This window comes from Cryptomeria japonica, chromosome 3, assembly GCF_030272615.1.
Source record: "Cryptomeria japonica chromosome 3, Sugi_1.0, whole genome shotgun sequence".
Taxonomy (NCBI): Eukaryota; Viridiplantae; Streptophyta; class Pinopsida; order Cupressales; family Cupressaceae; genus Cryptomeria; species Cryptomeria japonica.
The window spans coordinates 462022271-462154781 of NC_081407.1; the positions used below are offsets into that span (position 1 = coordinate 462022271).

General features: G+C 37.6%; 2 protein-coding genes across 3 annotated transcripts; one reads left to right on the top strand and one right to left on the bottom strand.

The window, feature by feature from the left end:
* Positions 1 to 9270: 9270 nt before the first annotated feature.
* Positions 9271 to 10295, top strand: LOC131078417 (uncharacterized). The gene has a single exon (XM_058016109.2). The coding sequence runs from the start codon at positions 9355 to 9357 to the stop codon at positions 9946 to 9948; it is 594 nt and encodes a 197-aa protein (XP_057872092.2). The 5' UTR covers positions 9271 to 9354; the 3' UTR covers positions 9949 to 10295.
* A 6335-nt stretch (positions 10296 to 16630) lies between these two features.
* On the bottom strand, positions 16631 to 112301 carry LOC131078396 (uncharacterized). Of its 2 annotated transcripts, none has more exons than XM_059218404.1 (4): positions 112172 to 112301; positions 61842 to 61934; positions 61477 to 61579; positions 16631 to 17280 (listed from the first exon to the last, which is right to left on the bottom strand). In XM_059218404.1, exons 1-4 carry the CDS (start codon positions 112262 to 112264, stop codon positions 16871 to 16873), a joined length of 699 nt encoding a protein of 232 aa, XP_059074387.1. In that variant the 5' UTR covers positions 112265 to 112301; the 3' UTR covers positions 16631 to 16870. The 2 variants fall into 2 exon arrangements, with proteins under 2 accessions (XP_059074387.1, XP_059074388.1); XM_059218405.1 differs by having other exon boundaries at positions 17192 to 17324.
* Between the last annotated feature and the right edge of the window lie 20210 nt (positions 112302 to 132511).

Sequence of the window (132511 nt, forward strand, 5' to 3'; positions counted from 1 at the left end):
GAACACTTAACCAGTAGTAAGAAAGTCACTTAAATTGGTAAAATGACACAGGTTTTGATTTGTTATGTCGGTGACCGACATAAGTTTCGCGTGTAATATTATTTTGTCTAGATTCATTGAACCTAGGAAATTGTTCCAAGGTTGTAGCCGATTTAGTTGACGTCTATAAAAAAGTGTGATGAGTTATGAGAGATATAAGATCGAAGGCGAATATTGAGATTGTGATTGTGCGGTGATTAGTGAAGCTTTGTATTGATGTGCTATTGATATTTTCAGGATCTGAAGCAGATCTTATCAGACACAGAGGTGTTATATGAAGATCATTTGAACTATTGGTATCCTAACAGTTACAGTAGTAAAATCCCCTAACTAGGTAGGTCCTAACAGACCTTACATTGTAAATCCCTTAACCAGGTAGCTCTATATCAGAGTGTTAAATCCTCTTGCAAGGTTGATCCTAATAGGTCAAAGCTCCTAACAGGGCTAATCATTTAAATCCCTTAACCGGGTGACTTCTAACCAGGTTTGCTCCTAACAGGGCATGTTTGTAAGACCTTAACCAGTCAAGATTTCTATTCTGTAGATAGTGAGTCTTGTGGGTATTAACTCCCACTGTGGTTTTTCCCTTTTGGGTTTCCATGCATAAATCTCTTGTGTTATGTGGAATTTGTTTTATTGGGTATTAGCTTATGTGGTGATATTCCTCTTATTCTTATTAAGTTTTAAGTTGTTTAAGTTGGTGATTAGATTCATATTGTTTTTGCTTGCACTGATTCACCCCCCCTCTCAATGCCTTATAAGTTTATCAATGACCCCTTAGGACCATATGATGTCCATATGGTGTCCTATAGGGTCATATGGTGTTCTAACACATGTGTGGCCCCTTAGGACCCCATATGACCCCTAACAACACCATATGACCCCTTAGGACACCATATGACCCCTTACAACACTATATGACCCCTTAGGACAATATGAGATCTCCTAATAGGTCATATGGTGTCCTAAGGGGTCATATGGTGTTCTAACACATGTCTAGCCCCTTAGGACCCCATATGACCCCTAACGACACTATATGACCCCTTCAGACACCATATGAACCCTTTTAACATCATAGTATAGGATAAGACCCCTAAAGACACCATATGACCCATTAGGACATCATATTGTCCTAAGAGGTCATATGTTGTCCTAAGGGGTCATGTGGTCTTCTAGCACATGTGTGGCCCCTTAGGACCCCATATGACCCCTAATGACACCATATGAGACCTCATGAAACCATATCACCCATTAGGACCATATGATGTCCATATAATGTCCTATGCGGTCATATGGTGTTCTAACACATGTGTGGTGCCTTAGGACCCCATATGACCTCTAAAAACACCATATGACCCTTTGGGACACAATATGACCCCTTTTAACATCCTAGTACACGACATGACCCCTTATGACAACATATGACCCCTTAGGACAATATGATGTTCTATTTGGTCATATGGTGTCCTAAGGGGTCAATGGTCTTCTAACACATGTGTGGAACCTTAGGTCCTCATATGACCCCTAAGGACATCATATGACCACTTAGGACACCACATGACCCCTCACAACACCATATGACCCCTTATGACCATATGATGTCCATGCGGTGTCCTAAGGGGTCATGTGGTGTCCTAAGGGGTCAAGTGGTGTTCTAACACATGTGTGGCCCCTTAGGACCCCATATGACACCTAATGACACCATATGATGCCTTAGGACACCATATGATCCTTTAGGATAATATGATATCCTAATGGGCCATATGGTGTCCTAAGGGGTCATATGGTGTTTTAACACATTTGTGACCCCTTAGGACCCCATATGATCCCTAATGACACCATATGACCCCTTAGACACAATATGACCCCTTTTAACATTCTAGTACACGACATGACCCCTCATGACACCATATGACCCCTTAGGATAATATGATCTTCTAATGGGTCATATGGTGTCCTAAGGTCTCATATGGTCTTCTAACACGTGTGGCCCCTTAGGTCCCCATATGATTCCTAACGACGCAATATGACCTCTTAGGATACCATATGACCCCTTAACACCATATGGTGTCCTACAGGGTCATATGGTGTTCTAACACATGCATGGCCCCTTAGGACCTCATATGACATCTAACGACACCATATGACCCCTTAGGACAATATGATGTCTCATTGGGTCATATGGTGCCCTAAGGGGTCATATGGAATTCTAACACATCTGTGTCCCCTTAGGACCCCATATGATCCCTAACAACACCATATGACTCCTTAGGACACCATATGACCCCTCATGACACTATATGACCCCTTTTAATATCCTAGTACACGATATGACCCCTTATGACACCATATCACCTCTTAGGACAATATGATGTCTTAATGGGTCATATGGTGTCCTAAGGGGTCATATGGTCTTCTAACACATGTGTGCCCCCTTAGAACCCCACATGAGCCTTGACAATACCATATGACCCCTTAGCACACCATATGACCATTCATAACACCACGTGACCCCTTAGGACCATATGATGTGCATATGGTATTCTAAGGGGTCATATGGTGTTCTAACACATCTGTGGCCCCTTAGGACCCTATATGACCGCTAACGACACCATATGACCCCTTAGGACACCATATGACCTCTTAGAAGACCATATGACCCCTTAGGACAATATGATATTCTAATGGGTCATATGGTGTCCTAAGGCGTCATATGGTGTTATAACACATATGTCACCCCTTAGGACCTCATATGACCCCTCAGGACACCATATGACCCCTCTAGACACCATATGACCCCTTTTAACATCCTAGTACACGACATGACCCCTCAAGACATCATATGACCCCTTTTAACATCCTAGTACACGACATGACCCCTTAGGACACCATTTGACCCCTTAGGACAATATGATGTCCTAATGGGTCATATGGTGTCCTAAGGGGTCATATGGTCTTCTAACACATGTGTGCCCCCTTAGGACCCCATAAGAGCCATAACGACACCATATGACCCATTAGGACACCATACAATATCTCACGACGCCATATGACCCCTTAGGACCATATGTTGTCCATATGGTGTCGTAAGGTATCATATGGTGTTCTAACACATGTGTGGCCCCTTAGGACCCCATATGAGCCCTAACAACACCATACGACCCCTTAAGACACCATATGATCCATTAGGACAATATGATGTCCTAATTGGTCATATGGTGTCCTAAAGGGTCATATGGTGTTCTCACACATGTGTGAGCCTTTAGGACCCCATATGACCCATAACAACACCATATGACCCCTTAGGACACCATATGACTCCTCAGGACACCATATGACCCCTTTTAACATCCTAGTACATGACATGACCCCTTAGGACCGTATGATGTCCATATGGTGTTTTAAGGGGTCATGTGGTGTTCTAACACATGTGTGGCCCCTTAGGACCCCATATGAGCCCTAACAACACCATATTACCCCTTAGGACACCTATGACCTCTTAGGACACCATATGACCCCTTAGGACAATATGAAATTTTAATGAGTCATATGTTTTCCTAAGGGGTCATATGGTGTTCTAACACATGTGTGGCCTCTTAGGATCCCATATGACCCCTAACGACATCATATGACCCCTCAGGACACCATATGACCTCTTTTAACATCCTAGTACACGACATGACCCCTTATGACACCATATGACCCCTTAGGACAATATGATGTCCTAATGGGTCATATGGTGTTCTAAGGGGTCATATGCTCATATAACACATGTGGCCCCTTAGGACCCCATATGAGCCCTAATGGAACCATATGACCCTTTAGGACACCATACAGACCCTCACGTCACCATACGACCCCTTAGGACCATATGATGTCCATATGGTGTCGTAAGGTATCATATGATGTTCTAACACATGTGTGGCCCCTTAGGACCCAATATGACCCCTTAGGACAATATGATGTCCTAATGGGTCATATGGTGTCCTATGGGGTCATATGGTGTTGTAACACATGTGTGGCCCCTTAGGACCCTATATGACCCCTAACGACACCATATGACCCCTTAGGACACTCTATGACCCCTTAGGACAACATATGACCCCTCGGGAGACCATAAGACCTCTTATAACATCCTAGTACACGACATGACCCCTTATGACACCATATGACCCCTTAGGACATCATATGACCCCTTAGGACAATATGATGTCCTAATGGGTCATATGGTGTCCTAAGGGGTCATATGGTATCCAAAGGGGTCATATGGTCTTCTAACACATGTGTGGCTCCTTAAGACTGCATATGACCCCTAACGACACCATATGACCCCTTAGGACACCATATGACCCCTCGTGACACCATATGACCCCTTAGGACCATATGATGTCCATATGGTTTCCTATGGGGTCATATGGTGTTCTAACACATGCGTGGCCCCTTAGGACCCCACAGGAACTCTAATGACACCATATGATCCCTTAGGACATCATATGACTCCTTAGGACACCATATGACCTCTTAGGACAATATGATGTCCTAATGGGTCATATGGTGTCCTAAGGGGTCATATGGTGTTCTAACATATGTGTGGCCCCCCATATGACCTTTAACGACACTATATGATCCCTTACAACACCATATGACCCCATATGACCCCTTTTAACATCCTAGTACATGACATGAGCTCTTATAACACCACATGACCCCTTTTAACATCCTAGTACATGACATGAGCCCTTATGACACCATATGACCCCTTAGGACGATATGATGTCCTAATGGGTCATATGATGTCCTAAGGGGTCATATAGTCTTCTAACACACGTGTGGCCCCTTAGGACCCCATATGACCCCTTAGGACCATATGATGTCCATATAGTGTCCTAAGGGGTCATATGGTGTTCTAACACACATGTGCCCCCCTAGAACATCATATGACCCCTAATGACACCATATGACCCCTAACGACACCATATGACCCCTTAGGACATCATATGACCCCTTAGGACAATATGATGTCCTAATGGGTCATATGGTGTCTTATGGGGTAATATGGTATTGTAACATATGTGTGGCCCCTTAGGACCCCATATGACCCCTAACGAAACCATATGACCTCTTAGGAGACCATATGACCCCTCAGGGCACCATAAGACCTCTTATAACATCCTAGTACATGACATGACCCCTTATGACACTACATGACTCCTTAGGACAATATGATATCCTAATAGGTCATATGGTTTCCTAAGGGGTTGAATATTGTGTTCTAACACATTTGTGGCCCCTTAGGATCCCATATGACCCTTAACGACACCATATGACCCCTTAGGACACCATGTGACCCCTCAAAACACCATATTACCCCTTACGACCATGTGATGTCCATATGGTGTTTTGACACATATGTGGCCCCTTATGACCCCTAATGACACTGTATGACCCCTTAGGATACCATATGATCCCTTAGGACAATTTGATCTCCTAATGAGTCATATGGTGTCCTAAGGGGTTATATGGTGTTTGAAGACATGTGTGCCCCCTTGGGACCCCATGTGACCCCTAATGACACCATATGATACCTTAGGACACAATATGAGACCATAGGACACCATATGACCCCTTACGACACCATGATGTCCATATGGTGTCCTAAGGGGTTATACATGGTGTTCTAACACATGCATGACCCCTTAGGACACCATATGACCCCTTAGGACAATATGATGTCCTAATGGGTCATATGGTGTCCTAAGGGGTCATGTGGTGGAAGGGAGGTTAGAGAAAGAGAGGGTTAGAGAGAGAGAGAGAGAGAGAGAGAGAGAGAGAGAGAGAGAGAGAGAGAGAGAGAGAGAGAGAGAGAGTGAGAGAGTTGGGGAAATAAGGGTAAGGGGTTAAGAGGAGAGCAGTAGAGGGGCAAGTATCAACAGAGGGAGAGGAGAGATAGGGAGAGAAGTGAAGACAGAGATAAAGAGAGGGTAATTGTGGGGAGGGGGAGATAGAGTGAGGGAATTATGAAGAGAGAGGGAGAGATATGATGGGGTAATTAAGGGGTAGGGGGAGGGGGAGAATGGGAGAGGGAAGTATCAACAAAGAGCTCAAGGGGGAGAGAGTTGTGAGAGATAGTGAGAGAGAGTTGGGGTAAAGTTATTGGGGAAGATAGGTGTGAGAGAGAGATGGTAATTGGGCAAGAGAGAATTTGAGAGATTTGGGGGTAATTAGGGGGTAGGAGGAGAGGGGGGGATGAGAAAGTATCAACAAAGGGAGAGAGGGAGAGATGAGGAGAGAGGTTCAAAGAGAGAGGTCCATAGAGAAGGTAATTAGGGGGAGGGGAGGGGAGGGGAGGGGAGGGGAGGGGAGAGGGGGGAGAGGGAAGTATCAACAAAGGGGTAGAGAGATAGGGGGGGAGTATCAACAAAGGAAGAGAAGGGAGAGTTGGGGAGAGAGCCCCTAATTACCTTCTCTCTCTATATTTTTGATAGTACTTCCCTCTCCCTCCTCTCTCTCCCCTCCCCCTAATTATCCTCTTTCTATCGCTCTCTTCACCTCTCTCCACATCTCTCCCTCTCTCCTTTTGTTGATACTTACCTCTCTCCCTCTCTTCTTATCCACTAATTACACCAGCTCTCTCACATTATTTATTCCCCTCAATTACCCTCTCTCTCTCACCTCTCTCCTCCTATGCCTTTATAGATAATTCCCTCCCCCACTCTCCCCACCCCCTAATTACTCTCCATATCTCTCTCTTCACCTCTCTCCCCATATCTCTTCTCTCTTTGTTGATACTTTCCCGTCCCCCCCTCCTCCTACCCCCTAATAATCCCAAACTCTCTCTCATTCTCTCTTCACCCCAATCATCCCCCCCCTCTCTTCTTCGTCGACCACCTAATTACCTCTCTAGAGCCCCCCTCTCTCTCTTTCTCTCTCTCTCCCTCTCACTCTCTCTTCCCCCCAATTACCCTCTCCTTCTCATCTCTCTCCCCCTCTCCTTTTTTGGATACTTCCCTCTATGCCTCTCCTTGTCCCCTCTGAATTTTGTTGCTAGAAATGGGAAGGAAATGCAGAGAGACTAGTCTAGTTCTTAGGGAAGAGAGAGTGAGATAGAGGAGGAAGTGATGAAGAGGTAGAAATACAAGTGTAGAGCTTGAGAGAAGGAATGAGGGATTCAATGAGAGTTAGAGAGATAGGTCTAGAGAGAGATATATAAATATGGACAAAAGAGAGGGAGGAAGAAACAAACAGGTGGATTGATAGGTTTAGGAGAGAGAGGTAGAGAAAGGAACAAAGAGAGATAACATGGTTTATCAAAATTTATTAAACTCAATAAAATTCATAAATTTTCTATTATTAATTACTTATTTATTGTTTCAATTATTTTGAGATGATTGTTACAAAAAAAATTTGAAAGAGGGAATTCATATGAAAAAGTCGTGAGCTTTTGATGTTTTAAAAAGGATGGATGAACTTAAATTTATTATAATTATTTTTTAAAACAAAATAGTAAACCACTAGCTATTCCATATCGTAGAGCTCTGAAATACCTTTTCAATGCCTGTAAAAAATCAAAATTTTGATATGAAATGCAAAAGTTATGCCCAATTTACTAAAATATGTTTTTTTAATTTTTCAAAAAATTGGATATCCAATTTTAATGGATATTCGATTTTAACGGATATCCGATTTTTAAAAACATAATTTTTTGCCCTCTGTTTTTTGCTCGGGAGTGCTTTGAGATTTGGATTGGAAATGACAAGCCTCGAAAGTCAACAGAAAAAAAAAAAAAAAAAAAAAAAACGTGTTTTTCAGTGTTCCTTGTTTTTCTAGACTTTGCCTTGGTGGCTGACGATTTTTTTTAGCCAAAATTGATAAAATGAAAAAGGGTTTTTTAAGGGTATTCTCATCTTTCCAACAATATAAGGTTTGCCTTATTTTGATTTTTAAAAATAATAATTATTTATTTTCTAATTGAATTCTAACTAAAGTCCTAATTGATAGGCTGATTGAAAAACACCCATAACTTTCAAAGGGTATCACATTTTTTGAATCCGAAACATGCATCACATTCTATGCTTCGTCTGCTATAGGATTAAAACAAACAATGAATTTCATAAAGTTTAGACCAAGTTAAGGTGGTCAAATGTATGAGTTTTTGAATTTCTGAAAAGTAGTAAAAAATTCATAATTAATTATTTGTTTAAAAAAATTTACAAAAAAACATGTATCACATCTGGACATGAGTCTACTACTTATATTATAAATATTATAAAAAAATATTAAGATTTCATTGTGGATAGGGTGGTCAGACATATACTTCCTTCTTATCTTTTTCCTGAAATTTAAGTACTACTGCATTGAAATTTCAAATTTTAATCAAATAGATTTTATTTTTTTTCAAAAAACAACTAATAGCTTAGAAACTACATTCAATTTGCTATAGATCCTCTTCTTACATATTTTTAAAATAATGTTCATAGTTTATTCAAATTTTCATGTCAAGTTGTATAACTATGATTTTCTGAAATTTCATTACCACTTAAGGCCCTGTTTTGGCCCACCATGATCCTACACATACCCGAATATGTGTGGAACATAATGGACAACCAAGGAGCTAGTGCGATTTCAAATGAGCCACTTAAACAAGTCAAAGCTTAGAATGTGTGTTGTTTAAGTTTGTTCGACATATGATACTCTTTTTTTTTAAGATTGTTTTGATAGTCCATTCTATTCCATCTTTTTCTAATTTTATATCAATATGATAGTGTACAATGCCTTTTTCTAAATAAAATGATCTATGAAATAAGATCCTTATATTCATCATTTTTCTAAAAAGATCTACTTATAAACCATCTAAATAAATCAAAACTTAATAAGTTATTTGAACTCGTTAGTAGTTTTGCTATCATTATGAAATACTTTTTGACGACTAAAAAGACAAACAAATTTAAAGGTACTAAAGATAAACATTTAAGGCGTGTCTCCCACCCCAATATGATGTATGTACTTTTCACTAAAACACATTAATTTGCAAAATAAAAAATACACAATACTAGCTAATCAACTGTAATTATTCAATTATTTAGGTAAAAAGTGGAGGATCCACCAGCGGCAGACAATAGATGGGAACACGAGAAACCCGATGAGGCGTGGAGTCGTTGGAAAACTCAGTTGGAGCATTTAAGTCTCGTACAATGGCTCTCTGTAAAATAAAAAAATTCACGAGGACGTCTGCATATCTTAAACTAAACGGTTACGTGGAAAAACTCCATCCTTACCCATTTTCTCTCCGACTTCCCCTCTCCCTCTCCCTCTCCCATGGCGCTCACACACAGCAGGCGCGCGAGCGCAGACGGACTGCTCACAGAAGCTCTTCAAAACGCCTCTCTTCAAGTAAATCATCACCATCACCATCACCAGCAAGAGATGAAATCATCAGTACTACCGCCTCCTGTGTGGGACTGTGGGAGTAGTCTCTATGATTCCTTCGAGCTCTTCAGCTTTTCTCAGCAACTGAATCGTGCAATTGCCGGGGAGGGAGTATCGCCGTCTTCTCTACCATCTGCTCGTATTGTGAAAGGCAAGCATGCCCGAAGTGTGTCAATGCCCCACATCGCCACCACATCCACCACTTCTCAACTCTATAAACCAGTTGTTATTAAGGAAGATGAGCCCATGAAAGTCGATGTAGATTTCTCTCATAATACTAACTTTGAGGCGCTGCATCCCAAGGCGCGGAAAAGATTCGGGGTTCCCAAATTAGTGCAGCGGCTCTTCAGCAGAGCGTTTCGGTACAGAAAGGGCGGAAGAGATCGTACCAAGTCCAAAGCTGGTGATGAACATCGCAAGGTCGGCAGATCAACGTCTGAGCGCATGCTTTGCTTTACACGGCCGCTTATTAAGGTCTGGTAGTATCTGAATCTGCTTCAGAGTCAAATAAGTTTAATGCCCATCTGGAAATACCCAGTTAAAAAAAATGTACTATTTCTTTTGGAAGCGATTCAATAACTTAGCAATGGAGGCACAGTATCAGATGGGTAACATGTAGGAGTGTTATGACCCAAATCTGCGCCTGGGCCACCGAGTTCGTCATTTGTTTTACAACTGTACCGAGCAGCTATTGAATTTGTATATTTCATGTTTTAAGTATTCGATTGTTGCAAACTAGTTTTATCGTACTATAAACTCTCGTTTTCCAACGAAGAGAGAGCATATATAAATATAGCACAGAGGATCCCCACCGCTTCTGTGTCTGATTTGTTAACTATTCCATTCAATTTTACATAAATTATTGCACAACAAACACCGCGGAAATGACGTTGCCTCTTGATATGTTTTACTCTGCTTTCGAACGTTCTCGGATAGCATTAGTTGGATTGTCCAAGCATGTGTCCATTTTTTAAAATTCTTTTTCAATAGTGGAGTATTTGTTACATAAAATTTATAGACTTTAATGCCAATTCTCCAATTTTAGTAGATATAATGAAAACATCTGTTACCTAGCAATTGATACTTAACTTTCTTTCTTCAGGGAAGAGCAACCTGGTTCATGTACTAATTCACTTTTTTATATCTAATTTTTAATTTTTAATTATTTATTTAAAAAAAATTAAAAAATAAATAATTAAAAGTTCATTAATAAATTTCACATGTATCATAGTCGCTCATTTTATAGTATTTTTGAGTCATAATTGGACCATTTGTGCATCTTTATTGGTACCCACTGAGACATTTGTGCATAAGTATTGGCAATTTTAAGTGCACGGTTATTGAGGCATCTTTAAGCAGCTATCAAACACTTTAAAATGTGCACTTTTTAACCCTTGCAAACATAACCATCCCCACAACATGCATCGTTACTATCCAAAAGCCAAAACAAAAGCTATAAGCAGTTAAGTCACATGTGGAGACAACAACAAAAAAAATCATCAAAATCTGATGTACCGTTTAGAATCTGTGGGTGCACAAAGTTAGCTATAACGACTACTGGTGCACTTCCTCTATTTGATTTAGGTTTTTATCAACATATACTGAAAAGGATTGAGATAAAATTTGTTATCAAATATAAGAATATAATCATAATTTGTATGATTTTTTCATAATTCATGTATATTAGATAAGATTGTTTTTTAATTCAATTCTATTAGTTTTTCAATCACACACAATGATCTATCATATGAAAGAACAGAGTTCTTTGAAACATCGATTGAAAAATTAACATAATTGAATCTAGAAACAATTTTATCTAGATATATTTTAGATAAATTATTGCATAACGAACATTGCAGAAATAATGTTAAGTCTCTTTTGATATATTTTACTCTGATTTCAAATGTTATCCGATAGCATTAGTAGTTGGATTATCCAATATATGTCTTTTTACAAAAAAAAATCTTTTTCAATAGTGAGTTAAATGTAGGAGTATTTTTTTACACCAAATATATAAACTTTACAAATCACATTATGTAATGTGAGTTATCTAGTTTTAGTGGATAGATTATGAAATGAAAATATGGGTTGCACATAGTAACTAATACTGAACTTTTCAAAATAAATTGTTGTAAATTTATTTGATTTAAATTTTCATTGGAATTATAGGAAAAGATTAAATGAATTTTTTTATTAAATGTTATAATATTATTTATAATTGGTATGAGTTTTTCATAATGTAGATTATATAAAATTGTTTGTGGATTCAATTTTGTTAATTTTTCAATCAATGTTTTAGATCATACTTAGTGATTCAATATTAACAAAAAGAGAGTGATTCAAATTATTGATTAAAAAATCAATATGATTGAATCTAAAAACATTTTTCAATGTTATTCATATTAAAAGCTCGCTACTTTATTAATTTCGTGCTCATAAAACTTAATGAAGTTTGAAAAAAAATCCTTTACCAAATATAATAGATGTGAATTGTTGAAATTGCTAATTTTAAAATAAATTATAAATAATTAATGATGCTCTGCAAAAAGGATTAGAAAATCTGTTTGATGGCAACACACACAAGAGCACAAGAAACAAACGTTAGTGTTAGCAACAAAAGATTATCCTAAACAGGCATATCAAGAGAGATATTAAGCATGAAATAGAAAGCATACAAATATAGAATAGATAAACTATACTCCTCCAAATGCTAATCAAGATGCTCATAGTTGCTCCTCCCTTGTTCCTCTCCTCTCCAAGTCCCAAATGAGTGTAGCTCTCAGCTTTTAGCACTAGCCATGGATGCCATATGGAGATTCAAGATGGTTGAATATGATAAGCAAATACTATGCAAGAGTAGATAGTGATGCTATGAAAAAGCTCTATGCTAATGCCAGTATAACAACAATACTCTAATGCTTCTTTTTGCTTGAGGAGAAGGGTTCTATTTATAGAAGAAATGGGGAAATGAAGGTTTAAGATTGAATGGTTTAATCAAGGGCCAAGTTTGAAAGTTGGGGATCCATGTGCACAATTGGCACCAATAAAATGGTGACAAGTGTCAACATAGGATTGGGTTGAGAGAAGAGGTTGGAGGCATTAAAGGCTTGAGAAGACCTCATGGTTATCTAGAGGCTAAGGGTCAAGTCCAAATTAAGATTTCAATAGTCAATGTTGATTCATACCTATCCTTGCTAGCCATACCTCCTTTTGATTGACCACAACAATGTGTTTTTTGGCATTGGGGAGGCCTCAATATTTCATTTGGGAACTGTACAACAATTTTGTGCACTCCTAATAGGTTGTACCACTTTTGCATAGGTTGTACTCCTTTACTTTAGGTTGTACACTTCATAACCAAATCATTGAGATTGTTAATAGTTTAGTTTAGACTTCAAAATTTTCTAAGTATATTTCCAAGCGATCGAATCAACATTTTGGGTTTCAACTCTCCATGCATATATATCAGTTTATTTTCAACATGTAGCACAATGTTCTCAATAATTTGGATTTTGTGGAACAATCAATTGGAGCACAATTTACTTTCAAGAATCCAATATTGTAATAAAATGGACATGATTTATCACCAGTAGTTTGATTATTATTGTCAAATATCTTAAATGTTTCATCATTGGATCCATGTTAGTATAAGATATTGATTAGTTTAAACTTTGGATCCATTTATTTTTATATTAATATTTGTCAATTTGGCATGATCCAAGATTAGATGATATATTATGTCATATTGGCATTGACATAATTTTGCTTATCATCTATTAGTTTAAACATGATAAAAAGTTGCACATCATTGTCTTTCCTTAGTATTGAACAATTTATCAGTTTGATATTGTTGTAATTTAGTCACCTAGTTGTCAACAAGTTGATTTCTATATTTACTATGATCCTCATTCTAGTCTCCATATGCTTTCACCTTGCTAACATAAAAAACTTAGTGATCAACAAAAGCTAAGATTTGAGTTGATTGTTATAATTTTGTGAAATTATGCTAAATATCCTTCCAAGGGCATTACAATAATAGATCTTGTAATGCTTGTTTTAAGAGTTGTTTCACTTGATATGCATAGTTTACAAACTCTATGTGCATTACATCATCCTTCATAATGTTGCCACGATGACACTTGATCATCTAAGTTTGTGATTTCTTGAGAGCATTCAATTCGAAGAAGAGTGGACTATCATGTCCACTTTTCAGAACTAAAGGAATTGATTGAGGACACATACCTTATTCTTTATTTCTCATAGGCTAAGATAAAAAATAAATAAAATGATAATAATATTTTAAGTGGGCCTAATCTCTTCATTTTAAAAAGGATAACTTAAATATTATTATAGAACCTCTATAAGACTTTAAAAGTGTACTTTTAAAAAATTTGAGTAAAAACGTAAATTCAAACAAAAGACCAAAAAAACAAATATAAAAAAGGCATTTCTCAAGACAAATCATCCAAATTGGTCATTTCATTTTTCCCTTTCAAACAATTTTTTTAAGCATTCGTATCCATTAGAAATGATTTTATTAATGAATTACAATTGTGCTTAATTGTTAAAGATTATAAACATTTCCTAGATTTTCATGTTGAATGTTCCCAATTTTTTTTTATCATTCTAAGGTTGCACCTCCATTGAATATTTTATTTGTGATGTTTCTAGCCATCAATTCAATGAATCCAACCACCATAATGGCTGCATTTAACTTTGATCATTATTTTCAGCAATCATCATCAAGGTGCCTATGGTTTCAAATTGTTGTCACTTGAATATTTCAGTCATTAAATCAGTTGCAATTCATGTTTCCAACAATCATGTTGAGGGAGTGATGTTGAAACTAACATGGATTCAAATTTGTTGCATATTGACATTTTTATCCATTAATCAATGTTTTCAGACCTCATAATAGATGCACTAAACATTTGATTAATGTTTTTCAACCATATTTAATGTTGTGCCTATGCTTTGAATTATCTTGCTACTATTGTAAGCCATATCAAATATTGGATATTTTGGTTGGGTTGATATCCATCCTACATCTTATATCCTAGCACCACCTTGTTAATTTTGAAAATGTTAATGCTAATTTTGTTGAGAAGGGTTTAGATCTACAAAAATATTACATCATTGCTACCCTATTTCTATATATTGTGGAATTATTTATTGTAGTTACCAAATTTACAAAGTTTTTAAAATATATTGGTACAGTTAGAGGAGATAAATTGTTTTATCATATTTTGTTGATTTCCAAGCCCTATTTAATTTATTGAATTGCCATTTTGCCAAAGTTCATATCAACTTGTGGGGTTTGAATTTGTTGTTTGAAGTTGAGTATTTTACATGATAATGGTTTGCAAGTTTTATTATTGCTAATCAACATAAATTTCACCAAGGTTTGGCATCTCTATTTGGTATTTGTTCATAATCTAAGCTTGCATATGTTGGAAAATCTGTCTATTTCCAAAAGTTATTTGATTATGACATTACAAGACATCAAACAACTTTGTATAGCCCTTAATAGAAAGTGATTGTAAAGCATATGAACATGGCATTAATGGGGAGGGCTAAAGTCTTCTTTGTGTAGCCAACCTTCAGAAGTTCTAGGAAGAAATAATTGCCACAATTTCTTAATTGGTTAATTAATATACCTCCTACATGAATTCTTGTTAATAAGACTTCTATGGAGGCATGGCTAGGTAAAAAATCCTACTTAAGAAAAATTGATTAAAATTGGAAAACAAGATAGTTTAATGTATCTTCAATGGATATCCAATGTAGGTATGAAAGGGTGCAAACTTTAGAAGCTCGTGACCAAGGGAATTTTATACAACAAAATTATTATTTTACTAAAGGTAAGGATTCATTGATAAGTGCCCTTATTTTTTCCTTCATGAATTTTCAATTACAAATGACATATTTTTGGTTTCTATTCCCATGGAATATGTAACAATTGTAAAGAAGGTGAAAACAACTTTCTTTAGGCATCTTTATTTATTTCTAACATAGTAAATCATTTAAAATATTTTGAAATTAAACTATTTTGTTGCATAGTCAATCAATTATAACATAAGAATGTTGATTGTAATGATTCCTGAGGGGTACACTCTAAATGGATCCAATAATTAGGTAAAATTCAAATACAATCCATAGAAATATGCTTATGCTTGGATCAAACCTCCAACACTGATAAAAATTTGCTAGAACATTTTTTTTAAATGATAGTTGTAAAGATGTTAGGTGGAGCTTTCTCTTTTTTATAAAAAAGGTCCTACTCAAGGCCTTCCTCTCCAACCACATAGATAATGACATATCATCTCAAAATAAAAGATAATCTCTAGTCTCTTCTTGTTGGATTGTGTTGATGGTTAAGTGTTATCTATTGATATTATGTATCATTTGGTATCATCCATTTATCCTCTCTTATCCTCAAGAGGAATTCTCCACTCCCTGAATAACTTGATAATGTACATATCCAACCTAACTCGAAGGTCCTATTGAAGAAAAATATTCTAAGCCCCCTTTCTTCAAACTAAAGTCAAGTGATCAATTGAATTAAAGGGCAAAAATCTACTAATGCATAGTATATATTGTAAGTTGAAGACAAATTCACAATTGTAAATTAGTCCCAAATTGTTATAAGCATCCCTGCACAAATCCCACAAAATATTTAATTTTGAGGTATTCCTCAACTTGAGATTCCTTAATGTTTATGTCCATGTACCTTTATCTATAGAAGCTAAAGTGGAAGCTCGTTTACTTATGTTTCCTCATCTCAATCTTATCTCTCCAACTCTAGAAGATCTTATTTTTGTATTGATTGAAGATATGCTTCTAGGACTTTATAGATCAACTCTTAAAAAAACCAAGGTATTTTGAAAATAAGTACCACCGAAATAATTCAAAAAAGTTAAAGCTTATTAAAAAAGAAATCTACATTAAGTCTTTGTGCACTCAACAACTATATAGTTAACTACACTTGTTTTCTATTGACAATTCCCATATTTCAATTACTAACTCAAAATTTAAATTTCCAACTTCATGATTAAACAATCTATATTAACAATATTTATATAAAGCCTAAACTTAACCTAAACAGAATTTTCTTTTACAATATTATGCATTTTAAAAATCTTAAAAGCAAGGAATTCACATGGATATAAAATCAAAGGCCAATCTATTTTAAAATTTTAGAGTATTCATTGGAATTTTCTATTTTTATGTGGATATAGTAAAGTTTGATATGAGATAAAATGCCCGATCCAGAAGCCACATTATTGATTCAAACTAGCCAGGCTTTCCCCAAAAAAACTAATCCAAAGGTGGAGTTAAAAGGATATTAATAGAACTTGACAATTTGGCAACTAATCAAAATGCTTATTACAAGATTAATGTTAAGTCATTTCAGCAAATTTTTTTGGGCTTTTGTGTTTTGAAGCTTCAACCGATGGGAGCAACTCCTAGCATTATGACCTCGTTCACAACAAATGCTGCACTTAATAGTTTGACGACTAATAATATTTACATTATTTGGCAACTCTTGATTCTGATGCTGGCTACTAAAACCTTTTGCTTGGTCATTTTGAGGACAGGTCTTGCTATTGTGGCCACTTTGTCCACAAACAGTACAATTATATGGCCTACCATGGCTTTTATGCTCTCTTTTTCGTTTGCAAGTTGTACGATTGTGACCAGACTTCCCACATAATCTGCATTTATACCTCTTCCGTCCAGACGTATCTTTCAAAGATGGACAATAATGACTTCGATGGCCCTCTTCACCACAGTTGTGACAATAAAATTTAACTCCTGCATGAGGCACAAGCCAGCATAGAGATCATCCCCTTTCCTTACTGCACATCAGAATTAGTAGATGACAGTTGCAGTCCAACAGACTACCCACTTTGACAATTGGGTCATGTAAGAAAAACATAAGAGTTCAAGCATTGACTAAGTAATCTGTCACATGATACAATGATGCATTTCTCCACAAAAATATATATCACATGCTAGTATATCAAGAAATGATATTGTGATTAATGTTTGAGACCTGAATTTAAGTTGAAAGAGATTAATCAATAGTGAATACAATATAAAAGGAAATTTGGGATAGTATAATAATTGATAAAAGACAGAAAACTCTAAAATCTATTGAGAAGGGCAAATGATCTAGCTAGGCTAGCAAAGAATCCTTAAATTACAGCAATTAGTAAATTGCCTAGCAATGAAAGCTAAGCACTAAACCAAGAGGAGCTCATCAATGATGAAGACTGAAAAATACAACAATTGCCATCACCATCAAATTCAGATTAAATGACAGAGAGAATAGCAAGCATCACCACCAAGGCTGGAAAAAGGATGATGGTCTACAAATGAAAAGGAACCCCATGACTAACTAGGACCATAGCAGATATCACCGAGGTTTTATTGGCAGTTTTGAAACACATGCTCACTTCATCTTATTTTGGTTGAACATGCAACAAATTTCTCTTTAAATTCCACCTTAAGGCTCATACAGTTTTCTTTGTGATATTGAAATCCCTTTATAATTGCTTCATAAACTCAAACCTAGGTGATTATGGGGATGAAATTTATATTTGACTTAGACACTAAGGTTGTGCTGATTCCTTAATACAAGTGTTGGGAGGGTCCTAGGCTTATTCACCCTCAGTTACATATGCGGTCTTTAAACAGAAATATGAATTTGATTTATTGTTCAAAACAAAACTTGGAGATTATTAGTAGAGGTGAAAAGGTGAATTGTTCAATATTCCTCTTGCATTCATATAGGGATAATTTTTTAGAGGTTAATTTATATATATAGCGTCTATTATTTTTTGAAGACTAGAAGCTTAGAGACATTTAGAAAATGGATTTATGATAACAAAGAGGATTTATAAATAGTTTTACAGTAGTTGGACTTCAAAAGATACATCAGTTATCAACTTATCAACTCTGTTGTCCAATGAGTAAAGCATTATACTGAAATTTTGCTTCTTCAGAAGGTCTTCACATATAATCAAGTGACTTGGGGGTGAAATCGACACTTCCAGTTGGTCAAAGTTATCTGGGGAAGTCGTATTATGTATTTAAGAACATTGAAGGTCCCTTTCAGCTATTATTAGTTGTTGTACTGATTAAATTTATTCTCTTTTTAGAAATAAGTACAGTAGCATGTAAAAGATTTTCATTTGTGGATCATACAAAATTATAATTCAATTAAATTTTTTTTTTTTTAAAAACATGTAAAATCTCCACTGGAATAGAAAAAAGTAGGAGTGAGAAAAAACATTAAAATTAGAGAAGCTGATCTTACTTTTAAATATCACAATGTTCTCATATTTCAAAGCTGGGTTTTGAGAACTTTGTTAATATGTGATGTGCACAATGTCAAAGGATCTTTCAGGAGGGCAAATTTTCAGGAGCTTTTTCTGAAAAAACATTTCCAAGAAGAATATTAGTTTATGTTTTATGTAATTTTTGTCAATTTGTGCATCACCCAAAATGTAAAAACACGTAAAAGTGAATTCCTTGGATAAGTCACTAAATGATGGTGGTGGGAATCCTGTCTGTCCTGTGAAGTCAAAAGAATACTTAGAAAGTTGTTAGGGGATTGGTCAGATTTTTGCGAAGAATGATGGGGTTGTCTCGGAGTCTAATGTTGGGGTTTCTTCTCTAGGGTTTCGTGATGATGCTATCCTTGCTCAACAAGTCAAAGAATTGGTGCCTAATTCTTCGCAGCATGTTGATGTGGATGTGGATAATAACACTGCCTTAGGAAATAATATTCAGTTGGGGGACATTCCTGTTATTGTGCCAGATGAAAATCTGGTTCACCAAGAAATGATCTTTGTAAAGATCACGAGCATCAGATGGATGAGGACATTACAAATAGGGTTATCTGTTCCATTGAGAATGACTTGGGGGGAATTAAATCTACCCTTCCTATTTCTGCATCTGCTAACCCTTTTGAGGTTTTGGCCTCATCAGAAGTGGGCATCATAGATAATTTAGTCATGACTTCTCCTAAGTCAAGTAAGAGTTTACCAATTGTTCAAACTACTCTAATTAGGGCTTCATCTATGGTTTCTCCTGGTAGGGGTAGGCCTCCAAAGAATCGAAAGACTCAATTGGAAATTGATGCTGGGATTCAACAGACTTTGTCTCTTTCTCCTGGTGTTGGGAAAGGGAAGCATTCGGTTTCTCTTGGTGATGCTATAAAAGGAAGTGGTACTCCTAAGGGTAAGAGGAGTAAGAGGTCTATTATCAGTCCTCCTGTGACTAGGTTGGGGGCTGTGCAGTGTAATCTTCAAAGTAGTTTTGGAGAAGGGAAGTCTTCTCCGTCTAAAGGAAAGAGGGGAGCCTCGGTCTCCCCTCGAGAGCAATGAGAATTATATCTTGGAATGTTTGGGGCTTAAATGCCCCTAACAAGAGGCGCTTAATTAAGTCCCAGATGGACTTAGTTAAGTGTGATATTTTCATGTTGCAAGAGACAAAATTGTCAAAGGAGTCTGCTGATTTGGTTTTTTCTTCTTGGAGAAAGTGGGAATTCCTCTCCTCTCCAGCTTGTGGTGTATCAGGGGGTTTGGCATTGCTTTGGAATAACTATAACATTGAGGTTGAGCTAGTTGCTTCTACTATAAACTGGATGTTGGCCTTAGTTAAAAGCAAGCTTTCAAAGGTTAAGTTTTGGCTTTTTAATATTTATGCTCCTTCTAGTATTCAAAGGAAGACTAAATTATGGGGAGATCTTAAGAGAATTTCCTCCCCTTTAAGGCATGGTCCCTTTATAATCTTTGGGGGGGATTTTAATGCTATCATTGACTTAGGAGAAAAGAAAGGATGTATTCTTCCTAATAAAAAAATTATGGAAGACTTTGAGATGTTCATTAAGGACATGGGTCTTTTTGATTGTCAGTTTCAGAATGGGATTTTCACATGGACAAATATGCAAAGAGATTTTTCTCAGATTGCGGAAAGGTGAGACCGGTTTTTGTTATCAGATGTTTGGATTGATTCAGAGTTTGAATATTTTTCCTCTATTCTTCCAGTTTCGGGGTCAGATCATTTTCCAATTTCCCTATCAATTTTGGAAGATAAAGATCCTTTTAAGTCACCCTTTAAATTTGAACCTATGTGGTTTAGAGATTCTTCCTTTTTGCCTTTGCTCAAAAAATGGTGGAGTTCTGCTCCTTATTGCTTTGGATCCCGAATGTTTCAGATTGCTAAGAAGTTGAGATTTTTGAAATTTAATATTAGAGAATGGAATATCTTGCATTTTAAGAACATCTTTCAAGAAAAACAAAGGATTCAAGATATGATTGAATGTCTTAATTCACATGTGATTCAACATGGTATAGTGCCTCTTGTTTTTGATGAACTAAAATTGCTAAAAGTAGAGCTTGAAGAAGTTTTGTCCAGAGAAGAAATCTATTGGAGATAGAAATCGAGGGAGATCTGGCTTTCAGATGCTGATAGAAATACAAAATTTTTTCACTCTTCAACAAAAATGAAGAGAAGTAAAAATAGGATATCTTGTATTGAGTGTTCAAATGGCAGACTTTTAACAGAACAGGTGGATATTGCTTCAGAGGCAGTTAGGTCTTTTAAGTCACTATTGTCTTCAGAGCATGGAGATCTTCATAATAACATTTCTTCTAATATTCCTTCTTTGGTATCTTCGGAAGATAATAAAATGTTGATGTCTCCTTTTTCTTTGGATGAAGTTAAGAATGTTGCTTTTGCAATGAACCCTAATAAGGCTCTAGGACCGGATGGCTTTACTCCCTTATTTTTTCAGAAATGCTGGGATTTTGTGGGAAATGATGTTTTATTGGCCCTTGAGGAAGCTAGAAGGAATAGGTCTGTTTTGAAAGAGCTTAATAATACAATGATTGCAATTATTCCTAAAAGAGAGGTTACCAGGACATTTGCTGATTTTTGCCCTATTGCTTTATGTAATACTTTGTACAAGATTTTTACTAAGGCTATTTCTTTAAGGCTGGCTAAAATTTTACCTAAGATCATTTCTTTAGAACAAGGTGGTTTTGTTCTAGGAAGGGAGACGACAGAGGGAGCTATAGTGGCACATGAGGTTTTGCATTCTATTTCTACTTAGAGAATCTCGGCCATGATCCTCAAATTAGATATAATGAAAGCATATGATAGAGTAGAATGGGGGGCATTGTGTGTTGTTCTACTTAAATTGGGCTTTTCCAATGTATGGGTCAAATGGATTCATGCTTGTATTTCTTCTGCAAGGTTCTCGGTTCTGATTAATGGCTCCCCTTGTGGTTTTTTCTCCTCTTCTAGGGGTTTGAGGTAGGGGGATCCCCTGTCTTCTTTCTTGTTCATTCTTCTAGCTGAAACGTTCAGTTGGGCTATAAGAGCCGCTAAGCTGGGAGGGCTTTGGAAGGGAATTAGGATTTAGAATGTTCCACAAAGCATTTCGCATTGCTTGTTTGCAGATGATACCTTGTTATTTGGTCAAGCCTCTTTGGGTGAGCCAAGAGTGATAAAGGGAATAATATAGAATTATGCATCCTTTTCTGGTCAGAGAATCAATGTTGATAAGTCAAAGATTTTTTTCCTTCATGCTTCACAATTGGTTCAGGATAGATTGAAGATTTTTTGGGGATTTGCATCTGGAAATCTTCCTTGTTCTTATCTTGGTATACCTTTCTTCATTAAGCAGGATAGAGTTGAGTTTTGGGATAAGATCATTTCAGTTATCTCTAGAAGGATCCTATCCTAGAATCATAGATGGTTATCTTTGGTTGGTAAGATTGTTCTTATTAAGTCTGTCCTAAATGCTGTTCCTATTTATCTCATGTCTGTTTTGCAGTCTCCAAAAGCGGCTCTTGTTAGTTTGCAAGATACTCTTAGGTCCTTCCTTTGGAGTAATAATAAAGATGGTAAGAAGAAGATCCCTTTGGTAGCATGGGATAAAGTTTGTTTGCCTAAAAACCTTGGGGGCACATGCATTAGGAGTCTGGAAAGTCAGAATTTAGCCTTAGGTGCTAAGTTGGTTTGGAAATTGTATGAGAGACCATTCTCCTTTTGCGCACAAATTATGTTTGCTAAATATTTAAATAACGGACCAAGAGAATATGTTTTTCAAGTTTCTAATTTACCGTCTGGTTCAGCTATTTGGAATTTTCTATGTAAATGTAGATTAGTGATTTTGCCTCATCTCTCATGGATTGTTCATAATGGTAGAAAGGTCAGGTTTTGGGAGGAAGTTTGGAATGGACATCCCCCCCTGGTGAACTCGAGGGATTGGTCTCCTTTAATTTCCACTCTTTCTTCCCTTTGGGGTGTCTTTGTGGCTGATTATTTTGAAATTGAGTATAGTGGGAATCTTAAGGTGGCAAAATGGAAATCAATTGAGTTTTTAGATATTGATCAAAATGTGAAATTGGAATATGAAAATATGTTGGCGGAGAGAGTAATAATTCTTTCTGATGCTAATGATGAGGTTATCTAGACAAGGAATATCTTTGGTAAGTACACAGTTAAGGATGGCTATAATTTTCTCTTGGTTGCTAAAGATTTATCTACTTGGCCATACAAGCTGTTTTGGCATATGGCTTGCTTCCCAAAGGCTGGTGCTTTTGCTTGGTTAGCAGTGCAAGACTGGGTCCTTACAGGAATGAGGTTGGACAGGTTGGGTATTGCTGCAGTATTTTCTTATGTCTTTTGTAATAAAAATTTAGAATCCTCTGCACACTTGTTTCTTCACTGTGATTTTGCCTATGCTTGCTGGAAGTGGTTGTTTGAAAAGCTTAATCTTTCCTTTGTTATTGGTAAGGATCTCCTTTCCCACTTTAGAGCCTGGCCTCTCCTGTTTGCCTCATCTTTCTATGCATGTCTTTGGATTATTTCTCCATCTATTGTGATTTGGAATATTTGGTTAGAGCGTAATAATAGGATTTTTAAACAAACAAGTTCTTCCTTGGCTGAGGTTTTATTGAGGATTGAATCTTCTATCTCTGAAGTTGCTTTGTCTTTTATCTATAAGAATTTGGAAACCCTTACCTCTTTTTCTCATTGGGATGGTAGGGTAACTCAAGTTTGGAGAATGTTATCAGTCTTACCTTCTCATGGATCTATTTTAAATAAGACTAATGCTATAAGTAAGAGAAATTTTGCTTGCTGGAAACCTCCTCCACAAGGGCACTTTAAATTGAATTTTGATGGTGCTTCTCGTGGGAACCCTGGCCTGGCAGGGGCAAGTATGGTAATTTATGATCATAAGGTAAGATTTAATCAGGATCATTGTCATGCGATTGGTTTCAAGTCTAACAATTGTGCAGAATTCTTTGCTTTGTCTTTTGGTTTGGATATGGCTATATCTTTGGAAATTAAGGACTTGATAATTGAGGGTGATTCTATGGTTATTATTCAAAGTGTCATGAAAAAGAAGTCGAATTGTTGGCAATTACAATATGAACTTGATCATATTTTGCAAAAATTAGACTTTTTTGATTCTTTCTTGATTTCCCACTGTTATAGGGAAGTGAATAAGATTGCAGATTTCTTGGCTAATTTAACCATTGACAGTGATGCTAATATGCGGGAGGTAAGTGTGGATGAGATCCCTTCCTCGGTTTTGGAATTTTTGAAGTAAAGAAGGGCATAGTTGTTGTCTTCATCAACCTCCTTATTTGGTGTGGGTTCTGCTATGCTTGATCACAATGTTTATTTTGACAGGGTGTTTGATTATGGTTTCATTTCTGCTATGTGGTATCATTCTAACTAGTGGTTGGAGAATTGTGTTTCATAGATAAGGGTGGTTCAGACTGGTGTTTTTTGGCAGCAATGGATATGCATCCTTCAGTGATCATACTTTAATCTTCCTTCTATATGCTTCTATTGGCGGCTTCCTTTATATCTAATGTGGCTTATGTAATTGGGATGGGTTTTTTGATGTACTATGCCAATGGGCATTTGGTATTGGGTAGAATAGGGTTCTGTTACTTAAGCAATACTAAAAGGGTTTTCTTACTGGTTCTTTCCCTTAAGTGCTTTTTGAACCAGACACTGTAAAAAAACTTTTAAAATTTAATATAGTTCAGTGGTTCTATCCACTTTTATCAAAAAAAAAAAGAAGTATACATCTTTGTATTAGCAACGGATATTATTAGTCTAAATGTAAAATTCGCTGTTTAACCCTGTGTTGCAGCTTTATTTAAGATTTTAGAAGCTATAGAAAAATAATTGACAAATTCAAGCGTTGTATGAGGTTGACTGATTATATAGCATGTGCTTCCTATTATGTAATTTTCCTTTAATCTATAAAATCTCATACATTAGTGTTTAATTTCAATTTTACCATTTCATTGGTTATCATCTTCTGTAGACGATTTCACTCATTGAATACAAAATATCAATAACTGTAAGGTTTGTGTATGACTCTTGTTAATTTGAATGTTTCTAGTTTTGAATAATAATGCTTAAATAATTTGATTTATGGAGCCTTTTCTTGTGTATGAAATGCTTTGTTTTGCTTTTGAGAATGATTACCTATTTTCAACAGTTCATCCAGAAATTTGTCCATGTGTATTTTTGTTTCTAGAAATCCTAGAAAATATTTGCATAAAGTGTTCATTGTCTATTTCAGCTTAAACCTTGTGCGAATGCCCAAAAATATTGCATTACATGTTTGATTTTTTGTATTATTCCAAACTCCCAACCAAAGCTATGGATATTTCAAGTGTTGAACATAATTTTATTTGTTTTTTCATAAAGAAGTTGTTTCTTTCAATTAAGAGGGAAATCAAATTGATTTTGGATATCTTCCCATATTTTGTTAGTAGAGTTTGTCACTATGTATTTGGCGAGTCACATTCAATTTCACAAATAGAAAGAATGACAGGTTCAAATGCTAACAATACCTTTAGAGAGTTTGGAAAAAAATTATTACCAAAGGAAAATTGAGTTTATAGATCCTTTGTTATTGTATTTCACCATCCTTTAGAGCAATTTAGAGCCGTTCTTTTATATAATTCAGCCAAAAAATAAATAAATTGAGTGTTTTGTGGAATGACTAAAATGACTTGCACGTATTCTTCAATGTTCCACAAGGGAACATTGTGATGGCCCTTGATTAATAGTAAATATAATGATCACAATTGTAAACAATATATAATGATTAAACAATTAGCATATTTAATAATATACCATACTTCATTAAGGCATTATAGCATGATATATTTAAATAATTTAAGCATTGTTAAGATCAAGTATATGAATAGGTAACTTAATGAGTTACGAATTATTGAAAAAGGCGGGCATGTAGTAGAGGTGTGACCCTTCATTGAGATGGGAACACGTAAACAAGATGGATGCGGGAATCAATCGGGAAGGAAGGTTAGAAATATAGAGCGTGGGAAAGAGGAAACAATATAGAATCCCAGCATCAGCCAAGAAGAGACTACATTCTTCTCCAGGCAGAGCACAGATATAAAAACATTCGAATTATTTCCAGTAAACCGAGAAAGAAGAGTTTCAAACACACACAAACACAACATTCTGTGTGTTCCATTCATAGCATTCATCATTGATTAAGGAGGATATAAACTCCAGAAGACATCACAGTCAGACCCAAACATTCAGGCATTCAAGCTAGAATCGTCTTGGGGAGCTGTAAGTAACATTTGAATTACAAGAACAACAGATCTGATGAGAACACAGATCCAGCAATTTAGTACAGTAATTCCCTTTGGTCAGTAATGATTTGCACTTGCACCACCAATTGAGGAATAGGACAAAGATCATTCTCATTGAATGATAATAATAGATCAGGGACATTCTTAGTGAGTGTTAAAACTTGGTCTGAGACATTCTCAGTGAATGTTGAGACTCCTAGGAAGGAGTTAAGGCAGGGAGTTCATAACTCTAAAGGAATTCGGCAACAAGAGCTGAACCGGAAGATGGAACATCACAGTGGTATCAGAGCATAATCCTGCCAACCTATGGAAAGGAGTTCGTGCAAACCTATCAACGCAGAAGAGGTACAACAGCCATGGCAGAGGAGCTGCAAATGAACTTAGAACATTCATGGAGCAAACTCATGAGAAGTTTGAGAGGGCCAGTCAATTAATCCAACAAGCTATTCAAAGTATGAACAACAATAATTATAATGGGAGACTTATCCCAAATTCAGGAAGAGACACTCATTCGAATCATTCGGAGAATTAACATTCAACCCAAAATTCAGTTCTCAGGCCAACCATGCCTCCATTCCTGCCAAGAGAAGAACCCATTTTGGAAGAAGAGGAGCCAGCCACAAACAGTGTAGAGGAGCCAGCCACAAAGAGGATCTTGCACAAATATATGTTGGATTAGACCCTAAAGTACAAAGACTCATTCCCTTTAAGGAGTATTATGAAGTCAAAACCCGAGCAAACCCAAGTTGAAGAAAGGATCACTCCAACAAAGATCTTAAATCAAAAATAAATAAGATGACCCTACCATGTTTTGATGGCTCCGGGAAAACCACCACTCAATCATGATTCTAGAAACTTGATGTTGGCATATGTGCAGAGCATGATGACATGATGATATTGTATGTTGTCATTGATGTCAATATGCTGAAGTATGAACCGGTATATTGTAGTAAGCAAACTGGCAAGAGAACTGGTATGATATTGTGAACTGGTATGATGATGTAAACCGGTATATGTGAAAAAGTGAAGTGGTATGTTTGTTCAAGGTGAACTGGTATGTTGGAATGAGAACTGGTAAATGGAAGTTTTGTATCGGGGTTTCATTTGGCATGACTACTAGTTGGGAGTCTCAGCTTCAGGGTTTCCGGTTGATGCATTCCTAGTTCAACCAATGACAACTTGTGATGAGTTAGCATTGTAATGAAGACTAGTTAGTGTTGCCACGTCAGCCTTGTGCGCTTGAAGGATTTCCTTGAGGATCTTGCATGGAGATTGATCCTATCTACATCGAGAATGTGCGAAATCTCTGTAAACGATGGAGAGCGCGTGATGGGTTATCAACTTCCTGAAGTGGCAAAGAATGAACGTTGGAGAACGTCTTGAGATCTCTTCAAGACTGTTGTATTCAGTGCAGTGTGATTAACGGCCAGGATTGAACCAATTGAATTGTTAAACCTAAATGTTTAGGGTTTAGGGTTTATGCTACCGACCTATCTGTTTCCTATAAGGTCGATGATGTTTTTCATTTTGAAGTTGTTGGCAAATGTTATGTGTGTATCCAAGTGAAGAGATACTTGATTCTTGCCAGACCGGAGAAGTGTGTTGATACCTACAGAGTGTGATTGCAGAAGAAAAGGAGCTAAAGTGGATTTGCCTTGGCATTGTGTGCTGTTATCAAATCAGTGTATTACCTGTTGACTTCTAACCATTTCAGCAGTTGGAAAATCCCTTAACCGGGTAGCTTTAATAGGCTTTTGTGTAAATCCTTTAACAGGGTGACTCAATTCAATGAGTTCTTCAAATCCTCTTGCGAGGTAACCTTTAACAGGGTTCTAACCTTTAACCGGGTATTTAGCCATCCCTTAACTGGGTGATCCCTAGCAGGATCGGTTCCTAGTAGAACCTATTGTAAAAGTCTTTAACCGGACTAGGCTCCTAACAGAGCGGACTTCAAAAGAGTTCAAAGAACTACTTGTGGGTATTCATCCCCACTGTGGTTTTTCCTAGTTGGGTTTCCACGTGAAAAATCTGTGTCATGTGTGATGCTTTTCATGTGATGCTTTAATATTTTCTGTTAAGTGATAAAGTATGTTGAACCGGCAGTCATTATATTTCTAATGATATATTACCTGTTTATGCATAAGGGTGAAGTGGAAATGAGATATTAGATTGTGTAGAGATCTAAGTGTTTACCGGTTTATGCTATTCATACTCTCACTGTGTGTAACCGGTAGTGCCCTGATTTAGACCGGTGTTACAGTTTACCAGTTAAGTGCAGTCTTTGCAGTCAAACTGGTTGAGGGAAAGTTTTTGCCTGTACTGATTCACCACCCCCCCCCCCCTCAGTACCGGTTTGGTACTTGTTGTTCATCATTATTCATCAATTGGTATCAGAGCGTCTTCCAGGTCCTCTGTGTTGTAAGCTTAACCGCTTGAGGAAAAGATCCTACTCTAATGATGAAGAGGGAAGGTCCAAAGTTCAATAGAGATAGCTTCAAGATATGGAAGGACAAAATGAAAATCTACATTAGAAGCATGGGTGCTCAACACTGAAGCTATGTTGAGAATGCTTATGTTATTCCTACCGGTACTCTCACCGATCACCAAAAAAGAGAGATTCAGGAGAATGGGCAAGTCATGGAAGCCCTAATCAGCAGTCTTTCTGACATTGAGTTTATTGATGTTCAGGATAAAGATAATCCCAAAGGAGTATGGGATGCTCTGGAGAATATCTATGGTGGTGATGAGCATGTGAAACAGGCTAAGGAAGAGAGCCTTAGGGGAAAGTTTGAAGACATGCGGATGGTTGAAGGAGAGACCATTCAACAATATGGAATAATAATCAAAACTGTTGTTGGAGACATCAAGAGTGTAGGTCGTAAAATAGATGATTCCACTGTTGTTAGCAAAGTCTCGAGATCCTTATTACTGGTCTATGCAATAAGGGTTGCTGCTATTCAGGAGTTGAGGTCTATAGACAAGACAAAGGTATCCCTAGACTCCATCATTGCTAAGTTGACAGCTTATGAGCTAAATGATTATGATGGCAGTATTCAGTAGACTGAATCAGCCTTTAGAGCATCTGCTGCACCATCTAGAAAGGGTAAAGAAGCTAGTACTAGTTGTGAACCAAGACAAAGCAGAGAAATGGATGATGAGGAGATCTTGATGGAATTTGAAGCTCTTCTTGCCAAGAGACTTCCTAAGGGAACTGGTAAATACAGAGGTAAGCTCCCTTTGAAATGCTTTTCTTCCAATAGGATAGGACACATTGCTGTAAACTGTCCTAATGGTGATAATAAGGACAAACCGGAGAAGTTCAAGAAGTTTAAAGGAGGAAACAGGAGAAACTGTTTTGTACCAGTCGATGAAGGTGTCACTGATGAGGAATCAGAAGATGAAGAAAGTGAAGACATTGTGTTTGTAGCAGTTAAGAAAGATGTGTCAGACAAGAAGGCTCTTGCCTCCCGCTTTGATAATTCCAATGAGTGGATTATTGACAGTGGTTGTTCTCACCACATGACTGGTGACCGGAGTAAGTTTCTGTCTCTGGAAGAGTATGATGGTGGTGTGGTCCGATTTGATAATGATGCACCATGTATGGTAAAAGGCAGAGGGTCCATCTCTCTAAGTGGAAAAAGCAGTGCTGATAATGTGTATTGGGTAGAAGGTCTCAGACACAACCTTTTGAGTGTTGCCCAGCTGAATGATAATGGACTCACTCTGGAATTCAGAGATGAAGTGTGTAAAATAAAAGGTAAGAGTGGTGAACTGATGGCCACCGGTATGCAGACCAGAGGTAACCTATTTCAACTGAATGCAAATATCAGTACATGTCTAATGGCTAAGTTTGATGATAGCTGGATATGGCATAGGAGACTCTGCCATATAAACTTTGACAATATTGTGAAGGCCAGTAAGATCAAGGCAGTTAGAGGATTGCCTGTGCTGAGCAAACCGGAGAATCCTTTGTGCAAAGAGTGTCAACTGGGGAAAATGTCTTCCTCAACCTTCAAAGGTAAATCTTTCACTGCAGACAATTTACTTGATCTTGTGCATACTGATTTGTGTGGTCCTATAAAAACTAGGAGTGTGTAGGGAGATAGGTATTTTATGATTCTTACTGATGATTGCTCAAGAATGATGTGGGTCACATTCTTGAAAGACAAGTTTGAAGCTTTTGGAAAATTCAAAGCCTTTAGAGCACTGGTTGAAAAGGAAAGTGGTAAGAGGATTAAGTGCCTAAGAACTGATCAAGGAGGAGAATTCACTTCTGGTGAATTCAACAAGTACTGTGAAGAGAACGGCATCAAGAGGCAACTGTCTGCCCCCCGAACTCCACAACAGAATGGCCTAGCAGAGAGGAACAACTGGACTGTAGTTGAAGCAGCTAGAACAATGCCGATCCAAGGAAAAGTTGCTCACACTTTTTGGAGAGAAGCGGTGAGCACTGCAGTCCACACAATGAACCATGTACTCATCAAGAAAGGTAAGGATAAAACTCCTTATGAGTATTGGATTGGTAAGACACCAGTGGTAAGCTACTTCAGAGTGTTTGGTAGCAAATGTTATATCAAGAGGAGTGAACATCAGAGCAAGTTTGATGCAAAATGTGATGAAGGAATATTCCTAGGATATTCCACCAAGAGTAAAGCTCTTAAGTGTTTCAACAATAGGACTCAGAAAATTGTTGAAAGTATTAATGTCAGAGTTGATAAAACCTCTGAGAAATCTGAGGAAACCGGCAGTGAGCAAGTGGTAGATGAACCGGTAGTAACCTTCTGGGAACCGGTTGCAAAACAACCTAGCACTAGTAATAGTGCTCCTACACCGGTAGATGCTGATGCTAATAAAGATGAGGATGAAGAAGAAAAGCAAGAGGAAACAACTAAGATCATTCCTAGGTATGTAAAGCTGAATCATGATCCAAAGCAGATCATAGGAGACAAGGATGCAGGAATTCTTACAAGAAGAAAGGTCAGAGAAAATTCTTGCATGATCTCTGAATTTGAGCCTAAAACATTTAAAGAGGCACATAAAGATGAAGACTGGATCAAGGCAATGGAAAAGGAACTTGACCAGATAGAAAAGAATGGTACATGGTCTTTGGTACCTAGACTTGAGCATAAAAATGTCATAGCCACCAAATGGGTTTTCAGAAATAAGCTGAATGAAGATGGCACAATGGTAAGAAACAAAGCCAGAATGGTGTGTAAAGGATATGCTCAAGAAGAAGGAGAAGATTATGGAGAAACCTTTGCTCCAGTAGCCAGATTGGAAGGAGTTTGTATGCTTCTTGCATATGCAGCCTTCAAGGGATTCAAAGTATATCAAATGGATGTAAAATCTACATTCCTAAATGGAATACTTGAAGAGGAGGTGTATATAGAGCAACCAGATGGGTTTGCCCTATCAAAAGATAGTGACATGGTGTGTGGGCTACATAAAGCCCTGTATGGATTGAAGTAGGCACCTAGAGCATGGTATGAACGCTTACACTCCCATCTTGTGAAGATTGGATTTGGAGAACAAGTGAAGATAGCAATATCTATCTGAAGTCAGAAGGAGAGTAGATTCTAATCTGTGAGGTATTTATTGATGACATAATTTTTGGTGGAGATGACAAGATGAGTCATGATTTTGCAAATGAGATGAAAAAGGAATTTGAGATGTCACTTATAGGGGAGATTAAGTTCTTCATTGGACTACAGATTCAACAAATGAAAGATGGAATCTTTATCACTCAGTCCAAGTATGTCAAAGAGGTGTTGAAGACCTTCGGCATGGAAGACAGCAACCGGTTGGTACACCAATGGTGACTGGTTGTAAACTATCAAAGGAGGATGACTCAGCGTTGGCGAATGAGAAGGAATACCGATCAATGATTGGTAAGTTGCACTATGTAGTACATAGCAGACCGGACATTGCACATGTAGTAGGCATTATTGCATGGTTCCAGAAAAGTCCAAGAGAATCCCACTTGGTAGCAGTCAAGCGGATTCTTAGATATCTGAAGGGAACTATTGACTATGGATTATGGTATCCATATAGTAATGATTTCAACCTGAAAGTGTTTATAGATGCTGATTGGGCTGATAATGTGGATGATCGGAAAAGCACAACCAGTGGTGCATTCTTTCTTGGTGGTAGACTGGTCTCATGGATGAGTAAGAAGTAGAGTTGTATCTCCCAGTCTACAACAGAAGCGGAATATGTTGTAGCATTTATGAACTGCACCCAGACAATCTGGATGAAGCATGTATTAAGTGGCTTCAAAGTTCCTGTATCTGAACCGGTAAGTATATTTTGTGACAACACAAGTGCAATTAACATTTCCAAGAATCCGGTTTTACATGCTAGAACCAAGCACTTCGAGCTCAAGTATCATTTCTTGAGGGAGAAGGTTCAGAACAAAGAGGTTGTACTGGAACATGTTTCCAGTAAGGAGCAGTTAGCAGACATATTCACCAAGCCTCTACCGAAGGCTACATTTACCTATTTAAGAGGAGAATTAGGGGTGCTTCCCCTTCAAGAGGTGAAGTAAAGGTGTGTGCTCCACATCAGTCAGGTATTGCAATTGATAAATCTTTTTCAGGATTGGTGTGATGAAGGATGCTACTCCTTAGGGGGAGCAGCATAGTGGAACATAGCTGTCTGTGCCTCCACTTTGGCACTGTTGTCAAAGGGGGAGAAGATGTGAAGCGGAGAAGATATCTACAGTATTGGGGAGAAGATGCGAAACAGAAGCAGAAAGATATCTTTGTATATTGCCATCAATGCCAAAGGGGGAGATTGTTGGCATATGTGCAGAGCATGATGACATGATGATATTGTATGTTGTCATTGATGTCAATATGCTGAAGTATGAACCGGTATATTGTAGTAAGCAAACTAGCAAGAGAACTGGTATGATATTGTGAACCGGTATGATGATGTAAACCGGTATATGTGAAAAAGTGAAGTGGTATGTTTGTTCAAGGTGAACCGGTATGTTGGAATGAGAAACGGTAAATGGAAGTTTTGTATCGAGGTTTCATTTGGCATGACTACCAGTTGGGAGTCTCAGCTTCAGGGTTTCCGGTTGATGCATTCCAAGTTCAACCAATGACATCTTGTGATGAGTTAGCATTGTAATGAAGACCAGTTAGTGTTGCCACGTCAGCCTTGTGTGCGTGAAGGATTTCCTTGAGGATCTTGCATAGAGATTGATCCTATCTACCTCAGGAATGTGCGAAGTCTTTGTAAACGGTGGAGAGCACGTGATGGGTTATCAGCTTCCTGAAGCGGCAAAGAATGAATGTTGGAGAACGTCTTGAGATCTGTTCAAGACTGTTGTATTCAATGCAGTGTGATCAACGGCCAGGATTGAACTGATTGAATTGTTCAACCTAAATGTTTAGGGTTTAGGGTTTATGCTACCGACCTATCTGTTTCCTATAAGGTCGATGATGTTTTTCATTTTGAAGTTGTTGGCAAATGTTATGTGTGTATCCAAGTGAAGAGATACTTGATTCTTGCCAGACCGGAGAAGTGTGTTGATACCTGCAGAGTGTGATTGCAGTAGAAAAGGAGCTAAAGTGGATCTGCCTTGGCATTGTGTGCTGTTATCAGATTAGTGTATTACCTATTGACTTCTAACCATTTCAGCAGTTGGAAAATCCCTTAACCGGGTAGCTTTAACAGGGTTTAACAGGGTGACTCAATTCAATGAGTTCTTCAAATCCTCTTGCGAGGTAAACTTTAACAGGGTTCTAACCTTTAATCGGGTATTTAGCCATCCCTTAACTGGGTGATCCCTAGCAAGATCGGTTCCTAGCAAAACCTATTGTAAAAGTCTTTAACCGGACTAGGCTCCTAACAGAGCGGACTTCAAAAGAGTTCAAAGAACAGCTTGTGGGTATTCATCCCCACCGTGATTTTTCCTAGTTGGGTTTCCACGTGAAAAATCTGTGTGTCATGTGTGATGCTTTAATATTTTCTGTTAAGTGATAAAGTATGTTGAACCGACAGTCATTATATTTCTGATGATATATTACCTGTTTATGCATAAGGGTGAAGTGGAAATGAGATATTAGAATGTGTAGAGATCTAAGTGTTTACCGGTTTATGCTATTCATACTCTCATTGTGTGTAACCGGTAGTGCCCTGATTTAGACCGGTGTTACGGTTTACCAGTTAAGTGCAGTCTTTGTAGTTAAACTGGTTGAGGGAAAGTTTTTGCCTGTACTGATTCATCCCCCCCCCCCCTATCAGTACCGGTTTGGTACTTGCTGTTCATCATTATTCATCACTTGATGCCTATTTATCTCTTAGCCCTATAACCGAGGAGAACGCTATAATGTTTGCCATCCTCCATCTATCTGGGATAGCCCACGATTGGTGGCATCATGGCATCGTCACTCAAGGCCACCAAAGTATGATCACCTATAATGAATTCACTCAAAAACTCATTAATTGGTTTGATCAAAAGCATTCCAAATGGTACTTCAAAGAGCAAACTCATCTTAAGCAGCATGGAACCATGGAGGACTTTGTCAATGATTTTCAAAGATTATCGTTCATGGTCCTGGATTTATCTCAGAAAAGACTCACCTATTTGTTTATTGAAGGACTTAAGGACTCAATTAAAAATATTGTGAATCCATTAGAACCCCGAACTTTGGAAGAAGCAATACAAAAGGCTATGAAAGTTGAATTCAATTCTTCAAAGGAAAAACCCAAAAATCTCCCATCTGAGGCACAACAAAAATGGGAAGATACAAACAAGGACAATAAGGGAAGAAAATGTTATGTATGTCAAGGACAATGGAGTACCGGGCATCAATGCCAAGCAAGAGGGGAATTAATGAAGGGTTTATGTTTCAGATGTAAATAACCATGGGGACATGACCATCATGAGAGCAAGGTTCAACACTAGTGAACATGGAACCCTAGCTGTCATTTATCAAGAGAATGAGCATAGGCCATTCGGATTTAAGGGAACACTAAAGGGGAGAAAGTAATTGCCTTGGTGGATAGTAGGGCCTCCCACGACTTCATCAGCAAGAACTTAGTACTAAAAAGAAGATTGAAGACCCAAGCCTTCAAAGGATTGAAGGTAGCATTCACTAATGGATCCATTGACCAATGCGCCAAAGTTATTTCACAGCTAGAGATCACCTTGGGTGAACATACAATTAAAGGAGACTTTTTGGTTGTAAATTTGCAGAATGATGTAATTTTGGGAATGCCTTGGATAAATTATTTAGGGCGATTCACCATGGACAACCCAAATTTGGAAATATGCTTCCAACATAATGGACAAGAAGTAACATTAAGGGGACTGCCAAATGGTTCCCCAAAGGTGGTATCTTGTAAAGGAATGGAATGAATCCTTAGGCATGGCCAAGGAGAATGGATGGCTCAATGCATGGTCCTAGACAAATCTGTTGAGACATGGACCAGTTCGGACTCGAATCTAGGACCTTCCATATGCTGCTAGAGTGCTCTACCACTGAGCTAATGGCCCCTCTTGGACCAGTCCATCGTTGGTCCGGTGTGGCTTATTTCCAGCACCAACACCCCCCCTTAAGCCACACCTCTCGTGTGCTTGGGGCTCCTAGCTTGGACCTGGCTTTGATACCATGTTGAGACATGGACCAACTAGGACTCGAACCTAGGACCTTCCATATGCTGCTGGAGTGCTCTACCACTAAGCTACTGGCCCCTCTTGGACCAGTCCATCATCGGTCCAGGTGTGGCTTATTTCCAACACTAACAAAATCAACCCCTTGTGAACAAGCAGTCCACATAGATATCCACCCCATCTTAAGAAAACACAAAAAGGTTTTTGAGGATATCCCACCGGGTCTCCCTCCAAAAAGGGGATTTGAGCATTCCATAAAACTTGAAGAAGGGGCAAAACCCGTAATAACCACACAATTGTCCTCATTTTTGTTTTAAAAAATGAAGGACCATTACATGAAGTTTTTGTCAAAAAATGAAAAATTTACTCTATGGCATGCTTCCCGAGGCATAATTTTGCCTAATCCTTGGACTAGCTTAATCCTCAGTCCATCCTCGAACTGCGTTTCAAATTTCGTCGCATTCTTGGTTCGTTTGCTATGTCTTTCCTTCAATTTCGGGTTTTTTCTCCCTGACTGTAGGTGGGAAATTTTCCTTGAATTGCAAGTTTTAATGATTTCCTTTGTTTTGGTCTTTGTAGGGAAATTTTAGGCTAATTACAAGTGCACATTATTGAAAAATAAGAACTTGTAATTTTCTTTTTATTTCCCCCTTGTTTCTTTTTGGTTATTTAAGTTATAATAGGGATTTTTTGGATAAGTTACAAGTTAACTTGTAATTCTTTTGAAAAAACACTATTTTAATGTCTTTTGCTTGTAATAGGGATTTTACATATGTGCAAGTTATTAAAACTTGTTGTAGGGATTTTATTTTCCCTTTACAAGTAATTTGTAACTTGCACATCTCTCTCCAAAACCCGATTTTGCCTAGAAATGAAATAAAGTGACATTTAAAACTTGTTATATTGCCCAAAAAACCCGATTTTCTCTATAAAGTGCAATTTGGAAGATTTTAAACTTGTAATTGCATTTTTAAAACCCGATTTTGCCTTATTGATGAAAAAGTGCAATTTTAAGCTTGCTATTTCATCTAAAAAACCCGATTTTCACCCATACATGCAAAATCGAACTTGTTCATCTTTCTAAAAAACCTGACCAGCCAAGAAAAACGGATTTGTTGAAGATTTCAAAGCAATTTTTGTGGAGATTTGTTGGAGATGCAAGGCATTTAGAATTCCTTCCTATTCTCATGCAAGTGCAAACATCTTTCATGCCATTTAGGGTTCTTGTTTGCTGGTTTTCTGCTAAAATCGCCTTCTAAGTGGTTCCTTGAATCCACATTTTGGGGGATTTTTACTCTACAAATCTGCAATCTCCTAAATCGTTTTTGCGTCTCTTGCCTAGGCGTTGAAGTTAGAGGGAGATTTGGCCACTTCTTGTGCCATTTTGCTTGCATTTGATACCACGTTTTTTTGCCCTAGGCATTTTGGTAAAAACGTGGCAAGGGTTTTGGGAGTTCATTCATTGCTTATTTAAGGGATTGTTTTCTTCATTCAAAGATTAATCATCTTGTTGAAGAAGCATTTTCAGATTGGAGCAAGGTATGATTTCTTTCCTTTTCATGTTTCCTTTTCTTGTTTTCTTGTTTTCTTATTTTCCTTTCTAGTTGTAAATTTGTAAATACGTTGTTCTTGCTCCAAAAATCGGTTTTGTGAGAGAGATTTTCCCTCTTGATAAGCAATTTTTGAATTGCATTGATCTTCTCCATTTTCCCTCTTTACTTGTATTCGGGATTTTAAATCCCGATTACAAGTTGGATGAAAATCATTGTTCTTCCCTACGGTTAAAATTTTTTAACCATCTTTTGTTGAAATTCCAAGTTGCAAAGATAAAAAATCCCATCCTTCCAAAATCAGGTTTTTAGAACCGGATTGCATGTTCAAATTTCTTCCCATTTTCAAGATGTCATTCCCAAAATCTTTCTATTTGTATCCATCCATAACGCCTATATCCGTACTTTCCGTTCACGTCATTTCCCGCAAGTCTAATTCCCATTTTTCACCTATTTCTCCATTTACCATTTTATAAGTATACTTGCATTCGGGTTTTAAAAATCCGATTGCATGTGCACTCTTCCAAACTTGTATACTTGTAAAATTTTCCCCAAGATCTGAAATTGGTCAAAGTCAAGATTCTTAGCATTTCCCATTTATTTCCCCTCTTTCTCTCACAAAATCATGAAGTGCAAGGGTTGAAGTTCTTCCCATTTGAAGAAGGAAAGATGTTAGTTGCAGCTGATTATGATGTTGCATTAACACTTTTAAGTCTTCATCACAGTATACCAGGTTGTCCTTCAATGTCAGATTTGCCATCATCTCCAATTCCAAAGAAGATGAAGTATAAATATGACAAGTACCAAAATGAGGTTTCACCTTCTCAAGTTTCCTCTCCTTTGGATCGCATAAAAGATACAGAGATAGGGCATGTGGACATGTCAGAATTTGTCAAAAGGGTAGAGGATCCGCAGGATAGCAATATGCAATGGCTGTTGGACAGCCATATCCATCACACATCTTCTTTTCTAGTGGCTGCCCTAGAACCTGAATTTGTTCTCGCTTGCGCCCATCACCTTGACAAGGAGACAAGAACCATTAAAAATGATGATGGTGAAGCAATAATCCGCCTTGATGCAGACATAATTGAGAAAGTGTTCAGAATACCTCTTGCACCTGTTTATATGGAAATCTCCAAAGATAGTGCAACTGAGTACTATGAAAAAAGGGAGAAGGACTGCAAACGTCATATTAACAGGTGGATTGATGAGCCACGAGCCGCCTTCTCAAGGTGGGCTAAGTTGTACCGCTGTGACTTCAAATGGGAGATTGGGGACATCATTACCCTCCTCAGCAGGATAATGGGTCTTGAACATTCTAATGTTTTTGAGCCTTGGATGTACCAATTCGTCATGTTCATAAGGCAGTCCCATCATATATCATGGGGAGAAGTCATCAGAGATGCCTTGTGCGAACAACTTATAGCAGTTCCTTCCACCATGGCTTTTTATATGAATTCATCCTTAGTGTATTTGGCAGCGTCACTCAGACATTTCCCTATTCTTTCTACCAAGGGTGACCGCTCGCTTGTATTGGTATGGGAATACTATGATCAGTTGCCTTTGAGACCCAACAGATTGCATTTCACAAGAGTTCAAGATGCATTCTTCAGTTACTTCATGTGTCAAGGCTCTGATACCACTGTAATGTCCCTACTAGTTAGGGATCACTGTGCTGCAAAACAAATTGTTCGAATACAACATATACATCAATTTGTTTCTAAAATCAACTTGCAAATTAATTTAAGATTACTTAATTAACACTAATCACAATTCTTATCTATAAAAAGGATACGAATGCAATACAAAGTATGTCCTTAGGCGGCTGTGAGGCTCGCCTTCTTGGAACCCCTCTTGGTTCCAAGCCATCCAGGAAAACGAAGGTGAATTCGATTCCTGTCTTGGATGTAATTTCTTACATCCAAGCCATCCAGGAACCAAGGTTTTAATTTGATTCCTGTCTTGAGTGTAATTTCTTACACCCAAGCCATCCAGGAAATCGAAGGTTAATTCGATCTCTCTCTTGAGTGTAATTTCTTACACCCAAGCCATCCAAGGCAGACCATAAGTCAATTCCTTGCCTTGGGTGATGTACCTCATCACCCAAGTCCATTAGAGAAGACCGGCTGGATCCGTCTCTTCTTGGATGAACTTGTCAACCAAGCCATTCATATATGCATATAGACCATCAGTATATATATACTGCCTTTCAGGGATTATCATAATCCCTCCATTAGGCTAAGTGAGTTTCCCCCCTATGGCCTCCATCATTCAATCACATTTATATTGCATTTGACAATTTAGTACTATTTTCCCATTTCATAATCCACATTTTTACTTTAACATATATTCTTGACTATTCATTAATATTTATTTGTTAACCTATATATATATCAAAATATGCTTTACCATTATTCACATATGTATTAGATTTTCATTAATTCCATTCATCACATCTGTATTAATAAATTCATTCCTCAATGTGTAAATTAAGATATTAATTACTTGTATTCATTAGTATGTACATATTAACTATCTATGTTCATCGATATATATATAGTAATGAACCTTAACATATTAATTAATGATATTCATTAATAAATAAAGTAAACAGCACTAACGTATTAATTACCTATGTCCATTGGTATATATAGTAATGAGCAGCAACGTATTAACTACTATATATTCATTGGTAAATAAACAATACTATATCCTTACCTGACTGTTCGCAGCAAAGGTTCTTCTTTGTGGTTTGTCTCTATGGTATACTTCTCGCTCTCCTTTGTTTTCCACCGCTGGTCCTCCCCTTTTCTCCCCTTCCCCCTTCCCCTTATTATTTGTATCCCGTGAGGGGTTGTACCCCTTCACAGTTCCCTTCCGCATGGAGGGGTGCGGCGGTGATCACAGCCTAGGCTGTGATTACCGTCGCACCTCTTGTGCGGAGGTAATCGGGGGGGCATTAAATTCTTTTGTTTAATTAATTTGCTTTGTTTATTTAGTCTTATTTGCTTTTGCTTATTTCGTTTTCGTTTCATTTAGTTTTTCTTTTTTTTTAAAGAATTATTAAATATTAAATAATTCACTTTTGTCATATTTAAATGTATTAAATATTGATTGACATTTATTATATATTAAATATATTTTATTAATTTAATTATTTATTCATTTGGAACTTATTTAATTAATCTATAAATATATTGACATTATGTAAATGCTTTTACATTATGTGATACCTTAGGGGTTATCACAGTCCCTCCGTCTCAATTTTGCTTGTCCTCAAGCATCTTTAGATCTTTCTCTTTTTCCCAAGTGGCATCCTCATGGGGAAGATTCTTCCATTTAACCAAGTGTTCGGTAATGGTCCGGTTCCTTAGTGCCTTTTTCCGTGTATCTAGAATGACCACAGGGTACAAGGTAAGTTTCCCTTCATCATCTAAGGGTGGTAGTTCATTGCACGGAGTCAAGTGTTGTCCAAGAACCTTTTTGAGGCGGGAGACGTGGAACACATTATGTATTTTACTGTCTTTGGGAAGTTCTATTTCTTAAGCTACTTCCCCAATCCTTCGAGTTACTTTATAGGGTCCATAGAATCGGGGTTTCAATTTTTCAGCCCCATTCTTCTTGAGGGAAGATTGCTTATATGGTTGTAGCCTTAAAAACACCAGATCTCCGACCTCAAAAGTCCTTTCTGTACGCTTTCTGTCTGCATAGATCTTTTGTTGATTTTGGGCTTGTTGTAGATTCTAAGGTTGGGTTGTGACTCCCTCAACAATGCGATATAAAAGGGAGAAGAGAACCTCATTTGAGAGGGGGAATAATTTGGAAATGAGAAGTGCAGATCTGATTAAAAAAACTAAGTGTAGATCTGATTACGAAAGGTTGTGTCCCTTTCAAAGGCTAGAAATAATGAAGAGTTGCACTCTTTCAAAGGGTGCTAATGGTGAAAGGGTATGTCTCTTGCCAAACGGCATACATGATGAAGAGGTGTGACCTCTCACTCAAATTGAGAGATATAAAGGTAAGGAATCAAAAGCATCTAGTGACATCACCATTGATCAGATCGGATCAGAATTGTTATCAAGTTACAGGCAGGAACATTTGTGTTCTTGGTGGTATGCATGGGGATGTGCTTAATAAGTATGCTTAACATATGAAGCCCAATAATGTTCTAATGCAGAATTAATAGTAATGCTAATATGGACTGCAATATGTATGACAGTCATACTTAATTTCATATATATATTCATAATACATAAGAAATATATATACTTATAGTCTAAATCATGTTATTACATTCCGTATTTAAGAAGATGGGATTGAGATGTTCCAAAGAGGGGCAGTCTAAATCCAAGCAATAGGTTAAGTCCCAAGATAGGGTGGGGATCAGCGACCCATAAGCCTTGAGGGTATAGACCCAAGATGGGTAAGGGCTTTGTTGTGACGTTTTCACACATCGCCCCATTGCAAATGGGGACCCATGTTTTTTGCTTTTTTTAGGGTTTGTTTTCTGGGTCTTTTAGGGTTTTGTTTGTTAGCCTTTGCATTTTGAGTGCCGCTGAGGGATCAATAGGATAGCAAGTCCTGATCCTGAAATTTGGCTAAGTCTGAAAGTCCTGATCCTGAATTTTGGCGAAGTCTGGAATGTCCTGATCCTGAATTGGACTAAGTTTGGAAACTGAAAAAACCTCCAAAAACTAGATTTTGCAATATAACTCCTGGAGGTCCGAAACCACTCTCAAACATCCTGAAAGTATATATGGAATATAACTTAAAGTATAAGTGACATTAATGTCACTTATACTTAAATGTTATATTCCATAAAAATTATCCTGATGGAGAATTCAAAAAGTCAAATTTCGCTCCTGTCCTTCACTGAGGATCCAGAGCGAAAAGCGCTCCTGTCCCTCTCCAAGGGTCCAAGGCGAATCGCTCATGTCCCTCACCAAGGGTCCAGAGCGAAAAAGCTTAGTGGAGTCATTCCTGACCTTGTTTGGACAAATTGAGACATCAAAGGCATGAAGGAGGACGTAATCAACCCATTGAAGATAGTTTTGAGAGTTAACAAGGCATAAATGAGCTCATAAAGGCCAGGGCGCTCCTATCCCTCTCCAAGGGACCAGAGCGATTTTCCCTCAAGACAAGTTTTTGGCAAAAGGAAGGCAAGTTTCGCGTTTGAGGTGGGTGAAGGAAGACGCAATCGATCCATTGAAGATAATTTTCAAAGCTAGCAAAACACAAGTGAGCTTATAAATGCAAAATCGCTCCTGTCCCTCTCCCAAGGACCAGGGCGAAAAACACATTAGCTAACCTTCCTCTCCAAATTCGGACGAATCCAAGTCAAGACGCAAGGTCAAAATGATGTTTAAAAGGTTTCACGGAGGAATGGAGTAACAAAGGCCATCAAGTTGATGAAAAAGGGCTAGGGCGCTCCTGTCCCTCTCCAAGGGACCAGAGCGAAATGTTCAATATGCCTAATAGCCTAACGATTGAAATACCATTTCTCATTTTCACGACTTAAGATAAAATGGAGAAAGCATGTTTTGTGCCTTGAAGGTAATTCAAGGACGATGAGATCAAGAATTTGCACAATCAACTAAATGGCACTCCTGTCCTTCACTCAAGGACCAGGGCGAAAGTCTTTGGAAGGCACATTTTTGTCTTGGAAAGCAAGTTGGACATGCATAGAACGAACAACGAGGGTCATTGCTTACCTCCAAACTTGATTTGGCGATCTAAAGGACAAAGACCAAGGACAAAAGATGAAATCGCTCCTGTCCCTCACCAAGGGACCAGGGCGAAAATGGTTCTAAGGAGCATTCGTTCCAAAAATTGAATAGATCAAACTCAAGATTTCAAGTAAAATGCCATTTTGGACGTCCAGGATGAAGTGTTGAACGTGAAAAACAAGAATTGCAAGGCTAAAGTGTAAGGGCGCTCCTGTCCCTCTCCCAGGGACCAGAGCGATCTTGTTGATGTCCATTATCTTGCCATGCCTAGGCGCCAATATCATCTATGACACATTAAATGCCAATTTCGATAAAACCTTGAAATATTTTTGAAATTAAATTGACATTTAATAAGTGCGCAAAACATTTAATAATTAATTTATGCCTTTAAAAAAATCGAAATTTTAATTATAAAGGCATTTAAAATTAATTATTATTAATTTAAAAATAAAATTGGGGCGCTTGGGGTATTATTTAATGTTTTTATAAAGTCGGCCTTCTCCTTTTATTAATTTTGTTTATTTTTGGTTCTATTTTACCAAGTCGGCCTATGGATAATGAAATGGTGAGCGCCTATATAAGAGAGGTGTGTTGAGCGATTTTAATCCATCATTCACTCATCATTTCAAATGCGATTTGGAGGAGCAAGGAAGGAGGTGCGAAATCTAGCTTGTGTGGAGCGAATTTCTACCAAGTGTGGAGACTAAGGAAGGCGAAATTCATCTTGAAGGCCATTGGAGAGGCGTATTTCTTGCTAGATTGGAGGATAATTTCCAGATTTTTGAAGACATTTGAAGGCGAATTTCCAGATCTTGAAGAGGCTAGTGGAAGATGGAGTTCTTTTCCAAGCTAAAGGGGGCGCATTTTGCTAAAGGGAGTCTTGATCTACATTTTGCCTAGCGAATTCTCCTATTTTTGCATCATTTTTTAGATTTAATTCCCAAGTGGAGGTATGGCGTAATCACCTTGGCACCATTTTTGAAGATTTAAATTTTGCTTTGAAAATCCTAAATTAGGAAATGATAACTCAAGATTTATCATGAGGTTTCCTAAATTAAAATCTTGAATCTTCCTTTTAAAGTTTAATTTTTTAGATTTCAAGATATATCATTAATTGTGAAATGTTGTGTAGGTACCAAGATGGCGACCCCCAAGCTCGAAAGATCCACAAGTCGGAAGACTCTCCTCAAGGAAAATCAAGCCAGATCAAGGACGATCAAGCAAGGACAAGGACGACCTTCTTTGATCCAGCCTAGCATCGACAAGGACGGCCTTCTTTGGACTAACGTCATCAAGGGCGACTTCTCCAATCCAGTATTCCAAGGCAAGGTACATCAATCATCCTGCACATCAAGGACACAAGAAGTCAAAGCAAAGGGTTCGTTGAAGAAGTAGATAGTTCCAGATGAATTAATTAAAGCTAGCTTCTCAACAACATCAAGTTGAATATCTACCAAGTTACAAGTGTCGGACGAGGTGGCATCCTAGTCATCACTTCTCCAATCAGTGTGGTCCACCTCAGCATTTCCAGATTCAATGTACCTAACTCATGGAAGGTGGCACAAACTCCGATGTACCTACCCCAGCTATTCATTGGTCGAATTTTCTAGAGAGGACATGTGTCCAGGCAATACAATTTTATCATTGGTCAAGCATTAAATGTTATGTAATGGTTGTAACAAACCCTAATTAGGGTTTTCATTGTAAAATCTTGGCCATTGATCTCGAATTGATCTAAGCCATCGAATTGTATTGAGGGCACTATATAAGTCCTGACATTTCATTTTGTAAAAGCAATTAGGAGTTAGATAATAGAATAGTTGGAAGCAGTTAATAGGAGATAGATAAGTAATAAGATAGAATAGCAATTAGAGTAGAGTAGAGAGAGAAGGCAAAGATTGTTGCCAAGATGTTGTTGTAAAAGACTTGTAACTTCATTGAAGAAATGGTGAAATTTATGGGTTGATTCGACAATTTGCATGGTCTTTATACTTCTCGTATTTGATTTCATGTTATTAGATGAGTGGAAGATATGTGCTTGATTGATGGTGGAATTCGTATATCCATACTACTAGCAGTTTGTTGATTGCAGACTTGCCTTGTGTAGTCAACTGGAATCGTTCAGCTTAAGCTCAACTTCAATTGTCGCTTCTTCATTGATATGCATCAACCTGATGGTGTCTATGCCTGTAGTGATGATTTGAACATCGTAAAGCTTTCCTTCAAAGATCGCACTAACCTTGTGGAGATGTTCCTGTGATGTCAAAACAAGACTTAGTTAGAATTCCATCAAAGATCATTCATTGCTCTTACATTCTTAGTGTTAGGATTAGATCCTTGCCTCGCCCTCATCTTTTTTCCTTTTTTTCAAATCAAAGCTAGTAAGAGCCTGTGTTCCAGCAATATTCAAAGCAGATCAGACGTTCAATCATCAAATGTAAGTCCCCTTGTGATTCCAGCAAATCACATCATACCACAGAGAGCTTATCCACACGTAGAGACCCTACATACAAGAACCTTGAAGTCATCTTGATTGATCCTTTTCCACGATATCTTCAGCAATCAGAGGCTTTATTCAAGAGAGGATAAAGTACCCTTAGGTATTTTATTCTGTGTTTGATAGTGTACAAAATACACGTCAACAGGCTTGAATTTGTAAACTTTGAGGGAACCTATTGTAGTTGGTCTCTAAGCGCTTTGGTAACATTTGTAAACCCTTCTCACTTAAAACTGAAGTAGTAGCAAGGTTTGATATCTATATTAATAACTATAAATAATAAAATTAATCAGCTAATGAGGAAAATAGACAAGCACTTGTTAATAACTTATTGAAGAAAATCTATCAATTTTAGTATATTTAAATAGATCAGGTAGGGGACATTACAGTTTGATAGAACTCTGAAGAACAAAAGGGTATCAGATGAGACATGGGAAAGAGTGAATGAGTATGAATGCTCCTTTCTTCAATTCCCGACCTTTACCTATATGAGAGTTGGATGCTATAGTGGGCAGCCATACATGCTCCCTAGATACCCAACTGATAAGATCATGGCTGTCCACACTCATTAGTCTGTCAGACATAAGATTGGAATGGGGATTTCTACAACAAACCCATTAAAAATTGGCCGGTATTCTCTTGTCACATCTGTCAAAGCCAAGGCTATGGAGACTGAGATGCAAGAAATTAAGCTCAAAAGGTTTAAGTCCAGAGCTGGTTTTGATTACCGGGGTATGAAGGAAAAGATCAAAAAATCCTTCGTGCATGTGCATTGTATTGAGGATATCTGGGTAGATCTCCATACAGAGGTGGAAATTCTGAAGATGGATTACTGTAGGCTCACTGTTGAGCAAGTTGTTGATTTGAACTTGGTGGATATTCCACAAGGGATGATTGACGATGGGCATGTACTTGATCTTGAATATATTTCATGAAGGGTTGAGGAAGCTCCACTTCCTCTAATCTAATGGTCACACAAGGAGTGCATATCCATTCTTGAGAGATTTCAACCTATCTTGGCTAACACCAACGCTTGGCTGAAAAGTAATGCTGTTAGAATCATTAAAATCAAGATTGGAAAAGAAGATGATTCTACGAGGCTTCTTGGATGTAAGTCTGAGATTCAGGTTGACAACAAGGAAGGTGCATCATCTTCTGGCACTAGGATCAAATTGCAAGTTAGTTGGGCAGTAGTACTTCCTCCTAAGGAGGCGACAGTTTGTGGAAAAGAAAAGTCATGGTTCCATGTTCAGGTGATTGATCTCGATAATCCAAAAGAAGGGCAACAATTTGATGATGCTCCTAAGTCTCCAGCTTCAGACTCGCCTCATGAGATCCCTTCCTCAGTTTCCATTGAGACGCCCCTTTCTCCTCCTGACTTAATGGTGGAAGAGTCTCCTCAGAATGCCGTTCCTATTTCAGCATACGAGTTGCCTCCTGATCATCAACAAGAGAGTGTGCTGAAAGTTCCTGAAGATACTCCTGCATGTATCCAGCTATCTGAGATTGATACCTCCACTTCTGGCTTTGAAGAATTTATGAGGCAATCTTCATGCCCATTGGTTACTGAGCAAACTGTGGTCGCCATCCAAACAGATACTCCTCCCAGGATGACCACGATTGTTCAAACAGAAACTGCTTCTCCTTTGCTTACAACTACTACTAAAGTAGAGTTGATGGCTTTACCTGCATGGCTTAGTTCTTTTACTCCAAAAAGGAAGAAGCAAGAAATGTCACCTAATGCCTTTGATTATCAACAACTTAATCAGTCTAGACCCAAGGTTGCTAAAAAGGCCAAGACTATCTCCAGAGTAACTGTTGACAACAACAAGATGAAGGTAGCTGAAATTGTTGAACCCATTGCAGATAAGCCACTTGAAGAGATGTCAGCTGCTGATTACAAAGTTACAAGGATAGAATTGGGTAAGCAAACGCATGAGGTGATTAAACATGATGCCCAGTATTCTGTAGCTTCACTAGTGCAACGATACGATGAACTTCTAGCTAAGAAAGATAAGCTAGAAGAGGACAACCGACAACTTGTTGCAGCTGTTTGTAAAATCACAAAACGAACTGGTGAAGTGAGTAATTCTACAAGTCCTTCTGAGGCACGAGAATCAATCCAGGGAGTTGAGAGAGCTGCTCAAAAGGTACAAGCACTAGAATCTTGGGTTGATCAGCTTCATAATCAATCTGCACAAGTTTTGAAGGAGGTTTTCCAAATGATAGCCAAGTTGAAAATCGTTGAAGAACAATTGAACCAAGTTTCTGATACTTTCAAATGGAACTTGGAAAAGGTAGAAGACAACATGACTATTTGGCTTAAAATTCCTCAGCAAAAGTTAAGCATTCTTTTAGAACGTGAGGTAATTCCTTTAAGAGTTGTATACTTGGAATATTAGGAACTCTTGGAGAACAAAGCCCTTGTTCTTAAGTCACTTATTCAAGACATTAATGATGCTATGACGCTGCAAATGGAAGTTTTTCAGGATATGGTCTCTCATTGTCAGAAAGCTTCTTGCACCATAACGGGCCATGATGGAGAATTGTTGATAGAAGAAAAGGTTCTTTCTGATCTACAGTTGAAGATCCGTCAAGAGTGGAAAAGTGAACCATTTTCAGCAGCATCCATTCAAGCCTTAGTGACTTATCAAGGTTACTTGCGAGAAATTCAGTCTTCCTTTGAGAGAAATAGTGCCACAATTCTTCGTTATAGCGATGTTGTAAAAACCATGATCATGGCCAAGAACACCCATGAACCGGATCTTGATGAGCTACAAATGATCATTCAAAAGTTCGAAGGATTCATGTCTTCATATACTACAGCTTAAGTGTTGTTTTAACACTTAGTTGTATGTTTTCCAAATTTGTAATCTTTTAGTTGTAGTTTTTCTTTTGACATATTACATGTAAAAGTCTTTTTGTAAATTGCAAGATAAGTCATTACTTGCACTTTCGTAATTACATGTAAGGCAACTACAAGTTGTGTTCAATTAGGACTGTCGTTGGAATAAGTCATAGTTAGTTGTTGAATAAGTATTGGTGGTTGAGAGAATCTCTCAAGTTAGTTAGGATCCTCCCACCTTTTTCTCAGGGCTCCTCTTCTATAAATACTTGAGGGGTCTATTGTAACTTTTATCTTTTGGAAAGCAAGCAAAAACTTTGCCAAATTTGCAGCAAAGAAGTCTTTGAGCTTTTATGTGTAAATTGAAGAATTGAAAGGAATAGAAGAAAATTGCTCAAGCTTTGAGTCTTTGTGCTACATTCTTGAGTTTGTGTTCCATATTTCCTTTTTTGAAGTGTTTCTTTGCGAACTCAATCGAATCTTATTTGCAGTATTTGAGCTGCAAGTATTGAAGATTAATTTAGTTAAAGTAGAAGTTCTATTGGGAAAAAGTTGTAAGACTTTGTTCTTACACTTGTTCCTAACAGAGTTTAGAAGTAGATTTTGTGAGAAATAGCTGTGAGTCTTTGAGCTTATACTACTTCCCATTGTTTTATGTAGAAAGGATGAGATATTTCAGTCTTTGTGCTGTTATAATTTGTTTTTAATCAAATTAGTATAGAAAATGGTAGATAGGACTTCACATAATCAAGTCTTTGAGCTTGATATTATTGTCCCGTCCCGAAGGAAGTGACGGAAGTCTTTGAGCTTTCAGGAAACTTCATTTCCTTTCTCTCATTTCATTTAGAAAGTTGTTACTGCTGTTTTATATCGAATCGCTATCACTTTTCTGTGAAGGGAAAAGGATATTGTCTTTCTTGAAAGAAGAAGAAAGATTGCTGTCCCATCCTATTTTATTTTTAAAGTTGTAGTTAGATAGAGGGAGCCTTCCCTTAATTAGGAGAGTTTTACTCACACACTATGGTTGGAACCACAATTTTGTATATTTCCCCAAGTGTACAAAATTTTCAACCAACACACACCTTACAGACATCCTTGAAAATTCAAAGAGGAGATTGAAAAGACTATCAAAGAATTATTAGAAATGGGTAACATTCAGAGAAGCAACAGTCCTTTCGCATCCTCAATGGTCTTAGTCAAAAAGAAAGACAACACTATGAGAATGTATATAGAATATAGGGCCCTAAATAAGAAAAGCATTAAGAATAGATATCCTATCCCTATAATAGATGAGTTGATGGACCAGAATTGATTTAAGATCGGGATACCATCAGATTCGAACGAGGAAAGAAGATGTACCCAAAATAGCTTTTAGATGTCATTATGGGCATTTTGAATTTCTAGTCTTACCATTCGGCCTCACCAATGCCCTAGCTACTTTCCAATTATGTATGAATCATATTTTATGGCAACAATTAAGGAAATTCCTACTTATATTCTTTGATGATATACTTATTTATAGTAGAACATGGGAGGAGCATCTTCAACACATTGAAGAAGTTCTAAATATTTTAGAGACAAAATCCCTATATGCCAAAATCTCAAAATGTGAGTTTGGATTAGAAGAGATACTCTACTTGGAGCACAAAATCAATGCAGAGGGAGTAAGTGTAGATGAGGAGAAGATCCAGGTTATCAAAGACTAGCCCAAGCTCAAAACCTTAACTCAATTGAGAGGATTTGTGGGTTTATGTAGATACTACAGACGCTTCGTGAAGGGATTCTCTAAAATTGCTGCTCCTCTCACAGATTTGACAAAGAAAGGGGCCTTCATGTGGAATGACACAACACAACAAGCATTCAAACGACTTAAGGAGGTCATGAGCTCATGCCCTGTCCTCGCAATTCCTGACTTCACAATACCATTTGAACTACAATGCAATGCACCGAGAGAAGGAATCAGCATAGTCCTTATGCAAAGGAAACATCCCATAGCATTTGAGAGCTGCAAACTCACAGAAATAGAGAAACACTACTCCATCTATGACAAAGAGATGTTGGCCATTATGCATGCCTTGGCCAAGTTTAGACAATGCCTTGTTTGCGGGAGATTCATTGTCAAAATTGACCACAATAGTCTACGATTCTTCATGAACCAGAAAGATCGCAATGACCAACAACGGAAATGGTTGAGCAAAATCCAAGCCTATGACATTGATATAGAGTATGTCAAGGGAAGGAATAATGGAGTTGCAAATGCTTTATCCAGACGTCCTCACCTCAATACCATTACAAGCCTTTCAAGGGATTGGAAAAGTACCATTGTTTCAGAGTACATCAAAGACCCAAAAGCAAATGAGATCCTAGAAGGAAAATCACCAAGTGAGGAATACAAGGTATGGGATGACATTATTGTATACAAGGGCAGAATATTCTTGGCTCCACACTTGAAGATGAATAAGATTATGAAGGAATATGATGACAACCCTTTAGCCAGCCATCGAGGGTACTACAAAACATATAAGCAAATCAGAGAGAAGTATTCAAGGAAAGGATTGAAGAAAGATGTCCTTAGATATGTACAAGAATGCATGACATGTCAACAGAATAAAACAGAGCAGACATTCCCTGCAGGACTATTACAACCACTACCAATTCCCAATCAGAAATGGGAAGGTATTTCCATGGACTTTATAACAGGTTTACCCAAGGTATATGGGAAAGATAGCATCTACGTAATAGTGGATAGACTCACCAAGTATGCCCATTTCTTTGCAATTTTCATGGAATATAAGGCACCACAGATAGCAGAGTTGTTTTTCAAGAAAGTTTTCCGCCTTCATGGATTACCCAAGAATATCATTAGTGACAGAGATAGCAAATTCCTTAGCCAATTCTGGCAAGAACTCTTTCAATTAGCAAGAACAGATCTAACTCCAAGCACAAACTACCACCCCAAACAAATGGGCAAACCGAAATAGTCAATAAGTGGATAGAGGGGTACCTACGAAATTATGTCACCGGACAACAAACATCATGGATTAAACGGCTACACTTAGGAGAATATTGTTACAACACTACCCACCACATGTCAATTGGGATGAGTCCCTTCAAGGCCTTATATGTGTATGAGGCTACTTCTTTCAGGAGTTTGATCATCCAAGATAGCAAGGTACGAGGTGCACAAAACTTCGTACAACAAAGTATAGATATTATAAAAGTCCTCAAAGAAAACCTACAACACCCTCAGAACAAGCAAAAGATCTATGCCGATCGAAATTGGATAGAAAGAAGCTTCGAAGTTGGAAACTTAGTATTTTTACGGCTACAGCCATACAAACAATCCTCAATCAAGAAAAGTGAGGTAGAGAAACTCAAGCCTCGATTATACGGACCCTACAAGGTTTTGAGGAAGATTGGTGAAGTCGCTTATGAACTAGAACTAGCCGTGAATAGCATAATACATAACATCTTCCATGTTTATAGACTTAAAAGAGTTCTTGGACGACAAGTGACCCTGTGTAGCGAATTACCACCCCTTGATGACGAAGGACAACTCATTCTTAAACCAGAAGCAATCTTGGATACCCGAGAGAGGAAATTGCAGAATAGAACTATTAATGAGTTCCTAATTAAATGGAGGGAGCTACCAGAACAAGACGCCACATGGGAGAAGGAAGAAATTGTTAGAATGCTTGAGAACAAGCAAATTCGAGAAGGGAGGACTGTGATGGCCCTTGATTAATAGTAAATATAATGATCACAATTGTAAACAATATATAATGATTAAACAATTAGCATATTTAATAATATACCGTACTTCATTAAGGCATTACACCATGATCTATTTAAATAATATAAGCATTGTTAGGATCAAGTATATGAATACATAACTTGAAGAGTTGCAAATTATTGAAAAAGGTGGGCATGTAGTAGAGATGTGACCCTTCATTGAGATGGGAACACGTAAATAAGATGGAGGTAGTAATCAATCGGGAAGGAAGGTTAGAAAATATAGAGCGTGGGAAAGAGGAAACAATACAAAATTCAAGCATCAGCCAGGAAGAGACTACGTTCTTCTCCAAGCAGAACATAGATATAAAAAAATTTGAATTATTTCCAATAAACCGAGAAAGAAGAGTTTCAACCACACTCACCATTTTGTGTTTCCATTTGTAGCATTCATCATTGATTAAGGAGGATATAAACTCCTGAAGACATCACAATCAAACCCAAACGTTCAAGCATTCAAACTAGAATCGTCTGGGGGAGCTGTAAGTAACATATGAATTACAAGAGCAACAAATCTGATCAAAACACAGATCCAACGATTCAATAGAGTAATTCCCTTTGGTCATAGTGATTTGCACTTGCACCACCAATTGAGGAATATGACAAGATCATTTTGAGTGAATGATAATAATAGATCAAGGACATTCTTAGTGAGTGTTAAAACTTGGTTTGAGACATTCTCAATAAATGTTGAGGCTCCTAGGAAGGAGTTAATAACTGTAAAAGGAATTTGGCAACAAGAGGTGAACCAGAAGAGGGAACATCACAATGGCATCAGAGCATAATCCTACCAACCTATGGAAAGGAGTTCATAACCTATCAATGTAGAAGAGGTACAACAGCCAAGGCAGAGAAGCTAGCAAATGAACTTAGAAAATTCATGAGCAAACTAGTGAGAAATTTGAGAGGACCAATCAATTAATCCAACAAGCTATTCAAAGTATGAACAACAATAATCATAATGGGAGACCCATTCCAAATTCAGGAAGAGACACTCATTTGAATCATTTGGAGAATAAACATTCAACCCAAAATTCAGTTATTAGGCCAACCATGCCTCCATTCTTACAAAGAGAAGAACCCATTTTGGAAGAAGAGGAGCCAGCCACAGATAGTGAAGAAGATCTTACACAAATATATGTTGGATTAGACCTTGAAGTACAAAGACTCATTCCCTTTAAGGAGTATTATGAGGTCAAAACCCGAGCCAACCCAAGTCGAAGAAAGGACCACTCCAACAAAGATCTTCAATCAAAAATAAATAAGATGACCCTACCATGTTTTGATGGCTCTGGGAAAACCACCGCTCAGTCATGTGTCTAGAAACTTGATACCTATTTATCTCTCAGCCCTATGATTGAGGAGAATGCTATAAAGTTTGCCATCCTTCATCTATCCGGGATAGCCCATGATTGGTGGCATCATGGCATCGTCAATCAAGGCCACCAAAGTGTAATCACCTATAATGAATTCACTCAAAAACTCATTAATAGGTTTGACCAAAAGCATTCTGAATTGTACTTCAAAGAGCTAACTCATCTTAAGAAGCAGGGAACCGTGGAGGACTTTGTCAATTAATTCCAAAGATTATTAGTCTTGGTCCCGGACCTATCTTAGAAAAGACCCACCTGTTTGTTTATTGAAGGACTTAAGGACTCAATTAAAAATATTGTGAATCCATTAGAGCCATGAACTTTGGAAGAAACAATACAAAAGGCTATGAAAGTTGAATCCAATTCTTCAAAGGAAAAACCCAAACATCTCCTATCTAAGGCACAACAACAAAGGGAAGATACAAACAAGGACAATAAGGGAAGGAAATGTTATGTATGCCGAGGACAATGGAGTATTGGGCATCAATGCCAAGCAAGAGGGGAATTAATGAAAAAGGGTTTATGTTTCAGATGTAAAGAACCATGGGGACATGACCATTAAACTTTACCCTTGTTCTTGTTTTCAAAGTCCTATGTCATGATATTTTTTGGAAATTATTAAATTATATTAAAGAAAATTTGGCGTCTCCAAGTATCCGCCTCTCCTATTTTTTAAAATTAGTCGTACCAGTACTAGTACCAGTCTTCGAAGCCTCCAAGTACTCCTATCTCCTAGTGACCTTGGTGAAATCACATTCCCTACCACTAACCTAAAATTTTACTATTGTTGTGAAAGCTGGAAAAAGATTTGACAATCTATTATTGGATTAGTCTATTAAGGTCTACATATAGATTCTAAAAATCACATGAAAGTGCACTGGCTTGTAATGTCCCCTTCTCAGTGATGTGCATTCAGTGGTCCATTGGCCTATTCCGGAGACTCGTAGGCTATTTGGAAAGGAGAATTAGGGTTTCCTATTAAATAGGAGGATTCTTTTGTGTTTTCAGGGCATATATGTGGGAGTTTGACAGTTTGGATTCTGGATTCCTTCTGGGTTTTCAGAGAGCTTCAAGATGGTTCGACATGCATCTGCATCGAGTGACTTTTTCCTGACTTACTATTTTTAGTAAGTGCGACGGCTGCTCAGAATGTGGTTAAAATCACTTTGGAAACACTTACTATTTTTAGCAGGATGCTATTTTTAGTAAGTACTATTTTTAGCAGTTCTATTTTTGGCAGGTCAGTTTGAGCAGTTGGTCTTCCAGCATTTTTTGGTGCTATTCTTGGCAGGGATTCTACAGCTCAGCTCAGATGACTATTTTTGGCAGTTCAGTTCAGAGCCCCAACTCAGTTCAGTTTTGGTGATTTCCAGCACTTCAGTCTCCAGCTCAATTTGGCAATAATCAATATTTGAGGAGAAGGCATTTTAATATATATTATACCTTAGGCATGAGGTATTAATAATTGATTATTTTATGGATGGACGACTTAGGAAGGGAGAAAATATTAATTTTATCCTAAGTCTATTTGGGCGAAAATTGCATATGACTTCAAGGGGGTCGTCATGGTGTTAATAAGTAAATTATAACTCAAGGCAAATGGGCGATTTTCTAAGTATGTTGCCTTAGTAATATTTTTTATTTGGAAGTCATAGTTGGGCGCCCACTTTACACTTTATTTTATGACACTTATATTTATTAAAAAGGGCGAACTTGTGCAAGGAAATGAAATGAAATGCAATGCTAAATGTGGGTGAAATGGAATTGCATTTGGTTTGGGCGTATTTGGAGTGCATTTGAATTTGAATTTGGTTGGCAAAAAGTTATAAATAAGTGACTTGGGCTCTCATTTTGGTATCTTGAAAATCAGTGATGTTATGCTGCCGGATTGGCGACAGAACTTGAGGCTTCGGAGTGCGTCTCCCTAGTGCTACCCGGTTTCGTACTTGAAATACAGTACCTAGCTGTGCCTTGTATTCTTCCTATCATTTTCAGAGCTTTGCCATAGACATCTTGGTGTTGCAACGATTCTGGACTTGCTGGTTTTGCCTGTGGCTGAAACACATTTTTGCTCACATCTCTCTGCTGGAGCGTCTGATAGTTATGGGTATTATTCCTATCTTCCTTCCCAGCACTGGCAAACAAGTTTGTAAGTTTTTAGCACATTTGTTTGAGTATTGATTTAATTATGCAAAATCGAAATTTCTAGTCTAGGCGTGGGTTTTTTTTGGGTTGCATTGGGATGCGTGCAAAATAAAAAGAGGGTTGTTTGGGGTGTGGCTATGATTGGTTGTCATTGTATTGGATGTATGGTGGGATTGGGCTTGATTTGAATCAATTCGGGTAAAACTTGAGTGAGTTATGAGTATTTTCATGTTTTCATGGGCTGCTGGAACTGTACTTTCAGCCTGCAGAGCAGTGTAACAGAAAATTACAGTATTGTGTAGAAATCTGCAGTTAATCTTCTCATCTCATCTCCATATTGTAAGGATTGTCTCAGTAGTACTGAGCATCCCATTCTATCTGCTTTCATTTGTAATTCCCATTGCATAAGTGGAAGAGGCTGGCTTGCCGCCCTCTCAGTTTTGTAATTCAGTTTTCTTTGATAAATAGTCCTCCCGCTGAAATATGCGGTAGAGTGATGTTTTAATGTAATGTCCTCCCGCTGAATAAGTGGTCGAGTGATAAAGTTCAATGTTTTGGTCCTCCTGCTGAAATATGCGGTAGAGTGATTGTTAATGTAATGTCCTCCCGCTGAAATACGCGGTAGAGTGATTGAACTTCAATTTCTTGTAATTTTCCTTTGGTCGGTTTACCGCCAAGATGTTCAGTTTCTATCCTGCTGGATAAGCAGAAGGGGCTGGCTTGCCGCCCATGCATTGTAATTTTCAGTTTGTTTATTGATGCTGACGATCCCCGGAACACCGTATGCTCTCACCCTCCTAGTCTGGGCTCTCGGTGAACAAAAGGTGGAAGGGTTCCCTTTCAGTTGTTTTGCTTATTCCTCTAACCTTAACGGGTTATTTGTTGTGGATGAATTGTTATTGGCCTGAAAATCAAAAAAAAAAATTAGTGGGATATTACATGGCTCCAATTCCCAATTCCCCATTGACTATTTTGCTTGTCCCTTGCAATAGAAAGATGCTAGGTTACTAATTGGTTAGAGCTCCAATGACTCCAATTCCCAATTTATTCATTTTTGGTGTTGGAGCAATGTGAGGAACATTAAGAATGAAGGGTGTCATGGTGACTATGGAGGTTAGAAAATCCAAGTCATTCTATGCATAGCCATGCACATGCTAGTTTGCTGCTAAATTTTTGTATCAAGGGTCTTGGTAGTTCTACTCCATGCCCATGATAGAACTTTGATGGAAAAATGTTGCAATTAAATAGTTCCTTTTCCACGGGGGTACCACCATGTATGAGTTTTTCTCTTGTAACTAGTCTCAAAGAGCACTAAGGCTAAAACATATTGAAGATATATAGTTTCCAAACTCACCCATGACTATGCCCTCCACATTTGGATCAAGGAAAACTATAGTGAATATAACCTTGTACCCCTCACTAATTCAATGTTGTATAGTAGCACCATCCTAGGCAAAGAAAGTATCTATGTGCTATAACACTTAGGGATCAAAGTAAATGCTAGAAGATGCAATGGGGCGGTCATTTTGTTTCACCATCAACTATAACTTTTTGCACCCATTTGAAATTATTTTTGGGACTTTTGTCCTTTAGATGGTATTATGCTCTTTATTTTTTTTATTGGAGTCAATGTTGTCATATACCTTGCCCAAATATTGCTAATCCATATCAATGAACTTGATTGTATTGTGATGGACTTATTAAAACTCAAGGCATATTCCACACAATCCCACCAATCATCGTCCATGACCACTTGCTTTAACCTTTTGAGCTGTCTTTGTATTGCACTCCAAAGGTTGTTGATTTACATGCTCAAACCTTTCCACAACTATAATGATTTTTGTCGAAGGAAAATCTTGCAATTCATCCCAATCTATCTCTATCCCTAAGGGACAAAGTTTTAGTTGAAGAGAATAGATTTAACACATTGACATTAATGGCAAATGTTACACCTAACCTAGAACCACTCGCCTCTCCTTTGCAACCAGTCAAAATACTAGCACTTTCCTTGGGTGATACATCAAAAATAGATTCCCTTGATTTTCATGGTCTAGATGACTAAATTAAAACAATAGCAAATAGTGTTGGCTATAGGTCTCTTGTTTTTAGATGCTTGGGGATGCTACTCATGGAAGAATATGTGTCATGAACCAAAATTACCTATAGCAATTTGGAGACTCCTTTTGTGTAGGTCTTGGATCATGGCTTCATCTTGATGAAATAATGTTTAACTAGAGTCTACATACACTTGTAGGAGCATATCCTGGTGTTTTGGGAAAATTGGGCTATTTATGCCTCTGTACGCCCCTTTTTCAATCTAGCAATGTGATCATCTTCAAAATCATGCACCTGTCTAATTTCCTAATAATGAGAAAGTCTAGACTTATTCAAAATTTGATTAAACTAGTGGGTGAGTTTGTGAAGATAGATGTAGAGATGGCAGATCCAAAATGCAAGTTTGTAAGGGTATACACTTTGATTGGCATAACCAGATTAGTTACCAACATTTATAGAATCTATTCCTCACAAAGCACTTGGAGTTAGCATTTAAATTATGAAACTTTGCTTGAGAGATGCTTCAAATGTAACATGATTGAGCATAAAATTTTTGGTTATTCTACCTAACTTTCTCTAAATTTTCAATCTAGTAGCCTAAAAAAATGAAATGCAAGTGTCGAGACACAGATTTTATTTTACACAACCATGGGAATTTTATTGAGCAATCTTTGGCTCCCATCTCATAGTTTGAAGATGTGGGCAATGGCCTTGGTTCTATGCCTAAGCCTTCTGAGGTTTTGTCTCAACCTAGTTCTTCTATGATTCATAGAATGCAATGGCTTCTAGATCATTTGCCCCTAGGAAAACTCTTTCTATTGAGGATAATACCATCTTTGAGTAAGTCTCAAAGGATGAAAAGATTTTTTAGCACTATATGGAGCATATTTAGAGGATGAGTATTCTTTTCTTCAAGCACTTGTAGAAGAGCAAGACTTAGACGTGTTATAATTTCTAGAGAATGAAGATAAATTAGTTTAAATACCCAATAAAACAACAATATTCTTGACTCTAAGCATGATTACCAAACGAAATTGTAAGCTATCATTCAAGTAGAAAGGAAAGAAAACAAAAGCTAAAAAATTACAAATGGAAGCTTGGGATTCAATTGATTATGGTATATACTGGATCATGAATTCTCTCCTCACTAGAAGCAAGAGGAAGTAAACTCAAAGCATTCATGAGGCAATTCAACTCTAGCAAGAGTTTCATAGTTCTTTAGCTATGATTTGGCATGAAGGTTTTGGGTGATTTCTTAGAGATGTTTACCTCTCTCTTAGTCTTTGTTTGGTTTCTTAGTTACCTTGGCAAACCTCTTAGGATAGTCTCGTCTTCTGTTCCCTCATGTATAGTGTCTAAAGTTTTACTCTTTTGTTTGAATTTGAATTTTATAAAAGAGAATGGTCTCTCATCCCACACTTAAATGATAAAAAAAAAAAATTAAAAATTAAATTTAAGTAAATCTAAAAATAAAATATTGAAATTTCATAAACTTACCTTTAACAACTCCAAATTCGAGAAATACCTAAAGATAGATTACAACATATTGCGACTAGTCACAATCATTTGATCCTAACAGTCTTAGCATACAATTGTTTTATCCATTTGATCTATGTGCCAAACTTTTTCCTTATCAAGTTGAGCGAGTGGACAACGCATAAGGCCCAAAATGTATCTCACCTCAGGTAACAACCTCATAGCCTTGCACACAACATTTTGAGGCCACACCACCTCAATGTACTCTACATGGATATTAGAGATAAATTTACATCCTTCACTTGCCCTTCACAATCAACTGCCCTATAAAACATTGCCCCTGTAAGTACAATAGAATGAAATTACTCAAAGGCCTATTTTTGCAATCTTTCAATACATCAAAAATAATGAATAACCTTGTTTTGACCCATGAATCCCTAGAGAGATGCAAAGAAATGTCTACAAATTTTTATTTCTTTGCAAATAATGGGGTGCACACCTTTTCAAGCTAGGACACATAGTTTTAGGTATGCCATTTATTCCCCTAGCCATTTCATGATAATATTGTAATTTAGAGGTTGACAAGAAGTCCTTTGGCATAAATACAATGGACAATAAGTTCATCAACATTTTTCTTACCTTATCCTAAAATGTCCTTCCTAGTGAGCTTACATTCTTGAATCTTTTTGCATAAAAGAGAGAGGTTATCATCTTCTTCCAAAGATGGTGTCACAAGAAATAGATTCTTAGAAGCCACTATCAAAGTAATCAAAATTGACCTTGTGGGTGTCATATGGGAGCCTTTCTTGGCCAAGGATAAGACTTTGATCTACATTTCTTGGTTGCATTATCTATTTCCTCTTACTCTTTGATATAAGAAAGAAGTTTTCCTTTGGTAACTAATTTTTGGTAGCCCACCACAATATTTGATTCCTTGGATGGCAATCACACACAAGTATACTTTGACTCAACTATAGGAGCTACGATACTCATTTTAGCACTTTTTACAAAGTCAAAGATAACCCCAGGCTGAAGCAAGTTGCTCAATCATCATCACATGTTCCAAAGCAATAAAGATAGTCAACTTTGAAAGCATCAGCCAACCCTAGGCTCACAAAGGAAAAAATCCCAGACATTCTTGACTATACCTATATTTACACACTTTAAAATAAACAATTATCAAGGAAAATAAAAATAAAAATGCAATAATTGTCTGTGGTCTACCATTGTAAATATTTCTTTCCAAAAAAGGCTCTTGTGCAGCTTGGAAAAAAAATTTAGAAAAATTAAAATTACAAAAACTATAAAAACCCTTTGGATAAAGATTCTCTTTGACACAAGCTTTTGATCTTCCTAGCACCTAACACTCCTTGAGATGTAGAATATCTGAACACAAAGAAAACTTGTATCCCTGAGCAATGAGAAGTAGGAATGCATTTTTTCTTGTGCACTATGAGTTTTCAGTGTTGTTAGTAACTTATACGTCACTTATTAGGGTTAGTTACAGTTTTCAAAAACAATTGCCTTCTTTAAAATGATTTTTTTTTTAGCTTAATAGGTTTGCCCAAGATCCACCCCATGCCTGCAGGGGCCCTGACTGAACCCGAGTTGGACCTAGACTTGGATCAGATCAAGCCCAAATGGGTCTGAGTTTGTCACTGGTTCCTAGTGAACCCGGCAACAAAGATTTTTAATGTGAAAGGACTGCCCATTTTGAAAGTTAGCCAACTATGGTGCCACAAGTCTCAACTAGGGGTTTTGCATGTTCTGATGCCAAAAATGATGGTAACTTTGAATAGTTGCATTATGTTTCTATGAAGCACAGGCAATTGCAAGGATAGTTATCAGAGTATTGCCATTCTTCTTGTGTGTTTCCTTATGTTGGAGACTGCATTTGGCATAACATATTCACAGAAAACTTGAATGTCTATTCTATGTCATCATTGGATTGAGTATGCATCACAGACTTCCTCATATTCAGCTTTTTGATAAGGATTTTCATCTGCAGTGTTTTCCTGTGAAAAAACTTCAAATGGTCACTCATTAGATGTGTTTACATTAATCTTTTTGGTTTGAAAATTAAGTTGTGTTTCCATCAGTCCTTAAGTCAAAAAGATAAAAGAATATCGAAAAGATAGGTCAAGTTTTCTAAAAATTGTACAAAAACATATTATCAGAAAATTAGAAATAGGCTTCTTTTTTTATTACTGCTCTTACTATTTTTAAAGTTCCCTTTGCTGACTACTCACACCTTTCATAGAAAGACTACGCTTGAGTCGATTTTCTGGATTACTGAAGAAGGATTTCATCATGTTAGACGCATGTTGCCTTGCTGCAGGTGTCCTCTTTGCTCTCTGAAGATGCATTTCATGTTGGTTATTATAAATACAGAAATCTTGTCTCCAAATATTTTTAAAAATAAAGGAAAAAAACAAAGCCTATGAAGCTTTATCAGATATAGGTACCAACTTGTGTATTTGATATTTATTTAGCAATAAATTCCAATGAGTAATCTGGCCCATAAAGCTCACAACCCAGTAACAATGGAAGATAACACTAATATTTGCATATGAGGTTTTTTATCAAATGAAGCGCAACAAGAAGGTTAAGAAATACCTTCATAGCTTCTACTCTTTGAGCATGTAGAATAGGATCACTGTGAACTTTCTTCATTTTTTTACTGAACATACCTGTAACTGCATTCAAGTTCTAAATGCATCCATTCCATCAATGCAATCAAAGAAAGGTAAATATTAGGGCATATTTTCATGACAAGAAAACTTGAAATCTTGTTTGTAGATCAAATGCAAAGTTCAGTTTGTATAAGGCAGAATTTAATATATAAAATAGAATGGAGCAGTATTTCCTGATGGCATTTCCAAATAGGATCAGGAATAGAAAAATAGTTTGAGAAATAAATAGTGTTGGATTAAAAATAATTCAGCAACTTATAAGCCATTACTCATATGAAAATTCATCTTTTTGACAAGTACAACGAAGAATAAAATGTCAGTATTGACAATCCATCTGCACAATACAGCGAGAAACCAAATATAGATAAAACAGGAAAGAATTGAGGAAGATTCCATCTGCAATAATGGAATTTTTTTTATATATTTAAGTGAGAAGTCTACAAAGGGTGTGAAAGTACAAACGGACATCATAATATTACTATGTTTTAAAACTAGTGTCAGAACAAAATGCAAAACATAATTGAACTAGTCTTGATGCTTCAAATAAGAAGCTATGCAAAGATAGCACTATCAAGTTTTATATTACAGAATCCAGAGAAATAAAAGAGTCAAATCAAATATAAGGCTCTAAACCAACTCCTTCCACGGTGGCAGTATTACAACATTGCTATCATTTCTAAACCCAGGGCCTTGTGAAGATACCTCATGGGCCCTTTTTAACAGCTCTGTCTCATCAATGCTATCCATAATGTGAATTTTAAAATCAATCGTTTCTATGGCCCTGCTTTAATCATATTGTGTATGCAGTGTGGAAGGACTCCACTATATCATGAAATCTCCACATGGCCAACCTCTTCAGGCACCTGGTGTCTCCCATCCATCCTGCTTGCTGCAGCAATTAAGGCTTGACAAAAAAAAAGCACTATCACTAGTCTCTTCACCCACATCACAACCAAAGCACACCCAATCTCAGACCCCCACAAATTACCAATCCTTTATTCAGCATCACAATCATAAGAACCTATATCCTGTCCCTAATGTCCAAACTGTGAGTCCTCTTTCCATCTTGAATCTTCTCACAACTCCGACTTTAATCCTGCATTATTTAGCCTACAAATTCCTTATCTTACTTGCCATAAATCTGAGCAAATGATCACATGGGGAGAGAACTATTTATAGTTTGTACTACCCCTGCTAGAATGAAACTATTCATCCTAGTCACTACCCTATTTGGTCATTGTAGATGCCATTCAAATCATTTTTGTGACCAACTACCCTGTTTGGTCAATGTAGATGCCATTCAAATCATTTGTGTGACCAAGATGTAATATCCCAGTAAATTTTTTTTTTGATTTTTTAACAATAAGAGATACAAGCAACACCACAACCCGTTAAGGTTAGAGAAATAATCCAAACTGTTGAAAGGGAACCTTTCCACCTTTTGTTCACCGAGAGCCCAGTCTGGGAGGGTGAGAGCATACGGTGTTCCGAGCATCGTTAGCACCAATAATCAAACTGAAATTACAATGCCTGGGTGGCAAGCCAGCCCCTTCTGCTTATCCAGTAGGATAGAAACCAAACTCTCGGCGGTAAACCAGCCAAGGGAAAAAGACAAGAAACTGAAATTCAATCACTCTACCCATAGTTTTAAAACTCGTGGACTCGCCACGGACTCGCGAGTCCATGGGAGCCACGAGTCGACTCGCCAAGACTCGCCGAGGCGAGTCCTGGCGAGTCCATCTGAAAGACTCGCGAGTCTTTTGCAAGGACTCGCGCGAGTCTTTTGCAAGGACTCGCGCGAGTCTTTTGCATGGACTCGTGAGTCTTTCAGATGGACTCGTGCGACCCAGAGAAAATGTCATGCAAGCTTTAAAATTGAGTTTAACATGTGAAAAAATTAGGTCTCTCCGTCAGGATTCATATATGGAATATAACATTTAAGTATAAGTGACATTTCCTTTTATCTTTCTTCTTTCTTATACTTTAAGTTATATTCCATATATACTGTCAGGATGTTTGAGAGTGGTTTCGGACCTCCAGGAGTTATAATGCAAAATCTAGTTTTTGGAGGATTCTTCAATTTTCCAGACTTAGTCAGATTTCAGGATCAGGAAGACATTCCAGACTTAGCCAAATTTCAGGGCATTTGAAGATCAAGATGACATTCCAGACTTTAAGTTATATTCCATATATACTGTCAGGATGTTTGAGAGTGGTTTCGAACCTCCAGGAGTTATAATGCAAAATCTAGTTTTTGGAGGATTCTTCAATTTTCCAGACTTAGTCAAATTTTAGGATCTTTCGGCGATGCCCCTTGACCCCAACTTGGGGGCGTTGCCCCGAAACCCCCGTCAAAAAATATGGGGGGAAATTGCGCCGATGGAAGTAGGGAAAATTTAACCTCCGAGTCTCATTAGGCTCCATATAAAAGCATAATTAGCATTGAAGAAATCTTGGTATTATACATTTTAGAGTTGAAAGTTTGAAACTATGAGTATGTGACATGTGTAATGTTTCAATTATGGCTCTTATGTTCTCTAAATGCATTAATTTCTTTATGTTTTTTTGTAAAACTACGGTTTTTTTTTTTGCCGAGTCCTTGCCGAGTCTTTCACGAGTCTTTCACGAGTCCGAGTCCGAGTCCAAATTTTTGGTTTGCCGAGTCCGTGGCGAGTCCGAGTTTTTCAACTATGACTCTACCGCATATTTCAACGGGAGGACATTACATTAAACTATCAATCTACCGCATATTTCAGTGGGAGGACAATTCAATTAAACTTATCACTCGACCACTTATTCAGTGGGAGGACGAAGTACATAAACTGAATTTCAAAGTAAGAAGGCGGCTAAGCCAGCCTCTTCCACTTATGCAGTGGGAATTAAAAAATAAGGACGGCAAGAATGATTGATCAGCACTACTGAAACAACCTTACAAAAATAGAGATGAAAGAAGGAGAGTAATACAGATTTCTACAGCAAGAATATAATTTTCTGTTACAATCAATCTGCAGGCTGAAAGTACAAATCAGCAGCCCATGGAAACACCCAAATGCTCATAACTCCCTCATTTTACATCCATATTAACTCAAACCAGTCCCAAACCCACCGTATTTCACTCACAACAGTAACCAATCAAAACTACAACCCAAACAACCCCATAACTATTTGGCACGCATCCCAATGCAAGCACAAAACCAACGCTAGACCTAGGAAGTTCGGTTTTGTCTAGAAAAATCATTGCTTAATTAAACTTGCTAAAAACTTACACAATGTATCGCCATGGCTAGGAAGGAAGGATGAGCCAGTACCTAGAATGATGGAATCGCCTGGTCAAGAGGTGTGAGCAAAATACACTTTAAGCAGTCCCGCGACCAGCAACCAGGAAACACTCCAATCCCACATAGAACACTCCACAATCTGCAACTCACTCACCAACAGCACTGGGAATACATGGACACAGCTAGGTACTATCTTGCAAGTACGAAACTGAGACTTAGCTAGGAAGCCACACTTCGAAGCTCAGATTTTCAGTCGCCAAACCGGCAGCATAACGATGCAATTTTCATAGATATCCCAAATGAGAGCCCAAGGCTCTTATTTATAACTCTTCAACAACCAAATTCAAATGCAAATTCCTCCAAACTCCACTCCTTCATTTGTATTTCATTTCACCCTCATGTGGACCCAAGTGTAGCGCCACTTTTCCTAAGTCAAACCTCACGCCAAAAGGGAAAGGACCCACGTTAATCACTTGGCAAATAATGGAGATGCGATATAAAATAATATTCCTCTAAAATATTTCAACATCCCATAGTACACATGAGTTTCGCCAAATACTTGGGATAAAATAGGCATTAATCCCAAATTTAATAAATCAGTAGCAAATAATCAAATTAATTAAATATTAAACCTTAGGATAAGGAAATAATATTTAATTATGTTGCATATGACTCCTGTACTGATTATTATCACAACTAGGATGAAACTGAGCCAGGACGACCACAGAACTGCTGCAAAATCGGAACCCTATCTACTGCCAAAAATAGAATTGTGCCACACTGCCACTTATTAAAAATAGTAAGTCAAGAACTAATGCTCAGAAAAGCATGATCTTCGCGTCCAGAGGCAAAGTATGGAGAGCTCAGTAGGACGGTAACACCAAAATGGCCATTCCTTGACTTACTAAAAATAGTAAGTCCTCGTTTCATCAATGTTGGACCCTCATTCTTCATTCCATCTAGCCTACGGGTCTCAGGAATAGGCTAATGGACCACTGGAAGGTCATCAATGAGAAGGGGACATTACACAAGATAAAGTGTGAAATTGAATAAATACCCCCAAATCTCTTCATTATCATTTAAAAAGTTATCGGGTTCTCCCATTAAGGAACCCAGTCTTGTACCTAACTAGGGCAGGCTCTCGAGCAATGACGAGAGTGAGGCCCAACCTATAGGAAAAGCTAACTTATTGATGCAAATCACATCACATGCATGATATAATGAAAGACAAAAAATTTGACATTCCATGAATCTATGTCAGAAATGCTACACAATTTGCTAAATATGTATAAGAAAATGAATCATTTCATTTTTCAGCTGAAACAAAGTAACAAAAGGGCAGACAAAGGAAGGTCGTCAGTAAGTACTCAATCTTTGATTGACCCCACTTCCAATCTTTTTTAGCCAAGGTCCTTACAAAAAGATGAAATATGCAAGAAAAGCCGGGTTTGAAGGATCAGTTAGTGGAGAAGTTTGCTACTAGTTTAAAACTCTAAATTTATTTGGAGGCACACAAAAGAAAGATCCTAGTCACACAGCATGGTTAAAGCCTTTTGAGAATATGATAAAAAGTTTAACATCTACAAATCTGTCACCACCTTTGAAGAACACTTGGAAATATTTCAAGAAAAGAGAAATAGAATATAAATGAAGAAAATGGTAAGGTCAAAACCTAAATCTCAAGAATCTACCAAGGAGCAAAAACCAAAAGAATCACAAGAAATTGTTGTGAAGCAAGAACCCGTAAAAATATTTCTAATAGAAGAAGAAAGGCTAGAGCTACAATCTTCAATGCCTTGGGCCAAGTTCCTTTCTAAGAACCACCTCCTGGTCAACAAAAAAAGAGTTCTCCTATTGCAAGAAAAAGAGATGCCAACAGAAATGAACTTCGAAGAGGGAATCTTTGATTCTCATGAAAAGAATCTTGGGAGCCAAGCCACAAATGTTGAAGCAAAGATGAGATGACGTCAAAACAAAAGGTCAAAGAATTATGATAAGAACCAGAAAAGAAGATGGTGGAACTAGAAATTTTGGAGCATAAGAAAGAAGAAGAATCAAATCTGCAAGAAAGTGAGAAGAAGCTAATCATGGAAGAATCAACCATGCAGGTGGAAGGTATGGATTTTTCTTTAGAAAATGATATCTTATTGACTTTTAATAGTTCACAACATGAAAGTGTTGATTCTAGCCAAACTTTGATATCATTGAAAGATTTTTGTTATCATGGCAAGAATCATAACAATGGAGAGAAGGTGAAGAACACAACTTGTAGCAAAAGGGCATATAGATCCTTTTAGTCAAGGTTGTCATCTCATAAGAATATGAGGTCCTAGTGATTGTTTCAGACACCTGAATCTCAAATTTGAAATGGAGCAAGTAATGGGTTTTCATATAAAGTGGCATTTGGTTAGTTCATTACCTATTCTAGGTGCCATCATTTCAATTACTCAAGGAGTTTACAATGCATTTGATTCCATTAAAACTCAGAAGGATGTAAAGGAGGATAATTTGAAGAAGGTGGTGTTGATGTGTCGAAAGTCGCGGAACAACAACTCCATCCGGCCAACGCAGAATAGAAATGCTAAGAATCCTATCCTCTCTTGAGATAAGGAAATCCCTAATGCTGTGTTAATTCGATCAATGGGGATGACCTCAATGTTTCGGTTGTCAAGCCTTGACTGCAGGATAGCTTAGTAGTTAATGTGTTTTGCTGGAAACACAAAGGGGACTTACGGTTAGACGGAATTGGTTTCGTACAGGTTCCCTAAAGTTTTACAATCCTATATCATCTAATTTGCTTCTAATTGATGTCATTTCAGCTTGACTGGAGGGTTTCTTTAATGAAAAAAGGAAAAAATGAGGGATAAGGATAAAGAGTGAATAAGAACAGCTAACTAATTTAACTAAGACAACATATTTCAACACAGACGGAAGTCTTAAAATAACTAGAAATTACTTTGTCAACTAATTAGCACAACTAGGTAAAAACCAGTGCAATCATCTAAGGATTTTGAATTTTCAAGTTATTTAGATACGATTGATACTCTTACACCCATTCATCCAAATCTAATAACCGAACTTAGCACAAAAGGGGCTCAGACTAACCATGCAGAGGAAACAATAATCAACTATTTCCTAATGGTATGAACCAAGATTTTCCATCAAATACATGCATAAATAACTGTCTGAAAGTAAATACAGTTGTAGAAATATGAAATAAATGGAGAAGAGGACCATGCACTCATAGTCAAACAAACACAACTTTAACATCCATTAAATCCTGTATATATTTCGCCAGAGTTTTTGCAACAATCTTTTTGTTTTTGCCTACAACAAAGGAGGGACAAACTCCTTTATATAGAATTCTCAGAAATGGATGAATGGCCAAGATTTAAACTTAATTAAGGGGGCCAGATTCATCCTTTATCAAAACTGCCCATACCCATAAATGGGAGGCAAAATATCAGCAACAACAAAAGGAGAAACAATAACTACCAAAAAGGTAATCAATAACTACCCAAAAAGCTGCTCCAAAAAGTGCACATGCACGGAGCTTAAGATTTACAACTATTTTATTAGTTAGAAATGAACTTTATGTCTAAAAGTGCTTTTTAAGATTTAAAAGGAAACTTTCACTTTTAGGAAAGCACTTTCTCTTTTTCTACTGTTGACCCTTTTTCCAAAAATTCATCCTTGTTGTGCAAATACTCCTACCAAATGTCCCGACCTGCTGTACGCTCTGCCTGAACATATTCCTGAAATCTAATGCATAGCTGGAACAACACCATGCTTTGGGGCATAGGAGGATGGTGTATTTTATATTGCATACCCTCCAAGTGGCGATCTACATGCCTTAACCCATCCTTCCAGTTGGACCGATGAGCCTCAAAACTTAATATGTCCGTATGCAACCCACTGGCAAATTCTAGGTCTTCCATGGAGTATGCGACCTTATCAATTCTCAATCTATCCTCCCAGTTTGGTTGTACTTGATTATCGAACAAACTATTTTTCCAGCCAAGGACCATTGATCTGAGGATCTTTCCACCAAGATCCCTCATGTTTTTCAAAATTTCCTCGCATTCCTCCTGCTCTTTATTAATGGTATTTTTTGTGTCATTCTTCATGTTGGCAGTCTAGTACCATTCCTTGAAAGTGCTGATGTCACAGGGATCCAAGATAGCGGACAATGTGGGAATCTGTGTGTGGGTCCAGAAAAGAGCCCTTATGAGGGGAAGAATTGTACCAACCACCTCATGGACCCTAAAACACTCCCTCTTTACTTCAAACAATTTGACAAGAATGGTCTCTCGGTGGTGGGCCATTTCCTTTACATCTTCAATGATCCGCTCTCCCTTTTCCTTAATGTCCCGAATCCATTCCCTGACGGCCTTGGCAGTACCATGCACGCTTTCAAACTCGGTTGTAGTCCTTTGTGCCAATGTCAATAGGGGAACATGGGATTTAGGGGCATGTTGCAATGATTTCAGTAGGTGATCAATGTATCCCTCAGCTTGCTCAGCACGAACTCGGTACATGTCTTGTTGGTTGAAAATTTTGTACACTTGGGGAAATATACAAAATTGTGGTTTCAACCACAGCGTGTGAGTAAAACTCTCCTAATTAAGGGAAGGCTCCCCCTATCTAACTACAACTTTGAAAATAAAATAGGATGGGACAACAATCTTTCTTCTTCTTTCAAGAAAGACACTATCCTTTTCTCTTCATAGAAAAGTGATAGTGATTTGACATAAAACAGTAGTAACAACTTTCGAAATGAAATGAGAGAAAGGAAATGAAGTTTCCTGAAAGCTCAAAGACTTTCGTCACTTCCTTCGGGATGGGACAACAATATCAAGCTCAAAGACTTGATTATGTGAAGACCTATCTACCCTTTTCTATACTAACGCTATCAAGAACAAATTATAACAACTCAAAGACTGGAATATCTTATTCTTTTCTACTTAAAACAATGGGAAGTAGTATAAGCTCAAAGACTTACAGCTATTTCTCACAAAATCTGCTTCTAAACTCTCTTAAGAATAAGTGCAAGCACAAAGACTTACAGCTCCTCTCAAAGAGTATTTATTCTAATTTATATTAACCTCAAATACTTGCAGCACAAAGACTACAAATCAAATGCGATTAAGCTCTTTAAGAAACACTTGCAAGAAAGATAATATAGAACACAAACTCAAGAATGTAGCACAAAGACTCAAAGCTTGAGCAATTTCCTTCTATTCCTTTCAATTCTTGAATTCACACATGAAAGCTCAAAGACTTCTTTGCTATAAATTTGGCAGAGTTTTTGCTTGCTTTCCAAAATATGAAAATTACAATAGACCCCAAAAGTATTTATAGAAGAGGAGCCTTGAGAAAAAGGTGGGAGGATCCTAACTAACTTGAGAGATTCTCTCAACCACCAAGACTTATTCAATAACTAACTAAGACTTATTCGAACTACAGTCCTAACTGAACACAACTTGTAGTTGCCTTACATGTAATTACAAAAGTGCAAGTAAAGACTTAACTTGCATTTTAGAAAAAGGCTTTTACATGTAACTTGTCAAAAGAAAAACTACAACTAAAAGATTACAAATCTGGAAAAATACAACTAAGTGTTGAAAAACGCTTAAGCTGCATCACGTGAAGACATGAATCCTTCAAACTTTTGGATGACAATTCTTAGTTCATCAGGATCCGGTTCATGGGTGTTCTTGGCAACAACCATGGTCTTCACAATGGTATCATGGCATCGAAGGAGCGTAGAGTTGTCCTTCTCCAAGATGGATTGGATTTCATGCAAAAAGATTTGGTGTTTCATCAAAATTTGAATTGAAGCAGTTGAGAATTGTTCGCTCCTCCATTCATTATGAATTCTCATCTGTAAATCTGCAAGAACTTCTGCTTCTGGTATCAGCTCTCCATCCTGACTTATTATGTTCCATGAGGCCTTTTCACAATGAGAAACAATATCTTGGAAAACTTCACCCCGTAATCTCATTGCATCACCAATCTCCTCAATGAGGGATTTAAGAACAAGGGCCTTATTTTCTAGAAGCTCTTCAAATTCCAAGTACATGACCCTAGAAGGGATAATGGCATGCTCTTGTAGAACACTTAATTGTTGTTGGGGCATGGACATTCAACATTTTCCAGATTCTTCCTAAAAGCGTCGGAGGTATGACTTAATTTCTCTTCAATAGTCTCCAACTTAGACATCATCTGAAAAATGTCTTTCAACACTTGTGCACATAGATCATGAAGCTGGTCAACCCAGGAATCCAATGCTTGTACTTTCTGAGCAGCCCTTTCAACACTACGAATTGATTCTCGTGCCTCAGTAGAACTTGAAGGATTACTCACCTCACCAGGATGTTTTTTGATTTTACTAAGAGCTGCAACAAGTTGTCGGTTGTCCTCTTCTAGCTTGTCTTTCTTAGCTTAAAGTTCATCGCACCGCTGTACCAGTGAAGCTACAGAAAACTGAGCATCATGTTTAATCACCTCATGCGTTTGCTTACCCAATTCTATCCTTGTAACTTTGTAATCAGCAGCTGACATCTCTTCAAGTGGCTTATCTGCAATGGGTTCAACAATTTCAGCTACCTTCATCTTGTTGCTGTCAACAGTTCCTTTGGAAAAAGTCTTGGCCTTTTTAGCAACCTTGGGTCTAGACTATTTAAGTTGTTGATAATCAAAGGCATCGGGTGAGATTTCTTGCTTTTTCCGTTTTGGAGTAAAAGAACTAAGCCATGGAGGTAAAGCCATCAACTCTTCTTCAGTAGCAGGTGTAGGCAAAGGAGAAGCAGTTTCTGTTTGAAAAATCGTGGTCATCCTGGGAGGAGTATCTGTTTGGATGGCGACCATGGTTTTCTCAGTAACCAATGGGCATGAAGATTGCCTCATAAATTCTTCAAAGCCAGAAGTGGAGGTATCAATCTCTGATAGCTGGATACATGCAGGAGTATCTTCAGGAACTTCCAGCACACTCTCTTATTGATGATCAAGAGGCGGCTCGTATGTTGAAACAGGAACGACATTCTGAGGACACTCTTCCACCATTAAGTTAGGAGGAGAAAGGGGCATCTTAATGGAAACTGAGGAAGGGATCTCATGAGGCGAGTCCGAAGTTGGAGACTTAAGAGCATCATCAGATTGCTGCCCTTCTTCTGGATTATCAAGATCGATCACCTGAACATGAAAACGTGACTTTTCCTTCCCACGAACTGTCGCCTCCTTAGGAGGAAGCACTACTGCCTGACTAACTTGCAATTTGATCCTGGTGCCAGAAGATGGTGCGCCTTCCTTGTTGTCCACCTGAATCTCAGACTTACGTCCAAGAGGCCCCGTAGAATCATCTTCTTTTCCAATTTTGATTTTAATGAGTCTAACAACATTACTTTTCAGCCAAGTATTTGTGTTAGCCAAGATAGGCTGAAATCTCTCAAGAATGGATATGCACTCCTTGTGTGACCATTGGATTAAAGGAAGTGGAGCTTCCTCAACCCTTTGTGAAATATATTCAGGATCAAGTACATGCCCATCGTCAACCATCCCTTGTGGAATATCCACCAAGTTCAAATCAACAACTTGCTCAACAGTGAGCCTGCAGTAATCCATCTTCAGAATTTCCACCTCTGTACGAAGATCTACCCAGATATTCTCAATACGATGCACGTGCACGAAGGATTTTTTGATCTTTTCCTTCATACCCTGGTAATCAAAATTAGCTCTGGACTTAAACCTTTTGAGCTTAATTTCCTGCATCTCAGTCTCCATAGCCTTGGCTTTGACGAATGTGACAAGAGAATACCGGCCAATTTTTAATGGGTTTGTTGTATAAATCCCCATTCCAACCTTATGTCTAGCGGACTGATGAGCGTGGACAGCCATGATCTGTCTTCCCAACTCCATAAGAATGATCTTATCAGTTGGGTATCTAGGGAGCATGTATGGCTGCCCACTATAGCATTCGATTCTCATATAGGTAAAGGTCGGGAATTGAAGAAACAAGCATCCATACTCATGCACCCTTTCCCATGCCTCATCTGATACCCTTTTGTTCTTCAGAGTTCTGTCAAACTGACACATGAAGTAACCGAAAAATGCATATTGGACTCTTCTAAAATGCAATCTGCTAGGTCTCAAAGGCATCTGATCATAGGATTCCCATATCGGTATAAGCAAGCAGTCACCCTTGGTAGAAAGACCAGGGAAATGTCCGAGTGACGCTGCCAAATACACTAAGTATGAATTCATATAAAAAATCATGGTGGAAGGGACTGCTGCAAGTTGTTCACACAAGGCATCGCTGATGACTTCTCCCCATGATATATGATGGGACTGCCTTATGAACATGACGAATTGGTACATCCAGGGCTCAAAAACATTAGAATGTTCAAGACCCATTATCCTGCTGAGGAGGGTTATGATGTCTCCAATCTCCCATTTGAAGTCACAGCGGTACAACTTAGCCCACCTTGAGAAGGCGGCTCGTGGCTCTTGAATCCACCTATTAATATGACGTTTGCAGTCCTTCTACCTTTTCACATAGTACTCAGCTGCACTATCTTTGGAGATCTCCATATAAACAGGTGCGGGAGGTATTCTGAAGACTTTCTCAATTGTGTCTGCGTCAAGGCGGATTATTGCTTCACCATCATCATTTTTAATGGTTCTTGTCTCCTTGTCAAAGTGATAGGCGCAAGCCAGAACAAATTTTGGTTCTAGGGCAGCCACTGGAAAAGAAGATGCGTGATGGATATGGCTGTCCAACAGCCGCTGCATATTGCTATCTTGCGGATCCTCAACCCTCTTGACAAATTCCGACATGTCCACATGCCCTATCTTTGTATCTCTTATGCGATCCAAAGGAGAAGAGACTTGAGAAGGAGAAGAGACTGGAGATGACGACAAATCTGACATTGAAGGACAACCTGGTATACTGCGATGAAGACTTAAAAGTGTTAAGGCAACATCATAATCAGCTGCAACTAACATTTTTCCTTCTTCAAATGGGAAGAACTTCAACCCGTGCACTTCACGATTTTGTGAGAGAAAGAGGGGAAATAAATGGGAAATGCCAAGAATCTTGACTTTGACCAATTTCGGATCTTGGGGAAAATTTTACAAGAATACAAGTTTGGGAAGAATGCACATGCAATCGTATTTTTTTAAACCTGAATGCAAGTATACTTGTAAAATGGTAAATGGAGAAATGGGTAAAAAATGGGAATTAGACTTGTGGGAAATGACGTGAACGAAAAGTTCGGATATAGGCGTTATGGATGGATAAAAATGGAAAGATTTTGGGGATGACTTTTTCATGAAAATGGGGAGAAATTTGAATATGCAATCCGATTCTAAAAACCCGATTTCGGAAGGATGGGCATTTTTCATTTTTGCAACTTGGAAATTCAACAAAAGATGGTTAAAAATTTTAACCATAAGGGAAGGACAATGATTTTCATCCAACTTGTAATCAGGATTTAAAATCCTGAATACAAGTAAAAAGGGAAAATGGGGAAGATCAATGCAATTCAAATATTGCTTATCAAGGGGGAAAATCTCTCTCACAAAACCGATTTTTGGGGCAAGAACAACATATTTACAAATTTACAACTAGAAAGGAAAATAAGAAAACAAGAAAATAAGAAAATGAAACAAGAAAAGAAAAGAAATCATACCTTGTTTCAATCTGAAAATGCCTCTCCAAAAGATGATCAATCTTTGGAAGAAAGAAGAATAGCTCTTAAATAGAGATAAACCACAATCCCAAACCCTAGCTACGTTTTTACAAAAATGCCATAAGCTGAAAAACGTGGCAACAAATGCAAATAAAATGGCCCAAGGAATGACTGAAACTTCTCCCAACTTCAACGCCTAGGCATGAAAGGCAAAAACGCCTTGGGAATTTGCAGATTTGTGGAGGAAAAATTGCCTAAAATGTGGATCAAAGGAACCACGTGTTTGCTGATTTAGATCAAAAAACCAGTAATTATAAACCCCAAATGGCGTGAAAAGTGTTTGCAAATGCATGAGAATAGGATAGAATCCCAAACGTCTCTCCTTCCTAAAAAATCTCCACGAAATCTGCTTGAATTTTTCAACAAAAACGTTTTTCTTGGCTGGTCAGGTTTTTTTAGAAAGATGAACAAGTTCGATTTTGCATGTATTGGAGAAAATTGGGTTTTTTGGATGAAATAGCAAGTTTAAAATTGCACTTTTTCATCAATAAGGCAAAATCGGGTTTTAAAAATGAAATTACAACTTTAAAATCCACCAAAATGCACTTTATAGAGAAAATCGGGTTTTTTGGGCAATATAACAAGTTTTAAATGTCACTTTATTTCATTTCTAGGCAAAATCGGGTTTTGGAGAGAGATGTGCAAGTTTAAAATTACTTGTAAAGGGAAAATAAAATCCCTACAACAAGTTTTAATAACTTGCACATATGTAATAGGGGTTTAAAATCCCTATTACAAGCAAAAAGACATTAAAGTAGGGGTTTTAGAAAAGAATCACAAGTTTACTTGTAACTTATCCAAAAAAATTCCTATTTTAACTTAAAAAACAAAAAGCATCAAGGGGGAAATAAAAAGCAAATTACAAGTTCTTATTTTCAATAAAGTGCACTTGTAATTATTCAAAAATTTCCCTACAAAGACCAAAACAATGGAAATCATTAAAATTTGCAATTCAAGAGAAATTTCCCACCTGCAGTTAAGGAGAAAAAACCCGAAATTGAAGGAAAGACAAAGCAAACGAATTTAGAATGCGACGAAATTCAAAACATGGTTCGAGGATGGACAGGGGATTAAGCTAGTCCAAGGATTAGTCAAAAATCTGCCTTGAGAAGCGCGCCATAGAGTAAAATTTTCATTATTTTCACAAAAAATTTATGTAATGGTCCTTCATTTTTGAAAACAAAAATGAGGACATGTCTCTCTCAACAGTCATTTCATCTAGTTGTCTGAGCATATTCTGCACAGAATCCTTGAACTTTTCTCTTTCTTGGTCTTTGGTGGCTCGCCCTATCGGGATGGTTGTAATACTATAATCGGCCAATGCTATCCGATCTGCTGGCTTATGTGTAGGTGGGGTAGCGATATGAATGGTGCAATTCCTTTGCTCATCCTTAGTGATCCAAGAGTAGGTCTTTTCTTACCTTTGGATTTTATCTCTCCTATGCGAGAGAAGATATCCTCCAAGTTGATAGGTGGCTTGACAGCTGCTTTCCGCTGTGCACAAGCAATTAACCAGTCTTGAGAGATGGTCTGTCTAGATGTTATTGCCAAATTCCCACTTTGTTCCCTGGAGGTTTCAGCTGGCTCACTGCCTATCTGCAATTGATCAGTCATAGAAGGAATGGACGCAGTATCCAATCCCTTACTTATGGCCGAGTTTTCCCCTACCTCGTTGAACAACTGTCGGGTATCCCCTTGTGATGGTTGCTCTTCAGTTTTATTGGGCTCGTAGGTCTCATGCTCCTTTTGTTCTCCCTCAACGATGTTGTCATCTTTGCCGACGCTATTCAATTGTAATTTATGCCGACTTCCCTATGTGAGCTCACGCTTACCAGCCTCTTGATTAGGTGGAATCTCTCCCTCCTCAACTTGGTTCTCAGGTTCATCTGAGCCAATGATCCCAGCCTCTACATCTGGCTCAAATCAACTGTCACTCAAGGACAATTATCCTCGGAACTGGGGTCCCTGGATGACGAACTAACTTTTGGCCTCCTAATAGGGATCTTTTCTCTTCTAGTTCTTTTTGATGTCCGAGTTCCTCTATTGGCTCTAGCTTTCTTCCTCTTCTTTCCAAGTTTCTCAACCTCTTCTTTTGGTGCGCTTGAGGTTCCCTCATCCTCCGAAGACTGGGAATTGAGTCTGCCCATCAGATTGCATGTAAATTGAATCCCTTCATCTTCATGGGTCAGTTTCTCGATTTGCTGGGATAACCAGTGATCGGTATACCTTCTTGGAGCCTCCATGACCACCTCAAAATCAGTAATTGGATCCTAAGACCAATCAATGCCTGGCAAGAGGTATTTACCTGCCTCAAATTCTTGGACTTGCAAGCAATTGCCATAATCTGTTACTTGATCTAGGACCCGACGGTACTCATAAAGCAGCATTTGCTACACACTTAGCCTAGAATACTCACGCCGTCAGACCTCATAGTCATCGGAACAGTTGCTCCAATAATCCTCAATTGATGCCTTCGCTCTGAAGCGCCTGCCATAGGCTCTCTTTGCCAAATTGTCTTGATCGAAACACTTCCTTGGGAAATGTTCTTGTAGGCCATAGGATGCTAATTCAGCAAATGACTCATCAGCCTACACCGAATTCTTGAAATGCACATCGAGGTCACCCAAGATCGTGGGGAAGGTGAATCCAGATTGTTTCTTATCTCTGAGTAGGCTGCCTGCTGGGCATGCCTGTCTTGCGACTTCCATAAGGACTATTTTGTCTGTCAGATAGCGTGGAAGTCGGAATGGTGCTCCCTCAAAGTCTGCTATCCTAAGGTAAGTGAACCTGGGGAATTGAATAAACCATGCGCCATACTTCTGTATCAAAATGGTAGCCTGCTCTGAAAGCCTTATGTGCAATCCTCCTTGCATTAACTTGACTAGGCGCATTGTAAAGGTGTCATTGACACGCTCATACTGACCAATCACATAAGCAATGTTGTTCTTTTCTCTTTGAGCTATGTCATAGTAATGCAGTTGAGGGTAGCACTCATACACCTTTACCTGATTTGGCCCGTTCCTGATCTCACCTTTCTTGATTAAACCTGTCAGTGGCTGGTGTATGGCAAACATGTAAATCAGGAAAGAAGTCATGGCGAAGTACTTCTTTTCTTCAAGCTCGACCAACTGTGTATGGATATTATCGTTGATGATCTGAGCCCAGTCGAACTTGGACTTCCCGACAAAGACCTGTTCAGTAAAGTAGAACATCCATTCCTCAAGAAAATTGGATTGAGGGAGTCCCATAACCTGGCTGAGTAAGGTGACCATGTTGCCATACTCATTATAAAAATCACTTTTGGGGGTCTTTTTATTGATCCTAATGCTTGGGGTCCTTCTTTCCTTGTACCATTCTTCGTTTACCAATGTCTTGCATTTAGCAGGATTCATGTCATAAGCAACCTACGCCTCATCAATAGTTGTAGCAACAGGATTATCGGGAAATGGGATGTCAAATGCTTCCCCAATGGCCTCAGGTGTGAAATTAGCTAGCACCATGTTTTCTAGGACCACTAATCTGGTCTTTGGCTGATAATGTCTGGCAGCCTCAACCACTAGTTCATAATTTTGCATGGACGGAGGGAAACCTGTTGCCTGAGCAATACCACTCTCCATCATCCGCCTAGGCTTGCCATAGGCGTTAGGAGAGTAGACCCTGTTCCTGAAATCCTGAATGTCTATGTGTCCCAAATCAGTATCACCTACATTCTCCCATATGCTCTGGACTTTCAACTCCCTAACTCCTCCCTTTTCGTATTGGTACTTCATTTTCTCGCCTCTGCGGGGAATGTCAGATTTGGAGACCCGAGATGTTCCGGTTGCACCAGGTGTCTTTGAGGATTCTACTGCCGATTTAGGCATTTATCCTACACAATCGGACATGGATTACGAGATGAGAAAATGGAAGTGAACGGGTTAGTCAAAACGGAGGACGATGTTAGCACATTGTAAAACCAATGATCAAATCAAATTCGACAAAAAACGTGACGCTTCAATAAAAGAGCTTGATTATCTGAAAGTGAAACGCTATTTGAAATAAGAAATTAAGCTGGTTCCGTTTAAAATTTGCCACCTGGTTGCAGTTCAGGGCTCAGGTGTTTAATGATTGCCAATTTTCGCACTTGGAGAAGAGTTTTGCTTAAGTTCAGTTTTTTTTTTAAATGTTCAAAATTTCCCTAAGTCTGAATTTTACATTTCATGGTTAATTTTCCTAGTTGGCTTTGCCTTTGCGCTATGCTTGATACTTTAAAAAACACGACCAATTTTACATAAATTAATGATTTGAAGGAGAGAATTGAATCTTACCTGGCAGACTGCCCAATGCGAGATGATCTTCGGCCAAAAATGACCTTCTACAAAGTGTGATTCTTGGAATTTCGGAGACTTGGGCGACTTTGTAAAGTGCAATGCCTTTCTATTTTCCCCTTTTGCGCGATATTGGACTGCAAGGTTTTTTCTCCTTAAAACATCAACGCCTTTCCAACTGACTTGCCCTTTCAGGCTGGAAGCATAAAACGCAAGCACTTTAAAGACACCCCCTTCGCCCTACTTCGCGATTTCCACCCCTTTGGTATTTTCGGGCCAAACAAGATGAAATGCAGATTTTCGTGATTTCCATGCCCTGCGATTTTCGGGGTTCAAAGACTAAATGCAAACTTGTAAAGTTCAACGCCCTCCAACTTAGCTCGTGATTTTCGATTATAGGGTTTTCGAAAAAAAATGTTTAAAGCTTCGCGATTTTATGTGTTTGGCGATTTTCGGTGTACAAAATTTTTTTGCAAACTTAAAAAAAACGCCTTTCTTATGATTTGCGATTTTCGGCCAAAAGGGGCATTTTGCAAAATAACGCCTTTATTTGTTTTCGGGCTAGGAGGCGATTTTAAAAAAGTTGAGTTATAACGCCTTTTCACATTGGCATTCCCAGTTGTTTTGCTGATTTTCGGGCCAAAAGACATTTTTGAAAAGTTTTTGAAGTTTAACTTTAACACCTTTGTATTATTTTCGGGCTAGGAGATGAAATGTAAACTTATAGAGTCTAACGCCTTTTTCACATTGCTTGCAATTTTCGGGGTAGGAGACCCTTTTTGCAAGCTTTTTCAAGTTGAATGCCTTACTCCTTTACTTTTTGATTTTCGGCTAAGAGAGACAAAATGCAAATTTTAAAAAAAGACGCTCTATTACTTAGCTCATGATTTTCGGCCAAGAGAGGCCTTTTGAAAAGTTTTCAATGTTAAGTTTTCACGCTTAACTTGCGATTTTCGGCCAAAATGGGCCTTTTGAAAAGTTTTCAATGTTAAGTTTTCACGCCTAACTTGCGATTTTCGGCCAAAATGGGCCTTTAAAAAGTTTTAAAACTTGAACGTTTTTGTCTTATATCGAAATTCGGCCTAAAGAGGCCTTTTGAAAAGTTTTGTTTAAGTTAACGCCTTCATGATGCATTTGCACTTTCGGAGTAAAGGCGACTTCGCAAAGTTTTGAAGTTCAACGCCTTTTGTGACTTTCACGATTTCCTTGTTTACCTATTTTCGGGGCTAAATGGAGTTTTGAAAAGTTTATTTTAAAAGTGAAACGCCCTTTCTATTTGCAATTTCGGGCTAGAAGGCCCTTTTGAAAAGTTTTTAAACTAAGTGCTTTACTCCATTTTCACCTAACTTGCCCAATTTTGTGCTGGGAAGATAAAATGAAAAGTTTGACGTTAAAAGCCAATTTCGGCCCTAAAAGCAATCTTGCAAACCCAGGGACGACTGACGCTCTTGACTATTTAGCCGATTTTCAGGCTTTGCTAAAACTTAGTCTCCCTTGGATTGATTTTGAACATTTTAGATTGCGAGACTCTCTGCGCAAGACCCCCAGGCCATGCGACTTAAAACTAACAGACGCCCCATCTCCTAATGGTTACATAGCTCATTGCTTCACTACTACTTGTTGGATCTCAAAGTGGCGGATAAAAATCAAAATCCTACACCGGGCAAGACGAAGATTGGAAAAGAAACGAGGGGGACCCTGTCGGCGACAGGGAGTGTGTGCAACGCACAACAAGTAGCTAATGGCTGAACATATGATGCTTGTGAAGTAGCGAATTCACAAGCAGTGCAATCTTCCATGAAAAAGAGTCAAACTCTAGTGATTCAGAATTTCTTAGTATGACCAACTTTAATGGAACATGTGCAACAACACCTATCCATGAAGTATCAGTTGAAGAGAAATTTGTAGCATCAAAATTTCATCTACCAAGACATGCGGAACACTCACACAAAGGAAAAGGTATCTTGATAATCCTTGAAGATCTTGTTGCACCTACAAACAATTTTCTTCCCATATATGGAGATACTTCAAAGAAATTTTTATGTGGAGATGTTGGAGTATGCAGCCAAGAGCAAACAAAGAGAAGTCATTGTATAGAAGTTGAGTAGAGGCTTGAAAAGCTTTAGAAATTGAAAAAACAACTATTTGTAAAAGAAAAGAAGAGGTGCAAATTCTAATAGAGTTGGATAGCATTTAAAGGTTCATTGAGAGTTAACTCAAAGTTCGAAGACATTAAAGATTGAGGAAAAGAAGAAAGACATAACAATTGAAACAGATGTTGCTAGGACTTGGAATACAACAACTCTTGTAGATTCACAAGCAAATCAAAATTTCTACATTTGATAAGAGATAGAGATTGCCACTAGACTTGGAGAAGAGGCCTGAACTGCATTTGAGGAAATAAAGGAAAAGGTTGATGAACTTATAGTTCAACCCATTTTTCACTTCATGGGAAGAAGAAAAATAAGTTGTTGAAGCAAAATTTAGGGAGGAAGAGGCTTAAGAAAGGGTTAAGGTAAGTAAGCAAGCAATTGAAGAAATAGAAAGGCTTAGAAAGAAGTCTAAATTAGATCAAGCAGAAAAAGACAAGCCAAGGAATCCATGAAAAAATTTCCTAGGGTTTTACAACCAACTATTTTGGGAGTGGAAATAACCAAGGCTCTAGAAGCAATAGTTCATAAGGCAATCAAAGCAGAAAATAAAATGGAGTTTGCAGGAGGATGTCCAAAGACAAATAACTCAATAGGAGTGACTTTCTCATTAGTCTTATGCATTAAATAAAGGAGTACACAAAACTAAAGACCTTGCAAACAACCAAGTGACAGTTGCTATGACCCAAATAAGTGCTACCAGGATCATTCAAGAAATTATTATGACACTCATTTCAAGATTCCAGTTCATAATAATATCAGAGTAGCATAGTGGAAGCCGAATAATGAGATTATTTTTCACAAAGGATAGCTTTAAGGGAAATCAGAAGTTGCAAGTACAAAGTAAGTTTTGTAAGAAATTGTGGATCAACAAGCAAAGCAAATTGAGGATGTACAATTAAATGTGAAAATAAAATAATCACTTCAGTGGACATTTGCACAGAATTAGGACAGCATGAAGAATGGTCTAAACAAGGAATTGAGTTTAAAGTTAAATACTAGGACAAGTTTTAATCATTTTCTAAATCACGATTGATTCATGATTCAACTATCATGGAGGAAAACATAGACGGTTCACTCGTTGAGATAATTGAAAGGGCCTTACCTAGTGTAGGGATTCCAAATCCTAATTATATCAGAGAAGCATAGTAAAAGCCAACTATGTCACATGGGAAATTGAAGACTGGGGATTCGAAGATTGGTTTGGGATCCTGGTATTTGTAGGAAGGTTCATCTTGAGGAAGTTAAAAAGTTGAATCAACATTGCTTGAGGAAAAGAAATTTCTGGAAGGGTGGACTGCCATGTCCCCTATTTGAGCTAGGGAAATAATTTAATAAGTTACCTTAAAGTTGTCAAAAAACTAACTTTAAGTTATATTCATTAAAAGGCAACTTGGTTATTATTATTAAAAGGTTGTTTTAAAAAGAGGGATCAAAAGTGATACTAGGAATGGGGTCCAAAAAGTAATGTAATTTATAAAATCTTTACTAGTCACTTTTCAAAAATCAAGTTTGGAGGGAAAAGAAGTTAAAAAAAGAGTAAGATTATTTTGCCTTGAAAAGCCTATATAAGGAGAAGATGATGAATGAAGCAGGATACAACTCATATTATCAAATTCAAATTCACTAACATCAATTTGAACACAAAAATCCTCCTATTCATTTGAATAATTGCATCCAGGAATTATCATTCTTTTGATTAGTTTCAGAGTACTTCTAGTTTCAATTATTCTGGTTGTGTGGGATTTATATAACATATTTCAGATTTGTGTGATTTTTCCAAAATTTGTTTGTGTGGAGTTCCAACTTTTAATTTGAAAATATATTGTATTGCTGATTGTACCTTTAATATTCAACTTTCTATTGGTTATATTATTTTACTTTTAAGTATTAGTGCTGGCCACACCTTATGGTACTAGCTGCACCTTTCGAAAGAATTGATACTGCATTATAGGCTGCTGTACTCTTTCTAAGAGTAGTGATTACCATTTTAGTATGAACTTGAAACTATTATACTATTTGCCGTACATGATCACAGCCTTGTAATCTAAGGTGTTAGGTTTTCCCCTTAAGAGTCTTGGTCCCATACGCAACTAGGACGAACTTTGGAGCAGCCCAAAAGCAATCAAGGAGCATCCCTCCCGCCCCAAGTTCCCTATGGATACACCAAAGGGGCAATTTTTTTCAAGGTGCTTGATTGTGAGGGGAAAATCAAGAATGCAGAATTCATTCCTAAAATCCTCATTGAACCCATAGAGATGGTGGGTCCTAATAATATTGTCCAAGTCATTACGAAAAAATGTGAAAAATTGCAAGGCAGCAAATGATTTGGTTGAGAAAAGTATGGCCAAATTTTTTGGATACCATGTACTACACACTACCTTAGCTTGGTGATGCAAGCAACTGACACTCAAACAGAGTGGATGAAAGTTACATACACTGAAGGTGAGGAGATCCAAATGTTGTCACAAGGCATTTTTAGGGCTTTCTTGAGTTTGGAATTGTTGAAGGTAAATTTAATTTATTTTTATTTTAAATTTAATTTATGCCACGATTAATTACATTTTAATGTGTTTTTTTTTTAATTTTTACACAACATTCAGTTATTAAGATCCAATTTGTAGCACACGATTGTTTTGAGACAACTTGTGAAGGTGCAAGAGGCATTGCATGCCATGGTCATTAGCCACCAATGGAATATTTGAAAGCAATCAAATTTAGAGAGGGCCCAAAAGGTCAAGTCATTGATCTTAGATGATGATTGGTGGGCTTGTGTGGATTACATCTTGAGTTTCATTGCTTCTATCATGAGTATGATCAAGTTTGTTGATACAAATCAGCCATGTTTAGTGGAAATCTATGATGGCATCAACTCATGATAGAAAAAATGAATGTAATAATAGCACAAGAAGAGAATGACTGGAGAATTTTTTTTTCAAGTGTGGGAAAAATCATCATCATTGGAATAAGATGAACACACCATCATTGCATCTCCTTGCATATGCATTAACCCCCACACATTATAGTATAGATATACTTTCTTTGCCAAGGAGTTTTGCACCATATACAAATAGTGAAGTTGCTAATGGGTACAAATTGGCATTCTAAAGAATCTTCTTAAATCCAAAAGTGGTGGATAATGTTAAAAAGGGGTTTGGTAAGTTCATCTTTGGACGAGATTATAGTATTTGCGCTTTTCAAACCAATACAAGGAATATGCTTGTACATGGCGATACCTCCATGGGAAAGATTATTTATTCCTCCAACCTCTCACAATCAAAATTCTATCACAAGTAAGCATTTTTCTTTTTAAACATTCATATACTTTAGTACTTACCATTCTTCTGCATTTTTTATTTTTAAGTTGCATTGGTTTTCTCTCCAATTTCAACACGTTGCAAGGTCTTAAGTTGAACAAAATTTGATACTCCTTTATCCACTCAATGAAGCATTACCGTTGGCTGCAAAAACACCAAAAGACTTGGTTTATATGCATTCCAAATTGCACCTCCTATCATATAAGGAAGATGACTACAAGAAAGGGGCAACAAAGAATTGAGATATAACCCCTAAATGTACCAACTTGGATACACCTATTGTAGAGCTTGCTAGAGTCAATTTAGATGATGAGGAGACTCTTACATGTGATGTACCTAATGGAGTGTCACTCCATTTGCTTGTGGTTCAAATCATGCTAAACCAAGCAATGAATTTGATTTAGATGCTTTTGGTGAAGATTGAAGACTAAGATACAAATTTTTATTGTAGTATTTTCATTTGAATCAGCTTAGACATATATGATATATGACATTTTATTGAAAATTTGAACTATCAATCAACATTTATTTTTATCTCTACCATTGATCAATGATGAAGTATCATACTATCAAAGATTCAAAATATAATATTATATGATATATTTGTTAAAAATGTATTGACTTCTCCTATAGTTACTTAGTGTTGACTTCTCCTAAGATATTAAGAAATAGATTGAAAGGCACAATTGAATTAGACTCTTTGCCCTCCTATCAATCTTTGTCCAATTTCTATGGTCATGGCTGGGGCTTCTTTTCTAACACAACCACCCATTCATCTTGTCCACAAGATCTTCCATCTTAAGCTTTCATAACTCAAAATTTTGACCATTAAGTTTCTTGTTGTCCTTGAAGTGTTCACCATTTCCCTTTGCGCAAGAGATTCACTTATGTAAAGTTCATGCTCAAGCAAAGGTTTGTCAAAAAGCCAAAATGTCATTACTCTCAAAGGCTAAACCCTAGTTCTAATACCAAATGAAGAGAAAAACACCAATAAACACAAAGGATAAATAATGCTAAAAGAATTTTAAATACAACAAAAGAAATAATGCCACACTCATAGTATAACAAGAGATTTTACCTTGGGAAAACCTTTTGAAAATAACAACAATGTATTAACTCGTTCAAACAAAATATAAGATATTTCTCACCTTTTCTTAACCCTAAGCCACATGTAAGTATTTACAAGGACCCATGTATAGAAAATTGTTAAGTGTTTAATACAATGGGTAGATATTCATGGGCCAAAGAAAAACCTATAAGGGCCCAAATGTTTTTAGGGATTCCATCCCATAATTTTGAGAAAAGGTATCGTTCTAGATCCCACTAATTATAGTGCATTATGTAGGTTGAGGGATGTAAAACATGCAAAGTATACAACACATCCAATAATATGATGCTATTTAGGAAGTGATTGCTTCCTTAAAATACAAACGAGTGGTAGAAGAAGATGGAATCATAGTCATGGTTTGAAACTTTGATGGTAAAAACATTTGAGAGAACATTTGCTAACTTAGAACTTTGGTTTCCTTTGCAAAATCGCAATTACAAAGTATATCTAAGTAAAATCCCAAGAAGCCTAGGTTGCACCTAAGGGCAATGAGAATTACATGGTGAATTTGTTGGCAATATGTTTGATGTCAACAAGCCATTGATGACATATCATACTTGTATAGAGACGAATTGATGTAGTTGAAGAGGTTGAGACATGGTGTGAGACCAACATGTTTGAGAGAGATGGTTTGACATAGATAGAGACATGGGTTTAGCATGATTAAGGACAAGCAAGATAGTTTGGATGACTAGCAAATGTATCCATATGACAATCCGGAGGCATGGTATATAAATGGTAACACATTGTTGCACAGTGTTAATGCTTTGGATGAGGAGTGCAATCACATTAATTGGTTTCTACATGTTTTAACGAGTTATATAAAAGAAGATTGAATCATTGTTCATACTTGTGCATTTGAGAAAAGTTGTGTAAGGCATAAACTGTGTATTTTCATAAGTCAAGGACTATATTTTGGTCTGCATTCCTTCGCCTTGCAAGACTTGGCCTTGCAGTTCTAGAGTTGAGTTTGTCAATCACCATGGAGGTTACTTCTAGGCTTTCATGTCCTAACATCTTCTACAGGAAGAGTTTCAATTGACTATTCTCCAGATTGCACTAGAACAGTGTAATATTTCTCAAAAGCTTACTAGAATGCTCTGCATTCCTTCGGAGCGGTAGATATGGTTGTGCGGACTTGGAGATATGATAAAAGAGGTATAAAGGTTCATCCATGCTAATCTCAGTTGATTTGGTGTACCGCAGTGCAATATATCATGTGTTGAAGTGTCACAGTTAGTCTGAGATGCTCTGTTTTCAATAGTTTAGTGGTTTTCTCTACTTGCGCTAACACATAATGATCGAATACTTAAGGAGATGGTTGTAGGGATGTGGCAAATAGTCTAAATTGCTCATATCTTGGTTGCATGATGTTTTTGGTCTCTCCTTGGTGGCACAAAGGTCTACAATAGGCAATTTTGATGGTATTCCTGATGTTTGGACCAACAACCTTGGTTCTTTCACTTGTGGTTTCATCCTAACCTATTACATTTTCTTTTGAGGATGTGTTGTGATGTTTTTGGGCCCGTTTGTGCATTGGGTTGATCTGCAACTAATTTTACTTCATGGTGCATATGTTTGAAGCCAACCTATGTTGAATCACACATTTCATCTAAAGGTCATCTTGGAGCTGAGCTAATTGATTTTTTGAGATGTTGCGGAAGATATAAATAGAAGAACAAATCATTTGTGATGTGTATCAATTTATGAAGACAGAGTTAGTGTGTGAAAAGGGGACTGCCACATCCGCATATGTCAAATGCATCCTTTTAGCAATTCATGTTCATGTTTTTCATTATAATCTTCATGTATCCTGCTATTAGATAGTGAATCTGTAATGTCCCCTTCTCCGCAGTGATTAGTTCAGTGGTCCATTGGACTATTCCGGAGACCTATAGGCTATTTGGAAAGGAGAATTAGCGTTTCCAACTATTGTGGAGTTCTACTCAATCATTTTAGGGTTATTAGGAGGGAATTCTTCGGTTCTGCCTATGGTTTCCTTCTGGGTTTTTCATGAGCTCCAGGGTAGCATAACATGCATTGGACTCTTTGGTGAAGTGAGAACTTAATATTTTTAGTAAGTTAGGGTTTGGCTATTTGGATGATGATGTCTTACTGAGCTTTCCAAGCTCTTCCTCTGGGTGCGAAGATCATAATTTTCGGAAAAGTATTTCATGACTTACTATTTTTAGTAAGTGGCAGTGTTGAGTGTTTCTGTTTTTAGCAATCTCGGACAGGGTCCTGATTCAGCGCAGTTTTGCGGTCTTCGTCGCACAGCTTCATCCTTGATTTTGATGTTAATCAGTACCGAACTTTAATATTTAATTATTTTATTACTGATTAATTGTGTTTTGGGTGACTTAGGGAAAAGGATAAATATATGCTACTAATATTATTATTTCCCTTAGTCAGGTGGCGTTGAGAGTGATTAAACATGTCATGTTTATATTGTTTTAATATTGCAAGTTCTTCACCTAGCAAAAGTTCAAACTTTTCCTAGGGAGTTGGGAATAAGTAGACGCCATTTTGAGGAGACATGTTTAATTAAATTCAAATGTGTTGGGTGCCTTGGAGGACATGTAATTTGGGCGTATTTGTGTGCATTTGCATTTGAATTTGGTGGAGCAAAAAGTTATAAATAAGAGCTTTGGGCTCTCATTTTGGGTATCTTATAAATTGTTGGTTGAAAATTTTGTACACTTGGGGAAATATACAAAATTGTGGTTTCAACCACAATGTGTGAGTAAAACTCTCCTAATTAAGGGAAGGCTCCCCCTATCTGACTACAACTTTAAAAATAAAATAGGATGGGACAACAGTCTTTCTTCTTCTTTCAAGAAAGGCAATATCCTTTTCTCTTCACAGAAAAGTGATAGTTATTTGATATAAAACAACAGTAACAACTTTCAAAATGAAATGAGAGAAAGGAAATGAAGTTTCCTGAAAGCTCAAAGACTTCCATCACTTCCTTCGGGACGAGACAGCAATATCAAGCTCAAAGTCTTGATTATGTGAAACCCTATCTACCCTTTTCTATACTAATTTTATTAAGAACAAATTATAACAGCACAAAGACTGAAATATCTTATTCTTTCTACGCAAGACAGCAAGAACAAGTGTGAGCTCAAAGACTCACAGCTATTTCTCATAAAATCTACTTACTTCTAAACTCTGATAAAAACAAGTGTAAGCACAAAGTCTTCCAGCTTTTTCCCAATAGAACTTCTACTTTAACTAAATTAATCTCCAATACTTGCAGCTCAAAGACTGCAAATCAGATTCGATTAAGTTCTCAAAGAAACACTTGCAAGAAAGGTAATATGGAACACAAACTCAAGAATGTAGCACAAAGACTCAAAGCTTGAGTAATTTTCTTTTATTCCTTTCAATTCTTCAATCTACACATAAAAGCTCAAATACTTTATTGCTACAAATTTGGCAGAGTTTTTGCTTGCTTTCAAAAAGATAAAGATTACAATAGACCCCTCAAGTATTTATAGAAGAGGAGCCTTGAGAAAAAGGTGAGAGGATCCTAACTAACTTGAGAGATTCTCTCAACCACCAATACTTATTCAATAACTAACTAAGACTTATCCCAACTACAATCCTAACTGAACTCAACTTGTAGTTGCCTTACATGTAATTACAAAAGTGCAAGTAAAGACTTAACTTGCAATTTACAAAAGGCTTTTACATGTAACTTGTCAAAAGAAAAACTACAACTAAAAGATTACAAATCTGAAAAATAGAACTAAGTGTTGAAAAACACTTAAGCTGTAGTATGTGAAGACATGAATCCTTCGAACTTCTGGATGATCATTAGTAGCTTGGTGGGATTCGGTTCGTGGGTGTTCTTGGCAACAACCATGGTCTTCACAATGGTATCATGACATCGAAGAAGCATGGAGTTGTTCTTCTCCAAGATGGACTGGATTTCGTGTAAAAAGGTTTGATGTTTCATCAGAGTCTGAATTGAAGCAGCTGAGAATTGTTCGCTCCTCCATTCATTATGAATCCTCATTTGTAGATCTGCAAGAACTTCTTCTTCTGGTACCAACTCTCCATTCTAACTCATTATGTTGCAAGAAGCCTTCTCACAATGGGAAACAATGCCTTAAAATACTTCACCCCGCAATCTCATTGCATCATCAATCTCCTCAATGAGGGATTTGAGAACAAGGGCTTTATTCTCCAGAAGTTCTTCAAATTCCAAGTACATGACCCTGGAAGAAATAATGGCATGCTCCTGAAGAACGCTCAACTGTTGTTGGGGCATGGTGCGCTAGATTTTCAAACTATCTTCAACCCTTTCTAGATTCTGTTTGAAAGTGTCGGAGGTATGATTCGATTTCTCTTCAGTGCCCTCCAACTTAAACATCATTTGGAAAATGTCTTTCAGCACTTGTGCACATAGATCATGAAGTTGATCCACCCAAGAATCCAATGCTTGTATTTTTTGAGCAGCTCTTTCAACTCCCCAAATCAGTTCTTGAGAACTGGAAGAACTTGTAGGATTACTCTCTTCACCAGCAGGTTTTGTAATTTTATGAACAACTGCAACAAGTTGCCGGTTCTCCTCTTCTAGCTTGTCTTTCTTTGCTAGAAGTTCGTCGTACCGCTGCACTAGTGAGGCTACAGATTGCTGGGCATCGTGTTTGACTACTTCATGCGTTTGTTTGCCTAATTCTATCCTTGTAACCTTGTAATCAGCACCTTGCATTTCCTCACGTGGCTTATCTGCAAGGGGCTCAACAATTTCTGCCAGTTTCATCTTATTGCTATCAACAGTCACTTTTGAGATTGTCTTGGCCTTTTTAGCAACCCTGGGCCTAGACTGTTTGAGTTGCTAATAGTCAAAGACATCAAAGAGATTTCCTGCTTCTTCCTCTTTGGGGTAAAAGAACTAAGCCATGGAGGTAAAGCAACTAGTTCTCCTTGAGTAGTTGCTGAAAGCGAAGGAGAAGCAGTTTTTGTTTGAACAACCGTGGTCACCCTAGGAGGAGTATCTATTTGGATGGTGACCATGGTTTGCTCAGTAACCAATGGGCATGAAGATTGCCTCATAAATTCTTCAAAGCTAGAAGTGGAGGTATCAATCTTTGACAATTGGATACATGCAAGAGTATCCTCAGGAATTTCTAGCACACCCTCTTGTCGATGATCAGGAGGCGGCTCAAATGCTGAAATAGGAACTGCATTCCGAGGAGACTCTTCCACTATTATGTCAGGAGGAGAAAGAGGCGTCTCAATGGAAACCGAGGAAGGAATCTCATGAGGTGAGTCCAAAGCTAGAGACTTAGGAGCATCATCGGATTGTTGTCCTTCTTCTAGATTATCAGGATCGATCACATGAACATGAAAACGAGACTTTTCCTTTCCACGAACTGTCGCCTCCTTAGGAGGAAGCACTACTGCCTGACTAACCCACAATTTGATCCTGGTGCCAAAAGATGATGCACCTTGTTGTCAATCTGAATCTCAGACTTATGTCCAAGAGGCCCCATAGAGTCATCTTCTTTCCCAACCTTGATCTTGATGAGTCTAACACCATTACCTTTGAGCAAAGTGTTGGTGTTAGCCAAGATAGGCTGAAATCTTTCAAGAATGGACATGTGACCATTGGATTAAAGGAAGTGGAGCTTCCTCAACCATTCGTGAAATATATTCAAGATCAAGTACATGCCCATCATCAATCATCCCTTGTGGAATATCCACCAAGTTCAAATCAATATCTTGCTCAACAGTAACCCTGCAATAATCCATCTTGAAAACCTCCACTTCTGTATGGAGATCTACCCAGATATCCTCAATACGATGCACATGTATGAAGGATTTCTTGATTTTTTTCCTTCATACCCCAGTAATCAAAATCTGCCCTAGACTTAAACCTTTTGAGTTTAATCTCTTGCATCTTAGTCTCTATAGCTTTGGTTGTAATGTCCCTACTAGTTAGGGATCACTGTCCTGCAAAACAGACTGTTAGAATGCAACAAATATACATATAAGTAATCTAATTTGCAATTAAACTTCAATTATTTAATTAAAACTAATCTTAATTCTTATTTAATAAAAGGATACGAGTGCAATACTAGGACATGTCCTTAGGCGGCTGTGAAGCTCGCCTTCTTGGAACCCATCTTGGTTCCAAGCCATACCAGGAAATCGAAGGATAATTCGATTCTTGTCTTGGATGTAACATCTTACATCCAATCCTACCAAGGAAGACCATCATATATGATCAATTCCTTGCCTTGGATGATGCATCTCATCATCCAAGTCTACTAGAGAGGACTGGCCAGATCCGTCTCTTCTTGGATGAACTTTTGTCACCCAAGCCATAACATATATGCATACAGATACTCAATATATACTGCCTACTAGGGATTATCATAATCTTTGCATTAGGCTAAGGGAATTTCCTCCCAATAGCTTCCATCATATAGCCACATTATTCATATTACATTCTACAATTCATTATCATTTTTCATTCCATAATCTACATTTACATATTCCTTAATTCTCTTTATTGATCCTAGATATATATAATTATTCTGCATACATACCTATAGTCATTGCTACATACACCTAAGATAATATCCAGTAATATATTCAGACATATTCAGTGAAATATATTCAGAAATATTCAATAATATGTATTCAGAAATATTCATTAATATATGTGTGTGTGTGGCACACATGTCCATACACATATATACCCTATAACTAGTAAACGCCTCTTACCTGTTCGTGATCTGCAACCTGTAGTTGCAGTTCGTAATCTGCGAGGGTTGTTTGTAGTCCTCCCGTCTCCCTCTCGTTAGTGTCCCCCTTAGCTCTGCGGCGATCTTCCTTATCACCCCGTGGAGGGGAAGGGTCGCATCCCCCCACGAGGTCCCTTCCGCAGGAAGGGGTGTGACGGTGGTCGCAGAACCGTCACACCCCAGGCTGCGACCCTTGTCCCACCACTTCCCGCAGGGGGGGGCACCGTGGAGTTAGCTCTCCACGTGGGGGTTATCTCCCACGTAAATATATTTAATATAAGAAATTTACTTTATACAATGCTTACTCCTGTTTAATATTTTAACATGCTTTAATATTAAACATTAACATTATTTGATTCGTTCATTTATATTAACTTTATTTAATTATTTAACATTAATTAATAATCCATTTCCTCTTTTTATACATTATTTTAATAATTGATTTCTTTTATATATTTCTTTTATAATTAATTTCTTCATTTTATATATGCTATTATCCTTATTTGGGATATTTTATTTACATCAAGTGATACAGTGGGGGTTTATCACAGTCCCTCTGTCTCAATTTTGCTTGTCCTCAAGCATTTTCAGATCCTCTTGTTTTTCCCAAGTAGCATCCTCATTTGGGAGATTCCTCCATTTAATCAGGTGTTTGGTAATGGTTCGGTTCCTAAGCTCCCTTTTCCACGTATCCAAAATGATCTTAGGGTACAAAATGAGTTTTCCTTCATCATTTAGGGGAGGTAGTTCACTGCATGGAGCCAAGTGTTGCTCGAGAACCTTTTTAAGTCGGGAGACATGGAACACATTATGTATTTTTTTGTCTTTGGGGAGTTCTATCTCATAAGCTACTTCCCCAATCCTTCGAATTACCTTTTAGGGTCCATAGAACCGGGGTTTCAATTTTTCAGCCCCATTTTTTTTGAGGGAAGATTGTTTATATGGTTGTAGCCTTAAAAACACCAGATCTCCGGCCTCGAACGTCCTTTCCGTACGCTTCCGGTCTGCATAGATCTTTTGTTGATTTTGGGCTTCTTGTAAATTCTCTTTCAAGGTCTTCATGATGTCCCTACTCTGCTGAACAAAATCTTGTGCTCTTGGTACCTTGCTTTCTTGGGTTATTAACTCCCCAAAGCTTGTGGCCTCATACCCGTACAAGGCTTGGAAAGGGCTCATCCCTATTGACATGTGGTGTGTCATGTTGTAACAATGTTCTCCTAAGTGTAGCCACTTAACCCAAGCTGTCTGTTGCCCTGTAAAATAATTCCTTAGGTAGCCCTCTATCCATTTGTTCACTATCTCAATTTGCCCATCAGTTTGAGGATGGTAACTGGTACTAGGGGTCAAGACTGTTCCTGCCAAAATTGGCTAATAAACTTTCTATCTCTGTCACTGACAATATTCAGGGGGAGTCAGTGGAGTCTGAAAATTTCCTTGAAGAATAGATCGGCTATTTGGTAGGCTTTGTATTCTGTGGAGATTGCAAGGAAATGGGCATACTTCGTGAGTCTGTCTACCACCACAAAAATGCTATCCTTTCCTTGTGTCCTTGGTAACCCTATTATAAAATCCATAGAAATGCTCTCCCACTTTTGATTGGGAATAGGTAATGGTTGAAGCAACCCAACTGGATGGGTGAGCTCAATTTTATTGCATTGACAAGTTAAGCACTCTTGTACATATTTTTGGACATCTCTTTTTTGGTCCTTCCATGCATACCTTTCCCTAATGTGTTTATAAGTTCTATAGTATCCTTGATGTCCTGCCAGGGGGTTATCATGGAATTCTTTTAGGATTTTTCTTTTGAATCTAGTCTGAGGAGTCAAGTATACCCTTCCCTTGTACAAGATGAGATCAGCCCCAACTTTAAAATCTTCATTGGGAAGGTTTCCCTCCAAGATTTTCTTTGCTTGTGGATCTTGGTCATATTCATTAAGGATTTCTTCCTTCCAGTCCTTTGAGATGTTGGTAAGGGTATTGAGGTGGGCTCTTCGGGATAATGCATCTGCTGCCCCGTTATTTACCCCTTTTACATATTCTATATCAAAGTCGTAGACTTGTATTTTGTTCACCCATTTTTGTTGCCTATCATAAAGATCATTTTGGCTCAAGAAGAAGCGTACACTGTTATGATCGGTTTTCACACCAAACTTCCCACAGACAAGGTATTGGCGAAATTTGGCCGAGGCGTGCATTATGGCTAGCATTTCTTTGTCATAAATAGAGTAGTGTCTTTCTGCTTCGGTAAGTTTATGGCTCTCAAAAGCTAGGGGGTGTTTCTTTTGCATGAGGACTGCCCCAACTCCCTCCCTAGATGCATCACATTGTAGTTGTAAAGGTATAGAGAAGTCGAGAATGGCCAATATTGGACATGTGCTCATGGTTTTTTTAAGTTGTTCAAAAGCCTGTTGGGCTTGGTCATTCCATGTGAAAGCCCCTTTCTTAGTTAGATCAGTAAGGGGCGCTGCAATCTTGGAGAACCCTTTTACAAAACGTCTATAGTAGCTGCATAGTCCCACAAATCCCCTTAATTGTGTTAAGGTTCTAGGGGTGGGCCATTCCTTGATGGCCCTGATCTTTTCTTCATCCACACTTACTCCGGCCTCACTAATTTTGTGTCCTAGGTAGATGATTTCTTTCATCCCAAATTCGCATTTGGAGACTTTGGCATATAATGATTCAGACTCAAGAATATTTAATACCTCCTCAATGTGTCGGAGATGTTCTTCCCATGTCTTGCTGTAAATAAGTATATCATCAAAAAATATTAGAAGAAATTTCCTCAATTGTTGCCTGAACGTATGATTCAAGCATGACTGGAAGGTGGCCGGGGCGTTAGTGAGACCAAATGGTAGGACCAAGAACTCGAAATGCCCATAGTGACATCTGAATGCTGTTTTGGGAATATCCTCTTCCCTCATCCTAATTTGATGGTATCCTGACCTTAGATCAATTTTAGAGAAATATCTTGCTCCGTGTAGTTCATCCATTAGTTAGTCAATTCTCGAAATGGGGTATCTGTTTTTTTATAGTTTTTTTAGGCGTGGTAATCGATGCACATTCTCATTGTCCCATCTTTCTTCTTGACCAATACCACTGATGAAGCAAAGGGGCTGCTACTTGGTTGGATGTGTCCCATTTCTAATAACTCTTTTATGGTTTTTTCAATCTCCTCTTTGAATTTGTCGGGGTGGCAGTAAGGAGTGGTAATGACAGGTTTTGCTCCTTCTAATTCAATGGAGTGTTCGAATCCCCTTTTTGGGGGTAAGCCTAGGGGAATGTCTTCGAAGACTTTTTTTTGTCTCCTAAGGATGGGTTGTATATCACTATGAACGATTTGACCTTCAGTCGGAGATTTATCCAAGACCATACATTGGGCGACCCACTCTCCTTGATCATGCCTAAGGATTTTCTCCATTTTATTACATGATACTATCTTTGGAGAGCCATCGGGAATTCCTTTTAATGTTATCTCTCTCCCTTCATATTGGAAGCATATCTCCCGATTTGGACTGTCCATTGTGAACCGCCCCAATGAGTTTATCCATGGCATCCCCAAAATGATGTCATTCTCTAAGTTCACCACAAAAAAGTTCCTCTTAATGGTATGCCCCCCCAGGGTGACTTCTAGTTGAGGTATAATTTTAGTGCACCTGTCTATGACTCCGTTGCCCATGATCACTTCGAACCCTCCAAACTCTTGAGTTTTTAACCTTCTCTTTGCTACTAAGTGTTTGCTAATGAAGTCATGTGAGGCTCCTGTGTGTACCAAAGCGATTACTTTCTGTCCTTTGATAATCCCTTTGAGTTTGAAGCATCTATTCTCATTTCCTTGAGTGATGACTACCAAGGTACCTGGTTCGTTGCTTTCAAACCTGGCCCTTTTATAGGGTCTTTCCTCATCCCGTATTTCTTTTGTGTTGTTTAACCGTCCTCTTTTACATTCATGGCCTTTCCCCCATGGGGCCTTGCATTTGAAACATAACCCTTTCTCCATGAGTTCCTCTCTCTCCTTACATCGGTGATTCAAATTCCAAGGTTTCTTGCAAAAGCGGCAAGGCCTCTCCCGGTGGTCCCTCTGGGGGTCCCTCATTCCTATGCGGTGTTTTGGCTGAGATGTTCTTGGGGGCACTAATTTCGACCATGCTAGTTTTCTTAATGGCCTCTACTAAATTCTATGGTTCCAAGGGTTTTACAAAATTTTTAATAGAGTCTTTCAAGCCTTCTAAAAACATGTAAGTAAGCCTTCTCTGGGATAGGTTGGGGACCATTACTGATAGGTTTTGGAGTTGGTCTATATAGTCTTCAATGGTTCCTAATTGCTTAAGGTGTGTTAATTCTTGGCAGTACCATTCTGAGTCTTTCTGGTCAAACCAGCTAATGAGTTTTTGGGTAAACTCATTATAGGTGGAGATATTTTTGTGTCCTAGGGTAATGAGACCGTTATGCCACCAATTATGGGCTGCTCCGGTTAAATGGAGTATGGCAAATTTTATAGCATCTCCTTCGGTCATGGGGCTGTATCAAAGGTATGTATCTAGTTTTTGGACCCAAGCTTGGGCGATATCCTTTCCTGACCCATCAAAGCATGGTAGGGACATTTTTTTGACTTTAGCTTTGAGGTCTTTACCCATAGGCTTTCTCCTTCTACCTTCAATAGTCTTGCACTCACAGAAGTCCTTGAAGGAAACCACCCTCTGAACTTTTGGCTCTAATCTACCATAAATTTGGGTGATTTCTTCCATCCCAAGTGTGGCTTGTTCCTCTTCATCTCTCACATGTTCTTCTCCAGGAAGAAATTCGGGGATTGTTTGTCTAGAACTTTGAGGAGATCGTTCGTTATCAGAGTGATTAGAGTGTGTATCTCTTCTAGGGTTTGAAATATCTCTATTGTTGTTGTTTGTACTTTGGAGGATTAATTGGCTCATTCTTTCGAATTTCTCATTGGTTTGCTCCATGAAAGTCTGAAGTTGTTTGGCTAATTGATCGGCCATTGCTTTCGTGCCTTTCTTTCTCTGATATGTGATCATAAACTAATAATCCTTTCCATAGGTTGGCAAGATTATGCTCTGATACCACTGTAATGTCCCTACTAGTTAGGGATCACTGTCTTGCAAAACAGATTGTTAGAATGCAACAAATATACATATAACTAATCTAATTTGCAATTAAACTTCAATTATTTAATTAAAACTAATCTTAATTCTTATTTAATAAAAAGGATACGAGTGTACTACTGGGACATGTCCTTAGGCGGCTATGAAGCTCACCTTCTTGGAACCCATCTTGGTTCCAAGCCATACCAGGAAAACAAAGGATAATTTGATTCCTGTCTTGGATGTAACATCTTACATCCAAGCCTACCAAGGAAGACCATCATATATGATCAATTCCTTGCCTTGGATGATGCATCTCATCATCCAAGTCTACCAGAGAGGACCGGCCAGATCCGTCTCTTCTTGGATGAACTTTTGTCACCCAAGCGATAACATGTATGCATTTAGATACTCAGTATATATTGCCCACCAGGGATTATCATAATCCCTACATTAGGCTAAGGGAATTTCCTCCCAATACCCTCCATCATATAGCCACATTATTCATATTACATTCTACAATTCATTATCATTTTTCATTCCATAATCTACATTTACATATTCCTTAATTCTCTTTATTGATCCTAGATATATATAAGTATTCTGCATACATACCTATATTCATTGCTACATACACCTAAGATAATATCCAGTAATATATTCAAACATATTCGGTGACAAATATTCAGAAATATTCATTAATATATGTGTGTGTGTGTGGCACACACGTCCACACACATATATACCCTGTAACCAGTAAACACCTCTTACCTGTTCGTGATCTTCAACCTGTAGTTGTAGTTCGTAATCTGCAGGGGCTGTTTGTAGTCCTCCCGTCTCCCTCTCGTTCGTGTCCCCCTTAGCTCTGCGGCGGTCTTCCTGAATACCCCGTGGAGGGGAAGGGTCACATCCCCCCATGGGGTCCCTTCCGCAGGAAGGGTTGTGACGATGGTCGCAGCCCAGGCTGCGACCCCCGTCCCACCACTTCCCGCGGGGAGGGGGGCACCGTGGAGTTAGCTCTCCACGTGGGGGTTATCTCCCACGTAAATATATTTAATATAAGAAATTTACTTTATACAATGCTTACTCCCGTTCAATATTTTAACATGCTTTAATATTAAACATTAACATTATTTGATTCGTTCATTTATATTAACTTTATTTAATTATTTAACATTAATTAATAATCCATTTCCTCTTTTAATACATTATTTTAATAATTGATTTCTTTTATAATTAATTTCTTCATTTTATATATGCTATTATCCTTATTTGGGATATTTTATTTACATCAGATGATACAGTGGGGGGTTATCACATTGGCTTTGACGGATGTGACAAGAGAATACCAGCGAATTTTCAATGGGTTTGTTGTAGAAATCCCCATTCCGACCTTATGTCTGACAAACTGATGAGCGTGCACAGCCATGATCTGTCTTCCCAACTCCATGAGTATGATCTTATCAGTCGGGTATCTAGGGAGCATGTATGGCTGCCCACTATAGCATCCAATTGTCATATAGGTAAACGTTGGGAATTGAAGAAACAAGCACCCATACTCATTCACTCTTTCCCATGCCTCATCTGACACCCTTCTGTTCTTTAGAGTCTTGTCAAACTGGCACATGAAGTAGCCAAAGAATGCATCTTGAACTCTTCTGAAATGCAATCTGTTGGGTCTCAAAGGCAGTTGATCATAATATTCCCATATAGGTATAAGCGAGCGGTCACCCTTGGTAGAAAGACCAAGGAAATGTCTGAGGGACACTGCTAAATACACTAAGTATGAATTCATGTAGAAAGTCATGGTGGTAGGGACTGCTGCAAGTTGCTCGCACAAAGCATCGCTGATAATCTCTCCCCATGATATATGATGGGATTGCCTTATGAACATGGTAAACTGATACATCCAGGGTTTAAAAGCATTGGAGTGTTCAAGACCCATCGTCCTGCTGAGGAGAGTTATGATGTCTCCAATTTCCCACTTAAAGTCACAGCGGTACAACTTAGCCCACCTTGAGAAGGCGGCTCGTGGCTCATGAATCCACCTGTTAATATGACGTTTGCAATCCTTTTCCCTCTTGACATAGTACTCGGCTGCACTATCCTTTGAAATTTCCATATAAACAGGTGTTGGTGGTATTCTGAAGACTTTCTCAATTGTATCTGCATCAAAGCGGATTATTGCTTCACCATCATCATTTTTAATGGTTCTCCTCTCTTTGTCAAAGCGATGGGCGCAAATGAGAACAAATTCAAGTTCTAGGGCAGCCACTGGAAAAGAGGATGCGTGATGGATGTGGCTATCCAACAGCCGCTGCATATTACTATCCTGCGGATCCTCCACTCTCTTGACAAATTCTAACATGTCCACATGCCCTATCTCCGTCTCTTTTATGCGGTCCAAAGGAGAGGAAACTTGTGAAGGTGAAACTTCATTTTGGTACTTGTCATATTTATACTTCATCTTCTTTGGAATAGGAGAGGATGGTAAATCTGACATTGAAGGACAACCTGGTATACTGCAATGAAGACTTAAAAGTGTTAAAGCAACATCATAATTGTTGTCCTCATTTTTGTTTCCAAAAATGAAGGACCACTACGTTGAAATTTTTATTAAAAAAAATAAAAAATTTTACTCTATGGCACACTTCCCGAGGCAGAATTTTGACTAATCCTTGGACTGGCTTAATCCTCAATCCATTCTCGAACTACGTTTCGAATTTTGTCCAATTCTAGGTTCGTTTTCTATGCCTTTCCTTCAATTTCGGGTTTTAAAACCCCGACTGCAGGTGGAGAATTTTCTTCAAACTGCAAGTTTTAATGATATTCATTGTTTTGGTCTTTGTAGGGGAATTTTTGATTGATTACATGTGCACTTTTATTTCAAATATGTTACTTGTAATTTATTTTAAGTTTCCCCTTTGTTGTTTTCATCTTTTTATTGTTTTTTGGTCTTTTTTTAGTTAAAATAGGGATTTTTTGGCTCAACTGCACGTAAACTTGCAGTTTGGTCAAAAAACCCCTACTTTAATGGTTTTCACATGTAATAGGGATTTTAAATCCCCATTACATATGTGCAAGTGTTTCTAACTTGTTATAGGGATTTTATTTCCCTTTTACAAGTATTTTAAACTTGCAGTTTGGTCAAAAAACCCGATTTTGACTTGATAAGTGAAAAAGTAAAAAATAAAACTTGTCATTTGTCTTAAAAAACCCGATTTTGGCATGTAAGTGGAAAAAGTGAAAATAAAACTTGTTATTTTCTCTCTAAAACCCGATTTGCTTCATTTTGGGCAATTCGAACTTGTCATTTGTCTTCTAAAACCCGATTTGCATGGAAAATGGATTTGTTGAAGATGTCAAAGCGATTTTTTTGGGGAGATTTGCTGGAGATGCAAGGCGTTTAGGATTCTATCCTATTCTCATGCTTTCACAAACACTTTTTTCGCTATTTAGAGTTTATTGTTGCTGGTTTTTGGTGCCAAATCAGCAAAAACGTGGTTCTTTCAATCCACTTTTTGGGCGTTTTTACTCCACTCTCCTAAATCGTTTTGCCCTTTCCTACCTAGGCGTGGAGGGTGGGAGGATTTTCAAGCCATTTAATGATGCCGTTGGAGTTTGAAATGGTGGCCACGTTTTTCACGTGATTCCCTTTGGCTACGTTTTTCAACATTTGGCATCATTCCTTCTTCTTCTTCCTTAGGCGTTTTGCTCTAATCCACTTGGATGCACCCTCTCATTGGCATTTTGGTCCTCCAAGTTTGGGATTGCTGCTACATTTATCAGTTTGGGGCATTTTTGCAAAAAACGTGATAAGGGTTTGACATTACGGATTGCTCCTTTTTACCGGTTTTGCTTCTTCATTCCAAGAATTGTTGCATTATTGGAGAAGCATTTGCATTTTTAAGAAAGGTATGTTCTCTTTCCTTTCTTCCCTTCATTTTATTATTTTCTTGTTCTTAGTTGCATTTTTGGCATGTGTTGTTCTTCCCCCCCCAAAAAAATTGGTTTTTGTGAAAGAAATCTTCCCCTTGGTATGCAATTGTTGTATTGCATTGTTCTTCCCAAAATTCCCTCTTTACTTGTATTCGGGATTTTTAATCTCGATTACAAGTTCGCTGGAAATTCTTGTTCTTCCCCTACGGTTAAGGAATTTAATCATTTTTGGTTAAAATTCCAAGTTGAAAAGTGTGAAATACCCCTCCCTTGCAAATTCGGGTTTTAAAAACCGGATTACATGTTGAAGAGTTCTTCCCATTTTCATGAAAATGACTTTCCCGGATATTCCCATTTCTATCCATTCATGTTCCCCATATCCGTACTTTCCATTTCCATCATTTCCCACAAGTCAAAATCTCATTTTTCGTCCATTTCTCCATTTTCGAATTTACAAGTGTACTTGTATTCGGGTTTTAAAATCCCGATTGCATGTATGTCCTTTCCAACTTGTATACTTGCGAAAATTCTCCCAAGATCCGAAATTGGTCAAAGTCAAGATTTTCCCATTTCTACATATTTCCCCTCTTCCTCTCTCATAACCATGAAATTCAGAAATCAAAGTTTTACCCATTTGAAGAAGGAAGAATGATATTTGCAACTGACTATGATGTTGCCTTAACTCTTTTAAGTCTTCATCACAGCATTCCAGGTTCACAATCAATGTCAGATTTGCCGACATCTCCAACTCCAAAGAAAATGAAATACAAATATGACAAATATCAGAATGAGGTTGCACCTTCCCAGGTTTCTTCTCCTTTGGATCGCATCAGGGACACGGAAATAGGGCACGTTGATATGGCAGAATTCATCAATAGGGTAGAAGATCCAGAAGATAACAACTTGCAGCAGCTGTTGGACAGCCATATCCATCATGCATCTTCTTTCCCAGTGGCTGCCCTAGAACCTGAGTTCGTTCTCGCATGCACCCATCATTTTGACAAGGAGTCAAGAGTCATCAAAAATGATGATGGTGAAGCTATAATTCGTCTTGATGCGGATACAATCGAGAAAGTCTTCAAAATACCTCCTGCACCTGTTTATATGGAAATCACCAAAGAAAGTGCAGCAGAGTATTATGTGAAAAGGGAAAAAGATTGCAAGCAACACATCAATAGGTGGATCCAAGAGCCACGTCCTTCCTTCTCAAGGTGGGCAAAGTTGTACCGTTGTGATTTCAAATGGGAGATCAGAGACACCATCACTCTTCTCAGTAGGATGATGGGCCTTGAGCACTCCAATGTCTTTGAGCCATGGATGTATCAATTCATTATGTTCATACGGCAGTCACATCACATTTCATGGGGTGAAATCATCAGCGATGCCTTGTGCGAACAACTTGCAGCAGTTCCTACCACTATGACCACCTTCATGAATTCTTATTTGGTATATTTAGCAGCGTCACTTAGACACTTTCCAGGTCTTTCTACCAAGGGTGATCGCTCGCTTATACCAGTTTGGGAATATTATGACCAGTTGCCATTGAAACCCAACAGACTGCATTTCAGAAGAGTCCAAGATGCATTCTTCGGATATTTCATGTGTCAGTTTGACATGGATCTTAGGAATAAAAGAGTATCAGATGAGGCATGGGTCAAAGTGTTTGAGTATGGGTGTTTGTTCCTGCAATTTCCCACCTTCACCTATATGAGGATTGGATGCTATGATGGTCAGCCATACATGCTTCCAAGATACCCAACCGATAAGATAATTCTTATGGAGTTGGGAAGACAAATCATGGTTGTTCATACTTTTCAGTCTGCTAGACACAAGGTTGGAATGGGGATCTCTACCACAAACCCATTGAAAATTGGTCGATACTCCCTTGTCACATCTGTGAAAGCTAAGGCCATGGAGGCTGAATTGCAGGAAATCAATCTTAAGAGGTTCAAACCTAGAGCTGATTTTGATTATAGAGGTATGAAGGAGAAGATCAAGAAATCCTTTGTGCATGTTCATCGCATTGAAGACATCTGGGTAGATCTCCGCACGGAAGCCGAAGTTCTAAAGATGGATTACTGCAAGCTCACTGTTGAGCAAATTGTTGGCTTGAACTTGGCGGATATCCCACAAGGGATGATCGATGACGGGCATATACTTGATCCTGAATACACTTCACGAAGGGTTGAGGAAGCTCCACTTCCTTTGATCCAATGGTCACACAAGGAGTGCGTCTCCATCCTTGACAGATTTTAGCCTATCTTGGCCAACACTAACACATGGCTGAAAAGTAATGCTGTTAGACTTATCAAAATTAAGGTTGGTAAAGAAGATGATTCTACGGGGCCTCTTGGATGAAAGTCTGAGATTTAGATTGATAACAAGGAGGGTGCTTCATCTTCGGGCACAAAGATCAAGTTACGAGTCAGTCGTGCAGTAGTGCTTCCTCCTGAGGAGACGACTATTCGTGGGAAGGACAAATCACGGTTCCATGTTCAGGTGATCGATCTGGATAATCCAGAAAAGGGGCAGCAATCTGACGATGCTCCTAAGTCTCCAGTTTCAGATTCGCCTCATGAGGTCACTCCTCCAATTTCCATTGAGACGCCTCTTTCACCTCCTGATTTGCTCATAGATGAGTCTCCTCAGAATGCAGTTCCCATTTCAACATACGAGCCTTCTCCTGATTGGCAACAAGAAAGTGTGTTGAAAGTTCCTGAAGATAATCCCACTTGCATTCAGTTATCAGAAATTGATACTTCCACTTCTAGTTTTGAAGAATTCATGAGGCAATCTTCATGTCCATTGGTAACTGAGCAAACCGTGGTCCCTGTCCAAACAGATATTCCTCCCAGGGTGACCACGGTAATTCAAACAGAAACTGCTTCTCCTTTGCCTACGGCTACTACTGGAAGTGAGTTGATGACTTTGCCCCCATGGCTTAGTTCTTTCACCCCAAAAAGGAAGAAGCAAGAGATCTCACCTGATGCCTTTGACTACCAGCAACTCAAACAGTCCAGATCCAAAGTTGCTAAGAAGGCCAAGACTATCTCTAGGGTAACCATTGATAGCAACAAGATGAAAGTAGCTGAAATTGTGGAACCTATTGCAGATAAACCACTTGATGAAATGTCAGCTGCTGATTACAAGGTTACAAGGGTAGAATTGGGCAAGCAAACACATGAGGTCATTAAATATGATGCTCAGTTTTCTGTTGCTTCACTGGTGCAAAGGTGTGACGATCTTCTTGCGAAGAAAGACAAGCTAGAAGAGGAAAACCGACAGATTGTGGCAGCCATTCATAAAATCACAAAACCTGCTGCTGAAGGGAGTAACTCCATAGGTTCTTCTGGTTCCCAAGAATCGATTCGTGGAGTGGAAAGGGTTGCTCAGAAAGTACAAGCATTGGATTCCTAGGTTGATCAGCTTCATGATCAATGTGTACAAGTGGTAAAAGACATTTTTCAAATAATGTCTAAGTTGGAAACCATTGAGGAGAAACTGGATCAGACTTCTAACACTTTCAAAAAGAATCTGGAAAGTGTTGAGAAAAGTTTGGCAATCTAGCGTACCATGCCCCAACAACAACTGAGTATTTTGCAGGAGCATGCCATCATCTCTTCCAGGGTCATGTACTTGGAATTTGAAGAACTCATGGAAAACAAGACTCTTGTTCTTAAATCCCTCATTGAGGAAATCAATGATGCAAGGAGATTCCGAGATGAAGTTTATCAAGGTATTGTCTCACATTGTGAAAGGGCCTCTTGCAATATAGTAAGTCAGGATGGAGAGTTGATTCCAGAAGAAGAAGTTCTTGCTGATTTACAGATGAGGATTTATAATGAATGGAGGAGCGAACAATTCTCGGCAGCTTCAATTCAAGCATTGATGAAACACCAAGCCTTTTTGCATGAGATCCAGTCTATCGTGGATAAAAACAATTCTGCGCTCCTCTGCTGTCACGACACTATTGTAAAGACTATGGTTGTTGCCAAGAACACCCATGAACCAAATTCCGAGGAACTACAAGTGAGCATCCAGAAATTTCAAGGATTCGTGTCTTCACAAAATGCAACTTAAGTGTTTTTCAACACTTAGTTGGATTTTCCCTCTTTTGTAATCTTTAGTTGTAATTTTGTTTTGACAAGTTACATGTAAAAGTATTTTTTGTAAAATGCAAGTTGCACATTACTTGCACTTTTGTAATTACATGTAAGGCAACTACAAGTTGTGTCCAATTAAGACTGTAGTTGGAATAAGTCTTAGTTAGTTAGAGTAACTCTTAGTTAGTTAATGAAGTCTCAGTTATTTATTGAATGAGTCTTGGTGGTTGAGAGAATCTCTCAAGTTAGTTAGGATCCTCCCACCTTTTTCTCAAGGCTCCTCTTCTATAAATACTTGAGAGGTCCATTGTAATTATCATCTTTTGGAAAGCAAGCAAAAACTCTGTCAAATTTACAGCAAAAAGTCTTTGAGCTTATGTATGTAAATTGAAGGTTTTGAAGAATAAGAAAGAAGGATTACTCAAGTTTTAAGTCTTTGAGCTACATGTTTGAGTTTGAATCTTTTTATTTCTTCTATGCAAAGTGTTTCTAAAGGAGCTTAGTCCAATCTGATTTGAAGTCTTTGAGCTGCAAGTAGAGAAGATGAATTAAAATAGGAAATCTCTAGAAGGAGCAGCAAGTCTTTGAGCTTGCGTCTATTCTTGAGGAAAAATTACTGTTCGATAAGAAATAGCAGCAAGTCTTTGAGTTTACATAAGTTCTTGTCTTTGTGTTGAAAGAATAGATTATTCCAGTCTTTGAGCTGTTGTCTTTTATTCATTGTAAAATTTAGTATAGCAAAGGGTAGATAGGACTTCCAATAGTCAAGTCTTTGAGCTTGATATTGTTGTCCCGTCCCGAAGGAAGTGACGGAAGTCTTTGCGCTTTCAGGAAACTTCATTTCCTTTCTCTTATTTCACTTGAAAGTGGTTACTGCTGTTATTCAATCGCTATCTTTTTCTGTGAAGAGAAAAGGATATTGTCTTTCTTGAAAAAAAGAAGAAAGATTGCTGTCCCATCCTGTTTTTATTTCAGTTTTAGTTAGATAGGGGGAGCCTTCCCTTAATTAGGAGAGTTTTTACTCGTGTGCTGTGGTTGAAACCACAATTTTGTATATTTTCCCAAGTGTACAAAATTTTCAACCAACAATAATCAGCTGCAACTAACATTTTTCCTTCTTCAAATAGGAAGACTCCAACCCTTGCTCTTCACGATTTTGTGAGAGAAAGATGGGAAATAAATGGGAAATACTAGGAATCTTGAAATTTACCAATTTCGGATCTTGGGGAAAATTTTACAAATATACAAGTTGGGAAGAATGCACATGTAATCGGATTTTGAAAACCCGAATACAAGTATACTTGTAAAATGGAAAATGGAGAAATGAGTGAAAAATGAGAATTAGACTTGCGGGAAATGACGTGAATGGAAAGTACGGATATAGGCGATATGGATGGATAAAAATGGGAAGATTTTGGAAATGTCAGTTCCAAGAAAATGGGAAGAACTTTGGACATGCAATCCGGTTCTACAAACCCGATTTTGGAAGGATGGGTATTTTTCATCTTTGCAACTTGGAATTTCAACAAAAGATGGTTAAATTCTTTTAACCGTAAGGAAAGAACAATGATTTTCATCCAACTTGTAATCGGGATTTAAAATCCTGAATACAAGTAAAGAGGGAAAATGGGGAAGAACAATGCAATTCATAAATTGCTTTACAAAGGGGAAAATCTCTCTCACAAAACTGATTTTTGGGGCAAAATAAATATATACACAAATTTACAACTAGAAAGGAAAAACAAGAAAACAAGAAAACAAGAAAACAAGAAAATGAAACATAAAAAGAAGAGAAATCATACCTTGCTTCAAACTGAAAATGCCTCTTCAAAAGATGATCAATCTTTGAAAGAAGGAAGAAGAACTCTTAAATACAGAATAAACTGTATTCTAAACCCTTGCCACGTTTTACAAAAACGCCTTGGGCAGCAATACGTGGCACCAAATGCAAATCAAATGGCACAAGAAGTGGTCAATCCTCCATCAAACCTCAACGCCTTGGCATGAAAAGCAAAAACAACCTAGGAGATTGCAACTTCGTGGAGTTTAGATCCCCCAAAATGTGCATTTAGGAATCACGTGGTAAACTGTTTGGCAGAAAATAAGGGTTGAATCATTCACCAAAACAGCAGCAATGTGTCCCATAGCTCACACAAATCGCCTTGCAACAAAAACGCCTCCTTGCTCCATGAATTTCTCCACCAAAAATTCGGAATAATTTGTGGCAAAATTGGCTTAGGAGAGGAAAATCGGGTTTTTGGAAAGGAAATACAAGTTTCATTTTACATGCAATAGAGAAAATCGGGTTTTAATTCCCATACTGCAAGTTTAAAATGTCAGTTTTCCTTCAACAAGGCAAAATCGGGTTTTGGAAATGCAATTACAAGTTTAAAATTCCCCAATTTGCACTTTATGGAGAAAATCGGGCTTTTTGGGCAAAATAGCAAATTTAAAATGTCACTTTATTTCATTTCTAGGCAAAATCGGGTTTTGGAGAGAGATGTGCAAGTTACAAATTACTTGTAAAGGGAAAATAAAATCCCTACAAAAAGTTTTAATAACTTAACACATGTAATAGGGGTTTAAAATCCCTATTACAAGCAAAAGACATTAAAATAGGGGTTTTAGAAAAGAATTACAAGTTATTTATAAATATGCAATTTAAAATTAACTTGTAACTTATCCAAAAAATCCCTATTATGACTTAAAAAGCCAAAAAGCATCAAGGGAGAAATAAAAAGTAAGTTACAAGTTCTTTTTTCAATAAAGTGCACTTGTAATTAGCCAAAAATTTCCCTACAAAGACCAAAACAAAAGAAATCATTAAAACTTGCAATTCAAGGAAAATTTCCCACCTGCAGTCAGGGAGAAAAAACCCGAAATTGAAAGAAAGACATAGCAAACGAATCCAAAATGCGATGAAATTCGAAACGTGGTTCGAGGATGGAATGAGGATTAAGTCAGTCCAAGGATTAGGCAAAATTATGCCTTGGGAAGCGTTCCATAGAGAAAAAAATCATTTTTTGACAAAAATTTCATGTAATGGTCTTTCATTTTTGAAAACAAAAATGAGGATTCAAAAATGAGAACAACAAAAATTGCATTGTTATGCTGCCGGTTTGGTGATTGAAAATTTAAGCTTCGAACTGTGGCTTCCTAGCTAAGTCTCAGTTTCGTACTTGGAAGATAGTACCTAGCCGTGTTCTTGTAATTCCAGTGTTGTCCGTGAGTGTTCTGCAAATTGTGGAGAGTTTTGTGTGGATTTTGGAGTGTTTCCTTGTTGTTGGTCGCAAAGTTGCTGAAACCATATTTTGCTCATACCTCTTAACCAAGCGATTGCATCATTCTGGGTATCGGCTCTTTGGAAGTGTATCTGTAAGAACCCAACTTGGCTCTCCTCTGCTGACTGTTTCTTTTGAATGCAGTAGATTTGAATTTGTTTTGTTTTTTGAATGTTTATAGATTTTTTTGTGCTTTTTTGGTAATAATGAGCAATGATACAATACTGAAATAAACTCCTATGCTTAAAATAATACTGAAACAATAATATTACTGCTGGAATTAATTTGCGAGACTATCAAGGGAATGTTGTTCTGTTTTATGGTGAATATGCCTGGGAAACAAATTTATTACAATGTAAGATAAAAAACCTGATTTTTGCTGTCCCAGTAGTTGAAAAATTTGCAAACTGCAAATTTTAATTTTTTTTTTAAAAATTACTGTTCACGCGGTACTGTAGCAGTCCGTACGGCGGCACTATTCACGTGGTACTGTTCACGCGGCACTGTAGCAATCCGTACGGCGGTACTGTAGCAATCCGTACCGTACTTGTTAATCACCAAAATTTCTTCAATAAATCTACAATAATTTCTCGTGAATTTATTCTTCAATCCTGCGCAATTAGATGCAAATAAGACCTCTGAATGAAGTCTTCCTGAAACCAAATATCACTGAATATTTCATCAGCTCAGATGGTGAACATTGAAGCAACTACGTCCTCCAATGGTGGCTGAAAACCCTAGTCTCCAGAGCAAAACCCTTTCAATTTCACAATGTCAAAATAAAATAGCCATCCTCTTCTTTCCAAACTCAGCGCTATATATCCTTTTTTGCAAGTCGTACCCTAATCCTCTTAATTACAATTTTGCTTGTAATTTCATTTAATTTCACTTTGGGTGTCAAAACGATTTTAATCATTAAATGGGCATTTAATTTTAATATTTCAATAGTCTGGCTCTGATAATTTAATTAAAAACATGGCCCCGTCTAATGATGAGTTGACCCTCAAGTTAAGTGATTATAATATAAAGTCACTTTATAACTTTATTATTAAATCACTTAATAATAAATGCTAAGTCATTCAAACTTGTCTAACTCCACAAATATTTTGAATTTAGCTATGCCGTCTGAAACTGGAGCTCACTAGTTGACCACCCATATGACCGTGATGTCTGCTAAAAATAGCAGGGGTCCATCTCCAACTGCTAAAAATAGCCTGGCCAAGCCAAACTCAAAGCAAAACTCATCATAAACAAACTCTGGCAACCCAGAAGTGTACTCTGCTCTGTCCCCGGAAGATCTCCACGCCAAGGTGACCCTCTATCCAATCCTACTAGCCTACGAGGATCTTTGATAGGCTAATCACAAGCTAGAGTGATGTCTCTAGCTAGAAGGGGACATCACAGTATCAGGAAGACAATCATTCTCCTATCTTGGTGTGGCTTTGGTGGTCATCACACTTTTTGGTTACAAATCGAAGTTTGCTGCTGTAACGCCATTTTCAGACTTACCTTGGGATGCGTGCAACACATTCAAGGCTTCCAAGTTTTGAGTTTGAGGTATTGGATTGGTTGCCTATGTTATATTAGTCATTTGCATTTTATTTGGTGTGATTCCAGTTAGTTTTGAGAAAGTTAGGAGTGTTTTGGTGTTTCCGGTAGTGGCTAGATAGTGTGTTTTCTAGCTTGCAAAATTAGAACAGTAGTAGTGTTCAAGTGTGGTGTGATTTTGATAGTGGATTGTTTGAGATCAGCATTAAGATTCTTATCTTATTTCATATCTCTATTTTGTAAGATTGTTTCAGTAGTACTGATCAATCATTCTTGTTGTTCTTATTTGTAATACCCACTACATAAGTGGAAGAGGCTGGCTTAGCCGCCTTCTTGCTTTGTAATTCAGTTTATGTACTCAGTCATCCCACTGAATAAGTGGTCGAGTGATAAGTTTTATGCAATTGTCCTCCCGCAGAAATATGCGGTAGACTGATAGCTTAATGTAATGTCCTCCCGCTGAAATACGCGGTAGAGTGATTGAGTTTCAGTTTCTTGTTATTTCCCTTGGCTGGTTTACCGCCAAGAGTTCAGTTTCTATCTTGCTGGATAAGCAGAAGGGGCTGGCTTGCCGCTTGTGCATTGTAATTTCAATTTGATTTATGGGGCTAACGATCCCCGGAACACCGTATGCTCTCACCCTCCCAGATTGGGCTCTCGGTGAACAAAAGATGGAAGGGTTCCCTTTTAGCAGTTTGGATTATTTCTCTAACCTTAACGGTTTATGGTGTTTGCTTGTAACTCTTATTGCTAAAAACAAAAAGAAAATTTAAGGGGAATATTACAAAATCTCTCCAGTAAGTCTATGTATCTGTGTATCTTGCTCATCAAGTCCAACAAGTATTGAACTTCCTTAGGTAGTGAACCTTAAAACAAATTATAAAACTTGTTCATTCATATTGTGAGATAACTCTCACCATGGTATTTCCCTCATTGGGTTTTCCACGTAAAAATCTTGGTGTCCTTGTGTTGATTTTTGTGGTGCATGCTTTACTTTCAGTTCTTCTTTCTATAAATCTGATTTAATGTTTATTCTACAAATGGAATGGTTTAAGTTTAAGTAAATGCTGATTCACCCCCCCGCCTCAGCATTCTGATGTGTTCAACATTATCAAACATTTGGATCAGTTGTTTTCAATGTCTCGAATTTTGGCCTACCATTGCCCATTGATGCAAGACATGCCCAACAAGCAAGAACGCATATTTCAACACATAATCATCTAAGAACATTACCAAGACAGACTTCATCTGGAATCCAGCAAGCACAATTCAAAGAATTTAATAGAACCATTTAATGGAATCTAGCAAGCGCAATTCAAAGAATTTAATAGAACCATTTAATGGAATCTAGCAAGCACGATTTAAAAAAATTATCATTAATTTAATAGAACCATTTCCACGAGAACTGTGCCTGTACTAACTATGATGTTTCTTTAAGCATGAGATGCAATCAATTGAAACAATCCAAATCTTAAAAGGATTCCATGGTAACAAAAAGTAACAAAGGATAGTAAAGGCAACATAATTGAACATTTTTGTCACCACAATGTAAAGTTTTGGATGTAAGTTATCAAAAGTGAACACAAATCATATCTATCAAAATAATCGAAACTCACTTTCAGTGTTAGACTGATTTTTGCACCAACATCAGGTGGAGTAGACGCATAGACACGCTTTGATTTCTTTTCAGGAGCCAATTTAATCTCCATCTTATCAATTGCATCATCTTCAACAATATTTATTGGAGAGCTGCATGTAAATACACAAAAAACTAAAATTAATCTCATACTGAGGTCATTGTCCACAGCTTCAAAAGCTGCCTCACAAGAAATGAAGAGCAACAAAGGTAGTGTGATGATAAACATCATTAACTCTATATGCAGTAATCTCATAAAAAACTCTCGCAAATATGATTTCTCCTGTAATCTACCTATGTTTAGGCATGCATGTATGTATCTGTTTCTCATAAAACCTTCATGATTTCAAAATGATAGATGCAAAAAAAGTTTGTGAGCTAACATGTCCAACTGAATAGATAGAAACAAATCGAAAGCCTTTAGAAAGAATGAGACCACTAACCTCAATAAACATGAAAAGCACAATAATATGTATTTTTTATCATATATCTTGTATTGCAAGTAGATTATTAAAAAAAAAACGACGGTTAAAAAAACTTGGGGAAACAAAAAAAAAACGATGGTTAAAAAAACTTGGGGAAACAAAAAAAACATATGTTTTCATTTTTTTTAATAACTCTGTAGTATTAAAATGCCTATTTTTCAAACCCTGAAGGCTAAAGCCATGCCCCAAATTTTAAGTTGCAGCAACATTTTTACCTATAATACCTTTGATTTTGCACAGTAATAAAATAAATATATAGAGATTTTATTTATAAACAACTATTTTCCACATTTAAATTTAAAAAGAACATGTCTGTTTCCTTGATTTTTGAATTTTTTCAGCTAAAACATATTTAACATTTTTTAACTATTCATTTCTCGATTTTTTACAAACAAAACTACTAAGGGCCAAACATATGCATACATACAATAAGTACAAAAGCTATTATTTTGTAAATTCAGCTTTTGCTTCTATGCTGATGTGTATGGGATCTACTAAGGATGGGATGAGCCAAAACATATTAGAAAATTCACTATATCCTCCATTGAAGACCCACTCTCAAGGTGTTACAAAAAACTATCAAGATCTAATAATGAATCCTCCACACAGACTTCTGGTCTAATGAATTCTTCTAAAGTTGAATTATCTTCAAGAATTAAAATTTGTTCTTTTTTAACAATGATCCTTCAATGATATCATCAATCCTTGGTAGAAAATACCTTTGTCTTGTCATTAGATATCAACTACAATTTCTCACCATTAATGCTTATATAAGCTGCCAAATTTGAAGGTGAACCTTGAGAGAGAAAAGTATTTGTCTTCTGGCAATGAAATTATATATTGAACAAAATTATCAACTCCTATTATCAACTTTTTTGCCTCCAATATTTCAACAAATATTGTCCAAACAATTTGAATAATATGGCCTTCCTCTAATCCATTTCTCACATTCCCTTTTTAGAATTAAATAATTAGGAGACCCATGGCCTATTTCTTTACTTCTCGTAAGCTAAGAGATAAATTTAGGGCAATAATCTCAAAATAATATTTTAACTTAGTTCTTGTAACTTTATTTAAAAACATTATAAAAGAACAACTTAAATATTATTATTATAAAGTAGCTTATCTAAATGGGACATATTAAAGTCTTATATCATATGTTTTTAATGTAATTTTAGTGAATACTTTTGGAGGAAACTTTTGGAGGGAAAAGAGAATTTAAAATAAAAATGGGCCAAAATAAAGTTTATAAAAGGAAGAGAATTGTTCAAAGTATAAGATGCTACCCCAGTTTATTACCAGATTTTTTTGCACGATTTCCCCTCTGGTAATTTTGTCAAACAATTTGCTTGCATGCATGGAATCAAGGTACTTTTTGTATTTTTTGTGCGTTGCTGATTGGTAAAGTGTTCATGACACACTCATAATGAACACGATTTATACATATGCTTGCAATGATAGTTTCAGATTTCAATGTTCATGTTTGCATAAAGAAGTCCATTTTGCAACAATTGAATAAATAATTGCAAACACTTTCATCATATAACAATTCAGAAATTTATATAACACTTCAACAATTAAATATGGGCAGAATAGATATTTATATTTCTGACCTGAACATTAACATACAGAAATTGTTGTCTACAGTTCTGACTTTTGAACACTCAACCTTCCTATTGAGCTGTTAACCACAAATACTCCACCAAGAAGGGCTCACATCCAGCTACTTACTAGGCTGTAATGCCTTCAACAAAAAACTCCTAAATGCTGGCTCAATGTTCTCAAGTCTGCTAGCATCAAATCAACAATGGGAGCCAGCTCCAAATTTAAGTTATGCCACATAGGTAATTGTATTCCAGTCACCCAACAAGAAAAAAACATCATGCCTCTAGAATGTGTGCCTCAAGACCACTCCAAATCAATCTTGATGTTCCCGTCACCTAGACCAAAGAATCCACATCCAATCAAGGATTAAACACTTCTATAGGAATCAACCCCTCAAAATGCTGTAGAAAATTGCTTAAACCATACACCAAGAACAAGAAGGCATGCCTAACATCCTCATAGGAAATGCCAAAGTTGACCAACATATTATCACACCCAAAAAACATAAATTAAATTCACCAAGTATTAAACACCAAGGCCCAATGGACTCTTGTCTTCTCTAAAGACAATCTAGTTTTTTTTGTCTTATTCACTTCCTCTATTTTCCACGGTTCCTCAAATAAGGTGAACTGAAAATATTATTTACCACGACTCCTTAATATCTGCAATTTGATGATATGTTAGTGTCATTTGATATGGGCAAGCCAAAAACTGAAGCGGTGACCTTAGGAAGGAAGCTACGATGACAGAAAAAGGGGTCCATGCCACTTCAAGTACTTGTCACTTATGCAGTTTGTCCTTTCTATAAATTTGTCTTTATGCACTTTTTAATGCCCAATTGAATGTTTCGTTTGGAATTACTCATGTCAACATAAACAATGCCTTTGCCAAGTAATGAAAGTTAAAAAACCACAACCACCTTCTCACTAGTACACCTAGATAAAATATTTTGTTAAATGCATCAAAAGACAATATAGTAAATCTAAATTCACTTTGTCAAAACCAAAATTTTTGTCCTTCTACAAACCATAGTGAAAATTTCACAAGTTTCAATACAACTATACTTGCAAATCTTTGTATTGCTCAAGTTGAGACTCCAACTGAGTCTCAATGCATTGACCAAGGTGGATTTCTTACCACTATAGCTAATCTTCTCCAAGAGGGTTTCCACCCTCCAGAAGGCTAAGACAAACTTGGTTCAATCATCTACCCACAAGGGTTTCACCAAAGACAAAGAACATAATCCACATAATGCAAAATGAGCCCATTGCCTTTTATACCTTTTCTACCAAACTTCTGGAAAGTACAATTTAAAATTCAACTTTTTAATTAAAGTTCCATTTAAGCTCCAAAACGATCTCTTTAATAAAATAAAGATAATTTGACACACAAGGTCCTTGTTTTATGTGTCCGTGATTTAAAACATTTCATCCTAGTTTCGACGAACTATAATAGAAATGTGCAAATAAAATATTTTAATTAAATTTAAGCAACCTTACTAAAATAATTTAAAATAAGCCATTAGTACACCCATTTGTGCAAAAATCGTCAAAATGCATTGGAATCGTAGCTTGACTACAATGGAGTGATCCCGATGGTGAAAAATGAGAAATGAAGTCAATTGGGTGACTTACTATAAATAGACACCCTCTCCAATATTCTTGGAGAAAATGACAAAAGCCAAAAATCACCCCAAAAATTGGCATAAATGTTCTCAAAACTGACTAAGTTCACTGGCGAAATCAAAGGACTCCTTAGGCAAGACAAACACACACCAAGAAGGTCAGAACCAACTACAATGCATGAGAACCCTAAAATGGGGACATTATAGTCCTCCCTCCCCAAAGATTGCTTGTCCTCAAGCAATGCCAGTACAACATGATTGAACAAAACCGCAAACTATTGCGATCTTAGGGTCCCACATCAATCTCTGAAAGAACCCACCCTGTGACACTATGCCATACTGATTATGACTATGAGTCCATCATGCCAAAACTGCCTATTGATGTGTTTTTATGCACTTCACATACAAAATAAAATGCCAAAGGTATCTTATCCTCTCTTGAACAAAATCCTCTCAAATGTTGAACTAAGTGATCACTTGCGGTGACTCCAAGGTTGCCAAATGTTAGGTCTTGACAAGTGGATAAGCTTGATGGTTGATGTGATTGCTAGTAATCCAAGTGGACTTATGTAGTTGTTCTTAGGAGATGAATCTTTCAAACACGCGGGATGCTCCATGAGTCTAATTTATACTTTCGAATGATATGCAATGAGGCTCTTTACTTACTACTAATGATTGATTAATAAAAAAGTGCAAAAGGATTAAGGGTTGAGGAATGCTAAACTAAAGCTAGGAATGAAAGGACAATGGACGATCTTTAGTGAAATTCAACTAAGCTTTTGCTTTGACATACAAGGACTAACTCCACAAAGCTAGTGCGATCTTCTAAGGTAAGATAAGAATGTTCAAATCACCATCAACAACATAGATACCATCAAAGTGATGCATATCAATGGGTGAGTAGCAATTGAAGTTGAGCTTGAATAAGGAGTTTAGTTGACCACAAAAATTATTTAGCAATCAGCAAAATACTAGTAGTATAACATGTGAATTTCACCATTAACCATCAACGATGTTCTTTGATTCATCTAAAACACTTAAACAAATTTATTCTCTCTTTTTTTAGTTTTCTCTTTTAGAAGGATGAAGAGACATGCAAATACTCCAAACACAATAAGTCACCAACACTTCAATGATTTATTATCTCTGGCAACATTAAAGCAGCAATTCTTCAAAATCTCTTCTTATGATCCCTTACAAATGAAATGAGTTGAGCTTATATAGTAATCTCAATACAAATAAGTGGCTAAGATTGATCTAAAATCAAGGGCCAAGATTATGCCACCTAAACCCTAATTAGGGTTTGTTACAACAAAATACCTAATTATTGCATACCACTAAATATCAGCCAATGAGAAAGCAAAAACTTTTTGGTACAAACTACGAGGAAGAATCCTCCAATGAGCAAAATCAATGACACATGGGATAATAATAAACTTTCATCTAGAAGTTTGTCCCCCTTATCTTTTTCTCTACAAGCAAATTCAACAAATTTGGACATGATGCAATCGAGCTCATTCGTTGGGACACTTGGCATCTTCTCCCACTCAGGCCCCAAGTTACTGATTTTGCCTATAAGTGTCATGAATGACTGAATGTCCTCCAACTGCCTCTCTCAAAGTGATCCAACTGTTCCAAAGAAAATACTTCTCACTCTTTCTATCATCCTATCAATAGCTATGTCTACTTCTTCCTTCATCTCTATCCCAAGTATTGTTTCAACTGCTGCTACAATCTTATCATGCATTACCTTGGTCATCTCTTCAACTTGGATGCAGCCATTGCTGATACCTTTGAGCATATCTCTTCTCAACCTGAGTGTGCTATACCTTCTATGGAAGTTATATGACTGCCCGCCCTTCACTACTCCAACATTCATCAAGGTTTTCCTGGGAATATCCATCAATACTTGCAACCTTAAATGGTGAAATTTCTAGTGTAAGCAAAGACATCATAGGAAGCCATGAGAACCCGAGTCCTAGCAAGGATAGCTGAAACTGTGTCAAATACGTGTGCTAACTCTTCCACAAACTCATTTGCCTTGGTGAAGGAATTATCAATCTAACTCTTCACCACATGAGAGTTAGTCCTCATCTCTTCTAAATCATCAACTAAATCCGGTGGAAGCAATGATGGAGGCATGCTTGAAAGTTCAGCTTGTCTTATCGCATTCTTGAGTTGCTGCACAAAATTTGTTAAGGTATTCAATTCTCCTTCCAGCTTCTTGTTTTCTAGTTCAATCAACAATCTATCCTAGACTGTCTTCACTGAATCACTCAGATCTTCTATCTTGTGTTCAGCAGTGGCAGGACACAACTCAATTGTTTCCAAGTCATAGTCATCGACAGTGATCTCATCTTACGGTTTGTCTACTCTTGGGGTAGCTATCCGTATAATCCGAGACCCTGCATTATCTCTTGTGATCTTTGAAATCTTAGTAGCTTTCTTGTAATATCCCCCTTAATTTTTCCCTATTTTTTTCCACAATTACATTCAACACAACACTTGATATGGTTAGGAAATGAAAACCAAATGCTACTGAAAGTAACCCTCCACCTTCTGATCACCGAGAGCCCAATTTGGGAGGGTGAGAGCATCCAGTGTCGAGGGGATCGTTAGATGCCAATAACTGAAAATGATTACAATCTTCGGGCGGCAAGCCAGCCCCTTCCGCTTATACAGCGGGATAATGAAAACAATGCAATCACTTGGCGGTAAACCAACCAAGGACAAGCTAAAGAATTGAATAATGCAATCACTCAACCACTTGTTCAGCGGGAGGGCTAGAAATGAAATTACAATCAACTCTACCGCTTATGCAGCGGGAGGACAGTATTACAGTATTCAAAATAGGCGGCAAAGCTAGCCTCTTCCACTTATGCAATGGGACTAAGAGCAATAATCCAATTAGATAGTTGTTAGTACTACTAACCAGCTTTACATTGCACAATATGGATTACAATTTAAGGGAAATCACTATTCCAAAGATAGGCGGCAAGGCCAGCCTCTTCCACTTATGCAGTGGGACAAGAAAGAACAATAGAAACTGTTGTTAATACTACTACCAGCATTACAATATGAATCATAGCATATAAGAGTGATGAACCAAGTACAATAACATGACCAACAACTGTAAATGAAACCAAGTCCTTTCTCTTCACACCAATGAACTAGCACACCCCAAAACCAACTCCAAACACCAAAAACTCTAATTCTGATAGACTCCCAGCACACTAAAAACACATAGACCAGCAACACCAAATCCCACTAAAACACTCACAATTCACCCAATTTTTAACCAAATGACATGAAATTGAAAGAAAATGATCACTAGGAGGTAAGCGATCATTCCTAGGACAACAAAACATGGCAAACAAACCCCAATAATTTATGAACGCATTCCAAAGCGCTCAACCATGGTACGGCCAGCTAAGGTACGATTTTGCAAAAATAAAATCCAACACACCATTTTAAGTTCTATAAACTTGCAAAATGAATCGCCTAAACCATAATGAAAGATAGATGAAATACCCAGAACGAGGAGAATGACACACTGAGACTTGCGACCCAAAATCCACTTCAGCACACTCCACGACTAGCAACAAGAACACTACAACACTCCCAAAAATCAGAAATCTAATATATAAATATGCAACATTATCTTCAATCCACTCCTCTAAATGACGAGCAGTCTCTGGCTCGACTAGTTGTTGTATTGCAAGCAAGAAATCAAGCTATGGCTAAGAGGTAAGCATTCCCTGAAGCTTTCACTCTGCATTTCGGCTACATTTCATTATAAAAATTCTTGGATACCAAAAACAAGAGCCCAACACTCTTATTTATAGACTTTGTGTCTCCAAATTCAAATTCACATTCCCTCCAAATGAATGCCAAACCCAAATGCACATTCACTTCACATTATTTTGAAATTACATTTCATTTCTCCTTTCTCCAAGTCGACCTTCTCATAGGAGCAAATATACTTTACAAAAATGACAATAAAATCATAATGTGGCATCCAAGGTAGATAAGTGAAATATTATAAAATTAACTTATTTCTCCATAAGGCGTCCATCTTGCCTTATTAATATTTCACTTTACGAAGTATTTTTCCTCAACAATAAATCACCCAATACATAATTAAGGAAATGACTTAGATATCAATATAACTTAAGCAATCCCTTTAAATTAAATTGTCCAACCTTTGCCTTAAGTTATAATTTAATTTAAAACACCATTTTTCATCAAATACTGAACCTGCCAAAACAAGCTCCAAGGATATGGGGAAACAAGCTAAGAGAATTGCCCTGCCAAAAATAGCTGAAGAACTGAACTGAGCTGAAGAACCCTTTCCAAGAATAGCACCAAAAAATGCTTGGAAGACCAACTGCTCAAACTGACCTGCCGAAAATAGCCATCTGAACATGCTTGCTAACATCCTGCTAAAAATGGTACTTACTAAAAATAGCATACTGCTAAAAATAGTAAGTGTTTCCAAAGTGATGAGCAGCCGTCGCACTTACTAAAAATAGTAAGTCCGAAAAAAGTCGCCCAATGCAAATGCATGTCGAGCCATCTTGAAGCTCTCTGAAAACCCAAAAAGAATCCAAAATCCCAACTGTCAAACTCCCACATACACCCCCTAAAAACACCAAAGAATACTCCTAGAAAATAGGAAACCCTAATTTCTCCTCCCAACTAGCCTACGGGCCTCCAAAATAGGCTCACGGCTAACTAAACTAATCACTACAGAGAAGGGGACATTACATTTCTTCTTCTCAATTGCCTGACCAATCCTCTCCAAGAAGCTATCCAAGTTATATGTTGCCTCTTCCTCTATTACTATCACTTTGTAATGTCCCTACATTGAAATAAAATTTAATAATAATAAAATAATAAAATTACAATACAAAAGAAAAAAAAATATAAAAAATAAATTAAAATATAAAAAAAAGATAGTTAATTAAATTTAATTAAGTTAATGAATGGTCAAAAGACATGGAAGGAAAAGTTGTGACTCCCTCAACAATGTGAGATATAAAAGGGGGAAGAGAACCTCATTTGAGAGGGGAATAATTTGGAAAGGAGAAGTGCACATCTGATTTAAATAAGAATTGCAGACCTGATTATGAAAGGTTATTTCCCTTTCAAAGGGCAGAAATAATGAAGAGTTGCACTCTTTCAAAAGTGAAAGGGCATGCATGATGAAGAGGTGTGATCAGATCAGAATTGTTATCAAGTTACAGGCAGTAACATCCTTGTTCTTGGTGGTATGCATGGGGATGTGCTCAATATGTATGCTTAGTATATGAAGCCCGATAAAGTTGTTATGCAGAATCTAGTAATAATATTGTTATAAACTGCAATATGTATGACAGTCGTACTTAATATCATATATATTCATAATACATGAGAAGTTAGTGTACTTATGGTCTAAATCATGTTAGTACTGTTAGTATTTAAGAAGACAGGGATGAGATGTTCCAAAGAGGGGCGGTCTAAATCCAAGCAATAGGTTAAGTCCCAAGATAGGGTGGGGATCAGCGACCCATAAGCCTTGAGGGTATAGACCCAAGATAGGTAAGGGCTTGGATCTGTAAACTTTGAGGGAACCTATTGTATTTGGTCTCTAAGCGCTTTGGTAACATACGTAAACCTTTCTCCCTTAAAACTGAAGTAGTAGCAAGGTCTAATATCTATATTAATAATGATATTAATCATCTAATGAGGAAAATATAAAAGCACCTACTAATAACTTACTGAAGAAAATCTATCAATTTTAGTATATTAAAATAGATCAGGTAGGGGACATTACACACTTAGTCATTCTTTCCTTGAGCCAAGTCGAGATAGTAGATCGTTCCTTTTCTACTTTTACTTCCTTGAATTGCTGCTCTACCCGGGGTGGAGAAGTCATTTCCTCATTATCATTCTCATCCATAATCTCCACATATTCATCTCCTATGGCCTTTATAGCTTGTTCTGGCATTATTGAAGGATCTTGTACTTGAGTTTGCTTTCCGTTATCTATCCTCTCACCTTGATTATCCTGTATTGTAGAATCCAAGGACTCATTCATGCCTTGATCCATTCCTTTCTTGAATGATTGACCTTCATTCATGGTTACTCTAGATTCATTGTGACCTCATGTATGGATGAAGAGCTAGTAGAAGAATGATATGAATTTGTCTTGTGTTTCTTTTGTCTTGACCCTTCGTTGTGACTTCCTTTCCTCTTGGAACTCTTAGGTTGAGTTGATTGAGTAGAATTCTCACTCATACTTATGCTCTCGGTTTCTTCATAGGATGAATCCAGATCTACCATCATAAAATATGTCAACTGTGCATTTTGGTTCTTCAACTCGTTGGTTTGGACATCTACCCATCTTCGTGTGTAGGCCATGACAGGCTTCATCAGCTCATCCAATTCGGTGATCTCAATGTCAATCCAATTGACTTCTATTTCTTTGTGCTTTTCTTGCTCATAAGCAAACTGGAGACACCTTCCATCATCCTCCACTTGATTAGGGATGTGAAATACTCTACACATCCTAATGATCTCTATGGATAGCCTGGAGAACATTTTCCTTCTAATCTCAAAGTCATCCCTGGCATTCATCCAATGGTCCTCTATGCGCGGCCTGTGCTTGTGCCTACTGCCATTTATCTTCCTTATGTTACCATACGGATCGAAGTTAGCTCTTAAAGGATATTCAACAAGAGGATAGAAGTTCATCTCCTCTTTTGACCTCTCGGTCGCTTGTATTGATGGGCATACTTCCATTGACTGTCCAATTGAGGTAGGAAAGGAAAATCCAGCCTTATGCCTGTTCTTCTAAATCTTGTCATAGGTGACCAATTGTCTCAATAGTTTTAACAATACCATTTTGTCCATGGGATACAGTGGAAGCTTGTATGGTGGAGATGAGCATCCCTAAACTCTTATGTAGGTGAACTTGGGGTATTGAATGAACCAAGCTCCATATTTCTCTACTAATTCCTTTGTTTGCGGGGATAGCCTCTGATGGATGCCACCTTGCAATGTTCTTAGAAGACAACTCAGAGAAAGATCAACTAGTGGATTTCAAAAAGAGGGAGACTTACAAGAAAAGGGAGATTGATGCCATTAATGTCAAGAGAAAGAATTATAGAAAGGGGGAGATTCTTTGTGAGAGTAATATACATCCCTTTTCCATTGATGTCAAAGGGGAAGAGTTATAGAAAGGGGGAGCATTGCAGAAAGAGGGAGTATCATGTTCTTGTTGTGTTTATAAATGATTAATTCTTTGCAAGGTTGCCATCAATGACAAAGGAGGAGATTGTTGGAAATGTTGTCATTGATGTCAAAATGTGTTTTGTTCAAGAAGAAAGATTGTTGGAAATGTTGTCATTGATGTCAAAGTGTGTTTTGTTCAAGAAGGGAGATTTTTGGAAATATGGTCATTGATTTTAGAGTGAGATCGTTGGAAATATTGTTTGTTATATTAGCTTTAATTAGAGGCTGACTAAAGGAATTTTATTATTTTGAAAGAGGTGTAATTGGAGGCTGATTCATGGAATTTGATTATGATTTAATTTTATACGACCAACCTATGTGTTTTATGTAATTAATTTCGGTTCCCAAAGGAGTATAAAAAGATGACGCATGTTTCTAAGTATGGTGTGTTAGAAAATGCTTTATGATTCAAATACAGAGTAGAGAAAATTTAAAATAAAGTAAATTTAATATAGAGCAGATTTTTTGAAGTCTAAAAGAGAAAAAATGTATGTTCATCATCCATTGAAGAAGCAACATCCAGATGGTGAAATTTTGTAGAGGATGTTGGTGCCTCCTAAAAGAAGAGATTGATGTCTCTTGCTAAGTTGGTACTCAATTGTGGGGATTGGTGTCTCCAGTAAATTGGTGCCTGCAAATTTTGTAAATGGGGATTGATGTCTCCAATGGTTTGGTGACTGCATATATTCTAAGATCATTTTATTTTTATCGTGGCTAGATTTGGATAGTACATCCAAGCAATCCTTCTCCATGGTTTTTTCCTCAAAAGAGTTTTCACATATAAATCTTGTGTTCTTAATTGTTTAGATCTTTTGTGATTTCTATTGGAAATTATTGTTAGTGCTCAACGTATTATATGTTTGTTATGAGTTGTTTGAAACAACTCACTAATTCTAGAGTCAAGTAAAACTATATGGAGAAATTTGTGGAAGACATCTTTCTATATAAATGATTTGTATCGAGTGGTTTGAGGAAAGAAAATAAAACAATATTTTGTTTGTGTGTAACGCTCTAAAATTTATCTTGGTATTAGAGAAAAAGTTTAAATAATCCGTAAATGCAAGAAAATGTGTGAAGTTGTTCGATGCTCCTTTTGTTTGAAGATTTTTGCCTCTGTGCTATCAGACACATTGGAGGGGCACTTGAAAGCATATAGAAAGCAATTTGAAAGCTAATGATCTGAGATGTTTCAAATCTGCAGGCATTGTATCAAATCTGTGGCGTGACTTACGTGATAAACCTTGATGTTTATTTGCAAAGGCTTGCCTTCCCTTTAGATCGGCGTCACTTTCTCATTCTTATCTTCTGCTACAAATGCTACATATCATTTCTATACCTAAGGTCAAAATCTGCCACATTTGATCTTGTTTATAGGAGTAGCTGATTATAACCATAGACAGACAAGCATATCTAGGTCGATATATCTTGACAATGTGAATGTTATCTGCTGGCTTGGAATAGATAGACCAAAGTCTCATGTGATTTCTTCTCAAGTAGGTGTTTTTCCAAAGTGTTTTGGTAGTACAAGTGTTTGGTTTTGTCTTTTAATGTAGATTGAGTGTCTATAGTTTTGAAGTTGTATTTGAATAGGGTCTATTATTTGTCATGTCAAAATTTTTGAATTGAGTAGACAAAGGTGTTGAATTTTATAGTAGTGCTCCCAATTAAGGTGCATTATCGATGGAACCCAACACCTTCATTTTTTCTTTTGTTTAAGGGGTAGTCATGGACAAATTAAGTTTCAACGAGAAATTCGAAGGTAGATATTTTCATACATGGCAAATACAAATGCAGTTACACCTGATAGAAAAAGATCTATGGGATGTTGTTAACCCCAACTCAGTCTCTCCAACTGATGCAAATAAACTTGCCAAATGGACTATGAAAAATCAAAAAGCAATGGGGACTATTGGCCCTGGCTTATCAAAAGCATACTTACACCATGTGGATTTTATGAAGTCGGCAAAGGAAATTTGGGGGTCATTAAACAAGCTCTTCAAATCTGAAGCAGAAAATGCCAAGACAACATTGAAGCAGAGATTGTATGGATTGAAGATGGAAAAAGGTACAAAAATGGCAGATCATATCAATAAGTTTCACTCTCTCCTAAATCAGCTAGCTGGGATTAATGAGAATGTAAAAGATGATGATGTCAAAGCAATACTTTTGAATAGTTTGCCTAAGAATATGTCTAGAATGGTGTTTACATTAAGCAAGGTAAACATTAACCTTGAAGAAGTAATATCTACTCTACTTGATCAAAATGAAGAATCAGAATCTAAAGAGGTCTTATATGTAAATAACAAAGCAAGAAAAGGAAAGTACAAATCGAAGTATATTCCTTCAAAAGGAAAAATCAAATGCTTCTATTGTAATGAAATAGGACATGTAATTTTGAATTGTAAGAAGAGGGCACAAGATCTACTAGATGATAAACTAGATTTGTGCTTCTTTGCCTGAAGAAACAGATTGGAAAGAATATGCCAGTGATGAAGAGTTATCTTGTCCTAGTGATGAGGAATGTGTTTTAAATAATTCAAGACTGGAGGTAGGAGGCAACAGAGGAAGGAGGATACCTAGCATCCTCTCATCAGTCACCAATGATGAGGCCACTTATTAGCTTTGGTGACGTTTTGTTTTCTATTGTGGTGTGTGCTTCTTTCTTTTATGTCTTTAATAATTGGAAATTTCACATTATGGAAGGGATATAACATCAATATTCCATCTCCATTGGTAGTGACAATTTCCTAGATGTTTTTGGAAATCGAGTGGTATGATAAAAAACAGTGACTATTTTTATTCACGAGTGTGTTGTTTCCTTATGTAACCTCCTAGTGTAAAATATTGTAATGAACAAAAGCACTAGTGTAATGTAGTTCATGGATCTTGAAAAGGTTAGTGGTGATCCAGAAAACCATATGAGGTGAACAGATGGGTGTGTTCCTGTACATGTTCAGGTTTGTGGTAAGCCTATGAGAAAACCATGAAAGGTTGATGAGAAGGGCCTTTTGATTGAATAAAGATAATGAGCCGAAAGCGTTGGGCATACTACGATTGAAAGTGTGAGTTTTTTTACCATGTTCGCACTAAGGGGAGGACTGTTGGAATTACTGTTAGTGCTCAACATATTATGTGTTTGATATGAGTTGTTTCAAACAACTCACTAATTCTAGAGTCGGGTAAAACTATATGGAGAAATTTGTGGAAGACATTTTCCTATATAAATGATTTGTATCGAGTAGTTTGAGGAGAGAAAATAAAACAATATTTTATTTGTGTGTAACACTCTGAAATTTATCTATTTCTTTATTGTGGTTTTCAAAGTAAAAGTTTGTCTTATACTAATTCACACCCCCCCCTCTCAGTATTAGTGTGTGCTCATCAGCTTATCCTCAAATAACTTCCTCTATATTAACATCTTAGTGCTAAATATTCTCCCTAGCCGTTTGTTCTAGAATGCCTACTTTTGTTTACTCCATTTCTTTCTTGAGTAATCTTTGCGCTACATATCTCTTTACTTCATGGGGCAAACTTCAAGGATCCCTCTCTATATTACTCCTTTTCAATGAGAATAAAGTCATTGCCTAGGAGAGACTTAATTTTGGATTAATATTAGAGCATTTCATTGAAAAACTCCATACATATTAAAGTTGGAAGAGGGAAATGATGTAAATGGTCACATCCCAATACAAATTAATGAAACCTAACTAAAACTATTAGTGGTAAACCAAACTAATAGATTGTGTGGGATGCTCTTCTCCTTTGAATGGTTATCATTCGACATCATTTGCAACCCTCTTATCACTACTCTTATATTCATCATTCTCCTCAAATCTCTCCTATTGGTTTGGTCTCCTTGTGCTCCTCCAAAATCACTACTCTCGACTCTCTGGTGCAGTCACCGGTTAGGAGAGACCTCAAAGGGATCTATCTAGGCCGGTCAGCAAGAGTAAACACAACGGAAACACAAGGATATAATGGAGGTAATGCAGAACTGAATGAATTATATCATGAAAACTGTTTACAATCAACCCGTAACAACCGAGTTACAAAAACTAGCTTACGGGCTTCCTAAAACATGCTCAATTACAAAACAGGTCACAACTGGGACCTCAAATCTTCAAATCTATCTTCAATGTTCTATCTCTTAGCTTATCTCTACTTATCTTACATTCTAATGCTCAATTACAATGATTTATACAATCCAAAGGGATCCGGTCAGCCCAAAAGAATCAAATGCCGAAGAACAAGACCTAACGTGTAAAAACAAGGTTGGCTTCCGCTAAAGAAATTCCTCCAGAAAATCCAAAGGATGAAGTGTAGATCAAAAGGAAGGTCGGCCACACGCCAAGGAACATCGGAATCAATGCTCAAGGCTCTGCAAGCTATGGAAGGGATCCCATAGATCCCAGAAGATTACAACCTGGCAACCGATACCAGAAAACTGTCTCGAAAACCGGTAGCGATATCTTGCTGGAAAATGATCCAAATGCTCCACGGTTTGGGAATATGTAATGTCCCCATTTTAGCAGACATGGTTTTTTGGGTGATTAGCCTATCATTATGACCCTCGTAGGCTAATGAGTATGGATAAAGCGTCTTCCGAGGCTTGTATCATCTCCAGAGTTCAATGTGTTTCGATCTGGCTTTCATTTGGTATCATTTGGACTTCATTTGCTATACGTACTATTTATAGTAAGTTTGAGATGTTAGAGATGGCCCCTTCTATTTTTAGTAAAGGGGTATGATCATATGCAGCTTCATCATGTTAGCTCCCAGTTCAGACGACGTTCAAAAATGTTGAGTATTAATGGAGATATTAATGTTTATTTAGTTTAAATAAACATTAATGTTTTGAGCTTATATTATTAAGTTATAATATAGTTTTATATTATAACTTAAGTAAGGGTCCAAGTATCATTAAAGGGGACCATTTAATTAATTAATTGTGGCTCTTTTACGAAGGTGAAATATTAAATGACAAAGTGAAAATATTGTATCATTAAATGTCATTTAAAATCATTAATTGATTTAATGCCTTATTGGAGAAAATCGAACCTTCATGGGAAATATATATAAGGCTTTTGAAAAGAGGAAAAAAAAAAGAAAAAGATATTTGATCATTGTGATTTTGAACTCTGAGAAGGGTTTACAGCTTTGCCATTGGAGGACGTAGTTCTTCTATGTGATCATCATTTGAGCCAGTGAAATACCTGGTGAATTTGATAATTCTGAGAGAATCTCATACAGAGGTTCTGATTGTGCTGCAACAATATTTATTTCAGTATTCATCGAATTCACAAAATAAGGGAGAGATAAGGTGCAGCTGTGAATGGTTATTTGCTACAGTGCGCGTGAACAGTGACGCGTAAACAGTACCCATGAATAGTACATGTGAACAGTGACGCGCTACAGTACCCCGTGAATAGGGACGCGCTACAGTACCCCGTGAATAGTAAAATGCTTCAATTCCGGTTGAAGGCAAAGAAGAATCAAATAAAAATCAGATTCCATGTTGTTGCTGCCATTATTTTTATTATTAAAAAAATAATGTATTTTCCCATCCTCTTGAGAAACAAAGATACATTACAGCAGTAGTTCAGTTGTTTCAAAATTTTCAGATTATTGTAATTAGTTTCAGTTTTAGATTATTTGTTTTCAATAAACCCTCAAAATACAAAAAAACAATATATCTATTCAAAACACCCAAAACTAATTCAAACAGGGCATTCAGTAGTAGAGCAGTATAGAAGCAAAGAACCAGTAGGGTTCTTACATTGGTATCAGAGCGGTTTCTTGCCAACCTGTTGGGTAAATTGATTCAAGTAGTTAATCATGGTTACTTCGGGTACCCAGAATCAGTGGGACCAGAATAGGAAGCAAGTGTATTCCTCATTGGAAAAGTTAAAACAAAACCAGAAGAAGCTGGATGAATTGATTTCACACCCTGCAAAACTTGATAGAATTGCTCGGTATATGACATCTATTTTTAAGGATAAAAAGGTGAAACTTGAAGAGAATGTGGTGATTATTGGCACTCAAGAAGTTGTTATCAGTCATGATAACAAGTCTGATTTTCATGACAGCAGCCTTGCACTTGAGCGCAATGATGATTTGAAAGTCATGGAAAGTTCACAAAGTGTTGTGGGAGTGACCTTGAGTATTGGCACTCGTGATACTAGTGTCAAGAATGAGGATTGCATGGGAATTTTGGTTCACAAGAGTTCTGATCTACATGACAGCAGTGATGAAATTTTGCATCAGCATGAGAGAGCAGTGACTACACATGTGCAAGATGCTTCTATTAAGTTGCCGCATTAAGGTACCCGAGATTTGGGTACTAATGGGGTAATGTGTGATGTGGATTCATGTCATTTAGAGTCTGATTTTTCAGATTAGACCTTAGAAAACAAGTTTGAAGATTCATGCTTTGGCATAGGATTCCAGAATCATGAGTTGGATGGCCATGTAGTTGCATTGGAAGTGGAATTGTGTGAAGATATTGTCATAACAACAACTTCTACCTTGCCAGTTGAGCCATTCTACGAGGTACATAGCAGCAGTACCTTAGATATTGATGTGTGCACAATTGATCGCACACATGATGTTGTTGATCACGAGGTGAGTGATGTTGATTCGGTTTCATACCATAGTGCAGATTTGGGTGGAAAGAATGAGTCACGGGGGTATCATCATCTGGCTGGGCAGTTGAAGGTTAATGATGATATGATTGCTACAGCTTTGGAGCATTTTGATGTCACTCGACAAATGTTGGCGACCTTTGGTTGGAGTACTCCTGAAACATATGAGCACGGTGATAGTAGCCTTTCCCTGGCAGAGTTCCATGCACTCCAAGCAGCTATTGGGATAATGAAACAGAATTACTTGCAGTTACTTGCTGATAGGGATTATCTTCTTGAGTGGGATTGCACTTGCTACGATGCACTAAAGGGAAAGGAGGAGGAGGTTGATGAGCTCACCCATGAGCTTGAGGTGACTATGGACTCGTTGGAGAGCGCTCAGTCAGCCCTTCATGAGTCACAGTCACAAGTTGAGGAACTTACCGTGGCGTTGAGTTTAGCCCAGTCTTCACCATCTGTGGATACAGTTGAGTTTCCTATAGCATCACTTGGTGATGAGTTTACACCCACGGGTTGTAGTGATGGGTGTGTTGAGGATGTGGTTACATCCGTCACTGATGCAGGTACAGGTGACTTAGCTGGGATGAGTATTAGGGTTGAGAGCAGTAGAGAACCACTTGTTGCATCAGGTTCTCCCGAGGTTAGTGCTATGACAGATGATACAGGTCAGATTGTTGATAGCTCTTGTGTGGCAGTGGTGGACTCTCCAGAGGGTTGTGTGTTAGTACACGGCGTTACTCCATCCACTTCACATGGAACTCGCATAGTGTCATGTGGTTGGGAGTATGGCTCTCATGTAGATTTGTTTCCCTCTCCTGGAAGCAAATCTGTTACTTCATCCCATGCAACTAATTTTGGATGCTAGCTTGTTGTTTCTCAGAGTCAGAGTGATCAGCTGCAGGTCTTCGAGGATAAAGTTGACTCAGCCTTATATTGTTTTTACTGCATAGATTCATTTATTGAGTACCTTCTCGAGAGTCTTGAGTTTCGAGAGGGTCCGTTTGGAGCCACCAAGGATACTCTCATCCGAGGTTCTCTCGCCATCAGGCGTGGTGTGGGAGTAATTATTGATACTATGACTACAATGCTTCCTAATAGAGATTTTGTGATTGGGTTTGCAGAGAGGGTTACCAGAGCCCCTACCCAATCAACAGTTCGGGGTCAGAGATTGGGGCCATCTCATGATTCCAGTATTGTTAGAGATGAGCCCTTGACCGAGGTTGGAGCGTTTTATCGCAACTACACGGTGAGGAGTGCTCATCACTTTTCTTTTGATCCACACATGGAGGACTTGATGATGCATCGGTGTGGATTGGCTTCAGGATTATACCATCCATTGTGGGATGGAGAGTTACCATCTTCAGTAAATGAAACTAGCAGTTGCAAGTACCTGACTCAGTTGATTGTTGGTGGCTACTTGCTCGAGCAATGTTCAGTTTCCCATCATGTTGATGTGTATCCAGTGGAGATTGTTACTCCTATGACACAAAGGCTACCATTGGATACATGGCTTCAAAGAGACTATGGTGACAATGGGCATGATGGTTTAGTTGGATATCACATCCATGAGGGTTTAGCAAAGCTTGTGGAGAGATGTTGCGTAGCAGATGTTTCCAGGTACTCCTATCTTCACAGTACAGATGGATGTGTGTATAGATTGCACTGGGATCCAGGTGATGACAAAGTTAGTGTTGCAGTTTGGATAGGTCCCATGGGTTGGCTTCACCACATCTCGCATGGTGAAGTGGCGATCAGTGTTGAGCAGCGAAAGTCTAAGGGAGGTTTACATAGCAGATTTCTACCCTGGATTTGGAATCCAGGTATACTATGTGGGACACTAGCGAGTATGTTGAGGGATCCTTTGTGTGCATCCGAGTTCTGGTTGGTGTTCCCTGGTAGGTTTCATTGCATGTACATGGTGTGCATCATTGGTAGTCTCATTTCAGGTTCTCATGTACATGATTTGTCTCAGATGCATAGTTCAGTTGCGCATGTGTTAGATGATATGTTTGACAGCTTATCTTGCGCAGTTTTGGGAAGTAAACATTGTCAGTTTTCAGAGTTGCTTCCCCTTGATGTTCATGTTCTTGTGACACCTGCTGTTGAGGTTGATTTAGTTTGGCAGGTCTTGTTAGTTGTGCCCTTGGTGTGGGCATTACAGGAGTCGGTTGGTAATACCAGGGACATTACACAAGTCTTCATTTGGAATCCAGGTGGAGGAGTTTATTTGCAGTCGATATTGCTTGGGGACAAGCAATTTCAAGAGGGGCGGATTGTAATGTCCCCATTTTAGCAGACATGGTTTTTTGGGTGATTAGCCTATCATTATGACCCTCGGAGGCTAATGAGTATGGATAGAGCGTCTTCAGAGACTTGTATCATCTCCAGAGTTCAGTGTGTTTCGATCTGGCTTTCATTTGGTATCATTTGGACTTCATTTGCTATACTTACTATTTATAGTAAGTTTGAGATGTTAGAGATGGCCCCTTCTATTTTTAGTAAAGGGGTATGATCATATGCAGCTTCATCATGTTAGCTCCTAGTTCAGATGACGTTCAAAAATGTTAAGTATTAATGGAGATATCAATGTTTATTTAGTTTAAATAAACATTAATGTTTTGAGCTTATATTATTAAGTTATAATATAATTTTATATTATAACTTAAGTAAGGGTCTAAGTATCATTAAAG

Excerpts from the sequence above, each read along its gene's own strand:
- LOC131078417 (XM_058016109.2), top strand. The coding sequence starts at position 9,355 with ATGGCGCTCACACACAGCAGGCGCGCGAGCGCAGACGGACTGCTCACA.
- LOC131078396 (XM_059218404.1), bottom strand. The coding sequence starts at position 112,264 with ATGGAGATTAAATTGGCTCCTGAAAAGAAATCAAAGCGTGTCTATGCG. Across the intron at positions 61,935-112,171 it reads AAATCAGTCTAACACTGAAA|AACTTGAATGCAGTTACAGG; the intron begins GTGAGTTTCGAT and ends GGATGCATTTAG. Across the intron at positions 61,580-61,841 it reads AAAGAGTAGAAGCTATGAAG|AGAGCAAAGAGGACACCTGC; the intron begins GTATTTCTTAAC and ends ATGCATCTTCAG.